The sequence below is a fragment of the Aptenodytes patagonicus genome, chromosome 18 (genome assembly GCF_965638725.1).
Source record: "Aptenodytes patagonicus chromosome 18, bAptPat1.pri.cur, whole genome shotgun sequence".
NCBI classification, from domain to species: domain Eukaryota; kingdom Metazoa; phylum Chordata; class Aves; order Sphenisciformes; family Spheniscidae; genus Aptenodytes; species Aptenodytes patagonicus.
This window is the reverse complement of record NC_134966.1, coordinates 11,143,267-11,269,457: the sequence shown is the minus strand read 5'-3', so window position 1 is coordinate 11,269,457 and position 126,191 is coordinate 11,143,267. Positions and strand designations below refer to the sequence as shown.

Genomic DNA, 126,191 nt, shown 5'->3' with positions numbered 1-126,191 from the left:
ATTGTTCATCGGTAGATTCGTGACAGCTGAATCTACTACCTCTTGGGTCAGAGGTGGTTGATCCAGTAATGATGAACTAACCATGTTTAAAAGTCAGAATTAACTGCTTGCCTAGATTCCCTCTTCAGTTTCAAGCAGGACTGGGCAGGTGAATGTACAAAAGAGAACAGCAGAGGAGGACAATGAAGTGACAAAGTCAAGTAGAATTCAGCTGTACTGTGAGCGCTTCTTTAATTAACCTCTTTGAGATAATTGCTTCTTGTCTTTATCTCTTGGCTGAATCTCTGTTGTGTTGCCAGAGGTCTGTTTCTTGGTGCTTCGAACAGTGCCTGTATGTAGCTGTTGCTGTTCAAAATCGTTGTGTGGCTTTACTCAAACATAGATGCCCCCTTTGGAGCTGTAATGTTTTCTTGGAAACTTCAGAACAAGTGAATGTCAAGATTAAGTAAAGACCACAAAAGTATTTTTGAGGAATGTATCTTGACATTTTTTTGGCAGATGGAGAGCAGACGCGTACAGATTCAACACATATTTTACTGGCGATGTGAGAAGTGTTATTTGTTATGTTGTAGGCTCTTAGCTCTGCCAGAGCTTCTAATCACATGTCAAATTAACAAAATGTTAAGCCAGTGTCATGGTAGCTTGCACACCATGGGTTAGATTAGGCAGAATCTGCTCCATTCTTTCAGATTGTGGATGGGAAGAGTAAAATCCTAGTGTAATTTCTAACCTCAGTAAGGTAGGAGCATGCATTTCTGGTGCAGCGGAATTGTGTGGCACTAGCATGACGGCATCCTTCTGAAGAGGAAGTCCTCCTCCAAGACACCTGGCAGTTTGACGTTCCCTGGTCTCAAATGGTTTTGCTTAACTCCCAAGGCAAAGGGGCTGGAGGAGGTGTACTGTTAGCCAAAAAGGCTAGGAGTCCAACAGCAGCTCCCACTCTGCTTACAGCCACCAAATCTGAGCAAGTGGTGGGAAGTAATTGCTTTTATTTAACTCTCGTGAGTTTCATAATTCTGTTGCATGTCAGATCATCCATATTGTCATCCCTGCTAAAAAACAGACTCCCAGGAGTCGGTTCAGGTGGAACTGGCCTTGCAAACAGTTGTAAACTGAGATTGGTTACGGCAAGAACCGTTCACGTACTCCTCTTCCTCTGCCTTCAATTGCAATATGGTTCAAGAATGGATAAATAAGGTAATTCCTCCCCCCCCATAAGAAAAGAAAACCCTACATCTTTATACCAAGGATTCATAATTTTAAAGAACCTTTACCTTCAGAACAAGGACACTCCTATTAAGCCAGAGAAGAAATTTGGAGCTCAGGATAACTTTGTAAAATTCTTTTGGAAGCTTGCTGTGTACTCCTGTACTAAAGCGTTTTGAAACTAGAATCCATCTGGATATTAATAGGAGATTTAAGACTCCCTCTTGTGGCTGCATTAAGCTGATCTTGGGCATCTGTGTGAAGATTTTGCCATCGTGAAAGTCCTAAGGCTACTTCAGTATTGCTAATAGAAACTTGGTTAGGTCTTTTGTCTCTGCTACAAAATTCACTTGAACATTGTCTCAACTTGATTTTTCCTACATAAGAAAATTCTTGAATTCAGTATGAAGTGAGAAGAGGAAGAAAAATGGTTTGAAAACGTTCTGATCACCTCAGTCACATTTGATGTGACTTAAGGAAGTTAAGGCAGAGCCAAAGTAGATGGAGGTGGTTGGGAGATCCCAGTGTTGATTATATTTGCTTCTCTGAATCCAGAAAGGGGGTGTCGCAGAGAATAGGATGGCTCTGAACCTGCGGGGCCAGTGCTAGCAGTGCGACAGGCAAACGCGGGAAGCAGGTTAATTGCAATATTTAACTTCATGTAAAAGCACATTATTTCTTTTTATTAGGAATAGATATGACCTCACTGAATGGTTTTAATAACGCAACCTTAACCTTCTGTTAATAGTTTTATGGCTTTTCATGTGAGCCCTTCTAGCTGGGGACTTGATCTGAGTCTGCTCTAAGACACCTTCTGCATGGTTGAGTGTGGTACAAATAGTACTTTGGCAAAGGGAGAAGATCTGAGAAAATGCAGAGCAGCAAACTAGAAGCAAAAAGCCTGTAGTGTTATTTTGGATATTAAGGCAGTAAATCAGCCCGGCAAGCAAAAGCAGATGCTGAAAGAGGGGTGGTTCCCGGACCCCAAAGGCAGGTCAGCAATGCAGCTGACTTGACGGTGCAGGGGTTATTCTGGTTTTGATTTCTTTCTGCTTCAATGACAAGTTTCTCCACTCCTTTACACGTGTTGCAAAAGCTTTGGCAAGCCTAATGCATGCATGGGTGCAGGTTCCTCTTGTGTGTGATGTCTGTGCTTGACGAGAGCAATGCAGCGAGAGCTGGCAATGAGGGGAGCTGGCAATGAGGGGAGCTGCGTTGCCTGTGTGCTCCGAGTCTGCCTGGCTGGTTGGGAGCTGCTCCAGGCTACCACGGGGCTGGGACAGAAGCGGAAGCTGTTGGGACATGGAGAGCTTTGCTGTACCTGACTGGATCCGGGAATAAGGGCTCAATGAGAGCATTTAATAAGGTAAAAGCTCTTCTATCTTGCCTGCATCCCAAGCATCTCCCCATTGCTGCTGCCCTCGCTGACAGCGAAATAGCTTAGATCACGTTTGCCTGTTGCAGATGCCTGAACAAAAGGATTCTAACCTGCGTGTTCCCGTGCTCTTGGCTGGGCTGGCAAATGCAGATGGTTCAAGTGAGTGTTACGTTCACGCTGTGTTCTGCAGCGCAAAATGGTGAACAGCTTTTGCTGTTTTGATAGGGTTTAAATTAATTTCTCCCTTCTCACCAGGGGAAATGAGGGCTGGGAAGAGCGGCCATGCCTGTTGCTTTGTTAAGCTCGGCTTTGGCTCCGATTCTGGCACCAAGAAAGGAAATAAAATACAGGGAAGGGGAGCTTTATAAAAGAGCTATGGGTCCGCTCCCAAGTGGATAGGTTAAACTGTACAAAACACTGACTCTGAGGCATTGCTCTAATATTTGTAAAATCAGCATGGCAGCTCTGTTAAGGGCTGTGAGTCACCCTGAGGGTGGTTCAGCTCTTTATAAGTAGTAGCACAGCCTTCTGCTTCCGTGCAAACGGGAGCGAGAATTTTAATGGAGTCAGAATTACCCCTTTGGTTAGAGCACCGTCTGACCTCTGCTTTGTTCTCGCTGCCTCCCGTTTACAGCTGTGTGGAGAGTGGAACCTGACCCATCTTTGTCTGGGAGAAAAGGGCTGGATGGAGCCCTTAAACGTGAATCACATCAATTGTAACCGTCGTCGTCCCCCCCCACCGCCCCTCCTGTCCCCAGCCCGCAGCTCTCTCCAGACTCCCGCGTCTGAGCTCTGCCCGGCTGCTCCTGCGGGACGCGGTCAGGTGTGGCCCGACTTGGCTTTCGTTTTCAGGAAGCCACTGACAGCGGGCCTGACCCTGGCCATGTGCACGCAGCGGGAGGCTCTGCCTGTCCCCAGGCGCAGCCTCAGGCGCTCGTGGCAAGCCTGCGCTCCAGGCTAAACAGAGGAAGGTGAGGGTCAGCAGCAGAGAGCTCTGCCCAAGACTCAGGAAGCACATTTTGGCAGAGGAAAGAAATACAATACAAGCAGGGAGGGAAACTCAGCTCCCATCCAACCCCCTCCAAGAAGCTTTTGGCTCCCTACAGCTGCTGGAGTCTTTACTATCAGTTATTGGGCTCTTTATTGTTACAGGCTTTCGTGTGTTTGTTTTCTGTCTTTTACACCAGCATGTTGCAGAGGGGAAAGAACGGAGCAATACAGGAGTAGTGCGGACCAGAGGGTAGAGCCCTGCACTGGGGGACGGGCAACCCGGCTTCCCTTTCCTGCCTGTCACTATCTCATTGTGTGGCCTTGGGGCATGTCACTTCCCTCTCTGCCCTGGCCCCTCTGTGCGATGGGGTGGTTCCACCCAACAGAGCACTCTCTGCTTGTTTACTTGTCTTTGTCCTTGTGAAGTGCCTTAGAGGAATCTTTGGGGAAGCTCTGCACGGCCACGGCAGGCACAGACCCATCGCTTGAGGGGAGCCGCAGCCGAGCACTGTTCTCCTTCCCCAGAGCAAGCAACGGGAGCCACACACAGCGAGGGTGGGGAGAGAAGTGGTGGGCCCATCGCCCTACCCTCGTCGCTCAGTCCAGCAGCTGCCTGCTGTTTGAAATGCTGTCCTCTACAGATTGCCCGTTCTGCCCTCTGTAAGCACGCCCGCAGGCAGACCGCTCTCTGATCGGGAAGGCAGTTGCAGATCTCACTGTCTGAGGGGTGGAAGGTGAGAAGTGTCACTCTGAGCAGTCTTGGAATGGTATTTCCCAATTCTGAATGCCACGGGTCTCTGCTGCCTTTCAGAGATCATAAAGGCAACACCCTGCTTTCAGCTCTGAGCCGTTCTTTGCAGCGGTGGCAGTGCGATGTGTGGAAATGGCTGCGTACAGGGAGCCAAGGGGCAAGGGAGGTGGTTACAGGAGCAAAAGTCCCCAAAACACATGTAGCACCAGTGCACAGTGCTTGTCCTTGCAAACCCCGCTCTGCTCCCCATCATCACTTGCTCAGAGCCTTTGTTTCTTCTAACCATGAGTGAAACCAGTTGTGGGATGTTGTGTTCAGGGCATGACATAATCTGAGTCTGGGACTCCACTGGAGGAATCCTTTTGAAGATTTACTAGTCTGGCTAATTACAATAAAACTATGAAGGTGCTGCACTCTAAATGATTAACAGTTAGTAAGTGGAGGTTTCTGCTTTCTTGTGCTTTTTGCTAGGAAACAAACCAGAGCAATTCTGGCTGCATCAGTGGTGTTTTCTTTTAGGAAGGAGGTCTGTCAGAGGCACGCTAACACATTTTCACAAAGCCACTGTCCATCTCTGTGTTGCTGGTAGCAGATCATTTGATGATTAAAAATGTAAGTTGCTTCCTTGCTCCTTTCTCTGTGTTGCCTTTCTGTGTTTCTTTAAGCTTGAGCGGTGACAATAGCCTGCAGGATTTATTTGCTGTTTGTTGACATTTTCACTTTATGATGCGCATCCTTACATTACCCTGTAGAGTTCAGCTTGTGTCAGCCACAGAGGGGTGGTTTAAGGAAAGGCAGCATTAGCTGGAAATGCCCCTTCCACCCTCAATCCCTCTCAAAACGTCCATATTAACAATACACTTAAAATCTGAATTTGAATATCTACTTCCATATATAGTCCCATTGAGCTGTTGTTGTCCTTAAAATATTTATTTGCTATCCATTCCAGCATCTTTATCATATTTTTGAGAGGATGTGTCATTACATGTCATCTGTAATAAGTCCGTAGTGTCTCATTGTCTGCAGCGTACGGGTCTGCTACATGTCAGTGTTCCTGCTAACCTGTACCTGCCTGCCTGCACGCTGCCGTCTCGTCTCCTGTCGATTTGCAAGGGCTGCCCTGGAATTGTAGCTGGGGTGACACAGGCTGGTGTCACACCCATAGCTTTAGCATCCACGGTTCGTAGGTGTGAAATTCTGTGCGCTTAAACAGAAGCTGCGAGGGGTGAATGTATAGACACGGGAAAGCGATGAGAGGGGGTTCTGGGCTAAGCTGAAAGCTGATGGATGGAGGTAGCAACGTGACACCCATGAGACTCCAAAGCCACCGAGAACCTCGATAACTTCAAGCCCCGTCTTGGCGTTTCTTTTAGCCATCTCAGGCCAGCTGCCCCATGGATCTATGGGGGAGAAAGACCTAAGCCCCACAAGCGCTGCTGGAGCCCCGTGTCCACCTGTCTCCAACGTTTCCAGAGTACAGGCAGCTCCTGAGAAGCAACCGGAGCTACTGGGTCCTGGCCCTGGGCCGAGCCCCTTGGCAGGGTGTGGGTGGCTGGGCCCTGGTGTGGCAGGCAAAGTGCTGTCGGAACAAAACTGAATTGAAGTGATTCTTTTCCTCTCCCCTTGGCCTGCGAGGAAATCTTTTTCCATTTACTATAAAACATGGTCCTTAATAGTGCTGAAGTGTTTTACGTATTTTAAATAAACATGAGTGGATTTGAGCCCAGGAGGACATGAAAGAATGCAGCATTTGCGGGGTACCGGCCCAGCACACATGTCAGCAATTTGGCTGCCTTGTGTACTTTGGCTTTTAAAAAAGCATTTAAAAGTAAACAAATGAAGGAAAATCTGGCAGCTGGATTTCAAAGTAAATTGCTTTCAGCTGATATACCCCATTTCCAGCTTGCTTGGGTAATATCAAGCCATACACATCCAGCAAGAAGAGCGAGCGGCCAAGGAGAAGAGCGGGGGCGGGAGGGAGAACAAAAGCAGGGAAGTTCTGTGGATTTAATTCTTCCATTTCCTTCCTTTGCACCAAACACTCCCTGCCTGTCACTGCCCTTGTGTCAGACAGGCAGGTTAATGCTTCAGACAGCAAACTATGCTCCATCTTCTCTCAGCCCCTGTTCTGCCGGGCTCTGCCTCCCTTCCATCAGGCCTGGAGCTGGGATCGGATGGGATGGGATGGGAGTAGCATCCATAGGACAGCGTTAGCTGGCAAAGAGCTGAGCTTTATGCTCAGCTGCAACCTGGAGCAGTGCTTGAGCTGCTCCATCAAACCCTCATCCCTACTGCTGCCCTGCCGAGCGCAGGGAGAGCCCTGTCCCACGGCCCCAGATCCCATAGACCAGCAGGATGAATCCATCCCTCGAGGGGTCTGCGCAGGCGTGGGCCGGGGCCCTGCTCCCCTGGGACTGCCAGCCCGGGGAGGGCATCACCCCTCCGCCAGCGGAGGGAAGCGGAGCTGGAAACGGCAGAGATAACACAGTCATTAGAGGAGCGCGGGCTGTGGCGAGGCCCCGCTCCTCCGGAAGGGCCTGGTGCGTCCCCTGAAGGAGGAGACTCAGCAAATGCTGACAGATAATAACGAGGTCCCAGGCTGGACAAAGAGGGGAGGTTGTTGAGGTCACGCTTTGGCTCAGCTTTGGGCTCCTTCTGCTTTGACTCGCGTTTCCTCAAGTTTATAAAACTTTCTGTGGGTTGGTTCAGTGGAAAGGGCAGAGGAAACTGGTGGATCTTAAATCCTGGCGGCGTGGGGCCAGGGCAGGGCTGCTCCGAGCCCTCCGGCAGACCCTGCACACACAGAAAATGTGCCCGGGGCTGAGAGACGTGCATGCTGCGAGCTCGGGGCGAGGGCAGCAGCCATAAAGTGTCCCTTAGGGAATTCCAGCGGTGACACGAGCTCCTGCTGCGGCACAGGAGCACCCAGGGGTACCATGCTGCAGGCAGGGCTGCCCTGGCCTCAGCACCCCTGCAGAGCCCGACGGACCTGAGCAGAGCACGGAAAGCCCTGAGGCGGCCTCGGTGCGAGCGCGGTGGCTCATGGCCCTGCGGGACAGTGCATATAGCCGGTGGGACCTGCCGTGCCTGCCTGCATGGGAAGCCGCGACATTTGTCCGTTTCTTTGGGAACAGAGGCTGTGCTGCAGGCGATGCCACACTCGCAGCGTGCCGCAGTGCCACCCCAGTGCTGCAGTGCCCCTCGAGCACCCACAAGCCGGGGAGGGAGGCAGGCGGCAGCAAAGGAGACAGTGTCCCTGCGCGGTGCTCGGCTCCCTGCACCTTGCTGCGGCTCTGCTCCCCAGCCATGCTTGTGGCTGCGGACGCGGCTCTGTGTGATGCTCCGGGCAAGGGAGCAATTACTTAGAATGACCCACTCCAATGGCTTTTCTCCTCCCTGTAACTCAGCAGATGAGCTCCCTTTCCTGGCTCAGGACTAAACCTCTTGGCTCCTGGCAGCGCAGAGGTGCTGCCAGCTGTAACCTGCAAGGCGAAACCTTCTGGGTGAGCAATGCAGAAGGCAGAAGGCAGCCGGGGCTCAGCCAGCATCCTCGGCACGCGCTGCCGCGATCGAAGCCAGTGGGGCTGGCTGCGTCTGCGCTCCGGCATGGCACTCATTATCGCTTGGCACAAGAGGCCCCTGGCACTGGTGTCGGGAGCTGGCAGCGCCCGCACACACCTGCCGGCACCAACGACCTCACCGGAAATTTCTTGGCTCTCATTAATGTGATGGAAATTAATTTTTGGGGCCCTTTCCCCTCTGCAACCCACATGGGTTGCAACCCTCATGCAACCCATTTCCCCTCCAGCACCCTGCCCTGGCCGGTGGGTGTGCTGGGGGAGACTTCTCCCCTCCGGGGAAGGCAGCCTGCCGCCCCTGCAAAACATGTACAGGGAAGAGGCCACAGGACATAATGCAGAAGAATCTTTCAGTTTCTTTAATTTTTTTTTAAAGAAAGGCAGTTGGCTCACAGCTGGTCCCCGTGGGTAGCAGACAGGGCTGCTGAGCTTTGCTCTGGCTTGGGAGGCATATCTGCACCCTCCAGGTCCCGCCAGCTTTTAACCACTCCCTGGATGTTATTTTTGAGAGCGAAGTAGCCGAGCGGGGCCCCCACGCCATCTCCCACAAGCCGTGGGGCACAGGATCTCCTCCACACTGGGAACGGCCACCCTGTGGCTGCACCGGCTCTGGGAAACTCGGTGCCTCCATGGCACATGCTCCCCCGGGACCGCTTTGCTTTGCCTCCTTCACACCGTGTTCGCGCTCTCCCTGCCCGGCTTTTGCTGCCTGCTCCAGCTGAAGCAAAACATGGAGGTAAACCACCTTCGTGTCCTCCATGCCAGAGGGTTGTTTGGTCCCAAAGTGCCGATGGGCAAAACCAGCTGTGGTGGGTGGATGGAGGAATGTGGGAACTGAAATCCCTGAGGTGGGGTTGATGTGAATAAGTGTGGACATCTCCAGCTGATCCGACTGCTTCTGGGTCCTTTGCTGATGACAGAGGTCGGACAAATAACACCCGGAGCAGCCGAGGGTTTGATCTCTCTCCTCCTAAAGGGGTTTCACCCAGGAGCTGGTATAAGGGCAGCGCTGGATGAGCTGCCCTGTCACTGCCTGAAGGTGCCAGCGTGCAGGGGGGAGCAGGACCCCGGGGCCAAACAGGAGCAGCTGCACCAGGGGGTTCCTGCTGGCTCCCACCACCAGCCGACCCCAGCGGTGCTCGGGGACAGCCCCGCGCCAGCCACGGGATTCGTGGGAAAGCGGCCGCAATGATGGAGGACTCTGGATGCAGGCAGCTGCCCACGGCACCGGGGCACACGCTGCCCGGGCCGGGCACCTCGTGCGGGCAGGGGGCTGGGGAGGCTGTCCCTGCGCCGGGGGCTCTGGGGAAGGGGCGATGCAGAGGGCTTGCTCTGCATGGGGGAGCGGCTGCGGGTACGAGGTGGGGAACGCTGCAGCCCTCCTTCGGCAGGATGGAAACAACCCCCAGCAAAGACAGTTCCTCTGGATGTCTCTGTGATTAACGGGAAGAATATGTAAATGTATATGGCCGTTGCCATAGCTACAGCAGGAATCCCGGCTGGTGCTGGGGAAGGCAGAGCCCCCGGCCCAGCCCGGGTCAGGATTTGCATTCCTCACACAGCGGCACCCCGCGAACCCCGTGGCGCTGACATGGGAGCAGCCGGGCTGTGCCGACCCCTGTGCCACCGCCACGTCCTCAGCGCAGGCAGGGGGACAGTCCCCCAGCACATCGTCCCACCACTCACCATCCTGCAGCCACTGGCTGCTGCACGGCAGCATCAACCTGGGACGCTGCAACCTCTCGCCAAGATAGGTCCAACCCCAGCCTGGTCACGGGGTCCCCAGGGAGAAAACACCCTCATGTCCCTCAGGTCCCATGGTCAGGTCTTGTCACGCAGCAGCAGAAAGCTGGGTGCAACCAGGAGACGGATGGGGATGGGGATGGGGATGGGGATGCGGATGCGGATGCGGATGCCCAATGTGCCCATGACCCTCCTGCTCCAGGTGCACCAAACCCCCAGGACCACCCAGCCCACCTCACACCAGGCCAAGGAGAAGCCCTTCCCAGCAGCTCGTTTCTGGCTGATCCTATAAAGCTGGGAGGGAAAAAGGGGCTTCCCCTGTGTGGAGCCTGCGGAGCCGCCCTGCCTGCAGCTCTGGTGAGTGCTGCGGGTTCAGGGTTGCAGGGGGGGGTGGGTTGTGCCACACCACAGATTGGGCTCTGTCACTCACTAGTGTGGCTGTCACGAGCCCTGGCAGGAGCCCTTGCCCATTGGTGGGCGTCATGTGTGCTGTTGGCAAGTGCTTGTGCCCGTGCACGAGCCCTGTCCCCCAGGACGTGCCAGGTGGCTGCAGCCAGAGCGTGAGGATGAAACCTGCTGGTGTTCAAGCACCCAAACCCAAAAACTTCCTGGTTACCTGTTATTTGCACATCTCCTTCCCCCTGCGGGATGAGCAAAGGGGTTTTAAAACTCCGTAGAACAGACCAGTTACTCCTATAAACTGAGAAACGTAGGAGGGATGAGAACTGAGCCTGCACCCGCTGTAACTCGTGCTGTGGACGGCATTGCCAGACCGCGGCCCTTCTGGTGATGAGGGTTGCTCAGGGATAGGTTTCATGCTGAAAGCGTTTGTTTTCATATTTATTCTCAACCTATGTTGTAAACCTGACTTGAAGCAAGACGATGGATTGCTGCTCCCAAACCAGAGCCCCTCCAGGCGTGGCGGGCGGGGCCAGGCAGGAGCCCCCGGTGGGCAGGGACCCTGCGCTGCCAGCGCAGCCCATGGCTGTCCCCGCACGGCCTGCGGCCCCTCCCGGCTCCCGAGGGCAGCAGGGGCGCGGGGACCCCCAGGGGCGCGGGGACCCCTGGTCCCGCAGCCCCCTCCCTGGCCGGCCCTGGGTTTCTCCGCTGTCCGAGGGCTTGGCCGTTACCAACGGCAGGCGTGCGCGGCCAGGCTCTCTGTCTGCTATTTCCTTATAATTTAAGAGCCTTCCTCGCATTAATCTTTTTATTTTTATTTTGACAAATGTATGTTTCCAGGAAGTTGCTGAGGTCAAAGCAGCATCTGTTGCTCGTTATTTTGGGGGATGCAGAGGGTCTTTGTGAGGGTTTCCAAAGCAACAAGGAATTAAGTGGTTTGTAAAGCAGAGCGCAGGAATGAGGAGCGGGCTGGGGCTTCCCGAAAGGCGGCTGAAGATGCTGATGAAAATCAGATCAGCTCGCCTCTATTTTCTTGGAAACTTGATCTATTTTTCTTGTACGACTGTCAGCCCGACTCCCGTATTTCAAGTGCTTGGCCGCCACAAGCTCTGCGTTTCGGCGCTGGAATTAGCGTGGCCCCGGTCAGACTTGCTTTCCCCGGCCCTGCGCCGGGTCGCGCTGTGCCGGCAGGGAGGACACAGGCTCTGCGAGACAGGAGCAGAGCGAAGCTTTTGGGAGCAGCAGTGCAGGTCCCCTGGCACAGCTCTGTCTGGGGACACGGGCTGGAGACCCTCGGGACGGGCACCAGCCCCCCCTCCCCTGCCCCGGGGAGGGCCCTCGTCCCCCAAAATCACACCACGAGTTGGCCAGCACACCCCATGGGGGGCCTGTGGCAAAAGCTGCTTTTTCTTTGAAAACAACCCAAGGAGGGTCCGGTGCCAAGGCGAGGGCTGCGAGGAGCCCAGGAGATTTATCGCTGAGGAAATACTTTCTCCAGTAAGGGCCGATGGCCACAGCAGGAACAATGGGAGATTCGCAACGTGAACAAAGCTGATTTCGTTCTTCTTTTTATCAATGCGTTTTCCTTGCGGAGCCTCCCTTCCTGGAAGTGGGAGATGCAGCTTCCCCCGCGCGCCAGCCGTGTAATCAGCAGGAATGGCCATATCCTGGCTGGGAAGCGAGCTGTGAAACGCTGTCGCCCACCGTGATTTATGAGCCCGTGGCAGCGGCCAGCGGCGGGGCTGGCCTGGGGACAAGGTGCCAGGGCGCGTGCAATATCCACGTATTCTTTCTCCTCCTCGCCGGGTCCCCGGGGAGCCGCCAGAGGAAGCTAATGGATTAGACACACACGTTCCACTTGATTTTTTTTATTTTTTTATTGCCATGTCTTTCCAAACGCCTTTAGCAGACGCGCGAGCACAATGGGGCCGGGTGGTGAGCATCCCGACCGGGCGGGCAGCGAGGCAGCAGCCTGCCTGGAAAGGTCAATACAGAGAGAGTTTGCTCTGGGACACGGGGACAGCCTGTCCTGAGTGGGTATCGTCCTTCCCCGCCTGGGAGGGCTTGCAGGGGCCATGCTCAGCATCGGCTCATCGCCGTGGAGGGGCAGAGTTAAGGTGACTCCAGCTCCTCCGCAGCCAGTGCTGACCAACAGCCTCGGGGCATCACAGCACCTTGCCCACGGGGTTATTGGCACCCATCAGAAGCAGCTGGCGCTGAGCAGGTCTCTCGCTGTGCCTGGAGCCGTAACGTCCTTCCCGGGGGGCTCACGGGTGTGAAAGCGGCCAGTTTCGCTCCTGGGCCCGCGCTCCTGCCACGCTGCATTATGCAATCCTCACCCGATACCGGGAATATGAAATAATTATTCCAAGTGATCAGATTTTAATTATGCAACACAGAGGATGATTATTGTATGCCAAATTGGTGCTGAGTGCTTAGTTATGTATATGCCAAATTTAGTCTATACTATTATACCCAGTGGGTGGCCGTAGACAATCAGGAAGTAATTAGTTTTGCTGGAGGTTGTTCGCCTGCCTGGTTCGCTGTGCTGTCTGGGGAGTGTCTTGCTGCGCTCTGTGAATACCACGGGCTTTGAGTTCAATACCATCTTTTTGTGACAAGCTAATAAGCTGTCTGCATGTCGGCCTGTAATTAGCGCTGTCGATATTCATTTGGAAACGGGGACCGCGCTGAGCGGCTCTGCCGACTGCGCTTCCCTTTGTCGAGGCTCTCGGCTGGTCCCTCCTCGCCTCCGAGGAGCGGCGATGGGCACGGAGGGATGGGGATGTGGCCGGGTGCCGGATACGCTCGCGTGTGTGCGGCACCCTCGGTTCCCCACCGAGGAAAGCACCCAGCCATGAGGGGGCTGAGCCCCTGAGACCAAAACCTACCCCGTGCCAGCCTGGCCCCGTCCCTCATGGGGGAGCTGCCATCGGCCCTGGGTGTGGGGTGTCCCCCGGTGCCCTGTCCTGCGGTGCCGGCCGGGAAGGCTGAGCCGGTGTGGGGCGTGCAGTGTGGGGGAGATGGGGATGCGCAGGGGGCTTTGGCTGGGGTGGCCGTCCCTCCCCAGAGCCGTGGGCTGCTCTCCCTGGGGAGCCCCGAGCATCGCCGGGGGGTGCTGAGGTGCTGCGTGGTCGCACCTTTCCAAGGTGGCCTGATCCTGCGAGGTCCGGGCTCGTCTGTTGGGGTCTCACATGCAGAATTGCTGGGGGCCCTGGGGCTATGTTCGCTGGGAGCTCACCAGGGCCACCAGGGCATGTCCCCCCGGGATGCCGTTTGCAGCCGGTCAGTGTCGTGGGGCACTGAGAACCGGCCGCCTCTGCGGGAACGGCCCAGATCTGCCAGGCAGGAATTGTCTGAAGTACGGAGCAACTTTTACCTCTGTTACACAAAGGAAACTTTCCTCCTCTTTTTGTTGGAGATGCTCACTCCATTGAGATGATTGGCATACTGGAGAGCTGAGAAACTAAATTGTTTATACACTAATGAATAGAAGCTTGATTGCAAGATCCTGTTTGGAAAATTATAGTGCTGAATTGAAGCCGTACAATTACATCCAAAATGCTGCATATTCATTTCATCTGCTTTGCATAGAGATTAACAAGCGAGCCCTAAAGCAGACTCTGAAATTAAAGCTAACACCAGATTTAGTCACAGGTTACAAACTAAATGGCATTGTTTGATGGGTATGAATCTTTACCACCTGCCTGCCTGATGATTGCTAGCAGCTTACCAGACAGCAAAGGAAAAAGTTTCTTCCCATGAAGGAAGCATAATAAGACACTGGGCTGGAAGTGCCCCCTCCCTGTGCGGGCGGCCCCCCCCAGGCAGATGTCTGCGGTGGGCCTGGGGAAAGGGCTCCCTGCTCCCGGCTCCGTCACACTGGAGGCTGCACTCGGTCTGTGGAGGGATGGAGAGTGGCCCCGAGACCCCCGCAGAGGTCCCGGGTGCTGGGTCCGTCCAACCCCCAGGGCTGGGCTGGGTCCCTCCGGCCAGGGCCACCCTCCAGGGGCTGTGTGGGGGGACGGTCTTGCAGGGTCCCCATCTGTCCTGGAGCCTCCGTGCGGAATCATCCATGGGTTCCTTCCCCTCCTTGGAGGGGATGGGGTGCTGTGGAGGGCAGGGGGTTCTTGCCCCTCTCAGCCACGGGCAGCCCCGGTGGGGCCCCGGCATGTGGCTGGTCCCGTCCCATCCCGCAGCATCAGGTTTTGCTGCCTGCCTGTGATCTACCTCTTCCATCTGCAGTGCTCTCACCCTGCATGCCGGGGCTGGGCTCGGTTTGGGGGCCAGGATTTATTTTGGGGGGAGAAATGGGGACAGGAAAGGGCAAAGGGTATGTGTGGGGAGCAGGGTCCTGCCCGGGGGCTGCACATCCAGGTGGGGGCTGTGGTGGGTGGCAGTATTTGGTGCCACGCAGCATGATGGGGGGGTTGCTTTGGAAATGGGCCCCGTCCCTGATCAAGGAACCTGTCCCCAGTGTGGCAGCATGTGTGGGGACGCAGGACCTCCTGCTGTCACCAGCACTCCAAGGGGGAGCAGCCGGGGCTGTGGCTCAGGGCAGCCTTGGTTCCCAGCAGGGATCTCGCTGCTTTGGGAACAGAATAGAATCATAGAATAGTTTGGGCTGGAAGGGACCTCTAAAGGTCATCTAGTCCAACCCCCTGCCGTGGGCAGGGACATCTTCAACTAGATCAGGTTGCTCAGAGCCCTGTCAATACCTGGGGGGTATTCCGATCTGCACCTGGGGACAGCGGCTTGGGGCTCCCTGCGTGCAGGCCCCGGCGGGGCTGAGACCACAACACTTGCTCTGCAAATCCGACACCTTTATTTTTTTTCTTTAAAAGTCAGTTACCAAACTGCAGCGTACTTTACTCCTATGGACGGGCTGGTCTGTCTCTACCGCGCTACGGGACAGCCCAGCTGCAGCTTTACAAGTCCCCAGGCCTGGACACTGGTGGTGATGCTGTCGGCTCCTCCCGGCCAGCTCCGGCGTTACCACGGCTGGCTCTGGGGTACATGTCCCGTCACTCCCATCTCCCCCCGTGGGAGCAGCGCTGTCCCAGGAACAGGCAGCGCATCTGCTCTGAGTTTCCATTTCTACTCAACACTTCCCCATCTCAACCCTCCAACACTTTCCCAACACCCTCTTGCAAACAACCGAGGTAGACGAGCATCTCCTCGGGTCCCTCCCCAAACCTGCCCGGGCTGAAGAGGGGCGCACAGCACCGCTGGGGCCTTGCCTCGGCCCTTCACCCAGGGCTGGGCTTCTTCCTTAAACCTTAACTCATCCCAGGACATTCACATTTCTGAGACCAAACCCAAACCACACTGTTACACCCTAAAATCAGCGCAATGGAGCAGCCTCCTGCCTGCAGCCACCAGCTGCTCAGAGGCACAGGAGGGCTCTCCCACCCTGACCCCAAGACACGGGGTGCACCGTCCCTCCGGGGGGGTCACCCGCCGCAGCAGCAGGCTCCCAGGGCCAGCCCTGCACCCAATTAGTGGCCTCCGGGGGGTGGCCCCAGCCTGTGTGGGTAGCGGGTGCCAGGGTGTGGGAAAAGGCACCTGTGGGGGGAGGCAGTGGTGGCTGTGCCACGTGGGGACGCGGTGGTGGGGCTGCTGTCCCCAGAAGCAGGGCTGGGCTGGGCGCAGCATGGCACTGGTGGACACGGGCTGCCTGGAGAGACCTGGCCCGTGGCAGTGCAATGGCAGCGTGGTGGCAGCCTGGCACCACCTCGGGGAGCCAGGCAGGGGAGCGGCACCGCGGCTGTGCCACATGGCCCCACTCACACTGCTACTATGGGTGGCAACTGATGGACTGGGTTGGTGACAGCAGCCTCGTGTATGGGTGTTCACAGCCCTGCGCCATGCTGTGCCCCCATCCGGGGTCTCCCGTCGCTCCGCTCCTGGGGATGTCTCTGCCGTAGAGCATCCCGTGGGGAATGCTGGCTGGGTGGGAACCTCCCTGGAGCAAGTCAAACTAGTGCCATCCCCATCCAGCGTGCCCTGGCCTTCAGCAGTGCCGTCTGCCGGCTCCTCACCCTCCTGAGCTGCCCGGCAGGCGACGGCACACGCCCTGCTAGGGGCTGGGAAAGGCACCCGTCTGCTGTGGGAAGGCTGGGGCTGGTGCGGGGCTGCCTGCAGCCGCCCGGCCAGCAGAAGGGATGTAGTGACGAACGTGAAGTGTACCTCTGCCAGGCAGCAGCGGAGGGAGCTGCCCAGAGGCAGGGACCCCGTGCAGCATCCCTGGCTGTGTGAGCAGAGAGGGGGACGGGGCAGCAGGAAGGCAGCGTGAGCTGGTGCAGATTGAGGGCAGGGACTGGCCAGGTTGCATCCTGCGTGGCAGCCCCGTGCGTGGCAGGGGGAGCTGCTCTGTGGGACGGGGACAGGAAAGGGACCTGCCTCCCAGCCTGGGCACAGGGGCTCCCAACCCCAGTGCAGGCTGGTGGAGTGGCATGGACAGAGCTGCTTGGACTGCCTGCCAGCCAGCTGCCACCTACTGCGGTCCCACTAAGAGGGGACCCTGCTGGGCCCCACGGCAGTGTCCAGCTCTGGTTCAAGTAGCTCATCTTCTGAGAAGCTGATGTGCAAGCAGGTGTCGTCCGCAGGGGAGAAGGGCAGCGTGCTGTCCGTGGGGCTGGCCAGGGTGGCCAAGTCCTTGGCCAGGGCCTCGCTGGCTGCAGGGTCGCGGATGCTGGCCAGGGGGGACATCTGCCCGCTCTCTCCAGTCCTGTCCTTGCCCAGAGCACGCTGGCAGGTCCCGGCAGGGACAGGCTCCGTGCCGGAGGCAATGCTCCGCATGGGAGTCCTTGCCTCGGGGTCCAAGAGGGTGAGCGAGTTGGCAGTGATGCTGGTGAGGCTGGAGATGCTGGGGCTGGGCAAGCTCATGTGGGCAGTGCTCTCAGGCTTCACCTCTACTTCCAGGCTCGGGGAGGTCTTGCTCGACCTTTTGCGTAGGATGGGCGGTGGCGGGTTGAGCTTGGGAATGGGCTGCTGCCGCCTGGGAAGCAAAAGCAGAGAGAGGAGGTGACGGGCAAGTACTTACCTGCGTGGGGGGCTTGGGCTGGCTGCCCCAGGCTCTCGAAAAGACTTTTGCTGGGTCCCATCAGTGCAACCCATCGCCTACAAACGTTGGAGCTGGAGTGAAGGGATGTGGCAACGACCATTTCGCGGCAGGGCAGGCAGCGACCCCACAGGGGGACATGGTGGGTTCCCTGCCCTGGCTTACTGTACCTGAGCCAGTGCACAGCCCTTGGGCTGCCTGTCCCTGCTTCTGAGTGCCCAGAACACAGCCCTTCCTCCCCAGCCCCTGCTGTAGGCTCTGCTGCCACGAGCCCTCCGAAACGTGGCCTGTGCGGTGGGAGCCCTGCTGGGGCAGCAGAGGGGAGTGGGAGAGTCTGCTCGGGGTGTTGCCACTCCAGCTGGCGGGAGACAGAGGTGGCATATCCTACCTGTCCTCGTCCCCTCTGTCTGTGTCATCCACCTTCTGCCGGCTGCTCCCGTTGAGCAGAGCGAACTCGCTGACCTCGGAGCCCTCCACACGCCGGCTGAGCCCATCCTGCCCCTCCAGCACAGCCAGGCACTCATCCCCCTCCTTGCTGCCGTAGCGGTGGCCACCCCTCTCCAGGCTGATGAGGTTGAGGTAGGAGTCCCCGGGGCCCAGGGCTGGCAGCGAGCCGGGAGCCACAGGGCTGCCCAGGATGCTGGCAGGGGTGGAGGTGGACGGCAGGTGGACGTCCAGGCTGTAGTGGTTCTTCAGGTTCAGGGAGAGGGACTGAGCCAGGGACAGGTTTTGCAAGGAGCGGTCAACTGGCGAGAGAGGGACAAGAGGCACGTGAAGAGCTGGGGACCTCCAACCCAGCTGCTCCCCTGGACCGTGAGGGGTGCAGAGGTGCTCCAAAGCCCCCCCAGAGCATGCTGGGATGGTACTGGGAGCGCCCCAGCTGCTCCCCGTGACCGTGAGGCATGCAGAGAAGCTCTGAAGCCTCCCAGAGCCTGCTGGGCTCTTACTGGGAGCACCCCAACTACTCCCTGGGACCACGAGGGGTGCAGAGAAGCTCTGAAGGGATGGCGCTGGCAGCACCCCAACTGCTTCCCAGGACCCCAGCGGGTGCAGAGATGCTCCAAAGCCCCCCCCAGAGCCTGGCAGGCTGGTGCTGGGAGCATCCCAGCTGCTCCGCATGACCGCAAGGGGTGCAGAGATGCTCCGAAGGCATGGCGCTGGGAGCACCCCAGCACCCAAACAACCCCCACCCCGGTGCGGGGGCCACTGCGCTCACCCGGCTGCCGGTGTTGCTCCCGGGCTTCCAGCACCGTCAGCTGCCGCACCAGCAAGGAGACGTGCTGCAGCAGGTCGCGGTTGGTCAAGAGCAGCTGCCGCACCCGGGCCTGCGCTTCGATCCGCGCCGCCGTTTCGGCCGCCAGTTGGTCCTTCAGCAGCTGCACCTGCGGGATGGGGCGATGCGGGGATGGGACGCGCATCCCCGGGACCCCCCGGGACCCCCCGGGACCAGCGGCGCGGCGGCCCTCGAGCGCCCCCTGCCGGCCCCGCCGCGGCACCCACCCCCCGCCCCGAGCGGGTCCAGGCCGGTGGAGCCGCGGGCGGGGGGATGCGGCTGCATCCCGGGCCGGGAGGTTTTGGGGGGGGGGGGTGAGGGGTCCGCTGCGCCCCCCCCCGGTAACATGAAACGAGTTGGGGAGGTGTCCAGCCGGGGGGCACCGGGCTCCGCGCTCTGATGCTGCTTTGGGGGAAGAGGCACGGTGGGGCGGCTTCCAAAAATGGGATGAAACGGGAGCGGGTGGCTCTGTGGGGGCCCCCCGTGACCCTGCTAAGAGCGGCCTGGGCTTATGCGTGCAGCCAGCTCCATGCCTGGGGGAGCTGTGCTGTAAACAATGCTGCGAGCTGCGCTGCAAGCCATGCTGCGAGCTAAGCTGTAAGCAACGCTGCGAGCTAAGCTGTAAGCAATGCTGCGAGCTCCCCATACTGCTCCCACCCCAGCACAGGGTGCTTACCCCTGCTGCCAGCCCAGCCTGGCCGGAGGCTAGAGCAGGGAGAGGAGAAAGGCTGGTGCCGCCCGAGGGGAGAGCAGGACGCGTACCTGGGCCACGGCCACCTGCGTCTGCTGCTGCTGCTGGAGGAGCTGCTGCTGGAGCAGCTGGAGGCAGTGCTGGGAGGCCAGCGGGGTGATGGAGGCCGAGGAGCAGGGGCTGCTTGGGCTGAGCAGCTGCTGGGAGCCAGCCGGGTGGAGGGAGCAGTTCTCGGCATCCTGGGCACAGAGAAACGGGCAGGGTGAGCGGACCGACCAGCTCAGGCTGGGATTTGGATCGTGCTTCCCCACAGCACTGACCCCAGCGTGGCAGAGTGGTCCCCGCACCCCTGGCACCAAGGGACTTTTGATGGGGGCAGCCCTGGGCTCGGTGTCAGGCACTGCACTACCTGATCCTCAGGACAGCATGTTTTGGAGTGACTCCCGCTCCCAGAGAGCTGGCGGGGCTGCACCATCTGCATCTGGCTGTATCTCCAAACAGCAAGCGCAGATCCCCAGGCAGGAGACATTGGGGAGTGACCCGATGACACCCCACCACCTTCCCCATGATGTGGCTGCCCAGGCTGGGCGATTTCTTGCTGCTTGAAGCATTTGCTAGTGGCAGCAGCAGTTTATTGTCAGGGCCATCAGCATATTAAAATACTGCAGGTGGGCAGCGTGGATATGGAAGCACAGCGGTCCCAGCCATTGGAGATACCCAGTGTGAGAAGGGCAGTGCAAACTGACCAATTTCAGAGCAGCCCGACCCAGCCACAAGCCCCCCCGCACTCCGGCACGGCGCTCAGAGCTCAGGGTCTGCCGGGTCAGCCCAGGGTGGGGGAGCTTGCGGCCACCTCACGTGCCCTGGGGACCGTGCGGTGGCCCCGTGCGTGGCTCACATGGCCCTCTGTAGCATTGGGGGTCTTGGCACGCAGCCCAGAGCCAGGCAGCGCGTCCCCCCGGCAGGCAGCCTCCCACCCTAGCAGTGGGGGTGTTTTAGGACGGTTCCCGTCGCAGCGTGCCCCACTGGGAGCTGGCCCGTGGCTGCTGCCTTTCCTGCCCGCTGCCCTCCCCTGTTTGGGCAGCTCGAGCACCCAGAAGGAAAGCGCAGGAAAGCCCTGCCTTTCCAGCCACGGAAATGAATCCCATTGAGTGCATTTCACCGCAGCTGTTTTCAGCCAGGCCTTGCAAGCGATACAATTGTGTGAGATGAAGCGATGCCATTCAGGCCGCCGGGAAGCGCTCACGGAGAAGCTCTGCAGAGCAGCTATTCATTATGGCAAAAACTGCTCATGCCGAACGTGCCCTGGGTGCCTGTGCTGCCGGGGCTGGGCCCCCTTGGGAACGCTGCTCCCTGGGCCTGGGGGCCGAAGGGAGCCGGGGGTCGCTGCTGGGGCAGTCGGATGAGTGACTGCCTCAGAGTGGCACTGGGGGCACAGAAATCCACCCCGCATGGCAGGGAAACGGTTGCCTCGCCAGAGATGCCTCCTCTTAGTTTCCACCTGTTATGTGGATGCTGCTGCAGGAGGGGGGTCCTGCCTCGATTCTCCTTTCTAGCACCGGGCAATTGCTCCAGCAGAGCCCCTCTGTGCTCTGCCCTGCCTGCACCGGTGGGGTCTCCTGGGTTGTGTTTGAAGCCCGCCCAGCCATACGCCGTGGTCCCACTCCCAGCTTTCGCCTCTCCCCCTGCCCCAGCGCTGGGACACAGCTTAGCTGCGAGTAAACCGTGTGCTGAACACCCTGTCCTGCCACAGGGGCTGTGAGAGCAGGGAGCCAGGAGGGGGTTCTGCAACAGGGTCTCCACGAAAGCCCCTCCTCATCAAGCCGTGATACAGTGACCCCGAGCAGAGGAACCCCAGCAGTGGCAGAGCACGTGGACCGTCCCCCAGCCCACCCCGCATTACCTGGCAGTTCTTATCCTTTGAGGCTTGCCCAGGTTTCAGCATGCCAAGGTCCTCCCTGGCAGCGGGCAGCTCTCCGGGTCCCCTCTCGGACACACAGATGCCATCAGAGTCGATGCCAACCTCGTCCGCATCCATGATCTTGGAACCCTTTATCCGGTGAACTTCAAACAAGACAGATAAATAAACCCAAGCCCCCCGCCCCCATGCAGGATCGCAGCAAGAAGCCGGGGCCCTGAGCAGGGCTGGCAGCCAAGGTGACAGCTCAGGGACAACGTCCCAGACTTGCTCCAAGTCTCAGCATGCTGTGAAGGTGCAGGAGGAAGGGAGCGGGCCAGCCGAGGGGCTGGTGCCTGCAGACCCCTCAGCCTGCTGGACAAGGGGGCTTAGCCTCCGCCTTCCTGGTGCCCAGGATGAGTGAGCAGACAGGGCAGATTCCCCGTGCCCCCCATCCGAAGGGGCCTGAAGCTCTCACTGTCACTAGAGCTGGCCCACGAAGGACATGCCACCTTGCAGTTCCCCACCCCAAAGCATCCCTGCTGCCGCTGCTGAGGGAGGGGTCTGCCCGTGCCCCATGGGGAGCCGCGCGTCACCTTCCAGCGGCTGCTCCTCTGCCGACTTGTCGCTGGCGCCGTCCGCCTGCCCGTCGGCGTTCTGCAGGGCATGCTGCAGGCTCAGCTTGTGGCACACCTCGAAGGCCTGCCCCACCGTGCGCACCACCCGCATCGCCTGGCTCTGCGGAGCAAACCCATGCTGCTCAGCCCTGCGGAGGCCACGCTGCTGCCGCCGCTGCCGCCCCGCTGCCAATGGGAAAAGTGGGAGCCTTCCCCCCTCTTCCCGTCCCAGGGCTGCCCCACACTGCTGTGTCTCTTCCTGTGCCGGGGGGCTCCAGCACTGCCCACCGCTGGACCCAACACACGGCATCTGCCCGGTCCCCTGCTCCTGGAGATGAACGCTCTTATCTCTGTGTGGGCTGGGGCAGACGGGCTGCGCTGCTGCCCGGGCAGCTGGGCCAGGAGGGGACAGGCACCAGGCACGTTTTTTTGGGGACATCCAGCACCGGTGCTGCCTCGGTCTCTCCCCAGGGATCTGCACCCTCTGACCCAGCAGTCACTTTGGCTCCTGCACGGGAAGGTGCAAGGTCCCTCAGAGACCTCTCGCCTGGGGAGGACCCGGCCGAAGCCCCGGCAGCATCCTACCTTCTTCTTTGATTTGAAGACGTTGCACCTGAAGGAGTTGTTAGCGCCATCCCTTGCAATGTAACTAAATATTTTCAGGTCTTGCGAGTCGTGAGACACATAGAAGATTCTAGGTGGTAGAGAGACAAAGGGAATTAAACACCCAGGGGAGTCTGCCCCCAGACAACCTTGGAGGCTCCCATGTGTCCCCAGGGTGGCTGGCTCACAGCTCCAAGGGCCGGAGGAATGCGGCAGTGCCGGTGCACGGCCCCTCCTGCAATTTTCAAGGCAGGAGGCGACAGATTTAGAGAATGTTTCTGGCTTGATGGAAAACCTTCTGGTTTCTGAAGTAGGCAAAAGCTTTTTAAAGATGCTGTGGGAAAGCTAGAAAATCTATAGTATTGGAAAGCGTGTGGCTATTTCTAGCCCCAGCAATTAATCCCTGCCCAGGCTGCAGCGTGGCACAACTGCCTGTACAGCGAACGTCCTTCCCGCCTCGGTGCAGCCAGCCCGGGGACCCAGCCTGGGTCCATTCGCAGCAGCAGGCAGGTGGCACCGCACAAAAGCCAGCGTCCCCTGGATGCCTCTCCCAGGGATTCTGAGTGTACTCAGAGAACTTCTCTCTCTCTCCTGTTCAGGCTGACTTTTTCTCCTCCCCATGCTGCAAAACCATTTTTAAAGACCTTTTTATATATTTGATTTAATCAGGTAAAAATGTGACAAGTGAGTTCAGCTCTAAATAGAGAAGAAACCAAAGGGATTCTTGAGATGTTTTTTCTTTTGCCCTTTTCTGTCATTGGATTTTTTTGTGTTGAGCTTGCAATTGGAGCAACTATCGCCCATGTACCACATCTTGTAATAATCTGTAAAAAATGCCAGAAGGGAGAGGTAGGCTCGGATAATGCATCAGCACGTCCTCCGCTCCTTAGCTCCTCACCAAGGGCTCTGACCCAGAAAGGCAACGTTGGTGATCCCAGCCCTTGGGGCTGTGGGCTTTGCGCTCGTGGTACAGTTATTCACTTGGTAGATCTAACAGCTTGGTGCAACCTGTGCTCTTAACTGTGTCCGCAGGCTACGCACCATTGGTGGGGTTGCCTTCAAGGAAGCCATCCCTGATGGCTCCTGAGGCATCAGGCTTACATGCAGCAAACCTCTGTAGTTTACAGTTTTCATGTGAAGTTTACACGTGAAGTTTACACATGCAGTGTAAACCTCTGGGTGGGGCTTGTGGTCTCCGAAATACTTTGAGATCCTATGACAGGTGCTACGGAAAGTCAATGCTATCTTACCACGTCCTGTATGGGTTAATTCCCTGTAAGCACTTACACCTTAGAGTAAGGACCTTCTTCAGAAGCACACGGCAAGCCATGCTGTGAAGGAAAACTGTGGGAAGCCTGTCTTCAGAGTCAGAATCAGAGTAATTCGGGTTGATGGCATCTCTGGGGGTCATCTAGTCTAACCCCTGTTCAAAGCAGAGCCAGCTTCAAAGCTAGATCAGTCCGTCTCACTCTCAAAAATGTATGAAAAGGATTCTCCATCAGAGGTAATTCTGTGACCTCGTTAATTTTTCATGGTCCTTTGGAAAGCCAGCCTTGGTGGAGGTAACTCAGCAAGCGGCAGGATGGATACGCATCGCTCAGGGCTGATTGGACCTAGCTGGTAAATCCCCTGCCACGTACCTGTACACAGGATCGTGCATCACCACCATCTTACTCTCGTCCCAGGTCCACTCCTTTCTCTGTAAGCAGAAGGCAGAACCAAAATTACAGTGAGTCAAGTCAAAATGAAACTCCACCAGGCTGATGGGCAGGAACCCTGGAAAACGGTGCATTTGTCCCAAGCCAAATCCAGGCTACAGTTTGACTATATGAACAATGGCTGTTTCATCAGTATCTTGGATAAAAATAGATTTCTTTTTGATCATTTATCATATCCGATCATCTGTTCACAGCCTTCAGGCTGAAAATGGTCCCTAAGATTAATTTATAGCATCAAATATGCAGAAGAGTAACACGTTTTGGGGAAGAAGGCTCTGAGCTAGGGCTTAGGAGATCTGGGTCCAGCCGCTGGCTCAGCTTGGTGGGAAGCCCAGCCTGGGCAACGAGCTGAGGGGTGCTTAGCCCAGGCAGCGCGGAAAAAGCTTACCAGCATTAACAAGAAAAAGAAACTGTATTTCCTGAAAGCTTGACATTTTTTGATAGGAAAAAAAAAAAATCTTCTTCCCACAGTGTAATTTTCCCACTCTTTTTTCAGCAAGGTTTTGTTATTAGTTTGATGAAAAATGCAGTGTTTTCTTGTGAAAATTCTGGGTGGTTTTTAAGAAAAGGCCAGTTTTGTTTAGAAGTGTGACTATCCAGAGCAGCAATAACACCCAGACATGGTCAAAACCAACATCCCGGGTGCTCTGGCCTCAAGTGCCCCGGCGGGGCTGGAGAAGTCTCACCTTCTGCTTCTTGCGCAGAATCACCTTCACCCCGTCCACAGACACAACGATGCTCACTTTCTTCTTCTTAATGTTCTTGGCTTTGAATTCATACTGATGGGAAGAAAAACCCAGGTTAGAAAAGAGGTAGGATTGGGGGGTACCTGGGACAGCGTGCGGTATTAGTCAGTGTTTTACATGAAAATGTCGGTTTTGTGTTTAATCCCAGCTGCCGAGGGAAGTGCGAATTTGTTTTATCCTACTAAGAAAACGCATATTGGGAAGGACCCGCTGCCGTAGCTGGGATGCCGGGCAGGATCCTGGCTTTGTCAGGAGCATCCCTTGGGAGAGGACAAGCAGAGCTCGATCCTCTGGACTACATCCAGAGACCGTTAATTCGGATCCGGGAAGAACTTTCCTGATGCGTTGGCTGTGCCTAGCCCAGCTCTGCACCAGAGGCTGAACGGGGAGATGGCACCTGCAGCAAACACCAAGCAGTGATTTATGGCATCTCCAGTGCCCTTGTATGTCAGCGCTGCAGTGCATGGGGAATATAAAATCACTTATGAATTGCAGGGAGGGCCAGATGGGTGGCAATAACACAATTATACCTCAGTCATTTACATAATCACATTAACCTCAGTGGGCTCGGTATCTCTGGAGGAAAACCCAGCTCCTCACCTGCAGGTGTCTGCAGTCTGAACTCACCTCCATTTGTGTTAAAAATTAAACTGCTAGCTTTTAAATGTTGCTTTTGCTGACAGCTGGAAGCGTAGCAGAGCCCTTCCACTCTGGAGACCTGTATTTACAGCACTGATCCTTACTGGCCCTCTTTTAGGCACTATTTTCAGCTTCCAAAAACCGAAACATTTTGATACCCCGTATTTTTCACAGTCCCTATCTGAAATCCAGATCCTCAATTTATCTAAACCAGCACATCCATTACTGTCAGTGCAGCTACAGTAACAGCCACCATGTATCTGTTAAAAAATAAATCCTTTGGATTAACTCGATGTACAGTTACCATAGCTGGAAAGCAGAGGTTACAAATCCCCTGTTTTAATAGTCTAATAATGTCAGCGGTGCTGTAACGGAGCTGGGACTGGGCAAAGGGGACATCACGGGGACACCACTGCCTGCTGGCTCTGCCCGTGTGAGTGGCTGCAGCAAGGCTACAGACGCGGCTGCTACATGGGCTGCCGAACCGCTCAGGACCCTGCGAGGACCACAGAGATGCAGGCACACCACGGCAGCTGCCCTGGAGCTCGCGTGGCTGAGCTAAGTGACAGCCTCTGGGCTCTCTCCACATGCTGTTAGTTATGGTCCACCAGAAAACAGGCTGTGGACAGGCGCTGGCCGTATCTTCCAGCAGTCTGTCAAATTGGAGGCAGCTTGCAAGCTTTCCCTGCTAAGGTGCCAGGGTGACTCAGACCCTGCAGCCCCCTCTGCGGCGTCCTGTCCCCCCGAGGACAGCCAGCCACCTTGCTGGTGAGCACCATGCCACCGAGCCTTCCCGGGGAACGCTGCACCGCTCCGACGGGCTCATGGGGACAGGAGGTGCCTCCGCTCCATTGCCAGGCTCCACTCTCTCCTGGGATGTCTCTGCCACATCGCTTTGGAGAATCAACGCAGACCGTGATTCGTAAACGTGGAGGACAAGGCGGTGCCAAGCGGTGGAGTGCAGCCTGAAGCCTACCTACACTGTCTAATTAGATATCTAATTAGAAATCTTATCTCTTTATACAGTCGGCGGAGCTGCAGGTAGCAACTGAGACGTTAAGGGAGTCCAGGCACCTTTTCCAGGAGCCTGAAGTTGAAGAACTCTGTGTGGCTCTGTGTCAGCATGGCACCCAAGCACTGCAGAGAAGATACACATCTTGCCAGCTCCCCAGCACCCATTGTAAGCCACGCCAGCCTTACAGGCAGAAAATTGGGTGGCTTTCATGTTTATCAGACTTTTGATGCTGCTCATTGAATTCTTAGCACTCTGCAAGGTTTACGGTATCAGACAGTCCCCGGATTAATCCATAGTCTTTTGATCTCCCCATGAATTATTACTCTGAGACAAGCTCTTTAAAAATCTATCTATAGCACCACTGCGTGTGAAGCCAGAGCTAAATTTGCTATACACGTTTTTTATTTATAGGGAGGAGCGAAATGATGGGCGAGGTGGCAAGTCCATCCTTCAGACTGCTGCGGGCCAGGGGGGACCCGCGGGAGATGCACACATCTGTGGGGCTGAGGCCAGGCAGCCGGGCTCGCTGGCCTCAGCACCCGGGAGGGCTTCTCTCACCCTCCACCCAAGCAGCCCCTCGGTGCCCTGGCACCCCCAGCCCAGCCTCGCTGGGTGCTCCCAGCTCCGCCAGGCTGGAGCTTCCCCCTCCCCTACACTCAGCACCGCCAAACTGTTTCTCCTTGTCTGCTTGCATGAATGTCAATAAAACCGGGATAGATTGTTCTGCCTGCTAAAGAGCTATTTATCTTTCTCTATACACAAATGGCTGGGAAAATACTAGCCGAGCTTTCCAAGAAAGAGAGAGCAATACAGTGTATTTTCCTCTTGTAGCAACAGGGGTGCAATTACATTCAAACAAGGCTCTTTACTCAAAGGCTTTAAGCAAAGTCCAAGTCTGGATTTTGCAGAGATGCTTTTTCTTTCTCTCTTGGACAGAAAGGAACAATCGGGAGCAGTGGCAGTGCATCTCCGGGTGCTGCCAGGAGTGATCACAAGTCTCTGTAAACCCAGGGAACTTCAGCCAGCTACCACACCGCACCACCCCACCCCAGCCTGACTCTGGAACAGGTACGGGGCTTGAGCTCCAAGCAGAGCCGCACAGCCGGCGTGAGCTGCCCGGCACACTCTGCCCTTGCCCCTGCTGCGGGCCAGTGCTGAGCCGCCGAGCCGTGCTGCTGCAGCTGGGGCTGGAGAGGCACACGGGGCGGGAGCAGAGCTCAGAGCTTCTGCCCTGCCCCAGCGACACGCACACCCCACACACAGTGTCTGAAGCAGTTTTGACCCTTGCAATCTGCCTGCAGCACCCTCAAGCTCTGCTCAGGATGCAGCCCTTTGCCACAGCATCGTCAGCGAGGAAGGAGGCCGATGAGTTTGCTGGTCCTGCTTGCTCCGTGCAGCTCGTGGCCGCTGCTGCTCCGTGCTTTGCTGCTGCATCCTCGCCGGAGCACCTACCAACAGCCTACGCACACTCCCCACAGCAGAGGTGCCAGGGTCCCAGCCATGGGCAGAATTAGCTTGGCCTGAAAACAGTTAAAACTCATTGGGCCCCAAAATCCTTTCTAAAGGGTGAAAACCCTCAAGCAGCAGGAGCTGTAGGATGGCCTGGCCCCAACCGGCTGCTCAGCATGCGGAGCAGTAACGCCAGCTGGGCAAGAGCACCGTGATCCCGAGAGCAGGGCTGGGCGAAAGCCCTGCGAGCCCACACCGCACCAGCTTGGATTGGACTCTCTCTCCATCTCTACACATAAGAGGCAGATGGGATAAAGCTTCAGTCATTTAATTGCTTCCTATCAAGCAGGAATCAGTATTTTAATTAACTGTGATTTATATAAGGACAAAAAAGCACATGAAAAAATACACTCCAGGAGAGCAGACTATCTCCTATAAAAATGTTCATGCATAAACCAACATACATCTGCGCACAAGGCTCCCCAGCTAACCTAGCACTGTCGTCAGAGCAAAGTCTAGTAACTGATATTTTTTTTTTCTTACTATTGAATTGATGTGATTTTTTTTTTTCCAAATTTGTCAAGGTTACCAACAAATCCAAACCCACACAGCAGCGTTCATCTTCTCTGCTGCCTTCCAAGATTCAATCATTTTTCTCTTGCTGCTTGTGCCAGCCTATAGGGGAAAGCTTTCCGGATGTTAAAGGATCTGGAGTTGCCCTTACAAGTGGCGATTCAGCAGGCAAGCCTGGCAGCTTTCTTAGCTATGGAGACAAGATGGGACATTTTAAAAAAAATGTAGGTCAAAAAAGGGCACTGCATCTCATTTAATTTAGCAGCTTCATTAATTCTATTTCTGATATGTCTGACCTGGAATACTTTCCATTTCTGCTTTTAAATCCCCGTGTTCGAATCCTTGCCTTTCATATGGTCCCACACACTGTTGGCATGTAATATTAACTTACCCGAGAGCTAAAGACTGTATGACTAGAAATGTTAATGGCGCCGTGTAATGCATATTTCATCTGATAATTCCACCCAAGCAGATATAAATTACACATGCAGTTACCAGCTTCCATCTGCTGATGAAAGAGATGGGCTAATGCACATTGGAAATCATATGCAGTTTCCAGCACTAAGAACAACTTGCATGAATAGCATTATTCAAGGAAGCAATTCTTAATGTGATTAATTACTGAAGGTATCAGGGCCTTCATTATGCAAATGAAAACTGTCATAAAATAGAGAGTTTGCAAGTCTTAGAGGCACCCTCTGTTTCCAAAAAATGCATCTTCCTCATTAACAAAGAGCAGAAGGGCCAGAGTCGAGAGAGCCGGCAGAGCCAGGACATGCTCCCTGCCATGGTTCGTTTGCTGCTGCGCAGCCCAAGTTGTACTAAGGGAAATCAAGGCAGAGGCTCTCGAGGTTTTTGAAACAGGAGTACGTCAGTGCTCCCAACCGCTGCTGGGTCAAGTACTTTGTTTGCGTCCCCAAAGGAAGATGCCACAGGCTTGGAAATGGACGACTTTTCCTGCAGCTGGAAATCCTCCAGCCAGCCGTTAGCCTGCTGTCCTGCCCCCAGCCTCCCCTCGCCCCGGCCCCGGCCTGGCAGGCTGCAGGATGTATGTGCCCATAAACAACCCCACAACAATAAGCAGTCCCAGCCCCTTCCCAAACCTTGCCCACCAGACGGACACAGGGAGCATGGCAATGAGGAGGTGGAAATCTGCTCGGCTCTGCCCCCCGACAGACCAGCTCCGGGCAGCATCACCCCAGGAGGACCCACCGGTCCCTGATCCTGCTCCCAGGCTGGGACACGGCCGCATCCCAGCCGCGTGGGAGGCATCCTTCCCTCCCACTGCAGTTTGCAACCTCCGATGCCATATGAGCGCCATTTTAGGAATTAAAGCCATGATGAATCCAAGTATTTCAAGTTCAGGAATGTTATTAATTTCAAACCAAACTGACCCGCACAGCACAAGGGCACAGCATTATCTCGACTTCTATTTGAATTACTGATGCTTGGAGTGCTGCCGCTTGGAACTGATGCTACAGAAAACTCCTGAGTTCTTCTCCCAGCAAGTGTAGCTTAGCCAAGCGCTGCGTGCCGCCTCCGAGCTGACAAACGAGCAGTGTCAGTTCCCATACCCTTTGGACCGCAGGCTGCGGTCCAGCCTCCAATCCCCCCTGAGTCACCGCGGCCCCTTCTGCATCACATCACACCTTCCCGCGCCAGCCCTGCCAGGCAGCGGCGTTTTCACCGGTCAGCCGCAGCCCGCTCCCTCGCAGCCTCCAGCTGGAAACCACTGGGTTATGGCCTTTCCTTTGTTCGTCTTGGGAAGCATGTGCCTGTCTGAATCCTATGAACTCCCAGTGCCCGGCGGCGGGGTGCACGCTCCCAGGGACATGGCCGGTGTGAATGCGGCTGGGCATAGTCTGGGTCTGTGCTGCAGTAACTGGGCAACACGGACACAAAAGCGACGCAGGAAGCAGTGGAGTCCAGGAGTGCACCTCCTGCCCAGTGGAAAAATGAGAATTTATGATCCTTGGAAACATAAAACTGTTCAGTGGAAAGCAGAAACCGAAGGGGGAGTACAATAGGCAAGGAGAATGCTGGCAACATACCCAAAGTCTTTTTTTCTCATTTAAATTAGCTCCTTCCACCATCCAACAACTTCTCTGTAGATACCGTAGACTGCTCCCCACGCAGTGAGCTGAAGGGGGCTGAGGAGCTATCATGGCCCCGCTGGGTTTCTGGGAGTCCCTGGAAGGGCAGCAAGGAAATATGACCACAGTTCATCACACAGGATTTATTTATTTATTCCTAGTTCTGTGCTTTGGCAGTGGTGCTCGCTGCCTGCGGAGCCAGGCAGGACTCCGACTTCTCCGATGATGCAGGACAGCGTTTGCAGGTTTGTGCTCCAGCCCTGGAGTTGGGGCTGGGGTGCCGGGACGTGGCTTCAGCTCATTTGTAGGGAGCAGCTATCTGTGCACGCTTCTGTGCCGGACCTCGGGTCAGGGCCTGTGGCCGCAGGCTTTGGCTGGCCCAGCGATCCCCTTCTCTCCCTTTCCAATTCTCGGGAGCTGGCTGGTCAAGGGCTGAGTTTGCACATTTGAGTGTAACCCTCCCTGTCCCCTTCCTAATCTGAGTGCAACCTCTGGTGACTGGCATCATGCCCTTTCCCCTCTTAGCACCATCCATGGGGTTCAGGACCTCGGTGATCACCCACCAGAAGGTCCCACCACACTCTCCTCCCCAGAACTCGTGCATTGGTCCTTTCCTGCCTGGCAGTTCATGCAGATAACCCCCCAGGAGACATGGGCAGCAGGAACAGGGTCCTCGGTGCAGCGCACTTTCCCTGGGGAGCTCCATATGCTCCTTCCTGAGGACTCCACCTAAACCACAGGCACAGTCTCCACACAACCCACCCAGCAATGCCGACGTCCCTGGCCACAGCCTGAGCTGCAGAGACCTGCTTAGAGACTAAGCTTTGATTAGTCTTGGCAAGAAAAGTACCATGCGATAGACTAGCCACAGATGATTTATTGATAGGGTTGCTGCGGCCGGCCTGGAGCCAGTGCCCCATGCACGGCAGCTCTGCGGATGCTGCTCAGGTGCAGGAGCTGGAGACATCTTGTCGTATAGCTGTGATGAAAGGGTTAATGGGAAAATCCAGTCCATGAGCTCAAAATCTCCCCAGCAGACCACATGAAACCATCTGCTTCCCAACACTGGCTTGGTCACGCATGTAACTGCTCTTTCAGAGCTGGAAGGTGGAAGCAGAGGTACTCGTAAGTTGGCCAAGGGGCAGGGGTTGGACTCCAAGTTATGAAGTCCCAGCACTTGGCTCTAGCTGGAGGACAGCCCTCCTGCTCCAAAGCCTCCCACCAAGCCCAGCTGCCTTGCTGGGACCATCTCTCCGTGAGATGTGCTGACACCTCCTGCTCTTCTCACTTTGGCCACTTCACAGTGACCAGCTGTGAAGAGGCATTAATGGTCCTGACCAGCCTCATCTGGGGCCTCCACCCACACCCCACCTGTGGGCACAGGAGCTCCATTTAAGCTCAGCTCTGGGTCTTCTACCCCTTTTTGAGCTCTACCATAGGAGTGCTGGTCTCCAGCTCAGCCACAGCCATGCCTGGCCATGGACCTGGTGATCCTGACCTGCAGACCGACCTCCCATCTTGGCCTTGGATCTGTCTCATCAGCATAGACCTGTCCAATGATCTGGACTCTTGATTGAGCCTGGCTGCTACCCAGGGTCTGCTCTGCTCACCTCGCTCAGGTATGATGGGATGGGGCCCTGGCTGGCAAGGCCCCTGCCCTGCCAGCCATGTTATTGTGGTTGGCTTCCAGCTCCTCACTGAGGGAACAAAGTCACCCCTGCTGCTCCCTGACCCCAGGGCAGTGTGTGGCCCCTTGCACAGCTGCCTTAGCGCAAGGAGATGCACAAGCACCTCGCTAATGAGGGGTCTGTTGGTCGAACCCCTCACTAGTGCCCAAACTTGGGGGTCAGCCCCTCACTGCAGCTAGAGTCGAGCCATGCTGCAGATTGAGGGGCGAGGAGGGATGAAAGACAGTGGAGGAAACTGTAAAAACCTGAGTTAAGCTAAGAAAATATTTGCATTTCTGGAGTCTCCCATTTGGCATTGTCAGCGCTATTTTAATTGGTCTAATCTGCAGGCCTTCTTGGACCTGTGCCCCACAACCCCTCAGCCAGCATGAGGGCACTCCAGCCGTGTTCAGCCAGTTCCTGGCTTAGTTCACAATTGCATCTCCAAAAGTAGCTTCTTGAAAGTTGCCTGTAAATGGGAAAGGGCGTGCAAGCTTGGCCCAGCCCTCAGTCCTGGCTCTGGCTGTGTTTCAGCTCGCTGCAGAGATGCAGGTGTTTTCTGTCTCTCTTTAGGATGCTCTTTAGGGGACAGAGGTTTCTGGAAGAGGCAGCACCAGGAATGCTGGGCATGCCTGGCCTGACTGCCCTCTGCTAACTCCAGTTTTGGCTTTGGAGATGCTCTGGGGTGATGCGTGTGAGTGAAGCCACAGCAATGCTTAGGGTCTAAGGGGAAAAAGATAATCCCTTAGGAAGCAGTACCAAGTGTCACCCTCCTGCCAGGGTTTTGGAAGCCTCAGAGAAGCAGTTTGTGGCTAACAGGAGAGCAACCTGTGGATCCAGGCTCTCTGGACACTCCTTCCCAACAACAGCTTTAGGGCTCCAATTGTATTGAAATAAAGCACTGACAGGTTGCTTCAGCCCAAACAGCTTGTGTGCCTTCTACGTCCCCTTGCAGACACCCTGCCTGTTATTATCCCAGACTCCTGCCTGTCACCTTGGTGGAGTGAGGGTTCATGGAGAGACTGAGGTAAACAAGCCTCCAAGCACTGTTTTGGGAAAAATGTTCCTTTCAGGAAAGGAGCTGTACAGCTCAGCAAAACATGCCTGACAATTTTCTGCTTTCATAAATATTCAAACCCAGCCACGCTGGGAGCTGACTAATCTGAAGACCTTCCCTGAACAGAGCTTTCCACGCTTCAAATTCTTTCACAGACGTGAATCCTGAGCTGTAGCTTTCCCCTGAGGTGGGCAGACATTAGCCAGACTTCCAACAGGGAAACTGAGGCTGGCTTATTCATTAAGAGTTCATCTGGCAAGTCAAGGCAGAGCAGCAAGCTGAAATCAGGAGTTTCCAGCACCCACTCACGATGAGGATTACACATCCCTGCTGCACGGCATGTACAAACTTGTGATCCCCAGCGGGGCTGCAGCCCCCATGGCCACCCAGCAATCACCTATGGAGCAGCTCAGGACCCTGTTGCACCCTTTAGTCTCTTACTTTGAAAGCCTATTTAGAGTGTAGATGAATTTGGAGAGAAACACTAAACTGCTCCTTAGTGTGAGGATGGAGAAATGCAAGCAGGCACCCACTTACATCAGTAGGAAGAGAGGTGTGCTCCTCTGCAGCAAGGGGCACAGACCAGGTAAAGATCTGCCTGATGCCCCCCTGCTTGGGAGGGCTGGGATCTGTCAGTTGTACCGCATGGCCTGAGAAACACAGGTTTCCAGGAGGGCTGCCCTAACTGAGGTCACCACACAGAAGGGGTTGCCACGGGTTGTGCTTCAGTTTGGTCATTAAACCTTTAAAAGCCTCCTCCCACCCCTCTGTTTGGGAGAGAAGCTGCTAGGGCTTGGATGGGGTGGCCGGTGGTGCTGCCTGACCTGCAGGCACAGAGCAGGCAGGGGGCTGTGAGGATGCTGCCTCTGGCTGCAGCAGCTGGAAATTGGTCAGATAAGGGGGAGGCAGGGGAAAGAGCTGCCTTTCATCCAGGTCTCCTTTGCCTTCTGAGAGAATCCTGCTTTCTGAGGCTCTGCAGAGCATTCATATGGACATGTTAATACAGGCCTTCCTCTTCATCCCCCTTCTCCCCATTTTCAACAGCTCTTATCCTTGGGAAGTCTCTGACTGTTGGAATCTCAGGCAGCCTTTAAAGATAGCTTGATCTTTCCACCTAAAGGTGAGGTGGCGAAGGCAAAGGACACGGCTGGAGTTTAGATATTCCTCTGAGCCAGTCAAAAGGATGTGGAGCAGAGTGGTCCTAGTTACACCTATGGAGGAGGCCAGAGCTCCTGCAGGTGATGGGAGCTGGGGGGGAGACCAGCACTGGCTCTTTAATTAGTCTCTTCCACCTCTGAAAACAGGCAGACTGTTCTGGAACAAAGCTTCTTTGCCTGCTTTTAAAAAAGGGTGGGATAAAAGCAGCCTTTTCATTGCCTCCTCCCTGTTAAAGAGATACTGTGATACTGCTGAGCTCCATCCCGAGAGGCGCAAGCAGCCTCGCAGCCCAGCGCAAGGTGACATCATCTGGCCTTTGGTGCCTCTCTGACAAAAGCACCATTGTGTGACTGTCACTTCCAGGAACCCCCTACTGTCCCCAGGTTTAATAGGGAGCTTTCCCACACACAGCCCTTCAGTCCTTGTCTCGCCAGGGCAGGCCAACCCCAGCTCACAGGAAAGCTGGGTTTTATTTTCCTCCCTACCTCTATTCACTTTGCAGGAGAAAACAAATTACCTTTTCTGTCTGCAGTGCTTTGGATGATTAATTAGTTTCAGTAATGAAGTAGTGTCTTGGGACCCCACCCCAACGGAGTCTCATGTACCAGGCACTGAGTGCACATGAACATGAAAATGGTCCCTACCTCAACGAGCTGCTAGGTTACTGCAGATAAAAAGTGCTAATTTCATTGGAAGCAGGTCATACTCACCTGAAATAACCCTTAGTAGTGAAACTGCAATTATACACTGCGATACCTTCAAGTAATTCTGTATTTCCCTATAAACATCAGTGTCAAGAGGCCCTGCAGAGAAGGTCCTGTTTTTGTACACGTTTCATATCCTAGTTGCCCTCCAGTCTGGTATGTAGGACAAGAGGCAAGTTACGAGATTGAATTTTTTTTTTAAACCTTGTTCATCAATGTTCAAACAACAAAGCTCAGAAGAGCAGGAGCCAGGACCCTGCGGCAGGCTCAGAGCTCCATGAAAAAGCCTCAGACCCCCTGCATGGCTGTGGGAAGGTAACCGAGTATTTTGTGTGTCGGTTTCTCATCCACAAAGCAAGGATGTTCATTTTCTACTTCATTCATTTAGTTGTTCTGGTTACAGCCAGTCCCCTGCCAAGTGACAGCTACCCAAGCACCTAGCCAGCAGGGCCAGGCCACCAGATACTGCTCGTAGAAAGACATGAGCAGGGAGCAACTGAGGATTGCTGCTGCTCACTCCAAAATCCCTATTGTACATTTGGTCCCTTCCCACCCCTCCCCATGAGCCTGACAGGCTGCTAATGCAACGGCACATCAGCGAGCTGTATGAGCCCGACAGCAGGGGAGATGCTCCTTGCTTGCTTCTTGGTATTATGGCTAAGCTGTGCAGAGAGGGAAAAGAGGAGCTGATGCCCTCACAGAAGCAGGAGGGGGAGATGGGACAGAGGTGATTAACAGGACAGCTTTGCTCTCTCTCTGGGAGCTGGTGTTTATTGCTTGTTTGGAGAGAATAAAAATTGAAAGCCAATTTTTAGTTCTTCTCTGGCTCTTCACAGGAGTGTTCGTGACAGTTGTTCTTCAGGGAGCAGAGCACCCGTTCAGACTGCCAGCAGTCCCATGGCCATGGGAGCTGGCAGGACCCACCATGGTGTGGCTGTGTGGGTGGAGGGAGCTGCAGTGCGTGGGGTGGGGGATCCAGGGTGAGGGCCCTGGCAGGGGCTCACACTGGCACAGCACAGAGATGGGGAGAAATCCTAATCCCGCTGCCATGCTGAGGCTCTGACAAAGGCAGGTGCCAGGATTTCAGGCCTCTAAATAATGCAACGCTTCCCTCTGCATTTATGTAATGATGCTATTTTAGTGTAGATAGTCCAAGCGAAGGAGGACAGTGAACCAGAGGCAAAGGCAGCTAGAGAGGCAGGCTGGGTGAGCCATGCTCTGCATGTGGGGATGGAGAAGAAGCATCAGTGCTCCTGAGGCTCAGTAAAAGCAGGTGAGGTTAAGATGTAGAAGGCAGAGGAGAGAAGGCCCATGTGTTCAAACCAGAAACTAAGTCGACCCAGCCCCTGCTCCCAAGAGGGCCAGATGTGACCTACTGTGGTTCTCCACTTCCAGCACCTGTGCTGCTCTGCAGCCAGGAGAAACCACGTGGCTGCAGCCTCCTCCTTAAAGCCTCTGACTTCAGGATGCGTGGGAGAGTGATGCTGAGCATGTCCACCCGGGGCGGATACTTATCCAAAGGAGGAGGAGGAATCTAGTTTGCTTTTGAGAGTCTGGAGAAGCTACATCTGCATGACTAACACCTGCTTTTGGTAAATGCTGCAGGGAGGGACCACCTCCTGGCTTCTAACTTGCTATCACACACCATATGCATCTTGGGTGCTGTCCTACAGCTGTGTCTTGTGGTTTCTCCTAGCCACCTACTAGGGATATTAGCATTTTCTTTGCGTATCTACAGCAGAGGTAGGAAACTGGACTTGGCACCTCTATCTCTGAGCAAGCAGAATTCAAGCTAGAATGAAGACTTGGTCTCCATTTGCATTCAGAAACAGCACTTGATTACAAACTAGACTAGAATGAAAATGGGAGGGATGCTGAGCTGCCTACCGTGCTGCTCTGTGCAGCCCAGGTTTCATGCCTCGTTTGCTAGGTGCAATCAGGCTTTGTTCTCTTTCATGGCACAAAGCTCTTTGCTAGCTCAAGCCCTGGGTGCAGCTGAACTCTTCTACTTCTCAATGCCAGCAACTTTCATGAGCAGCCTTGCTATGTACTGGTCTGAGACAGTCAGGGACTGAAATAATCTGCTTTATTCCCAGGGAAGGAGACTTTTCTGTGTAGCTGTTAATACTATCGATCTCCAACAGTTCCACTTGAGAAAACATTTCTTACAGAAAGCCCAGTGACTTATAGTTGGTCTCCAAGTGCTGCACAGAAAGGATGTGTCTGCATCTGTGAACAACAAGAGTACAGCAATTCCGGCCAGGAACAGGTCATTGAGCTTGGAGGGGGTCAGTCACTGTAGGGCCACAGGAACTGTGTGTGTAAGGTCTATTAGTAAAGACTTGGCATGCAGTAATGAAAGATCCTGCCTCCTTAGTAAAATCAGCAGAGTCAGGTCCAATGTTTAGATGCATCTATTAAGAGGGATTTTCTAAAGCATGCAATTCCTAATTCCTATTGACTTTAGAAGGAATCTTGGTTGTTCTGAAAAACACATGGGGCACAAATGCCTCCTGAAATCTGCCCAAGAGCTCTTGTATCATGCGCGTTTCTGGAATACAGCAAAAGCGAAGACAGAAGAGAGCTCACCCCTCTCCTGCCAGGCTGTCCCTGGGCAGGTGTCAGTCGCACACAGGTATTACCCAGATGTGAAGACCTGAGCAGAGCCAGGCACAGCAAGGCTGGCACGCTGCTTCTCGCCAAGTGGTCCTTGGTTAGAAATTATTGAATGCTAATAAAATTGCCAATAGACTGTGGTAACCCTTCTCTGTGGCAATCCCTAAATCTAAAGGAAGGTCTCTGGGTTATCCTCAAATTGTTCATAAAATCTTACTCAAATTTGGAAGCAAGACTGTTACTATAGGAGGAAGAAAATTCAACACTAACTGTGTCATTTCCAAAACTCCAGAATATTCAGCAGTTCAAGGACTCTGTTAGCCTCAGGTGAGCTACTGAGGTTAGTGAATCATGATGAGAGAAACGGCCTGGGTTTAGACAGTGGGAATTATGGATAAAGAGGGTTTTACGATATCAGTATTTATTGCCACAGAAGTCTTGTCATCAAAACTGTACCAGAGCATCACAGCCGAGTGCCAAGGCAGAGGCAAGCAGCCTGGGCTGGGCTTTCAGTCTCTTGGACAAGACGTTACTGGATGATTTTTGTCAGCCATTTGCAGGCTCATGGTGTTGGGCAGTGTATGTGCCCAGGTCTCTTGGAGGCATGTCAGGGTCCTCAGCTGGGTATGCAGCTTCTTCACAGACGGGCAAGTAAAGATGAAGGACTTGTTACAGACAGCCACAGAAGCAGCTACAAAAAGTGGGAACCCACCTGGGTGTGCCCTGTTTGCACTGCAAATACAGCTATGACATGCTGGGGTGTCCCCCTGCTCAGCAGTGACCGGCAGCCATGCTCAGGGCTGATGCTCGGTTCTACTTTCCTGCCGCCTGCTCCGCTCCCCAGTGCTGTTCCCGGTGTCCGTGGGCTAGCAGTGGTGTCAGCAGCTAGGTGTGAAGCTGTGGACATTAATGCATCCTGTGCTGCTTGCATACAGGTCAATGATTAACCACAAACAGTGTTCCCTGCCCCCAGCTCACAGCTTCTCTTGCCCTCGGCTTGGATGCAAGGAACCAAGACGAGCAGGAGACCAGCATTGCCCCGGGGGGCAACAACATAAGAAGAAAATGTGCCTGGGCTGAAGTTTTAGGCCCCGTAATCATTAATGGCAGGAGCACAGGATGCAGCAGGCCTGAACCGGTCCATGATGGCTTGGGATCACTGAACCTTAGTGCTTCATGAACCGCATATGGCTCTGCAGTAGGTACAGGGCACTCGGGAGAGGCAGCAGGTATTGATGGCAGACACCAGCATTAGGGCCAGTTCTACCAAGGGACCCGTGTGCCTGAAGAGTAACCGTGTGCCTTACACCCTCCTGGAGGCTGCCGTAAATGTCTAGTCCTCCACCACACTGCGTCTAGTCCTCCACCACACTGCATCTAGTCTAACATGTGCCACTGCTCTTCTTCCCAGGACAAAAAGAATTTGTTTTTTAGAAAGAAAACCCTGGAGCTCAGAGGGTTTGGTGGGATTCCAGGGGGTATGCTGGACTTGGCTGTGCAGGCAGCAGGGTGATTCGAGGCCCTGGCCTGCGATGCTCTCTGCAATGCAAGGGGCCACATCCTCCCCTCCAGCAGACCCACTGTGTGGCAGTATCTCTGCAGCAGCAGAGTGACAGAAGGATGGAGGAAGGGGGAAGTGACTCAGGTGTCCTGAAAACAGTCAGGCGGTTGCCAATTAGTCCAAATAACCCATCTGGCCCAGGGAAAGGCCATTTAGAGAATGTCTAATCGCTGCTGCAGGAAAGAAAGAAAACCATTCCGTAATGCCTTTGAAAAATCCCTGCTCCCTCATCAAAGTATCCTTCCCTCCAGGGACCCATTCAAGATTTTTATTCTGTAGATTTATCACAGAGTTATTTGGTCAAAACATGAAGTAGCTTGTCAAAGTATTATGTTAAGTAGCACCGATTCTGTTTGCCTTCAGGCCTCATTTAGCACAGAGCAAAAGCAGAATGAAGAAAGCAACCGTAGAACCAAGCTATTGTTAGCAAATACTATTTTACTAGGCACAATTTTGCTCTGCGGTCATGGTCCCTCGGGGTCCCCTCTCCTCAGAACACTGATTCATAAAGTACAAAGGGCCCTTGCATTGGACAAAATCAAGACAGCATCTACAAAGTCACCCACTGTTGTGGCACTAGGTCTAGCCTTCCTTCTGTGTCCAGTGCAGACACTCTTAACCTAAGAACCAGAAAGGCTGAGGTCAAAGCATGAGGTTACACCATAGCTACAAGCTGATTCCCCCCCCCCCCCCTCCCCCCCGGCATGTAGATAGCTTCACCCATGGGGCAGGTTTAAGTGTTTGCATTTTCATGGACCATTCTGTTTTGTTCCTGTTCCTGAAACATGTCAACCTGCTCTAGTGGAAATCAACGCGTGCACTCATATTAGCCGCACAAGGAGGGTCTCTGCTCCACCAGCGTAGTAGCAGAGGCACTCCACAGCATGGGCAACCCCAGCTTCTGTGCCCTTGCCCATGCAGTTGTCACTCATACTAAGGCACCTCCTTGTTAACAAGCTAATCCAGCGTGCTCGCTACCGCTCTGGTTGCCATCTCAATTACATTTTTTCAGACACCAATAAAGAAGCAGCTTTGAGTCGTGGCTGATTGTTCGACACCAGAATGTAATTTGAAAGCCATTATATTTCATCTCTGTAATAATCTACAACCAGTAACATAATTGTTGAAAAAGCTACTTTATTTCAAACTAGATAAAAGCTGTGCAGAGATCTCATATGCTGATATTTTAGCTAGTGAAATAAAATGCTTCAGTAATATAATAATACTGTTAAAGTCATTTTATTTTACAATTAAAAGGTACCTGCCTCATTGCCAAGATTTAGCAGCAGACAAAAAGCTCTGTCTTGTTCTATTTAGTACTAACATTTTAATTTAGCTTTTATCTGTTTAACTGCTGCTTTTATTAGCCTTCAACTAAACTCCAATCCATCATGACTCTTATGCAAAACAATATTAATTTGCCTCGCTAGTTCCACCCCCTCGTTGGAGAAGCCATCCAGTTTTCAGCACTCTGAGGAAGGCATTAAAAGGTCACTGTTGCTTAGAGATGACACATTTCACTGACTGATCCCTCCATCCATCTGTTATCAATCATACATAGCGCACTCTCTGAACAGGGTATAAGAACTGAAACATCTATAACCACCAGTCACTTCTCAAAAACTAGGTCATAGCATGTGGCTACTGAAAAAAGCTCTAAGCTGTCTTCTGTTACAGTGGCCTGTATTCACAGCTAGACCAGTCACCGCTCATTTCAGCTCAGAAGTTAAGTGGCAGAAGACAACTAATCATTATTCTGTGGCAAGAGTCCAGAGGTGATTTAGGGTTGGAGATGAGCAGGGTGGAAACCTGCAAGAGATTATAAGTCAGTGGGGCGGCTCTATGGCATGGTGGGACATCCCCAAGCAGTGATCAGAAGGCTGGATTCTCGTGTAATCTCAAAGGTATTTATTCCTCTCCTCCCACGCAAGATGTACAAGCAGAGCATAGTCAGTTCTCCACCACAGCCACACAATGCTGCCTAGAAACACCGTGCATGACACCACTGCAAAAATGTCTCATTAAGAGTCTCTTCCCTTTGTGTTATGGTAATACAAAGGGCAGAAACTGGATAAAACAAGCTTGGGTTAGTCTAAGACATGGCAGACTCAATTCTTCCAGAAAAGCAGCTTCCACGTTTTTAAAGCCATTTCTTCAGTTTATGAAAATTAAATTTTCTGTAAGGCTAGTAAAGCAGCCCACGCGTGAAATGCACTTGAGCCTGCCAAGGTGACCATGGACTGGAGACCACATGTAGTGAGGCCTAAAGAGCTGCACCTGCATCACCCATCCTTCCAACCCCAGCCTTCGCCCTTCCTTGGGCCTTCATGGCAAGGGACCTCTGGGAGATACAGTCCCACCTGGCGTTTTGGCTAATGAGGGCTGCAGGGCATACTGGGAAAGGGGAGAGGCTGTAAAACTCTGGGAGGGGTGGGAGCAGGGTAAGGAGCAGTGGTTGGGAGGCTGCAGCTCTGCCTGTTGTGAGAGGTGGCCCTGCAGTCTCAAGTTGAGGCCACTTGTTTTGCCTGGAGAAATGGATTCTTGCCAGGCTTTCTGCCAGAGGGCTCGCCTCCTTCCTCAGCACCCTGGCAGTGCCTGCGCTGCAGAAAGGTAAAACCCATCATGTATCTGTCATCTCCTAATGTAAGGGGTCTTCCCCTCTCAAGGGCATCTCTGTCAGATCTGTTATCTTCTTAAAGACCAGTAAACAGACTGTGGAAACCAAACTCAGCTGCTGTTTGCAGTGTGGAATGGTAAAATGTTTTTCAGTAGAGCAGGGCACTGAATAGTAGTAGCTTCAGTACTGCCTGCCCTTGTTAAACCCACTAACTACTCCTCTGGCATGGGAGAGGGCAAAGAACCTGCTAAGGGGGCTGGGGCAGTGAAGGCTCCAGCAAAGGAGTAGCAGGAAGGGATGCAAAATGCACAGTGTCATGAAAATGGGCTAATATGTGTGTCTGGGCACACCAGAAACCCCTGTGGAGCTGCTACCTAGATGGTAATTAGAGCATTCAGGTCTAAGGGCCTCTGTCTCCACACCCAGATCCCCTCCTCTTGGGTAGGAGGAGGTAAGAGGTTTCTTGGCACGGCTCAGGTAGGACCCTCAGAGCATGCTGCATGACTCTTCTGCCTCCTGGGAAGCCCAGCCTGATCCCCATCCCCATGCAGGAGACTTTGCTTATAGCTGCAACAAATAGAGGAAAACAAACTAATGAGGCATTAGGGCTAAACTTAGCTGCAATTAACACTTAATTACCATCCTGAAAACACTTGCTGTATTTTGCCAGGGACTGGAAAGGTAAAACCAATTAGCTTAATCTTGTGTGGTAGAAGCCTTAAACTGCCTCAGATTCCTGTCATGGATGGGACCCTGGGAGTAACTAGTGTTTCTGAGACCATAGTGCCTGGAGCTGAGCAGTCCTGCAGGTGGGTCGGGTAATGGGACACAGCCCTGCTCGGGGCACCAGGTGCCTGGGGAAGAGAAGGGCTGTATGGCAAGGATGCCTTGAGCCAAGTCATTCCCTCTGCTCTTGATGCCCTCATGCCCATCTCAGCTTTCTTAGCCTGCTTGTCTGAGAGACTGTTCTTCTCTGTGCCTGAGCTTTGTTGTGTTGACTGGTATCCTCCCTAAATAAAGCAGATAGCAGGTAAGGTTGCAAGCAAAGGTGTGTGGGCTGCTGGACAGGGAGACAGAAGTACAGAAAGATCCAGAGAATAGGCAGAGGACACAAAGCCATCTATGATCACCTGTAAATCTCCTTCCAAGTCACTAATGCAAGTTCCTTGGGTTTTTTTTGTGGTAGACTTGTTGGCTGTGCTGAGGAGGGCTGACTATAGTCTGATGATGTACTGCCTGTGTGAAGCTGCATGAGCCTTTCTTAGGCCTCTGCTTTGGAGAAGAGCCAAAACTGACACCAGACTTTCTGCAAAAGGTATCAGAGCAAGTTTGTACATGCTCATGTATACTTGGTTTGGATACCTAAAACCACTGCTCTCTCCTGGAGGCTACAGGCTCTGTTTAATATGTATCAGTGTAAGCAACTTGCATGGTTCTCCAGAGAAGCAGGGAAGGTATCCTAGAAAAAGATGGTCTCTTGGGAGGATACTTTGGGGTAAATACATTGTCCTTTTGGTATGGGGGAGAAGGAGGAAGAGAAATGTACCGGCTTGGGGAAGTTTGTCTCTCTGAAGTCCTCCTCTTATCTTCCCATAAGGTCTGCTGTCTGCCTGTATGCTTGTCAGTATAAATGTTGATTGGACCCATGACCGCAGCACGGGACTATCATCTACAGTACCGTTCCTCATGTGATCTAGTGAATGTCACTATGTGATGACAATATTTATTTGAAGGCCTTGGGTGAACTGACATGGCCCAGCTCTCCTGTCTGTAAAGCATCTAGTAAATGGGACTTGGTTACCAACGTGGAGCATTTCCCCACCACCACCATGTACTATCAGCTGTGTCTTTAACTGGCTCAGGGAGTGCTAGCAGTTTGGAGCAGACACACGAGATGCTTGTGTTTTACACTCTAACCATGTAAGAATTGTCATCTGTTTTTCCTGCACCTTCCTGTAAATGAAAGGAAGGCACATGGCATTCTGAGAACTAAAGAAAGGTCCACACCAGCAGTCTGAAGACTGCTGAAATATTTTAAGATGCTAGGATTGTTTTCTTTCACAGCCCAGGGCTGTCATTAGCTGAGCATTTGGATGCTCTTCCAAAGAAGCTGAAAGGAAAACCCCTCCAGGAACTGCAGCAGAACAAACTCCCATCCAACAACAATAGATCCTGGCATGCAGCTACAGAGGTCTGTACCAGGGCAAGTGCTCCAACAGTTTGCACTCCCACATTTGAATCTGTGCTTCAGCTGCAGCAGACCAAATAACTTCATTATAGTGGGAGAGGCTGCGAAGACTAACCAAGAAACCCAGCAGCTGGGAGTTCAGCTTCTATCTTTTTTTAGTACCGATCACAACTCCAGCTCAGATTAACATGAAGCTGGCAGGAAAACTTAGCTCCAAGCATAATAACTCAGGAAGGGCTTATAGGCAGAATATATCAGAGGAATCTCTGCAGCGGTTATCTTGGTGAACTTCTCTTCTGTATTGAGAAGGCTGTCTGCCTGTGAAAACTGGAGGAACTGTGTTCTAGAAGAATCTTGTGAACAAGTCTATTAAACATTTCTGTCTCTGAAGTCTGGCACACAGTGATAAATTAAGCCGAGATGGCTGAAGGCAGTCACCCTGCCCTCTGCCAGCTGTTCACCTGGTTCCTCTCCTTCTCAGCAAGAGCAGATAAATGACATCCATATTTGCTCCTGAACCATTGCAATTTACAGCCCGGTATGGCTTTAAGTGTGAGCTGCCATATGAAGCCAGCCCAGCTATCAGACTGGGAGGTGCTGGGGTGCAGGAGAGGCAGGTTCTGTGTGGCTGTCCCTGCCACCTCTGCTTCACAAGGTGGTACTGTAGGATTGCAACTTTTACTCATTCTGATTTAAACTGATGTCATGTCACACTTCAACACTACCCGTTGATATTTGGCAGTCAATATGACTTATAGTGTGGCTAGATAGCACTTCCTCACTAGAACACCATGTAGAGAAATTGCAAAACGTTGAGACTCTGCTTAAGAGCATGGATGCAGCGAGAACAGTCAGGATAAGAGGGAAGCTGAAGTGAGAACCCAGTTCTCATGCCAAGGAGAACTCAGGCATTTCTGATGTATACTGCATCAAGATTTATAAATGTTTCTGCTTCTCTGGCACACTGGCCTCTGGGGAAAAAGACTTCTCAATTAAATTAAGCCTAAGAAATATGGAGGTAACAGAAGAAACACATTAGTCTGGATGACTGCCTCCTGTTTGTTCATCCTGGTGCTTGGATGGGCACAGCACCAGTTGGCTGTTCCCTTATGAGATGATTAAATAATCCAACATCTGGCTCATTTCTGAGTGTTAATACCTGCTCAGTTCCAAGCCAGACCTTCCAAACAGGACTGAAATTTCTAGGTTTCGTAGAAACTGAAGTGCAAATTCCAGGGAAACTGATTCTCTGTCTTAAAGGTAATTAAATGGAGTGACTTGGGGAATTGCTGGCACCAGGCTGTTTGTGGGGATGACAGGCTTTGACACTTACTCCTACCATGTCCTTGTACAACTTGCCGCTCAAAATAGCAGCATTTCACTAGGGCTGCTTGACTGGCTGTGAAGTGCTGGACTGAGGGTAGTGTTGCTCTAGGAAGGTAACAAATGACTGTTTCTCCTCTGGTCAGCGTTAGCTCTGTGGAAGCTGGGGAACAAATGCAGTTCATGTTGTGATATTAACCCTTCACATAAAGCCATCCATTCCCTGGTCTCCCAGGGCAAAATTTCCCAAGCAACCTCAGGAGCTTCAAGGAAATGTTTTGCGTTTTACAAAACTCACCTTTACCTAGGCCTGTACCCATAAGCATCTTTAGCAAGGCTTTCCTGTTACTGTTTCAGTGTTGCGTGGGCTCCACAACATCTTTCCTCTTAACTTCAGTGAGAGCCTTCACCTGGCTAAGGGGAGAACTTGGCTATTTAGTTGTTCACTAACAGGCAGCCAGGTGTAGTGTGTCTAGGGAAAGGGTGACCCTGCTGAATCAGGGAGCTATTTGGGCCCTCAAGGACTGTCACATTCTTCACATTAGCTGCCACTTGACTTCTGCATAAAGAAAAATCTTGTATTGTACATAAGCTCCACAGAGTGCTGAGAAGGCTCAAATATCTGCAGATTAATCCACTTCAGCAGAAAGCCAGCTCCACCAGAATGCTGATTCTGAATGCAAAAGCTTGAGCAGGTGCTGCCAGACACCCAGACCTGGATGGCCTCGGGCAGCAGGAGACAGCAGATGCGGCACACTGCTTCTCCCTGGGAGGTGGAGGAACGCCTGCCTGCACTGGGTGCTTGGAGCTTTACAATGTTTTGGACTCTCATAAACAGCAACTTGACATGCCTGTCAGAGCACAGTGTACTTATTCAAGTAGCAAACTAATTTTGTCACCTCCCCTGCCAAGGCAAGAGGAGGTACAGGGATTAGTTTGAACTCTGACGATCATATAATAACATGGCAGCTGTATGCAGCTAATAATCCGCTGGGAGGATTAGCAAACTTAAAGTTGTCTAGCTCTGCATAATGGCAAGCTAAGAACAGCGGCTTCCCTGTTGTACCTATTGCATTTGCATTCCCTCCAGTGGAAGCATAGAACATGATGAGACAAGGTTTTCCAGTCTGTTATGAAATGGGAAGCTAATGTGTGACTAATGGAGTATTGCTAGCAATTCTACAAGCATCCATTCAGTCAGGAATATGGATTTAAGCTTTACTATGAGAGTGCATCTTAAATACCTACTGCAAAAGAGCAGATAGTGATTTCAGCGGACTAATGGTAAAATATGTCATTTGAGGCTCTCCGAGAGTAATGTCCTATAGCCTGTGCGCTCTGCATGTCCTGAAGTCTGCAAGCAGACTGCTCTGCTAATGCGTGGAGAATACCACTGAACTCCTCCCAGGTTCCCTGGCATAATTCATATGCAACTGGCAAAAGAGCCCAGTACAAAACACAGGACAGGAAGATGCCAAAGAGTAGACTTAGCAACTGGAGTTGCTACTTTTCTTACCACCCTCTCTCTTTCCCCACACTCTAAGGACAACTTTGAGTGCTAGGTAGCTCAAGGTTTTTTCCCTGGGGCAAGCGCTTTTAATCACAAACTGGAGACCAGAATCAGACACAGTAGTAGGAAGGTGGTTTCAGAGCTTCTATCAATCTACTAATGAATAACTAGAGTAACCAGCTCTGTCAGAGCCTGGAAAAACACAGGGCTGTGACTCCTCATCCTCCTCCCCAGTCCCCTTCTGGAGTGGCAGAAGCAATGAGTAACAGCCTGCCTGTGCTTTGGGCTGCCCCCGTGCTCAGCTGGCTCCGCCACCGACTGCTCCATGATGGCTCATGCTGCCTCCTCCCATGTCACAGGGAATAGAGAGCAGCACAGGAAATGTTGTGCTAGGGCTTGTACTATGTGACTTTTTTTCTTCCGCTCCAGTAGAGAATTCCAGTGGAACACTGGAGTGCACAAACGATGAAAGCTTCAGCACAACATGCCCCTGCCAGCACTTGGCAGGGCTGCAGGACCTTTCTCGCTCTTGCAGTGCAAACAGGCACTACCACTCACAATAAGATGGTAGCAAAATACTAGTTTCCACCAATAGCTTCTTCCAGTGTTTCCTCCCAGTTGCAACTGGTGCTGCTGAGAGTCCATGGGAAAAAACTCTAGTATAGACAAGGCCTCTGCATGCAAATGAACGCTACATAAATAACCCCCATCTTCCCTCAGTTCCTAGGTTGTGTACTCTATGCACTAGAACTCTCTTCAAAGACCTCCCAGTTCACTCTTTATGCTCTAATTAAGGATCAGTGCCAATTAACTATCTTCAATAGAGGAGCATCTTCCGCTCAGCAGCCAGGAAGTGTCTGAATAAGATCCTGCTGTACAATACGCACATGAAAAGGGAAGCCCTCCCTTTTTGGAAAGGGCTTCCAAGATTAAAAACCCAGTATAGAATACAGGATGCCTACTTTAAAAATATTGTGTGATAAGATTAACCGATGGCATCCATGAATGCAGGGTGGTTTCTTATATGCTTCATGTAGCACTCAAGCATGCTATCGCACTGCCAAGACTCTGAGCTAGATACCATCGTGGCAACAGCAGGTATGAAAACAGAATGCAACACTTTCTAGAAACTGATATTAAAATACTGTCTGCTTTTTCTTGCAAGGGTGTTATCCAGTCAAAGATCAGCAGAAGTGTGATGTCAAATCTGATGCTAAATATTGATTCAGATCAAAAATTACCAATAGTTACGCCAGCATCTAAACTGCCCTAGTAGTCCTCACCTATTGCCTTTGCTTCCTATAGATGTTCACCTGTTCCATAAATAACCAGGCAATTTAGATTGCTGCTGCACTGTGTTTTGAGCAAGAGCTGTGCTAATAGTCTGAGCAGGCAAAGGCAGGGGAATGTCATTTCTGAGCTTGGCTGGAGATGAATACATCAGCTCCCCAGCCAGTTGCAGGCTAAGTTTAAAAAGCGCTATTCTAAATGAAAATTAGATGGTTAAACACTGGGCGGGGGGGGAAATGGGATAATCCCTTCAAAGCTTTAAATGGAAGCTTCTCAAACCTGTTTCAGCTGATGTGAGACATATGAACAACCTCAGAATTAAGACCCCTGCAAAACTTCAGCCAGGCACAACAGCTGCACTGCCTTTTGGGGTAGATACACTTGAACTGGTTATACATGAAGCAATGTAAGCTAGCCACCCTGCTAATCGTAGCTAAATCTGGTGACCATTCACAGGCTGTTCTGAAGAATAAAGGGCTAGAGGAGGAAGAGTGCAGACTTGATGATGAGAAACAGGAACTGTAAAACTGTACTGGAGGATGGGGGAAAGCAGCAAATTATTCCATGAGCAGCAAAATCCATGAAGTCTAGTCTCACGGGATTTACATCCGTAACATCTGCCAGGCCACCGATATTTCAATATATAGTAACGTAATATATTTGGAACTGTCAATGAATTTGAGTGCTTTTGTGGAGCAGATTGTGTACATTTCATTTTTCACACACGCAAAAATCCAAACAGGCTAAATAAATCTCTTAGGTTCAAGGAGAATCCCCATACCTGCTTAGCAGAGACCAGGGTTTTATGTTTCAGTTTTGCTAACTGATCCCTTTGCAAAGAGCAGGGGATGGGTCTATCCTAATATGCCTTGGAAATTTCTGAAGAAGCTTGTTACAATCCTGATTGTGCTGAGATTTGAGCTCCAGATAGGAAGGGTGGCAGGGAATGCAGAACAGCGCACTGCAACCAAGTCATTCCAGTGAATGTAACCTTTTATTCCATGTGGGGTTCAGCTCTCTTGAACTTACCCGAATCCTTCTCATGGCTGCCACAATCTCCACACGGCTGTTGGGCCTGGGTACATCCAAGCTACCGATGTACTGAAAGACAGAAGAGCGAGATGTCTGTAAAGTAATGCACAAGTTAACGATGTAGGCTTCTTCAAAACAAACAGCCTCTCTCATTAATTTAGTCCCTGCTTAGTTAGACTCTTTTGACCCAGGACACGATAGGAATATCTGTTATGAGTAATATTATCAAAGTCAGGGAGAAGTTCGTGGATTTCTAATGCTGGGTGTGAGCCTCTGACCTCATTCAGATTCTGGATGCGCCTTTACCAGTGCTTTGTAGAGCAGTGTCTGTTGCTAATCAAGTCGCGATCCCGTGGGTCTGAAAATGGGACTGTCCATCCTCTGTCATTCCTCACTACACCTGCTTTTAAGAGACTCATAGCTAAAGGCAGGTAAGAGTTGGAAAGTTGCCAGGATGTGCAGCAACTAGCTTTCCTGGGAAAGGCTCATGATTCTGGCCTAACTTTTCAGTCTGGACTATCCTCCCTCTGGACACCATTGCCCCTGCTTGGTTGGACCAGCTCAGCTGTCTGCAGAATCGTGGTAAACTTGCTCAAACCTGTGTCCTACACCAGCTGTTTTTAACTATGCTTACAGGAGCTGCACTCCTAAACTGGCTGAGCTGTGATAGCGGCTGCCCTTGGCGTTGGGTGTCTGCATTTAAGCATAAGCATCATCCTAGCAGGGCCGCAGCGCCCCTTACTCGGGGGCTGAGAGGTGGGCAGACGGGGGGTTCCCAGCACCTCTGCCTCTACCACGTCAACACACATAGAGCTTTCTGCAAGTGGGTTGCCTGTTCTCTTGCAAGCAGTGTCAGTATGTGGCTGATGCTATGCAGGTTGTTAGGGAAGACCTGCAGGCAGTTTCCTGCTGCTGGTGTTTTTCTCTCCTGTGTGCTTCTCCCTGTGCTGCCTGTACTCTCCCCTTACGCTGGGTTGTAACACTTGTGTGCCAAAGCAGACTCAGGTTGTGCACCTGCTGCTGCAGCGCGGTGGTACCTGTGACAGCACAGATGCACAGAAAGAATGCTGCCCACGCTGCTGCCAAGCGGGGGAGGCACAAAGCTGCCAGCTCAGCCTGGGAAATGAGGAAAACATGCAGTGTCCTGGACAGTCACCTCGCGTGTGTAGCAGAAGGCCATTAATGTTGTAAAGCGGTGTGGCTCACAGCTCTGAGGAAAGACTTGCAAGTCAAGGGCGTGTTGGTGAGGGCAAGAAAAATGCCATCTGAGTGAGAGGTTGAGCGGCCTGATGAGAAATGCCAGTGTCCTGCCAGCACAGGCTGGTGCTGGGTGCGGTCCTGCGGCTGTGCAGCCGAGGGCAGGGTGCCGGACTCAGTGCTGGTGGGTTCCCAGCGGGGTCTGTCGGCTCCCTTGCTGTAACACAGCCGTCTCCACACTGCTCTCACAAGCAGGTTAGCTGGGGACAGTGGGCAGTTTACAAAGCTTAGTCCCCCTTTCAAGAGCATTTGGTTGTGAATCATGACTGTTTGAGTGTGTGGTTTCAAGTTATGGGGTTTGTTGGTTTTTTCTTTTTTAGAAGTTGTTTCCCTGTGGAGAAGGGGGGAGGTAGTCAGGAGACCCCTGCAAACATTCAGGGTGATAATATATGTATCAACAGAGACAAAATACTTCCCCAAGAGCAGACCCATAGCTATCACTGTTACTGACATAGTTCTGGTTTTATTTCTCTGTTAAGCTTGTGGCTTGCAATGGGTTTTATCTTGAAAAACTTTTACTTAATAGGGCTTTCAGAGATGAGTTCTCCTGGCTCAGTATTTACAGCTCTTTTGCCTGCCTTGAAATAAACACCACAAGCAATCTGAAAGGTCATCTGGCTTTTCTGATGCTTCTGTAAATGCCTTTGCAAAATGGCATTTTTAAGAGCAGCTATAGCCTTTGGTAAGCCACAGGAGAGTCAAACCACTCAGACCACGAGAGCTTGAGGGCAGCAGGGAAGGGAGCGACAGAGCCAGGATTTCCCTCTGCCCTGGTGGCGAGGGCATATCTGTATCACTCCAGATCTGTGGTCTCTGGTGTGCAGGCATCTCCCTCCCCGCTCCACGGTGGCTGTCAGTACAGTCACAGGTAATCCAGATCAATTCAGCGCAGCCGGCTGGCCTTTTGTCTGCAAGCAACAGAGCTGCAGTGGGGAACAGGCCACGCTACCACAGATAAATTAATAGGTGGGGGCAGGAGGAGAGCTGGTGACTGCTGAGCTAGAATAGATTCTCCCAAACTCCCTGCTTTGGCCTTGCAGCAGAGTTTGGTTACTCGTGCAGAGCCCTGCCAGCTCACGAAGCTCTGCACAACCAACCACCTTTCCACAAGCAGCTCCCAGTATTGACCTCCTGAAGTTTGTCCCTGAAGATTACAGGGCAAATAAGACAGTTTGGTATGTGGAGATTAGAGACTAAATGTGGTCAGTAAGATTGCCTGGTGCGAGACACCTGGCAGCCAGTTACAGCCCTGTCATTGTCACAGTTGCGGCTGACTGATGTGCCCACAATGAGCGTCCTAATTGGAAGAGACAGACTTTAGAGCAGAACTGAGCAAAGCACGTTACTAAGGTAATGCAAACTCCATCTCAGACCCACACATCTTACAGTGCCTTATTCATTCTCTGAATAGCTCTGGATGCCTGAAGCTGTCAATCTGAAGAAGCCCATTTCACTCAGTTAAAGGTACAGTTGCTTCACATCTTTTAAAAATCAAAATAAGGATTTTTCTTCTCCTCAGCACAGTCTGCAGCATAGCAAATGTCAATTTAAAAAAAGAAATCAAAGATTAATTGTTTTTTTCCCCCTAAGGAAGAGATTTTTAAAATACATGATTAATTGTCTACTCAGATTCATCCTATATCCTGCTAAAATCTTACAGCTCTTTCGGCAGGAAAACCAAAATGCACAAAATCCACATTTCAAAGCTTTATTTGAATATATATGCCCCTTCTTTCCAGCTCAGGAGACAGCAGGTGTGAATTCCATTTCTAATCTGTGTTAGGCCACCTGCAAAGAGGGGAAGACAACCCTAGAGTTGCTCCAGCAAAATGCAATTTTTCTTGTCAGCTGAATTATAAACCCATTCCCCGTGCTGTCTACAGAATGTCAGTCCCAATGGAGTCACTTTCTGAGAGTGATGCTGCGCTGCCAGACTGTTCATGATCAATACGAAATTTCTGACAATATCAGTATTTCTTTCTGATACCTGAAGACTGCATGCATTTAAATGAAGACCTCGCCTGCCCAGCTTTTCATGCAGGGAACAGGTCAGATGGAATAAGGCACTAATATGGTTTTAAGCAACACGTAAGTCTCCTGGTTTCCAGGGGAATAGAGAGCTGTTACCTCACCACGGCAGGAACAGGGTCCTGCCCGATGAGGGACAGGACAGGCACCAGACTGAGCAAGGACGTGCACGTGCATCTGGCACAGGCAGTATCCATTGCGCTGTCAAGAGGGGTCTTTCCAGATCAGTTCTCAAATGGAGCGCACAAGGCAGCTTCTAAGGATTAAACAGCTGAAAAAAATACTAGGAAAAGAGCAAGAACCTGTTTGATTGTGATAATTAAATGCAAGGCTTTCGTAATTTATTCGTGTTTTCTTCAGACTTTCTTAGGTCCGGCACACAGTTGCATGGGTTAGGGGTATTTTCAGAGCTGAAGAAATGCACCAGGGGCAGGACTGGAGGGGGGGGCGCAGCGAGCCCCAGCCTCGAGCCTGCGGTGCCATCGGCCCTGTGGCCAGCACATGCCCCACCGGCGGCAGCTGGCCGGCCCAGGACCCCCGGCCCGCAGGGACCCTGCGCCCGGGGTCGGTCTGCAACAGGCGAGGGGAAAGAGGGCCCAGAGCTGCGGGGGGAATCCGCCCAGGGAAGCCTCGGCCTCTGCCAAAGCCCCCCGGAGCCTGGAAGGGGCGAGGGGCTCTGACAGGCGGGGGGACACCCTGCTGCGCCCCCCGACCGAGGGGCCCGCCGCCGCGCGGGGCCGGGGGAGCGCGGCCGGGGCTCACCTTGGCCTGGAAGTGGATGCCGTGCTGGAAGGCCTCCTCGTTGTGCAGCGGGACGCGGGAGTCGCAGCCATCGTCCACCAGGTTGTACCGGTTCTTCACCGGCATGGCGGCGGGCGGGCGGCCGCCTCAGGCCGCGGCCCCGCCGGGCATCCCCGCCGGCAGCGCCCGGCCCCGCGGAGCCTCGGGGCGGGCGGCGCGGAGCGGGGGCAGGGGTAGGGGTACGGGGCTGCCGGCGCCCAAGCCCGGCCGCGTTTTGAATGAGCGTCCGCGGGTGCGAGCGGGGCCCCGGCCCTCGCCGCGGCGCCATTGGCCCGAAGTTCCCTCATGTGATGCGGGGGGCGGCGGGAGCCCGCCCTGCCCGCGGCCGCCCCGCCTCGGCCGGCCCCGCCGCTGTCCCCGGCGCCGCTGGGAGCCGCGGCCCGGTCGCTCCAGGGAAAGGCACCGCCTTAACGGGGCCGTGCCCGGCTGTAGCAGCGCGGAGGCTTCCCGAACCGACCGACGTTAGCTCAGCCACACGCCGCTGTGCCGGCTGCCGAAGAGCAGCCACCCCGAGCCGCCGCCGGCGCTGCGGGCCTTGCGGCGCCTTCGTTTTGGTAATCCCGGTTTCAGTATCGGCTTGGGCACCCGGTGAGAGCCGGCCTTGGCCGCCGGCCCCTGCCAGTGCCGTGTTCGGCCCCTCTGGAAGGAGCAGAGCTCCGTGATTCTGGAAGGGAGGTTTTGCCTTGCAAAGTCTTCTCTGTAGGCTTGGCAATAAACACCTGAAGCATCTTGTTGAAGTTTGGCTTATGGAGGTTTTGTCTTTCTGCGTGTCTGGGGCTATCCTGGCCTGATGGTGCCTTTTTAAGACAGAGGAACACCACCATGTCATAACCTCTGAGGGCACAGAAGTACCAAACCCCGGTTCTCAGCTGTAAGTGTGTAGCGAGGAAGTGTCCTGAGCACGCCTTGGAGTAGGTGGTGTTCCCTTGGCTGTGAGCTGCAGCACCGTGCTCCTGACGGCAGGGGTTACGGATGGAGTCTCCTCTTAATCGACTTGTTTGCTTTTTTGGATAGTGTAAGTCACACTGTATCATGTCAGCAGCACCTGCCCCATCTCCTGTGTTAGAAATTCTAAAAAGACAGCGTACACAATGATCTAGGATCTCACTGCAGCTCCTGCACAAGAACGGGAGGCTAACACCACTATGTATGTCCAATGTTAACGTGACTTACAGCTGTTAGTACGTGCCCTCTGTCAGAAGCCTGTCACACAGTTGGCGTCCACTGACTGACTCAATATACTGTCAGGCTTTTTGCTGTGGGCACGGGATGTTACCGCTGTACCTGTGCACTCAGGGCGTTCTTTCCTTCTAGCTTCGTCTCGGTGGTGAGGCACCGCAGGCACGCAGGTGAGCCCTTGCAGATGCCGCTCTGGGATGCCCGACGTGCCTGAGCTCTCAACAGGCACCAGCATGGGTAAGGGATGGGTGCAGAGGCACGTGCACAGCTGTGATGGCAAGACCCAAGACTTGTCTTCTGACTGTTAGTACAGCCGCGCTCTTTGCCACTTACAGGAATGATCAGAAATGGGAATTATGTAGAATCCAAGGGGTGGAAGCTTATATGTACTCCAACTGATCTCATCTGGGTTCCCCAGAATTAATTTTGGAGTGATCAGTTATAACTTCTTGTCATACTAATAACTCCCCAGCCAGATGCTTGAACGTTGTTGGACACCACCTTTTATGTGGCTTTCACATTAGCAAGAGAGAAAATTTTGGCCGCAGGCGGACAGTGCACAACTCCCTGCCTCCATCTCAGGAGCATAATCATCCTGAGCTTCTTGGCATCTCTGTGTACTTGTAAGTCAGTGGGAGATGGGCAAGAGCCAAAAATCCAGAAACTTACAATTAAGAGAGGGAGAAAAAGCCCAAAGAATTAATATTGGTTCACTGACTGTGACCCTACATGTTCAAGTATTTTGCAGTATTAGCAGCTCATTCTGGCACTTGTGCTGGGATGGGTTCTGTGGTCAGCCTCCTGTCTTTGCCAAGTTTTTCTGTTTCCAGACAGGCTGCTTGTTTTTTTCTTCAAAGTTACAACGTTGCATTACCTTTCCATTTAAATATTCACGTTTATGCTAATCCCTCTTTTATACAGCACAACTCAAAATGGGTTTTGTTTCGGGTATGTAAATACATTAATTGGTTTCTGTCCAATATGCTACTCTAGATACACATCTCACCTGCAGATTCATCCGTTTAGCTCTTTGTTGGTGATTTTTTGTGTGGTCTTTATGCTGTTGTTCAGTGTGTACTTAGAACATTTCATGGCACTTTTCTTATCTTGTACGAATCTTGATCTGTTGACCTGAATGAATAAGCTAGATTTTGTGTGCAAGTGTCCTTGGACTGATTGAGCAAGATTCAGTCCTTTGGTTCTCCTAAGCCCAAAGAGGAGGAGATGCCACCCAGTCAGCCTATGCTTGTGCTTCCTTTGATGCTAATGCCAGCGAAGCTCAACTAGTAAGGGAAAAAAACCTAACACAGCCACTACTGGTGAGTCTCTACATTGATTCTGCAATACTGCGTTTTACCCGAGGCATGCATGAACCTGTCGTGGTGCTGAGCTGCTCAAAGTTCCTCCTCGTTACCCTCCCATTGCCACAAGAGCATTCCTATGAAAGTGGGAGCATATGGACTTTGCTTGGGATAGTTACATTTTTTAATCTACTAGAAAGAACAGGATGAAGTAACAAGAATGGTCTTTTTATTTCCGTGCTGGTGCTCTCCAGTATCCCGCAGATTATAAAATCCTTTGGGTAGGGGGAAAGAAACAGTTCATGGGAATCCTGAGAAAAATAAGGCAACTGTGATTTAATAAAGCTTGCAGTGCCAGACTCTGTTAGATCACAATTCAATGGAGGTGTTTAATATTTCATGTTCATTAACTTCTGTGAACTTTTCATAGGGCTTAGCTCTTCTGAGGTTAATGGTTTGGATCTGTGCTTGAGAATTGAGTTTAAGCTGCTAAACTTAAAAAGCTGTCAACTTTCTAGTTTGTTTGTTGGGCAAAGAAAATTCTTTGACTCCATTGCAGGTAAAAAAGCTGTATGCCTTTTCTTCTGGATAATAAAACTGGGCAAATATGTGGAATTAAACAGTTACGCTGTACATCGTCACGGACTTAGTATAAACAAACCCCTACTAGCATTACCCCTTCTTGACGCGAACAGTTAGCCAAACTTCATAGTGGGCGTTTGCATCAGATGGAGGTACTGAGCTAGTTATTCCTTTGATGTGCAAAGCACACATAGAAAGTCCCATTTCACTGAACACAGTAGGAGTGAAGCACCAAAGACAGCTTCTTGGCTCATAGCTTCAAGTGTTTTTGCAGAGAACAGGTTTATATCAGCTTTCTTTTTCAGGCACAGGCTACCAAGATTTCTTTCCTTCTCCTTCTCCTTCTCTCGCATGGATGCACATTTCTGCCATGCAGAGTAAATTGGCATTTACTCTGCATGGCAACCCCTGTTCCTATATAGCTTAATTGTTTGAAGAGACCTCGAATGTGGTGTAAATCGGCTAGTGGGTATTATATGCAGGGTGTTTTTAATCATTTCGTCAGTCGGTTTGCAGGGAAGGTAGCTGTTGCTTGCGTCTGATCCTGTCAGGTTTCCTCCAAACCCACCGTCACAACTCGGATAAAGGAGTTGCAGAGGCACTGCATGCTTTCCAAAGGAGACCAGGTCTTGATGCCAAGGAATTTTCCTCCCTTCTGCTAGCCATTTTAAGCACTTATTTCTGCACAGCAGAACTGCAAAGATTTTAAATGATAAATAAGGTGTGACATAGCAAGAACAACCAGACAGACGTCCAGTAATGGCAGACAAAACCTCCGTTACAGGAAATCACTTCTGTATCAGACTTGCAAGATCTGAGAGACCTGTGCATGCTTACTATCTTAGCAGATCTGGTTTTGTCATGTGACTTCATCAACATTATTAATACTTCTTTGTGCTGGTGCAATTTTTAGAGCAAAGTCTCCCATGTACTATCCTGCTAGCAGACTTGCAGTGTGCCCGTGGACATCCCTTTGAGATTTAGCAGCTGAATTCACTTGCCATTCTTCAGAAGATGTCTATTTGCTTGAAAGCAGCATTTTTCTGTATACATTTAACAAAGTGGCAGAACGAAGCAAAGTATGCCCAATTCATAGTTACTGAGAAACAGCAGTTACTGCCATTAAGTTTCATCAATTAAGACCAAGGGGACTTAACTGACTTAGTGATGGCTTTATACAACAGAAAGATGAATACAGGTGAATCATCTGGGGTGTGCATCAAACCAATAACACCTTTCACTAATTTCAATTACTTTGGCTTTTATGTCAGTTATATATAATAGTAATTTAAGAATTTGGGAGTTGTTTTTATGCATAATACTAACAACCAGCTTCTGTCCCATCCTCCTACAGAGCGGGATGAGCTGATGTGGGGGAAGGGGAGGACAGCATTTTATGGGAATAGCGTGCTCTGCTAGCACAAAAAATTGTGTATTGCAGTTGGATTTCCAAAGTTTCAGACACATTCTACTTCCCTTACAGTTGTTTTCTTCACTTAAGGAAGCAAAATTAAGCAGTATTACTACACAGCAAAATCTGTTGGCTTTTCTCGATATCTGAAGACAGTCAGCAATCAAACGTTAAGATGCAGACTTAAGGGGAACAGCATGTCAGGAGTTCTCCACAACCATGAAACGTTGTCATACAAAACTACTGCAAGGTCAGAGGGTTATGTATGTGTTTTTCGTTCTGTTGTTCTAGGAAGCTGTGCTCTCCTCTAGTGAAAAAAAGATCTGGAAGCAAAGGGAGGTAAAGATTTCTATTCCCCACTATGTAACTGCCCAACCTTCATTTAAATGAATTGATCTTGAGCTTTAGTTTAACAGAAGAAATGGGAACAAATCAGAAGCCTCAACCATTGCCAAATCTGAGCTTTTCTGTATAGGTAAATTATCAAAATAAAGATGGATGAAGTAGTTCAGAAATGTGTTTTGACCCGCAGTTCCTCTTGTTTGCTTTACATCAGATAACTCTCTATCACTCATGATCACTAGGTGATAAACTAAAATCTTTGTTTAGCCAGGTAAGCCTGGCAGCACCAACCATGTTCTATAAATGCTGCTGTGTGATGGATTACGGAGGCAAGAATAGATAAATTAGGTACCGTTGACTGAAATTGTGTGATGTTACCCTCTGTTGTATTGGAGATTTGAAGAAAACAGAGAAAACTCGCAAGCAAAATCTTTGAGTGAGTCTCTGAAGCTGCCACATGACATGAACTCAGACATGACATGCAGAACTGTCATTGTTTCAGCCCCCTCGGTCAGTGTCATATGTGTCCTTTGCAAGTACAGGATCTGCTTGGTTAGATGATTATACCAGATTTGTGCTGCTCAAGAAACAGAAGCTTAATGTCTTGAAGGTTCAGCTTCACAGCATGGCCAGGCAATCTGCCCGCTAGAATTGCAAGCCTCTTTCATGCATGGCCAGTTCCAAAGTTCTGTGCAGCAGGACTTGGGAATCAAAAATGTCATCCACAATTATGCATATTTTCATCATCACCTATCATGCAAATCCCCCCACCCCAAGTATGCAGCAAATGTTTTGTTTGCATATGTAGGTCAACCACAAATCTTCAGTGGTCTAACATAAACACTGGAAGCATAGGTTGATGTATACAGATTTAAACCCAGTCTGAAGCATAACACCACCACTGACATTTTCCAAGTGGAGTCTGTTTACTAGATATTTTTTCTTCTGACTTTTCGTTTTATAAAGCATTGCTTTCTTATTGATTTGTGAAAGTTCAACTGACAAAAGATACCCACCATCATTGCAAAAGGAACTATTAACTTCAGACACAGATGGATAGTTCTTAATGAGTAACTTTTTTTTTTATAATAGCTTGAAGAATGTGTTCTTTTTCAAAATGGTACATTAACATATTTCTGCAAATAATTCTTATTTTGCCACTGGCAGGAGGCCAGTTTTATATGATATCTAAAAAAGATTGTATGTTCTTTTTGCAAATTACATGCTACTTAACATTTTCCTTGTCTTGGCTATCTTTAAAAAAGAAAAATATAGAAAAGAATAAATTTATTGTCCTTATGATAAAAGCTAGAAATTTTGATCCAGACTCAGTAACCAAAAAGCTTACTAGAAGTCAAATTTATTATTTAAGAGAAATGTTACTTATTAAACTCATAAGCTTGATGCATTTGCATGTCTAACTCATCAATCCTATATACCACGAGTTGGCAGTACAGTTCACCTTCAGTATGAGTTGCTTGGATCAGCACATTATCATGATGTGAAACTCATACTGTTCAGTTTACTGTCTGGGAAAATGTAATTCTTAGAATTTGGTTTTCAGTGAGAATATGCCTGCAAATACATGCAGAGTACCTGCTAGCACAGTTCAGGGAAACAGGCCGATCTCTGGAGTGATACTCCAGTACGTTACCCATCAGTGGTCTGCATCTGTAAAACTGCTTTATTACCGGCCTGACCCTTGGATATGACGGTTTCCTATGCACATCATGGGAAGGTGTGTATTTGCACACACAAACATCAGGTTAACCATGTCATGGTGTAATGACCCAGTAAGTTATGATTTAGGGTAAGTGAGAGTGAAGTTGTTGGTCTAAGAGATGAGTAAAGTACTGTACCATCAAACAGTGTCCTTCCCCATTCCCATAAAATTAGACTAGCACCTCTGTTATATTTGATATCCTGAATTTAACTAATAAAAGTACAGGGACATTACATTAGGAGTCAGATCAGGGCTCTACAAGGCCAAAATACTGTGAGGTTGGAATTGAAGTCTCTCTTGAAGGTATACGATACTGTGCCGATAAATGTACATGTATACCAATACTCTGCCAAATTCCCTCCTGTGTAGGAGAGCACACTTTGTTCTGTCCTGCCTACAAATGCCATCACCACTACGACACTGGAAGATGATTCAGAAAAAAAATTCATTGATATTTTTCCCAGCACAGTCTAACAAATGTACAGTGCTCCTAGACAGAATACACATTCTTGTTCACTTGTTATCACAAGATAGTAACAATTTGTTCTTATCAACAACTACCTCTGAGCAAGGGTCTCAGGAAATAAGCTTGTGTTTAAGAGCACACAGTAACTTTAAATTTCCCCTCTCCTCACAGGGGGCAGATGATCTAAAGTTTCATATATTTTCTCTCCTGCTGCTAGATCCAGCTTGCAGTATTCAGCGGGATACGCTCTCCTTCTGCATTACCTTGCCATCTTATTACTACTCAACCTATACTTTACTCCTCTACCTTGCAGTACCTGAATACCATGTACAGTCTGACTTCATGCTGCACACTACAGCATTTATCTCAACGTGAAATGAAGGTTTTATCCATACAATACAGTGCAAACCAGGTATCTGATGTATTACAGCTTCTTTGGTAGAGAAACAACTGGTACATTATTAGCCGGTAAGAAATATGGATATATAATAATTAGATATAAAATATTTCTCCTTTGCAATCATTTTGTTTGTTATTTCCCATGCTCCAAAGCCTCTTAATGCCTTGGGCCATCGTAACTATTTCCCTGGCTTTCCTCGAGCACTGCTGACATTGGTCAGGATAAATCTCTAATATATGTTAAAAAATGTTCATCCGGGGGCCTGGCAGTAAAATAAGAGACAGTCAGAGTCACACTCCAGTTCGCAGACACCAGCATCTGGTGGTGGTTGGTGAGACAAGCAGGATGTGCCCTTCAATGATGGACACAGAAAAGATACCACCTGGACAGATCAGCCTTGCCAAAGTTACAGGCCCCTCTGAGCTCTTGCTGGCACAGGGAAATGCTCCCAAGTTTTTAATTAAGAATTGTTACAGCTACAAAAAAATAATGCACATCATTTAATAGGAACCTGAGAGCAACCAAGAGCGAGCTACATGACCTCAGCCTTCCTGGTCACTTCACACTGTAAGACACACTATAATTAATTAATTAATTAGTTTCTTTGTTGCCTGCAAGGGTAAATGGTGGAAGATAGGTGATGCACTGAAAAAATATGGGTAGTGTTAGGATTGCAGGTGAAGCTCTAGTTTGCTGTTGAAATAAGACAATATCTTGGCAATTAAACTTTCTTCTTTATAAACTACTGCTGACTTGTGGAAAAGGGTCCACACATATGGAGTCACAGTTACTGGCACATTGTGTCTCATGTCTTGGTTTCTATAAAATACCAGGGAGCATGTGAGGTGAGAATGAGAGACTAATCCAGATGTTCCTAAAACCTGATCTAGCAGGGTAAGATACATTCATATCTCCTTCTGGTCTGAGGAGTTCCACAGTCAGGAGCTTAGTCTTGACACGACCTTTTTATTTTAACTCACAGCTAACTGGAAGTCCCAACTTTTTGCTGCAATTTATTTAAATTTTGCTTTCATTTAAATGATTTCTTCTGATGTCCTGTTTCAGTCCTGCTTCATATCAGGAGCACGACTCTAGTGACAGCTCCTTCACACAGAATCCTGATTATTCCTGCCTTCCCCCCCGCCCCCCCCCCTTCCCAAGTCTTGCATCTAAACCCGAAGTCCCTTGCAGCCAGGCTGGATTTCCCAGGATGCAGCGCCACCGCCTGCCCACACTGCCGCTGCTACCCTGCGCTTTGTAAATTCCCTAAATCTCTATTTTTGCTGCTCTTTAGACAATGGCTGGTTCACTCACATGTTCTCAATTTCATCACCTCTTAACTAATATTGTGAGGGATTCATGTAACTGCTGGTAAACCTATTCATTCCATTACAGACACTTTAAAAATGGCTTTCCTATTTTCTTGCTGTGTGTTTGACTCACTTGAGTAACGTAGGAGTCTGTTTAAAATCCAGAAATTAAACTGACTGTAGCAGCATGGTATTCAGCTGAAACTGTGCAACACTAAATAGACCATGGAAACACCCATCCTGGGAGACATTTCCAGCACACCCAGAGGGTTCAGGGCAGAACGGCCCTTCAGTCAACGTGCCCCATGTCCGCCCCCCCCCCCCCCCCCCCGGACTGAGAGGCCCAGTGCCGCTCTGCCAGCTGTACACCCCAGCACGGGCTTTCCAGGCAGGTTTTGATTAAAAATAATTCAAGAAAATACAGAAACTAATCAAACCATACACTCGGCATTAGTCCAGGACGTTAAGTTGGTCATTACCGAACAGGGGTGAAGAAACTCAAGAGCTGAGCCGCGGTGTTGGCCTGAGGCAGAGAAGCAGGGCTTTGTCTTGGAGCAACGGCACCAGGCCCCCCTGCCTCACATGAAAATCACTCCACCACGCAATAAGGAATGGATTTAATTTCTAAGGCAACAGCTGTCAGACGCAGCCAGATCCACACGACCGGCCTGAGGTGGTGACCACCACGGCTGGGCGGCCGCCACCTACGAAGGTGATTTCCCGCCCGGCGCCGCCCGCTTCCAAGATGGCCGCCCCGCCCCGCGCCTTCCCGAAATGGCCTCCCCGGAAGAGGCCGGCGGCCCTGCCCGCTCCCAAAATGGCCGAGGCGGCCACAGTACGTCATTGCCGGCGGGGCGGAGCGAGCGGGGTCACCGCCTCACGGCGATTGGCCCCTCGCGCGCCCCGTCCGCCGCTCCGCTCTCATGGCAACGGGAGGGGAGCGGGGGCGGCGGCGGCCGGGCCGAGGCAGCGCGCCGCGGGATGGAGCCGGCCGGGGCCCCGCCGCAGGGCTGCGCCCCGGCCCGGGAGGCGGAGGAGCCCCCGGGGTCCCCGGCCCTCCCCGCCGAGGAGCCGCAGGACGGCCAGCCCGCCGGGGCGCCCCCGGGGGAAGGGGCGCCGTCCGCCGCGGCCGGCCGGGAGCGGGGCCGCCGCGGCGCCGGCCCGCAGGGCCCGCCCGGGCGGGCGACGCGGGGCAGGGGGCGGCGGGCCCCGGGCCGGCGCGGAGGGGAGGAGGGGGGCCGCGCCGCCCGGCGGCCCCGCGTCACGGTGGACAGCTCCAAGGCCAAGACCTCGCTGGAGGCGCTGAAGATCAGCCTGCGGCAGCTCCGCTGGAGGGAGGTGAGCGCCCGCCCGGCCCGCGGGGCGGCCGGCAGCCCCCGTCCCCTCGAGCCCGGCCCTCAGGAGGCTCCTGGGGCTCTGCCCGGCGCCTTTTTCCCCTTCCCCCGGCTCCGGCAGGGCCCCGGCCCGGCCTAGCGGTGGCCCCAGCTCCGGCCTTCCCCTCCGCTCCTCCCGCTGCTCTGCCGGCGGTGCTGGGGAAACCTCCCCTCCGTTGCCTTGGGGTCTGCCGCTGGCAAAGCGTTTCTCCCTCCTCCTTCTCCTGCCCCTGCCTCCCTGAACCAGCGCCAAAGCAGGCGCCTGTAGCCGGGGGCTCATCCCGGCTGGTGTCATCTCGACGTTGGGGTTATTTCTAATTAGATGTCAAATCTGGAGGCTGATCTGATTCACGATCAAGACTGCCATTGCCAGTTATGCAAGCCAAAGTAGGGGTAATCGGATATTATGCTTCAAAGCTTAAACTGATCACTGGAAAGGGCAAGAAAGAAACGTGCCCCTATGTAGAAATGTTTGGCACGCTGTGTCAATTTGCATTTCTTTTCTTTCACCCTTCCCTCATAGTATGGGTATGTGAAATAAGGCTCATGACAGTGGACAAAAAAGTATGACCTGATGGATCAGCTGTCTGATCCGATGGCAAAGCCTCTGCATCACAGATTATCTTGAAGGCGTGTCAAAGAGCATTGTGTATGAATGAAATAATATTAAACCACCTAATAAAACATATGTTACAGGCTTTAGCCTTCTAAATTATTGTATGTAGAGAAGGTATGGTTTGGTTTTTTTCCTACAGCTTGAGTCATATGTTTTCTCTGTGCTTTGTGAGGAGTTCAGTGTCTACCTGTCTATGCTGAACTGGAGTCATGACAATATGGGAGCTGGCATAAAACTGATGCTTTGGAACTCCTTATTTAAATCCTGAAGAAATTTCTAATATATATCTTGTTATAGATGCTAAATTGTTCTCAAGTTGTAAAGATTTTTCTTTCCATAATGACTTTATAAATGGCTTTACAGAAGTTGAGATGGCTTCTAGGAGCTTTTTGAGGAACTTCTGTAAGAGAAAGGGTACTTGTAATCCATTTGGAAGAGGGAAGCTGGAGGGGACATAAAGTGGAAGGATAAAACCTGAGGATGAATTGTTTATTCGTGTGCAGAGCGAGGGTGCAGCAGCTCCATGTTACAAAGCTGCCTTTAGGATGCCCACTCACAAGATACTATTTCTGCGTGCCTGATGCTTTTTAACAAAATTTGTATAGGCTTGGGGTAGACAGTATATTCTGTGTTGTTCCTAACCTCAGAGTTAAATGCTACAGATTTATTTTCTGGAGGATTGAGTGGCAGTAAATACGGTAGTATTTACCTGTGTTTATTCATAATGTCCTAAATGCCTAATATCACGAAGACATATATGCTCCTTGCCAGGAAGAGTAATGCCTTCTCATTCTCTGTCTTCATAAAATTTTATTTCAAGATTTTTGTTATTTAAATCCAACGGGAGAATTTCAAAATGTCACTGCACAAAAGCTCCAGTTCTCAACTCCTGCTCTTACGGCAAAATAGTAGCGAAATGCCAGAGGTGTGAAATTAAAACCTCTTACACTTACTTGTTTTACCCTTCAGTGCACCTGTGGAGTGTCTGTCAGCAGCCTTGCTCCGTGTTTTACTCAGTGACATACAGAGCAAGGGGGACTTCATGCTTAATTTCTTTGTTCTTATGGCTAAGTTTTATGTTCAGAGTGCCTGGTGCCATTCCAGTGAGTGTTTCTGAATTACTGATTTAAGTTAGCCTCACAGATTATGTTGGTAATGAGCCATACTTACTGGTTAATTTTGTCTTTTCTGTTTCCTGAGCTTTTACTGTTTTGCATATCTTATCCCCTGGATTCTCCACGCTTGGTATTCTGTCCTACAAATTACTTGTTTCATGTGCTCTTGTTCCTCTCTTGAATATCTGCGCCGCATTATCAGCGTTCTCCTTCCTGCTCTGCATCCCACAACCGCAATCGCTTTTGGCTTTGCTTCATTTTTCCTTCTTTACTGTCTCCCTCAATATCCTTTCTCCTCTATCCGTTAGTTCGGCCAGTATTTTTCATTTAGTCTGTTGCTTCCCCTTCTGGCCACTTCATACTCTTAATAAAGAAGAGGCCAAATACAGAGTTTTGTGCCATTTGACCGTACCATCTAGGTGGCTAGTAATTCATTCCTTGTAAGCAAGTCACTGTAATGTATTTCTGTAAATTTTTCAGCTTATTATAATAGAGGTTAATATGTATGAATGTAACATTATCTTTTGTTAAGAAGGTATTTTCTCTTATCAATGTATATGTGTCAAATTGGTTTTCTTCTTTTTTTTTTTTTTTTTTTCCTCCTCCCCCCCCCCCCCAAAGGTGGAAAGAGTAATGAAGGGGGAACCAATATTAGCTATGACTCTTAACTAGTACTGTTTACATTGGGGAAAATAAGAAGAGGAAAGTCTTCTAGGATGGGAGCAAGACAAACTGTTGACTTCAAGCTAGCAGACTTCAGTAGACACAGGGAATCAGTAGGCGAGATCTTGTCTAGATTTGAAGAGAAAAATAAACAACGTTAAGAAGAGAAATCCAGGGAAAACTCTTTTATTCAAGTTGCATATGATTTTGAAAGCCCTCCCTTTCAAATGTTTAGGAAAATAGCACTGAAGTATTTGTTCAAACAACTATCATTGATGGCCAAAGAGCCTTGGAAGTAGTTTCACTGTTACAGCAGGACCAGCAGAGGGAACACATATGTTGTTTCTTGTAGGATCCATAAAAATAATGCGGAAAAAATCTTAGTAGTAGTAATGAAATGCATATATTTTAAATACTGATGTTTCAGGGGCTGTTATTCTACTTCGTCCCTTGTGTAATACTTTTCAAGGTGATTTCATTTTGGGCTTTGATTTAGTATATTTGATCCTTCTTCTCCTTCACCACTTCTTTTACGTTTTTTCCCATTGCTGCTTTTGTTTTGTTTCTGTTCTTCTCTGTTTGCTGCTGGATGTGTTGGCTTGAATATTTTGTTGGGCAGGAGACATCGTAATAGGCTTTTTAAAGTGGGCTCCTTTTTATCGATGACTTTTTCTATCTAATGGATAGCATTGTTGCAGTGTCACATAGGCTTTTGTTTTGGTTTGTTTTTTGTTTTAAGTTGTATGTTCTGAAATCTCCTTGCTGTAGTTACCCTGACTTGCTGGAAGAGCTTTGTTTCAGTAACAATCTATTATTGCAATATGCTCCCTGATAACTTGTCGAAGTAAGACATAACGCACTGTGTGATTAGAGTTGTCCACATGGTAGTGGTTCATTTTAGTAAATTAACATGTGGTGAATGCCACTATAAGACAAAAAAAAAAGGAATAATACTCTAAACAGGGCTAATATTGGTGAGCAGTTTATTCTATGGCACTGATACATGAGGAAGAGGTGAAAGAGTTCGAGAGAGAGCAATTTGACTACTGAGATTCTGTTATTGGAAGCAAAAGACAGGGAAAAAAACCTCCTTTTTTTTTTCAGCTGTGGAATTTTGAGTAAATTAAATTATCAACCATGATAGCCCTGTCTGGGGCAACGCACAGGGGTGGACCTTTTAAAAAGCATTGCAGAATTTTAATGTGCATGCCAGTGAAGCAATTACTCCCATCACTAGATTGGACTATCTGATTTAGTGTGTCAGATTCTTTAAATGGACATGATATGCCAAATGAAATAATGGGCACAAATTGAGCTTGCATCCTGAGTTTATTCATCACTTAATAAATTATTTCTTCGGCTAGCTTTCAATTACCAGGAAAATGGAAGAAGCAGATGTCTCGGGCATCAAATATCCCAGCATTAAGTGTTTCATTTGTCTCGCTGTTCAGTAGCTGCATGGAGGCGTAGAACTAGTTTGAAATTTTACGCTGGGAAAAGCTGACTAGAAGACAAGAGTCATTTAACTTGTCATTAAACATGATGGAACAGACTGATGTGACCCGTGAGACAATTTAAATTATTGGCTTCCAGTCAAAAGGTAGAAATGACCTGTCAGACCAATTTGACTGTGATTGATTCTTAATTGTGTCAAAGTTGTGAAAACAACTCTGTTCTCTTTGTGGCTCCTGTTTTTTTTTTTATTTTTTTGTTCTGACAAATGCCTCCCAACTCTGAATAAAAAAGATTTTAAATAAATTCTTCAAAGAGTTAGTGAATTAATTGCCACCTGAAAGTTGTTTGCAGTGACCAATCCTAGGTGATCCTGCAGTGACCCAGACTCTCGGGTTTTCTGCACAGGATGGGCACAGCAGCAAGGACGGCTCCAGTCATGCTTACAACCTCCGTCCCTTGCAGCTGTGAGCACCCCAGGTCCCCAGGCTGTGAGTACCTTGGCTTTGGCATCAGTTAGTGCAGATCCGAGGCTATTCCAGCTGAGACCAGGTAGCTGTAGACAGAAGTTGTTATGAGAACAGAGGACTGCTTCGAGCATCCACCCTTCTTTTGGCTAGTCTCCTGCACCAGGAGCTGGGGAGGTGACGGAAAGGCCTCTTCTACCACAATAAGATTAATTTATATCTGCCTGGTACTGCCAGAGGGAGCCAAATAATCAAACTTGTTTGTTCCTTTCCAAACAATATTCTTATGTAGAAGTATAGTGCGGACGATAAAGAATCCTTCCCAGCTCGTTCAGGAGGTGAGTTTGATCCCGTTGTTGGATAAATCCAAATAATCTTGATTTGTCAGGAGCAGGAAAGTTGTGGTGCTATCTGAATCACTGATGCGGGGGTGCGATGCTTCCATTTTCCAGTCCAGAGCTGCTCACTTTTCATCTGTTGTGAAATGATTTCTGTGCAGCATTTATAAAGTGCTTAGATATCCTCTGTAGATGAAAGGTGTTATATAAATGCAAATTTCATTCCTTTCATTTAAATTTCATTTAATAAATAAATAAATGGTTCAGGTTTTAGTGGGAAAGACGCTCTGAGACCTAATACTGCATCTGTATTCTGGATATACCTGTGGAGAGAGGTTAAGGCCACTGATTGTCTTTCAGAGCCTAACAGAATTAATTTTCACTTGTACCAAAACAGATTTTTGCAGGCTGAATAATAATGAAATAAGTGAAGAATCCACTGGCTCTGTTAAATTGGGTATCTCATCCCTATGAGTAAGGAAACAGAGAAAGGATGCATTGCTCAATTAGCATTTTAAATTAATTTTTCAAGGCTATTTACTGAGAAAACTGAAATTTTAATTAAAGTAGCAAATAAAGTAATTCACTCAAAAGCTTTATGAGATTCTTTTTTCTGTCACATTGGGGAAAAAAAAAATCCAGTGCTTAAAGAAATGTTTTAAAGCAAGAAAAATTACATTTGGAGTAAAGAACAAGTAGTTTCTACAAAATACTGTGGTTCTTTCAGTAAGTAAATGGTACTGAAGTCATCAGGTGATGAGGGTGGTAGATATTTAATACAAATATGTCCTAAAAATGCTGTGGTCAGAAATATTGCGTATTTATTTGAAAAAGATGTAGCCTAATAATAGAAGAGATTCCTGTGAATGTATTCCATATGGTATTTAAAAGGCATCTACATGGAGTTGCAGATAAAATGGTTTTTTGGATTGATAAATGGGACTGTGTCTAAGAGAACAAGCGTGGAAAAGACTACCTTTTTTACACAAAACTAATTATTTTTATTATTATTATTAGAACATGGGTTACAAATGTTTAATTTTTAACTTAGTAATTTTTTTGCTTTGGATTGTTGATGCTGCTAATTTATGGGGCTTTTGTTCTTACTGCTGGTAGCTTTTTTCTTTTTTTTTTTTAAACCACTTTACTACTATTAGAAACTGTTCCTATCAGTAATTGGCAGCACTGTTTCAGAGCTCTTCAGACTGCTTAAAAACAGGTTGATCTTTTTGATAATAGAAAACAAACTATACAGTTTTCCAGTTTATAGTGAAATCTTGTGTGAATGGGAAGAGAAGCTCTTAAGTTGTTGGAATACTTAATATTGTTGAAATAATTGCCTTAGTCCTTAATAGTTGAAATAGATATGCTCAACAAACGATTAATTAAATTGTAAGCTTTTCTTTTAATTACAGTCTATTAGTACCAGGAAGGAATTAATACTGTATAAATTAATACATATAACTGAATATATATAAATGAATAATATAGTTATTTCACTTAAATATCTTGCTTTGAATATCCATTTTAAATTCTGAGCAAGCTGATTTACATTGGTGTCCAAGCTGCAATGAAAGTGCTTACTTACTATTAATTTACAACAATATTACTAACTACATGTATTCCCTGAAATAAAGTTCTAGGGAGTAGAAACGTTTCCTGCTAATGCTAGACTGGGAGCACATGGAGATGCCGCATGGTTGGGGGGTAAAGGGCCACCGCAGGTACGGGAGCAATCTGGGAAAGGGATTTGGGTTACCAAGCTGCAGAGGAGCAGCACAAATATAAGCCATGAGGCTCTCGGCATGAAATGGTGATCTTTTTAAGAATAGAAGTTGATTTAGTAACTGCCAGTAATGACAATTCCTCCATGACCTCTAGTGCTTTTTTCCTTTGATGGTTGCTTATCACCGCTTAAACTGGGGAGGGGAAAAAAAAAAACCCAACCCAAAACATTGTCAGAGTTTGTTTACTTCCCAGCTGTAGCACTTGCTATTGCTGTGCCTTCATGTGCCGGAATTAAGTGCTTCTTAATGAAATTTTATTCCCTGTGATAGTATTTTAAATTACAAATGAGCCATGCCTTAATTGTGGTTGATAACAAGCTCGGAGTTTCTCAGTACAGATCATGCCTCTCAGTCATTTGTTTTTAGTTTCTAGAAACCTTTCACAGTTTGTTAACATCTTGAACTTTATAGAGTCTTGAACTGATCAAAATACTCTTAGTTTGCAACCAAAATATAGAACATGTTTTCTTTTGACAGTCAGAAGATCGTTCTTGACTAGTTTATGCTTAATATGAGCGTTTAGTAAAGTAAGGGATGAATGGGCATTGCCAGTTTGCTTCAAAACTTGTCTCCTGTCTCTTTTCCAGTTTCCTTTTGGCAGACGCTTGCCATGCGATATCTATTGGCATGGGGTATCATTTCATGATAATGATATATTCTCAGGTCAAGTCAACAAGTTTCCAGGTACCTTACTTATGTTTCTAAACAAATGCTTTAAAAACATGATTATTTTAACTGTTTATGTGGTTTACTGTTTTTTAACGTGAATTATCTGCCTAATCAGCTGATAGTATTTTTAGCATGTTACCATTTTTGGTAGGTGATTTCTGCTTAGGGGGTAAGAATATCAGAATGGGTGTCTTGAACAATTTCTGAACTGAGATTTGTTTTGGAGAGAAAGTGGTTTTGATAAAAAGAATACTTCATATGTATGAATTTAGGAAAAATAAGAGTGTTAGGCTATAATTTAAGTGAAGTATGCAATTATTGTCTGTTATCTAGCATTGATAACAGTGCTGTGTCTGGATTTGGTTTTGATTCAAAGTGGAAAGAACCTGTTTTGTTTCGTACTCTGGCTTATCTCAGGGAGAAGCTCAAAGCAGAGTTCCTCAAATGGATTTTTTTAATATTGAAGAGTTCATGTCAGCCCTCATCTTATGATGACTCTTCTACTTTTTTAAGCTCCCTTTTTTCTCATTTAATCCCTGTTGAGATCTCTCTAAATAAGAGCTAAGAGCTTAGGTATTGACTTATCTAAACCCTTTACTTCAGATTTATTGCTGCTGTTAGTATGCTGTGAGAGTAAGAACCCTCCGATATCAAGCTTTATGCTTTATTTACTCTGACTTTCTCCTGTCTGTGGGAAGTTCACATTCAAGTATCAGATGATGTAGTTTTCTGGTGATTTAAATCTGTTAGATGAATGTTACCCTCTCTGTATTCTGGCTTCTACGTGGTAAGCAAGTGGCCTGCACAGTAGTCAAAACCAGAGCCCTTCAGAACTAGACTTGATTTCCAGGAATGTTGTGCTAACCTAATGCTGGGTTTTACTAAAGTCTTTCTCTTGAAGAAGAGATTTTGATGCTTTTCTTAGTTACTTGTGAGAGATTCAAAGAATCTGAAAGGGTTGGTCATCAGGAAGACTTAGAAACTTTTCCATAAAAATAGCTTTTTAGTCATGTTCCTGATGGAAATAAGACTTCAGCAAATGTGTGTGTGTATGTTCCCTGTCACTTTCTGTCCTCCTTGTACCTCTGGAACCTCCTGGCCAAAACTAACCACACTCAACAGAGGTTTGCAGTCACAGACTACTGAGTTGCTGCAGGTTTTGTGGAAATTTGCTGACCATGTAGGGAAGAAGCCCGCAGATGATGTTCTCACTGAAAAAGAAGCTGCAGCATGAACCTTATAAACTGTAATATCTGAAAGCATATAAACAACACAAGAGTAACCCTGAATGCCCTGATCTTGGGAAAAGCTTCTACCGGAGCGCTCTCAGGTCTGGACATGGCATGATCTAAGCATGAGATTCAAAGCTGCAGGAAAGCAGCTAAGTTTGGCTGCTCACAAAATAACCTATTCTTTCTGACGTAGTTACTTAAATGTATGCAAAGTAAACACAAAGTGGTTGATTATATTTAGATGACATTTTTACCTATTCCTGGAACGATAGCAGGCTATGGAATAATTTTGGATTATGGCAAAGACAGTAGTTACTATTTGACTAAAGCTTTCCCTCTATTATTCTGAGCTGTATTTTTGATAATTATTTTTTTCTAGTATGATATAGTAATACATACAATATGAAATATGGCAGGGGAATGCTACAAATATTTTGTCCGATTTTAAATTTTAAAAGGTTTTCAGCTTTATTGAAAGCAATGACTAGAGTGCCTTACCAATAGGGTAAGTAACGATACAACAATCTACTTTTAGGATGAGACTTCAGTGCGGATTTTTCATCACATTTAGACACTGTCTATTCTTTTCCTAGGCATGACAGAGATGGTACGTAAAATTACACTGAGTCGGGCAGTACGAACAATGCAAGATCTATTTCCTCTTGAATATAACTTCTATCCTCGATCCTGGATTCTGCCAGAAGAATTTCCCCTCTTTGTGGCTGAGGTAGATTACTTTTACTCTCAGAATAGTATAACTTGTTGGATATTGTTGCCATGCCATTCTTTAGTTTTTCATACCTACCAGATTATTTAAAATCACACTTGGGTGCTGTGGATGACATCTTTTTCAGTTTGCCTGAGATCAGACATAGCCTGGATGAACTGCTTTTGTTTGTTAGGTTCTAGAATAAACTTAAAAACAATTATGCTTCTCTGCAATGCCAGAAGAGATGTCTGAAAATTAAACATGGTAGAACCATTAGCCCTTTCCCTGCATATTCTACGGAGTTTAAAAGGGCTGAGGAGGTTCCAGTGCAGCGTGTGGAGTGTGGTACTTCACCAGGTTCATTGTCACTGAAGTCTTTTTAGTCTATCCGGCCTGTTCTATCCAAATCCTTCAAAAGAGCATTTTGTACTGTGCGTTGTTAAATATACTCACATCTTCCTGAGTAATTATTTGTTTGAATCTCCTGTCAGACTGTTGCTTTGTTTACATATTCAGAATGTAATAAAATGCCATTCTTTTTCAGCTTTTTTGAAAAAAAGTGATGCTGTGTGTTGGTGTTTGGTTCTGTTATTACAAATATTTTTAAAAATACTGTATGTGTTTGTTTTAACCCTGTCTGACTGGCCCAGTGCATTCTTGTATTCTACAGTAACCTCTGCTTGGAAAAGTGAGAGAAAAAGGTATGGACTTTAATAGACTTCTATACTATGTGTTACTTTTTAGATAATTACCATATCCACAATCCAATTAAATCCATGAACATCTTTTAATATATACTTTTCAAGTGTGCTGGGTCACTGCCATGGCACTGCTAGTTAACAGTAAAAATGAATAAAATCCCAACAGTACTTCAGCCTTATTGCTTTAGGTGTAAGACCAGTTTGTAAAAAGAGTGTAAATTATCCAATCAATTTAGCAATGACAGGTAGGTAAGTGCAAATAACTTGGAAGTAAACTTTCAAAATGGTGCACTGGGGTTCTAGTGATGACTCTTTTGGGAATCGTGCCTGTCTCAGTTGCAAGGCACTGATGAACTGAGCAGCGCGTAGCAATGTGGTCTGTACATCGGGTTAAATGCACAGACCCTCACGCTGTCAGCAGGTGGCACTGTAAATAAATACTTTTCCCTGGTTGAACGGTTACTGGAGTGAAAACGGTTTGGTTTTTGTTCCAAGAATAACAGATGTCCAGTAACACACTCCTAGGAGTTTCCTTTGCATATGTTCTTCCATCTGTGTTTGAGAAAAGCGTAGTTCTTGTTATCAAACATTATATTTTATATTGTAAGAGTTTATGTTCTACTTAACACAAGTTTGTAATGTAACCCCTCCAAAACAAGAAAAAATACATCACAAAAAATTCCAAATCCACTGTGAACCATAAATGGTTCAGAACACTTTTCACTTGCAGTTTCATGAGGTCTCAGTAGGAGCTTTCCAGCCTTTTCTGTTGTTTATTTGTTCATATGTGGTTTTGTTTGCTTTACAGCCAAGGGACCCTAATGCTGCTGAAAATGTCAGCTCTCTGAGACTGAATTTTCAGCTTATTCACAAACAAGTACAACACAGCATTGGCGGTGCCTGCATGTTAGACATACCCCTATAGGAACTGGTATACACTTGAATATGCAAATGCCATGTGTACGTTTATCTGAGCAAAAGATGATTTAGCCATCTCTGGTACTTCTGGAAGTAAAGCTGTATTGTCATGGCCTGCAGCTACTAAGTAGATAGCTCTAGATGTGTCATGCTGAAACTCATGTTGCTGTACCTTCACTGTTACTAGTATTCAAGTCCTTTAGAGCATAGTTAATTACCAAAAGTCACAAATTCAGTGTCAGTGTAGGTATAGGTTAGACATGAGAAGATGGTTCGGTGCTGTTTGTAGTATAGGATTTTGTTGCAAAGGGCTGGACTGAGAAATGAACACCTATGATATTTTGCCTGTAATAGAAATGACTACTGAAAGAAGAAACTCCTTGAGAATTTCAATCTTGCTGCCTCCTCCTGAAGCACTACAACATTTCAAAACAATTTCTCTCTCAAATATTCTTACCGTGCCTCACTTCTGTAGATGTGATTGTGAACTTTTATCATACATTTGTATCAATAACTAAATCAAATGCTGTCAGCTTTTCCCACTTTCCCCTATCCCTAAATCTAGGTAGAAAACACTGCAGCTAATCTAATATTAATTAGCTAGTAATCGATGGGAGAGCTGCACTCCTAAGTTTGTTGCGGATGAGCTTCATATTGGGAAATACCAACAAAATGGTAGTTCCCTTAGTGTCATTCATATTAAACTGAAGTGGTGATAGGTGTTTTTAACAAGGGCTTAAAAGTTAATTTTACTAAGTAGATATATATTTACCTATTTTCAATATTCACCTATTTTTTACCTTCTTAAACATTCTGTACTAATGTGTCACCGTAACAGAAGATGAGTTACAGATAAGGAAATCTCTCAGGTGCTACAGTAATCACCCCTTCACTAACAGAGAAGAATCTGTTGGAATCTGTGTGCTAAGAACTTATTCCTAATAGGAAATTCCAATTTCTGAAAAGTAACTAGCTTGGGATTCAAACCAGGGCCTTGATTGCTCTCATACTGCCTTCTTTTTGTGTTGTCTGTGAGAGTGATGAATAGGCCTAGTATGATTAATTTTTAATAAGAATCTGATTTCCAGCACAGCATATTTTTGGTGGTTTAATCAGGTTTTCAGTTTTTGGATACCTCTTAGGCATAGACATGAATATTCTAGTCTTTGTGCTGTCAAATCTTATAGCCCATTATATGCATATTTTTCAGAACACTATATTCATTCAGCCTGTGTTTCCTCATGAAAGGCAAACCTGCAACTGGATCAGATGTCATACCATTAGACGTCATATTCTCCTCTTGCTGTTGCCTGTAAATGGTTAACATATTTTTAAAGATAATTTCCTTTTGTCAAGCTAAGTACACAGAAATATCTCACTTCATATGAAGTAATTTTCCTACATGACTGACTTTTCTAAGTCTGGAGAAACCTGCTCATAATGAGAATTTGAAAGAACATAGTTGAGGGGATTGTGGAGAATTTGAAGACGACTGTCGGGAATCTCCTTGAAGATCCAGAAACCATCTGCTTTCTTCAAGACAGTCAAGCTGCTGAAAAACAGACCGGCTCTGGATTACTATTCCCCCTTTTCCCACCATCCTGTCTTCATCTGCCATGTGTAAGTTTTGATGGACTAGAAAATGATGGAGAAAACTCTTTCCATTTGGCTGGAAATGAAATCTTTAAGTATGAGATCTACGAGGCCAATGATTGTTAAAATGCAGGACTTCAGAAGCAGGTTGCTGTTGCATCTTTAACAATAGTCCCCAGAAAGCAGCATCTTTTTTGAAAAGGTGCTGCTGTAGCAGAGCAGAAGGAGCCTGAGGCGTGAACAACAGACGTGGGAACGGGAGGCAGATTGCCCCGGCTGGTTTCACAGAGGTTCTTTATTACTTTCTGCCCTAGTAGACCGTGATTGGCGCTTCATATGCACAACTAGAGCCATAGTAGGGTATGTTTAGTTGTGGAGGTTTAAGATTAACCAAATATCTTTCTGGGATGCTGACTTTAACAACATGTGAACCAGAGAGAATCCCCTAGTATGCAGAGTAATGTCACGTCAGGGGAAGATTATTCTTTAATTGTAGGAAGACTAGGGCATAAATCCTGCTTTCCTTCTTTGCACATCTAGGCCTGCTGATCTACTTGGACCTATTTATCCACACATCGTTTATGTAAACCTGATCTCCAGTGTGGCGTTTTATCCCTCAAAGTGACTTATTTTGAAGAAGGATCTCTCAGTGAGTTAGCATGACACTTGTCCACGAGAAAAATCCTAGTTTAATCTTGAATTTGTGCTGTAGTTAGTAGGAAGGCTTTTAGCAGTGTGAGTCTCAATGAAATAAATAACTGGATAGGATGGAGCCAAAAGTACTTCAGGCCTTAGGAACGTCGCCGCTAGCAAAGTTGTCCCTCTTACGTGGGTCAGCAGCCTAATGTAGTTGCAGCAGAGGGTGCTGTCCAAAAATCATGATGACCTGACCAGTGCTCAGCCTTTTCCTGTATGCTAATTTTTTCTCTTTCATTCTGCAGTGCCAGGGCTCGTGGTGGCAATTGACTGTTTTTTCTTTGTTAGCTTGTATCCTCAGGCTTCTTAAAGTCCATCTCTAGTTGTTGCTGGCGAGCCACAGGCCTGTGTAAAACCGTATCACCAACTTGTTCAGCACATGTCTGGCTGAATGGAGAGAATAGCAGCTGCAGGTCTGGTGCCGTAAAATCTGTGAATGCAAGAAAAGAGTGGTCTGTACTGCGGCATCCCTCCGTTTTGAAAAGAAGAGATTAAGTGCTTTATTCTTCTGAATCCCACGAGTAGCTGATAAACGTGTTAGCCTGCATGCTGCATTTTCTTTAGCTGCATTCTTTGTTAGGGCTCCCTGTGCCAGTGCTGTTAGGGGTTTCGTGAGCTACAGTCCTTCAGCATCTATTCATTGAAACCTGGATTTTATAGTTGCATTTTGATACATTACAGTTTGTGCTCTAACAATATCTTTCCTCCTAAATATTTGTGAATGCAGTGCCACTGTATTTACACCTGTAGGGACTTTATCTACATGCAGAGAACAGCGATAGAGCTGGGGGAGCTACAGAGGCTTCCTCACTAGGGTCCTGTTGCTTTACCATGAACTTAAAGGGCTGTCCGAGAGGGTAACGTGGCAGTTCATTTTCTACTGCTTGCTCAGTCCTTGACCTCCAAACCAGTTGCCAATTAATACCACTTCCCTTGGGTTTTCTTTTTGTTCTTGGTATGTGCCAGTTGGATCACTACATTCACACTCCACTTGCCAAACAGCTTCCGATAGCAGTGAGCACCACTGGTGCTGACGGGATTTGGAGAGACGGCAGATGGGTCTTCAGTCAGCCCGTACCTCAGGTAGCTGCTTTTTTCCTCCTATGCTTCTGAAGGCCAAGACATGTTAACTCACTGGCTTAAACATGCTCATATTCTTTCCTTGCTACATGTTGTAAAACATGCCATATTTTATTAATAGTTTCTAAAATTCATCTAAGATAACTCTAAATCCTTCCTGACTTTCTTTCTTTCTTTCTCAATTTCACTTCTACTAACTGAGGCATCCAAATCTCTGCAGTTTTCTTTTGCTATACAAGTAATAAATAAACTAAAATTTATTTAGGCAGTGGGAGATATGCATGTAACATGAAATATCTGATATTCAGGAGATGTGTCAGGCCCTTACAGCGACCTACTTACTGTCTTCCTGATTTTTTTTTTATCCTCAAATAAAATGCATTGAAGCTTGCAAAGTTTAGGTTTGCTTCTTGGGAATGTGAGCTTTGTAGGCAATTTAGATGGTGTAATTGCTCTTTTATCTGATGTAAAAAGATTCCCTAATTAATATCAGTTGTTGTTTTTTTTTTTTTTTTGAGAGAGAGGATTTTTGAGTGAATATATGCTATTTACAAAAGTGCAGATTTGAATCCAGCCATTAGTTATTGGTGCCATGTTTAATTTTGACTCACTGTATCCAGTTGGGAATGACATTAACCTCCAAACATTCCCTGCTAAATGAATGTATCAGTTTAACGTGGTCAAAAGCCAAAACAACCTTATTACAATAATCATGTTTTGGACTGCCAACTATTAATAGTCTGTTCCAGGTGGGATTATTTAATTTTCTCACAGATAAAATAACTGATTCTTTAGGAAGGAAAAATGGGTGTTTCCTTTTTTTTTTATTTTTACTTCTTTATGTAACTCCCGTTAGTTTGTTAAAGCCAAAAACTCCAAACATATTTACTGTTGCTTCCAAGAAGCTAGTTTCTATAAAAGGCTGTTGTCTGTTATGGTGCCAAGCCCTGTTTATGCCCCAGAAATTAAGCTGCTGATGTCAGTATGTAGAAATGACAGTGGGACTGAGCAAAAAGTTCAGATTCAACTGCCTTTTGAATTTGAGACATTTGGGTTTAGATCTGAGTTTTAGGACTTTTTTCCTTTTTATTCTTCTCCCTTTCTGTGTGAGGATGCAGACACCTCTCTAATCCTATAATTCTCTGTAATTTACTTTTGTGTTTCATCTTACTAAGGCCACATCTGGGATTCTGTAGGACAGTTAGGTTCTGACAAACCACAGATACTTCCCCATCACTGTTACCATAATTTCTATTTGTGGTAAACCATTTCCCTTATACGCCCCAAGAATCTAGGACACAGTGTGGAAAAACCCTCAAGATACGGGTATGATGGCTTATACGATACTCATGGATATCTGCAGGGCAGTGAGAGAACTGGATACACGAGTATCGAGGTCCACGCTGCTGTAAACAATACAGAAATAGGTTGTATAGTCCTCCAGCAACTTTCTTACGAAGTATTACAGTTGACTTTAACAAACAGAGATCTTTCATGGCAAGGCACTACAAAGAGTGGAAAGAAACTGATACTGAAAGGTACTGGTTTGCTAACCTTTCCTTTTTTTTTTTTTTTTCCTCCCCTCCTTTCTCCTTTTTCTTGCTGTTTCTGTGTCTTGATGATCTTTATACACATGCTCACAGAGTGTTATTAGTAGGTGTCAAAAATTCTTACCTGCTATTCCCTTTCTGGTGGGGGCATCTCCCATCACCCCATACATAGCAAGTTCAATTGTCAATGTTTGTCTTTTGGAAAAAAATGTTTTCCAGAATGATTCTATTAATGTAACTGGTTAGCAGTAAGGAGTATTTGACATAACTTTTTAAGAAATCTGCAAACTGGAAGCATTTCTCTGTGAAAGAAGTGAAATGTATCTTGTGTAGTGACTTTTGTAAGCATTTTTGCATATTAAAATGCATTATGCTGCATAGATATTGGTGTTGGCTGTTTGCGAGCTCGTACGCTAGAGCGCACTGTGTTTCACACTGAACCAGCACAGAAGCGGTGAACGTCTGAACAGAGATTGAACATGTGCACTAGCTTGAGGAAACGACAGGCCAGGCATGGAGTGCTTTGTAGATTCATTCAAAGGTTTTGATTTGGTACTAGACACCATCAAATTCTCCACCAACTTTCCTCGCTTTCCTGATTTCACACTAGGTACATCTAAAGAAAGTATCTGAATTGTCATGTGTTATGAACAGATCTTCCTAATACAAATCAAAGCCACGGAGAAGAGTTGTTGAATCGTGATAGAATTTTCTTTATCTTGCATTGGATAGAAAGGTAGTAATTGCATGCCAGGCCTGAAGGGAATTGTGGTATAATTTAGAAAACCTTCCATTTTGGGGAATGGTGGTAGGTAGCAACTGAGGCATAAACTCTATGCTTTGTTTAGTAAATTTGTGGTATTTACTTAATATCTGTACATGGCTCAATATTCCCTAGTTCTACTAACACTGGCTATCTGATTGTGAAAATATTCAGTGGTGAAAAAAGGTATTATCAGTGCCAAATTTTTACTTTATCCTTCCTTCTTCCAGTATTGTCTGTCTGCATTCATACCTCAATAAATAAGGTGCCTTCCCTTAGGTTAATGATTATCTTTGTCAGTAGTTGTTCAAAATGCAGCACAAAAGTTTAACTTTGCAGTTTCATACACATTAGTGACTAATAAAATAGATCTCATGAGATACAGAGCATTTCATTCTGTAAATTGGTACATAACATTAAAAAGAAGTTCCTGAAATCATTTATACAACGGCTTGTTAAATAAAATGACCTTTTATCTGTGCTAATCATTCCCTATTCATGCTTTTTCGTTTGTCTTTGTGCTTGTCAGCACTGTTTATCTTCTACCTCTTTTGCACGGTGTTTACTACTATAGTGATGTGATCATGTTATTTTTATTTATTTTTGTTTATGAATGCAGTTTGTTGGCTTTCATAGTATCAGCCCTTCTCCCTCAATTAGTGTCTTTCAGTGTAATTCTTTTCATTCTAGGTTCGTATGATGAAAGACAGCGATCCATCCTGGAAGCCCACTTTTATTGTAAAACCTGATGGAGGCTGCCAGGGGGATGGAATCTACCTCATTAAAGACCCAAGTGACATCAGACTGACGGGAAGCATCCAGAGCCGGCCAGCTGTTGTCCAGGAATATATTTGCAAACCACTGCTTGTTGACAAACTGAAATTTGATATTCGTCTTTATGTCTTACTGAAATCTTTAGAACCCTTAGAGATTTATATAGCCAAAGATGGACTTTCTAGATTTTGTACAGAGCCCTATCAAGAACCCACTCTAAAAAATTTGCACCAGGTTTTTATGCACTTAACCAACTATTCACTAAATATCCATAGCGGGAATTTCATCCATTCTGACAATGTAAACACTGGCAGCAAGAGGACTTTTTCAAGCATTCTGTGCAGACTGTCTTCCAGAGGAGCTGATGTCAAAAAGCTGTGGTCAGATATAATTTCACTGGTGATTAAAACAATTATTGCACTGACACCAGAACTGAAAGTTTATTATCAGTCTGACATACCAGCAGGAAAGCCTGGGCCAACTTGCTTCCAGGTAGGTTAGGATTTCTGCCAGGAATGCAGTTATTTCTATGCATGGATTAATTTTCTAGATGTTTAATTTCTTTTCTAAAAGCTTTCTCTAGTTATGTTGCTGATCACTGGTTGGATGTAGTGCTTCCACTGGATAGCATTGCGTGAGCTCAGACCTTAGGTTCTCCTCACCCAAGTTTTACCTTAAAAATCTCAGCCTCCTGACCTATGTTACTACTAGCCATAAACATATATGGAGAATTTCAAATGGGTATCAATCATTAGTAGCAGTATTCATTCCAGTTTCCATCTTCTAGATGTTATCACTATGAAGCTTTGCAGCTTCCTAACGCAGCTATTATGATAGCAGTCTTAAGACCCGCTTGTCATAGGTGCCCATGTTGACAGATGCCGTATTTAGAGATGGGGGTAGTGTGAAAGTAGCCATTAGTATCAAAGACAAATGGTTTCAGTAATTATTCAGCAATATAGTATATTTCTCAGTTATTTCTCTTTTGTCCTTCAAATGTTTCTTTCTCCTGAATGTTGACATTTGGATGGCCGTTGCATTCTCTAAGAACACCGTGAGTAGAATGGAAGTAACACATTGCTTGTTATGCACAGATTTTAGGGTTTGACATTCTCCTGATGAAAAACTTGAAGCCCATGTTACTAGAAGTAAATGCAAACCCCAGCATGAGAATAGAACATGAGCAAGAGGTAAGACCTTTCAACATGATAGTGATACTGGAATTAAATTGTTTAGGTTTGGTTTTCTGGTCTTTTTCCTTGTTTGAAAGACGAAAACTGTCTGCTCATATGAAATCTCCAAGGTTCTCTGTAATTTTCTGCTTTGAAATCATTGCTAATCTTATACACTGGAAATATGACTTATTGGAATTGTGAAAGCTCTCCATCATCTTTGTCATAAATACATTTATTCATCATCCCCTGCAGTTGACTTAATAGTGTTTAGGGGATTGCTAATAATTTTTTCATGTTTGTATACATAATATAAATGGTAACATTGGCAGCTATCTCTTTTTTTAATATTTCAATTTACTAGAGAAACTTGCCAAAAATTGTTGTAATACCATACTGAAAATGTTAAGGTATTTGTGTATTCTGTAAGGGGTATTTTGTAATCTATCATTGTGTATTTAAAACATATGACATGCATGAAGTTTGAGCAAATGTGGAATAAATAATCCTTAGTTCTGAATAACTGTATCCCTTTGTAATTTAAAGCTTTCTCCTGGAGTATTTGAAAATGTCCCAAGCCCTGTTGATGAAGAAGTGAAAGTAGCTGTTATCAGAGATACTCTTCGTCTAGTGGACCCTCAGAAAAAAAAGAGAAAAGATGTCCAGTAAGTGTGTTGACTTCTTTTTTTTTTTTTATCAATGCCTTGCAATAATTATAAAAGTGAAATATTTTTTCCCAGTTATGTTAGTTTATCCGGGACAATGAGTTCCCAACTGTCTGTGTGACTCCTTTTACATCCACAGTGTTAACTCTTTCAGAAAAGCTTGTAGGATATTACTTGGTGGCGTGGTACAAAAAGAGTACTCGGATTTGTGGATCTGCCAGGGGAAGGTCAGGGAAAAAAACATTTCATTATATTTCTGTTTAGTGGCAGCAAGTCCACCAAATGGCATTCTCGCAGCTCAGCACTGACCACTTCACATGCTCCTTTCTTACAGGAATGGCAGAAGTGTGTAAGGAGCCATGCAAGGGCTCTAGCTCAAGGAATTGAAAAGGTCCACAAACTGACAGTAGATCAGGCTTTATCAGTTCCCCTGGAATATCTTACCTTTGATTCAGAACTGGTGCAAACAATTTAGTAACTCGGGTTTATTTATTTGTACTTTTACTTGAGGCCTCTTTTTTTTATTCAAAACAGTCATGAGATGTAAATTTGTGTATTAATTTGCTTGTAAGTCACAAATTACTCTGAAAGAATTGCCCTGCTGGAGCTGAAAAGTATGAATATTGTATTTAGAAATTGCTTCCTTGATCTGTGATAATAAACATAGTTAAATCTATGATCTAGAAATGAGAGGAACTGCCTGAAGCAGCTTACACAGAAATGCTTGTGGTGGGATCAGGCTGAGAGAAAGAACATCTTTTCTGATGAAATATCTTGTTTTAAGCAGTTCCTTGGAGACATGAAAGGGAGATTTTTTTTTTTTTTTTTGTCCCTAGAAATTCTTGCTTATAGGCCTGCCTCCATACTAGAATACAGATTTTGTTCTTCTCTTGGCACTTAGTGGCAAGCTTAAATATGTTATTCATGTTCTACAATGATTTCAAGGGCAAACTGCTGTCCTTTTGTAGACAGAGAGTCCTGTGAACAAGACATGACTGATAATACTTAAAAGTTCTGTATTATTGTAATATTATTACAAGATCAAACTATTCTTTCAGAGGCAGTGCCCCACACATAGAGGTTGCTGTGGTCAGTATACAGAATATCTTGCAAAGCAAGATATGTGTGTTGCCTGTACTTAACCTTCACCCTTAAGATTACTTCAGTGCATGGAGCTGAAGGAAGATAATTTTTTAACCTGTAATTACGTAGTCATGTCTTTTTTTTTAATGCTGAAGTTATGTCAGGCATTCATTAATTACATATCAGATACGGAAAAAAGGCAAATGATAATTACAAATAAATTCCTGGAGAACTCTGGTGTGTGTGGAACACTCATTCAACTGAGAATTCTTCTCTGATACATTTTGAGTATTAAATAATTTATAACAGGATTAGTCGGTGATGAGATAAACCATTGGCTCTTCACAGCAAGAATTCATCAGTGATGCAGCTGTTTTTTTCAGGATAATCTGGTTAACAGAGCATCTTGCTGATGAATATCTACATGTCTTCACCGTAAGTCAATCCTATTCCTTGCTGCAAAGGGCAATATTCTGGTAACTTTTTGTGTGGATATACAGGAACTCGTGTGACAACTGCCCACCTGTTCAGCTGAGATTTACCCCTTCTACTTCAAAGTACTTTTTATTGAACTGGGGATGGTGCGTGGAACTTCTTGAGAGAGACGTGATCTTACTGTGAGCTTCAAGTAAAGGACTTCATTCTGATCACCTATGGAGATTTACATCAAAATAAAAGCATTTGAGAGAGAAACTGAGCACCAGTTGCTTTTGCCGTGTCTTTGCTAGCAAAGGTTTTGCAATGCTTTCGCTTTGTGTCCTGCCTCTCACTTGTTTCAGTGCATTTCAACTAGTTCTAATGTGTGCTCCCACGTTCCCTCTCCAAACACTCCTACCAGTAACTGCAGAGAAATGGCATCATTCCTCTGTTTGCAGGGCAAAGATAATAGCTAAATAATTGACTGGAAATAGAAAGCTGGACAGTGGTTTACCTATCCATTGTAATACTTTTTCTAGTCTAATTGCGCCTGGCAGCAGGAAAAGCAAAATTTGGCCTATTAATAGAAAAAAAAAAAAGTGAAAGAATTCCTGTTCTGACAGCTAACCAGCAGCAAACACTGTAGACTCTAGTTTTGATGCTAATTAAGTAATGGACATTAATCTAAGTAAAGTTTTAATGATACATGTAACACTGAGTTTGAACACTCAGGGGAAATACCGAGAAGTCTGAGCTGTATCTCAGGTAAATATTCTGCTGTGGAGATGGATTTGATTTCCCTCTAATTATCTCCCAGATTAAAATAAACGAAGCATCTAAATGAAAGTGAGTTTTAGAAGTCGTCCTGAAGTACTTCATCAGGAAAGATTAATAGCTCAGAATTTTTTTTTCGTTTAATTTTGCCTCATCTTTATGGAGTTTTGATTATTTTTTTTTCCTCCTTTTCATGTGACGTATAATACTGAAATAACAGCTAAGTTGAATAAGGTCAGTTTATCATGCCATACATATCTGTTAATTTTTCCAGCACAATTCCAGTCTTTACATGCACCAATCACTAGTAATTATCTTGGCACTGCCAATAATTAGTCATTGAAAATCTGCAGTGATATGAGTTCAAATGAACGTACTTAAACATACTTAGTGGCTATTGTTCCACAGTATGACTGATCTTTTCTTAGTTTTAAGAATTTGTCCTGGCCATTTAAGTACTGAGGTATGTGGTTAATATTTTGTGTGTGTAACTGTTTAAACAGAAACTTTAAATTCGCGCAAAGATTTTTTTTTTTTAAATAGAGGAAATATCTTCTGTTGTAGAGGTGAGGGAAGGCTTTGTGTTATTCCGTGATGCAAAGAACATAAGGAATTAGAATAGAATAAAAAGTGACACAGGTACATGTGAGGCTTTGGGAGGGATGAACAGGGTGGGTACTGCACAGCGCCTGCTTTTCCCTGACGTTATGCAAGCGCTGCCGGACAAATCCCATATACCTCGTACGCAGAAGACCTATTCTGCATGTCAAGATTCTGAAGGCAGTAGGTATCCCTATAAAGGTTAATGTCCTGCTTTGCTGCATTCATTTCCTTGCTGCTTCCGAATCCTCTATGTTGGCGCAATTGTAGCCAAAGTCGGATGACAGCAGAGTTTCCAAGCAACTATTAATAGAAGCTTTGGAGCCATGTACTGCTCTGCAGGGTGGTGATGTATGTCAAGGGCTCGGAGACTCTCAAGAGGAGAATCTGAAAGTGGCTCCGTGGGTTACTTTGTTAGACTGTTTTCAAGCCAGTCTGTAACCCAGAGGGTGAGTGGTGTCTGGCTCTGCCTGACCAAGTAGAGCCTGGGTAGTCCTTTCTGAAATTAAAGAAGGCAGCTAATCAGCTACATGTTGTGTGTTTTGTTTTACTTTTTTGATCTTCTTTAAAAAAAAAAAAATCCAGCTAAAAATGCATGGTTATAAAAAGAGGGTTTCTGACACACACACACCCCACCCCCCCCCCCCCCAGTGGAATTTTGCAGGAGCCAAAATGTAGGGCCTTTGTTGCCCTAGCTTTGGTTCCTAGGCTAGCCCTATTTTCCTTAGGCATCCTTAATTTGGAACTCGTTTCACTCATAATTAAGAAATTAAAACATTTAATAAAATAATATGGAAGATAGTAATTCTTTGCTTTTATTTGTGTGGCAGTACTGTTCTCATGGATTTTAAGGCTTGAGTAGATCATTGTAATCATCCTGGCTGATGACACACTGGAACAAATGCAATCGTTTGTGGCTGAGCTGTTTTCTTGGAAAGATGGAATTTTAAACTCCTCTGTAAATCTGTTTAATATTATCAAACAAAGCTTAGTTTCTTCTAGCATTACTACAGAGTGAATTCAGGGGGTAGTGATGGCCAGTAATCTTGATTTCTGTTCTGAACATCTGTCACTGCTAATTTCAGAATTATCGTGGTGGTTTTTCCAGCTTGCTTTTTTTTTTTTTTTCCCCCCCCAGCAATGGTAGCTCTTTTGACTTGAATTTATGATCTAGTGAAGACCTTCAGTACCAGATTAGCCAGCTGGTCACTGTATCATCAGGAGGGAGCTTTCCTCCTCAAGTGAGAAATCTAATGTAAAAAAAGAAAAAGAGGGGGAGGGAATGTAGTTTCTTTTTACTTAACATATTCAAAGCATCGTGTATAGCATGGGTGGCACATGTCCCTTCACAGGATCACAGTATGCATTTTTATTCAAGTCTGTAATAGGCAACATGATCAGAAAGCTTGGCTACACCGACTTGAAGAGTGAAATCCTTGTCACATACTAGTACAGGGGTAAGGGGCTGAACCGTGCTCTGTAATGTTTCTACAAAGAAACTTGTATAAAGCTTGTATAGTATTAAATTTGCTCTGGATTTACTTCTTGCAGCAGAGGTGCTGTTCACAGACTGCTGAAGGTGGGAGAAGACTTGAGCTAAAGGAAATTTGCACAATTAAATGAATGGTCTAATGACACCGAACAACATTTAAAGTAAATCAACGTTACTTATGTAAACAGCAGTTTAATTAAGATAATCACTGATGCAAATCATTGTTTATGTTGTGCCTCCAACAGAAAATCCATTTTAAAAGGCTTTGCAAACTTCTATTTTTTTTGTGCCTAATTTTGAATTTTTATAGTAGTAAAAGGTTTTAGTTTCATGTTTGTTTAATTATTAGCAATTTATTTTTCTTAAAATTGCATTAGATTTGAGGAGCAAAAAGGAGTCTCAGTCCTGTATGCAAATACTGTATATTCTCCACTGGATGTTAGATGTAAACTATTTGAGTGGTGGTATAATTGCAAGCCGCGAGTATCATTTGGAGCGGGTCTGCTCTAAATGTCTTAGGAAGATCATTTATATCATCTCATCAATGCTAATGACCTGCTTTCCTGTCCTGTCAAAAATATTTGTGCCCTAGTTTATTAATGCTAATTAATCCAGCGATAATAAGAGACTTCTTTATATTTTTGTTGCTGTTGCTTATTGTGTCCCAGTATGATCTCTTGCATTTGCATGCCTAGTTTCTTACATATTTCAAGACAGAAAATAAGCATTTTATTCTTTTGACAAAGAAAGCAAAGTATTATGACATGCTTGTCATTAGAAATATGAGTTGCTCATGGAATAAAATCTGCTTTTTACTTGCTAGAGATGATGAAGGTACAGCCCCCGAAGTAATATATGACTTTTATTCAGCACTGAAATAGCCATTGACAGAAGAAAGAATTGAAACGCTTTGGAAATGAAATGTAATTTAATCTATGGCTGTTACAAAAACAATCAATTCATTGTGCCCACAAAAATGAGTGCTTTTGTTTTATTACCTATTGTGGTATTGCTGTTTCATTGCTAGTTTGTCTGTTCTTGGGTGCTATTCTCTGTACATACCACTTGAGTGTTTTTCTATTTGAATTCAGCCTTGAAATTTATTTGTGGTGATCTGATTATTTTTTTTCTTCTTTTTAAAATATGTCAGGTATGAGTCTCTCCTTTGGATTCTGTGGCTCTAGCAAATGTCAAATATGATTAATTTTCTGAACAGGAGGAACCCCAATGTAGTTTCTCTCAAATTTTTGCAAGATCAGCATGCAAACACTGCCTCATGTCACCCTGTTCAGAGAGCACCCTGTAAATATTAATGTATGTCAGTTTGACTTTTTATCTCTAAGTGTTATGTAGTTAGGAAGAAATTCCAGTCAAGGTTTTGTAGAACTTACTACACAAAAGATCTTGCTCTTTTCTTGCACAAAACAAGATGGTCCATTTTTTCTACTGTGTGGATCACACATCTTTCTCACTTGAAATGATTTATTTCTCTGATATAGGACAAAATTAATAGTTTCTAGGAGGAGAAAATATGATCTATATTAAATAAAAACATGAATTAATTTCTGGACAGTCTACTTACGTACTTTCCCCCTTAAATGTAACTTGTGTTAAAGTGGCAGCTTCTTCAGGAGGTGTCTCCTGCTGTGCTAGTGACCGATGGGTCTAACCTTGTCTACTAAACTGCAAGAGGAATGTGGGTCTTTACTTACAGGCCTTTCAGTAATGCTTCTCTTTTGTATGTTTCAAAGACATTTTCCAAATCCTACTGCTATTCTTAATTTCTTGATATTGAGGAGCAATTTTGCACTTCCTTAAAGAAGGAAAAAAAAGTTGGGAAATCACCTGTGCAGCTGTATTCCGTTTATTTTCCAGATTTTTTTTATTCAGTTTCATAACGTCCCCTGACGTTTGTGTCATGTTTAATGGAAATATGAAAATACACAGTGCAAAGATGTCTCGAGTATGATTATCCTAGACTTCGATGATGATAAAGTCATTCTTGCCATTGATTACTGTGTTTATCTCACTATACGTATTCTAAGGTTATGATGGTGTGACGGGGTGGTTTAAGAGGGTCAGAAACTCAGTGCACAAACACATGGAGAGACTGAATGGGAGAATACTGGTGTTGCAGCTATCACTGATCAGAAAATAATGCCTGTTCTTCAGTCTTGTTGTAACATATCTTAGTTTCCACTTCTGTGAGTAACTGTATTCTATTCCACAGGGATTCATTACTCAGGGTTGTCAGTGCCTTTTGCATTATATGGGGTGAATTTAGTGCTTCTAAAAATAAGCATGTAATAAACCTAGCTATGCTAGCATCAGTATTTTGGTTTCCATTTGCTAATTGACTTTGAGCTGACGGCTAGAGCTTTAGGTTGACCTGTATGCCTTTGCTATCACTTGGAAGTCTGGTCAGGTTTTCAGCTATTCAAAGGCTTCTCAAGCACCACCTCTTCATTCCAAGCCTTATTTCTGTGCGGGAGTGTATAAACTCGTATGTGCGGCTTTCCTGAGATTGATCTTTCTACTCTGGCTCATTTTGGAGCCTGAGACAATTTTTTTTCTGCATCAGTCAAAATGACCCAGCATTCATATTCAGGATCATTCTGCCAAAGCCCTTTGAAAGTACATTGAATTAGACCCTTTCTCTTTCCTAGAGGGCTTTTTGGTTTATTCCTTCATCAGGCAATCTGCCAACTTCAGTATCAATTCTTGTCTGTTACATTAGCCCATGCGGCTTTTGATGAGTTAGACATGTGAGGGAGACTTTTAAATGTGATGTTTGTCAATGTTACCTCAGTTCAGATTAGCGAAATGTTAACTTTGTTTTTCTGTAGTTGGGGAGTATTTATTTCTACTGCTATTTCTCATCTTGCTCAAGAAGAACTAGCCTCAACTACTGTGTTCAGTTTTGTGAAGCAAATGTTATAGGTGCCTTGATCTCTGCCCTCTGCTTTTCGAGTTATTTATCTGCTTCATCCTTAAGAGCTTTTAACCTTTCTCCTGTTGATTAGGATAGGTCCTGTTGTCATTTGTGGAACTTCCAATGTGAAACGTCCCTCCATGAAGGGAAGGGAAGGATCTGGTAGTGCTTGACTCACAGAATAGTTCTACATTGGTTTTAAGAGCCACTTAGAGGAAAGCACCGCAAGAGTGTTTAGTACATCAGAAAATACAATACTGAGTGCAGAACAGTGGCAAATAATTTGAATGTGCTGTGACAGCAGTCCTAACATAGAAAAGAAAATAAAATCTGCTGACAAAGAAGGTCGGATCTTTTAGTTTGTAAGTGGCTCTATTTCACACGTACTCTGAAATGTCTTAATTGACTAAAAATGCGTAAATACACAAGCAATAATAATGTTTCTTCAAAAATAGCTAAAACCATATCCCTAGCATAGATACAGTAGGAATTCACTAACTCACTTCAATGTCTTTCTCTATCAAACCGTTACAGGAAAAGTTGGTTTTGTGAAAATAACTCTGGACTAGGACATAAAAGATGCAATTTCTGTTCCTGATTCAGCCAGTTTACTCAGTGACCTTTAGACAAAACGTTTTCCTTCTGCTACCATTTTCATTCTGTGAAAAGAGGATGATGCCTTGCTTCTCCCATGCGTTGCCAGTCTTTCTAAATTATAGTGTTCAGGATATGACCTGTTATTGTGCTTAGTAGTATATGAGGTCAGTTTATTGTTGTTATATAAAAATATTACAGAAAAGCTTCAGTTTTCTTCTGTGGAAGACTCTAGGTCCAATTCTACACTTCAGTAAATATTCCTAGTGGTTACTAAGGTTTGCAAAGCATTCTTTACGTTTTGCCAACCTGATTGTCATTAGTCATCTCGTTATTTTACTTTCTCCCATACAGAGTGCTTAGTCATTGCATTTTCTATACAGTATCACAACTTGGTGCATGGTGTGCTATTTGAATACTCAGGATATTGGGACTTAAAAAAGGGTTTTTCTCAATGTCATTCTTTGATGGTGTTATTTTCATCTTTCTTCTTATTTTTACAGTCCTTTGCTAATAAAACAGAGAACTTATGGAATATCATTGAAATGCACACAAACACAGCACTAAATAACCCCATGCTTGACAACAGATTAATCTATGATTATTCCCATTAACCTTCACCGCTGCAAAAAGTGCTGTTATTCATAGCCCAGTTTTGCAAGTTGGTTTGTGTTTGCTCATATAGTGTATTCTAAGCACTAATGTCTTGAATGTAAAGACTGCATTTTAACTGCCACATAAAGAGTGAATTCAGTCTTATTTTAAATCTCTTGAAATGACCCCATATTGAGGGACAGCTGAAAGTGCTTAGAATGTACTAAGCAAGCAAGCTGATCACAGGCCCAGTTAATTTAAAAATTTTAATGGACAAGAATTGATATAGGTTGCAGAATTTTAAAAGGTTTTCTCTTCAGCACTGTGAAATTAATTGGTCCAAAACCATAGTATGCTTTTGCAGTAATTGGCGTGCTGCGGTGCCCCTAGCTCCGGTGTGAGCCAAAGTCTGGGTTTATGTTATCAAATTGCAAATGGAGACAAGTTTGTCCAATTAGACTTGAATCACAATGTTTTGAGATGCAGCTAATCTAATTACATTTTTATCGACGTCTCCTTTCTTTTTGCTCTGTAAAATTCCTAGTGAGCAATAGAGGAAAGATTGAAAATAAGCCGAGCAATGTGACCTGTCAAGAGCGTTTCCATAAAATCTGAACTTTCCAAACATTCTAATATATCAAAATGTGCTATAGCAATTACATCTCTTAGATATTCACACTGTATTACATTTGAAGTTGATCATTAAGAAGTCTTGCTTTCTTTTCTCTTACGATGATTTTTAAATGAAAAGAAAACCTTTGTGATAAAATACAGAGACAAGGAAGGTTCTATCAGAAGAAGTCACTTTCCTCTAGTCTTTGTAGCGCAGCCACAAAAGTTGCTGTAATCTTCAAGGTTTGCCCAAGAAGAAGGGAGGTCAGGAATAAAGTGGGGTGGCTGATTAGTCTCATTTTTATGCTTTTTGGAAGGAAAGTGGAGACAGTGGGTCTAAATACATCTTTGAATTCTGTTGTTTGAATAGAGATTATAAGTAAGTCTTAATGGTAATAGAATCTGGCTTAAGGTACGCTGTATTTTGCATCCCTCGTAAGGAGCAGTAATGACTGGGGCAAGAGGAGTCCCATTGACTTCACTGAGCCGTGATAAAAAGCCTGATAGCAAGGCTTCGCGGCGCTCGGTGGCTGTTCAAGCCTCGTTCTGTAACTGACAGCATAAATGTTGGAGCTCCTTTGGCGTGTGCTCCTGCTTTGACTGAATTCTAACAAAGTAAGCTTCTTTTGTGTTGTTTTTTTTTTTTTTAACATAAACTCAGCAATACTTCAAAGCATCCCTGGGAGTTTTGTTGCATACAGATTTTTGCTGGATCCAGCCGTTGCTGATGGCAAGCTTCAGCTGAAACCAGTGAAAATTCAGATTAAGCATGGTCAGAAATTTGCTCAGGTTACATTGGATAGGATATAAAACAAATAGCAACTTTGACCTTACTCATCAAGTACTTGAGCGCATACTTCAGTGTTTTGCGGAGTTAGCCCTCTGTACTTTTGAGAGAGTGAAATTACTGTAGTTGTTAAGGCCATTCACCTTTTGCTTTTACCTCAGAGGTGAATTGCCTTGCAAAAATAATACGGTAGAGAAGTCCTTGATGTTCTTAGATGTTATTTCCACCATTCAGGGCTTCTCGTATGTAGTCTTCAAGGCTGACATCTCTTCAGCCTGAAAAGGGTTAGTGTTTTTGTGTTGAACAAGGGCTTAACTTCCAACTGACTTTCAGTACTTGGCTCAGGTGGTTTTGGGCTTCTCTGCCTCAGTGATCTGGGCATCCATCAGGCTCTGAAAGTGTAATACATTTTGTCAAAGAGCATTAATCTGAACTAACTCTTACCTTGAAAAACTGTTGTGTAGTAAAAGCTGAACAAATGTATTTGTGCCTAGTGAATCCACTGAAGAGAGTACCAGGGCAGAGGAGAACATGGCTTAGCGTGCTGTCTAACCAGAAAACAGGCTGTTCAGCAACGCTCCGCATAAGGAAGTAACTTGCTGCTTATAAAACTGATTTAATTGAAATCTATTTTGTTCCTCGTATAGGGAAAGAAAGTAATTTTATTCTGTCTTCTGTACTCATTCTACAAATGTCATCTCCTCTCTTCCTCTGCTAGACCGTGTTAATCGCAGCCTATCTAGTGCAAAGAAGAGGAGGAAAATGAGCAGTTGTTTCCTTTAAGAAAACGGCTTAATTTTTTAAAGTACATTTCTAAGAGATAGTACTACATCTTCTTTCTTTGGATTTGCTATAATTTCCTCTTTAGTTTTCAATACAAGAAAGCGGTTGTGTTTTGAAGTTAAAAACACTTTTTTTCTCTCTGTCTTAAAGTAGGGGCAGAGGCAACATCTGCGTGCCTTGTCTGTCCGAGTGGGTTCACTGACTTCCCACGCTCATACAGGGAGGGTGATTAGTAGTTAGGCTTGAGTGCAAATTGTTGTTTTCCTGACACTTCAATATGCTAATCATTTGAGCTGAGTTTCTACTATCAGCAAAATAATCTCCACCTCTACTTACCCTGTAGCTTGCTAACATAATCTAGTTTTTGGGTGGTATCTTGACTTACTGCAGGAGTAGTGATTCAGCTGCACTCTTCAGTATATAGCTTTTTCATGGCTTTTGTATGTGGCACAATTTCCGTTATTAACCTGCAGTTCAATACTTCTTGAATGAAATTTGATTTTCAGAATGTTAGCTTAATTGCCTTGTCTAAAATTAAGGATATATGTTTGTTTAATTTGACATTTTTTCCCTTTTACCTTCTGGAATGTATGTTTGTGCTGCACAGAAGCAACTCTGCTTTTAAATTAATTTTTCCAGTTGGTCTATAATGTGTAATTCCAGTAACTTCTAATTTTCTGTAATCTTTCTGATACTAAATTACTTCCCACCAGATAGTTTTCATAAAGTAAGTGTACAGGTATTTACTATAAATTGTAATGTATATAGTGTGTATTTGTGTATATATGTCTGTATATACAGCATGCCTATGTGTATCTTTGTATAAGGTATAAAAATGTCTTATTTCGTACCTGTCTCCTTGCCATCTTCACAATCTGTTACAATGGCATGCCTACCTAAAACTACGACCAACTGTGATAGTTTTGATTGCATGAAATCTGTGGGGTGAGCCTTGAATACTTTGTCTTGGTTTCCAGTTACATCTTTGTAAGTTCTTCATGCGACTGCTGAGTTGCAGTGTGTACTTTATGTTCTCTCAGGAATGGCACAGCCCACGAACAAATTGATTTAAAAAAAATAAGATTTCATGCAACCCAGAAGATGTTATAACAAATCGATCAGCCAAGGGCATACTAAGGTACATCACCTTCCTAATAAAAGAAAGAAATCATTTCTGTGGAGTAGGGCTCCTGGGCCACATAACAGTGTTTTATTAAGGTAACGGTAAAATGGAATAAATGAATGCATAGGCGTGGATTATATCCCTGAATACCAGTGGAAAGTTCTTACATGCACATGCCTTCTAAGAATTATTTATTTGCAATGTATTTAGATGTCAGGGTTAGGAATGGGAGATCTCATAGCAAAGAGTTGTCAATCTTGGTGCAGCTGTGAATTATAGAGCAAATTTAATGATCTAATTACCCCTTGTTACAAGAAATAACACAAATCATTTATGTATTTTCATTTGATGCAAACCATTAATTCACTGCACTGTGTAAGACGAAAGCCCAAGTTTGGTACTGTTAGTTTGAACAAAATATACTCCATTCTTTTTTTATGATGGATTGAAGTAACTGATAGTACTTTCCATTGGCTACAAAGTGTGTCTCAGCTGGCAGGTTTCACCGACTTGGATGCATGATTTGGGGAGAGCACTGAAAAAAGTCAGCTCGATTCTAACATTAATTGGAATTTTAATGGAAGCCATTTTTTTCTGCATGATTTCTAGATATTTCTAAATACTAAGGATGAGACAATACTGTTTGAATGAGGTTATCATATTCTTTTCAGTCTGAAGAGTTTGTTTGTGTTGAAAAAGCCCTCTTGCTTTTAAAGGGTTTTGAGGAAACCTGTTAAGATACTTGGAGGGACATAGAAAGGATCCTGTTTTTCACTGCAGATTTAATTTTGCTGATTTTCGCATGCAGTCATTAATTTTTTGCAACTGAAGTTGCTGAGACCTTAATTCTTTTTCACCCTTTAAAATAAAGAATCACTAGGCTTTTCTTTACCCCAATAACCTCTGAAGTGGGATATCAAAATGTGATGTAGGGTCTTTTTCCTTCCAAGAAAATAGCGAAACCAGAGGGATTAGAGACTTAGTAGTTTCTGAACAAGTATGTCCTGTAAAACGTAAGTTGTGTTACAATCCTTAGAGGAGAACGAGGAGGAGAGAGAAACAAAACCAACTTAAGGGACCACAGAAGTAGAAGACAGGGAGACGTGAATAAGGTAGAGAGTCCCTGAGATAAAACCTGATAGAATAGGGAAATGTAAGAATTTCCTGTTAATTAGACTTTTACACATGGGCACTTAACTGGAAATTGTTCCCTAGATTAATTCAGTGGCTACAAAGTGCCAGAGTTTGAATGCAGGTTCCGAATTTGCGAAAGCAAACTTCGCTGGGCTTTCTTGGGACACAGTTAAGTGCATTCAGTGTTCCGTGCTTTGTACGGTATGGTGCTACATTACATGTGTGTTCACTGTTCTAGATCTGGAGCCTTGCTTTAAGTGAGCAACTGTGTCTGTGCCGCCTTTTCCCCGGTCGTCAGGGCAGTCATCTGTGCCAGGATGGACCCAGTCAACGGCTGTGGAACAAGTATGTCAGAGAACAGAGCCATGAAATGGGTCCAGCTTGTAGCGCTAATATTTTAAAAGTGGTCCCCTACTTTACTGGAGAGAAAAATCCATAATTTATACTAACAGTTTAATATAAAGATATATAAATAATAAGATTTTTGAGGTATTTTTAATATAACAAGGGGGTTTTAGGCCTGAGGAAATTATAATAATGCATGTCAGACATTCTTACAAGACACTTGATACAGTATTGGAGTTTAAATATTGCTGCACTCCTTTAACATGTTCCCAGTGTTACTGGTTAACGTGTAAATACCAGTTATTCCAGGGAGACTTACTTGGGCAACTGTTGGCACTATCTTACCCCTTTTCAGAAACAGTTTTAGATGAAGCACTCAAACCTGCAGTTTTGTGTTTTTATTTTTCTTTTGCTGCTTGACTTCCATTCACCTTCCAGGTCTTCCTCCCTCCATTCGGTGTTGCTTTGAACTTCTGTAGATTTTTCCAGTGTGTGATAGTATTGATGGACTGCTTTGTAATAATCTCTGGTAGCCACTTTCCTCTCTGGAAGAGCATCACTTTAAAATAACATGGATATATGTGACAGCTGGAAATACCAATTTTTTTTTTGTTTGTTTTCTTTCCTTCTACAGGAATACTGTGATTTGTTGGGACAAGGTTGAAACTGATATCTTTTCCTGGCAAGATGTGTACTTTTCAAGACTTTTTTTTTCTGTTGTAACTGTAGGGTAAATGCAAGCATTTATTTTGCTAGCATTTGGTCTTAAATAGACATGGGATGAGAAGTGAAGGAAAAATGGAGATTATTTCTCTGATTTTTGCAGGAGCTTTATTATTCTCATCAGATTCAGGCCATCAGAAAGTTACATGTTCTCAGATACTGCACATAATGAATATGAATATTAGATCATAACCATATCTGAGAACTGTTTGCTTATTCCCCTGTTTATACTCGCATAATAATGGCGAGGGAGTGCAAAGCAAGTTTTTTAAGGGACAGCAAAATTAAGTGCTTGGGATTTTGGCTTGACTTAAGCATAGACATTGAGCAGAAAAATAACATTTTCCCTCCTACAGATATCCTTCAGGTGTCAGTTCTGCGGGATCCTGGTTTTATTACATCAATCACAAGCAGCTTAAGGCTTCCAAAAACATAGTCACAGACAGATGTTGAGCCTGTCTGGGGATTAGAAATATCCTCTTCCATTAAGTATAAATTAACTTAATCACCAGGTATGAAAGATAAGCAGCATAAACATCATTCCCTGAAGCTTTCATTAAAATTAAAATTCTATTTAAAACTAGGCTCATATTTTCTATGACTTGATCCCCCTTCAAAGAGATTATATCTGCTGTAAATTTTTACAGTGACAGTGTGACAGAAATTAATGTATCGGGGGCAGTGATGTTCTCTATAATTTAACTTCTGCTGCTAGTCATCTTTTAGCAGGAGAGATGATTGGCTTATTTTTAAGTAATAATTGGTCTCTAGTCTCTGAAAAAATTAGAAAGCAATAAAACTGCCTAGCACCCAGTTGCCACAAAATGAAAGCACAAAGCCAAATGACTTATCAGCAGTGTAAGCATCAGTAGTGTTATTTTGTGTATGTAGAATTCACCTGCTTTAATAGGAGGATTACTGCTGATAAAATGCACTTGCACTGCTGCTTTCTGCTCCATTGGATGACAAGGTAAAGCTCTTTTTCTACCCTAGCATAATCATGACTGCTTTCTAAGAATAATTTCCACATGAGAAGAAATACCATGGGGGTTAGAGTTTTTTTTCTGTTCTACTGTAAGACACTTGGTGGCCTAATTGAATGTTGGTTTCAATGTATTATCAGGCTCTACAACTGGTTTGCCTTTGCAGTATCCTGTATTACTATTTTTAAGGCACGCTTTTCTAAAGAAACAAAGGAAACTCTAGAGAAATAATGAGGCACATAAGTACCTTAAAAGCAAATAGTGAACACAAATAAATGCACTAGGAATAATAAAAGCTACCTCCACAAAAAATAAAGTATTGGGGACCATATTTAATGATCTTTGTTCTATAATAATTTTTTGCTACAGTGGAAGAAAGTCCTTCGATGCAGGTTTTGCATTGCTTATGCATTATTTCATTATAGTAATGCCATATTTTCTGCGGCACTCCAAATAGATGACAGGCGCATAATGCATAAGCATTCACTGCTTCTGTTACATTAAAAGTAATAAATCATTAGCTAATGCAGACTGATATTACCATTATTCTTAAAAAGAGAAAGTTGGAAATAAAGATTCTCAATTAATAATTAGGAAATACCGTTTTTCAGCACATTGCACGTGAGACTCCTCAAATGCATTTCTTCACTTCAATAATTTAAACTGTGTATTAGGGAGTGCTATAGAAATAAAAACAGAGGTTAAGTGCAACTATTACATCCAGTTGGATGTTTATCCCAGGTGTGCAGCATCTGCTTTGTATCTCTAAAGGATGTCTCTCCTCTCTCTGGTGTGCTGCTGTACTGATTCCTGTCATCACCTACTAAGGTAGGAGTTTAACGAAACTAGATTTAATCACAATATCGCACAGTGTTGGATAGCAGGTTTGAAATGGTTTATTGGATTGAGCTTTAGTTTAAAATACAAGGGAATTAACACAGCCTTTCTGACTTGTTGAAAACCTAAACACTTATTTTCAGACACGTTTCTTTTTAAAACACCCTAAAATTAAGCCCTTTCTGATCTGGAAGATACTAAGATCACCAGCACCTAAATTGTCTAGGAGAACAGATTTTTCAAAGGATAGTGGAGCAAATCCTTACTTATTAATCAGGGCAGATACGATCCATTCCAAACTATGGAGAATTCTTCAGATAACTGAATGACTCGACTTTTGGGCTTCTCAAGTTTCTCTGAACCAGTGGTTTCTCTGTCTGGGTCATCTTCTGAACTCTTTCCATGGCTGTGTCGTCAAGGGAAGGATGTAAATCTCTTGTTCCCTATGCTCTGATATTTTACAGATTACTGCAACAGTGTTAGCTGTTGTCCATATTGTGATTTTTTTTTTTTTTTTAAATGGAATCTGAAAGTTTATTTATATTATGGAATATTGGAAACTATTATTTCTGTAGCATTCTCCATACAAAAGTAGACAAGAGCGTCTTGAATGATATCATCTAGGCGTGAACAGAAGTGACTGTATTTCTGTAGGCTAAAAGTGGAAAGTTGAGCACAGCGTGCCTCTGCGCCGTCTCCTGTTTCAGAAACTCCTCTGAGCAATGCACGATTCGGAGAGGAAAGGCTCTGTACATCTCCTTTGAAAGGGAAGTGTTAATCCTTGAATAGTACTTGTTGATAATTGCAGTAAGTATCATTGCCCGTGTGGCTCTTGGACGTGTTTCTTGATACAAACTGCATTTCTTCCTAAACAAAATGTGTAGGGCAGCACGTTAGCTTGTCTTAGGTTTTGAGTTTGAAGTGGAGGCTCTAGTCTTCTCTGCACATGATATGAAAATGTCAGTAATATTCTCATCCATTGCTTTGTGTCCTTGGTGTGGCGCAAGTCAGGTTCCTGCATCTTGGAAACACTCGCTAACAATGTATTAAGGCGGCAAACTTTCAGAGTCCTCTGTTTTCTTTCAAAAGCTATTTAATCTTTAATGAGAAGTGTTTATTTTTATAATAAATCCACCCAAGCTGAAGAGGCAGTGAAAAATCTTTCTCGGAAAGGGGACTGATGTCTGCGGAGCTTACAGAGTATGATACGTGGTAAACAAATAACACTCATGGGACAGAAAATGGAAAGCCTGCAACTAGCAGATGCTGTGCGTGAGAGCTGCTGTGATTGTTGATGACAGACTGCAGGGGCTTCGATTTAACTTTTTCAAGAATCTGATAAATTATTTTGGTTTTGTTAAGCAAACGGCAAGGCTATGGAGTGCATTTTTAATTTATCCTTGGATTCACCTAAAATGTGTTTTGCCAACTCTCAGAAACAAAATTAAGAGTGCTCCATTTCTTTCACCCTTCCAGAGTGAATGCAATATTAGGCCTTGAAGGTGCAGGCCAAGTTAGACCTGCTCATGCTCATGATGAGGTTAAAATCTAAGTGAGGTGATTTAACTGCTTTATTTCTCTAATTGAGCTATGGATTCTTTTTTCTTAGAGATGGAAATTGTAACTGCTTTCAGCACTTTCTGCTTCCAGGAGACAGGGTAGCTGCTGTGTTTTCCAGATGTATTTTGTATGGTGTGAAGTTAGTTGACTGCCAACAACATGCTGATTATCAGTCCTTATTTTTAATGTGATTGATTGATTCTGCTCTTTGAAATATGGACTCTTTACTGTGGTTGCTTTGACTGCCTCAAAGCATTCTCAAAGTGTTGAGTAAACTGTATGTAAGAGCAATAATGTTTCTAACATAACTTCAAAAATCTCTTATTCTGTGGGGTTTAATATTATTTTAATACTTTTATCTTTGTGCAGCTTTTGAAAGGAGGAAATGCTAGTGCTATTGACGTGTTTTACTTTGCCAGAGGGTGAGGAGGAGATGAATATTCAGTTTCTTCAAATGAAACTCGCAAGTGGCTGGTACAAAACAAAAGATGCTGGTTATTCACACAACGTGCAGTCAAACTATGAAACTTCTTGCTATCGTGTACTGTGAGTGCTAGAAGTCTCTGTGTGTTAATAAAAGTAATGGGATTAGTTCATAAAAGAAAATTCAAGAATGGTTGATAATGCAAAGACACTGTTCTGGCTTTGACTTACTGTTTCCTAAATTATTTACTTCTGTGAATGAGCACACAAACATAGTCATACCTACACACTCCAGTAACAAACACGCATCTGTTTCTTGGGAGGTCCATATAATGTGGTGATAAACGGGTAGATAGATTTGTCATGCAAAATATTTTCTGCTTTTAACTGTGTTAACATAGTCCTTGCTTTGAGCATAGTGGCTCAGCTGAGGGAATAATTATAGCTTCAGAATCCAGAACATAATATTTTCTTTTAATAGGTAAGCAGTTGTCAGCTGATACAAAAATTGCTTAACTTTTACTTCTAGTGATGCCTTAAATGTTAAATATATCAAGCGAGCATTCTTAGAAACACTAATATTCCAATTCTTACCTAATTTTACTCTGAACTTGACAGCTAAATTTTATGTACAAGTATACGAACTGTTGGGAATTTTGAAGCCTTTAATTAGTAGTTGCAAATTTGTTTGTCCCCTAGCAACTTGTATTTGCATAAAGATTAAGACCGGTCAGAATGAAAGGGATAAAACATTGATGGAGGAAACATTAATAAATTAGTAATCATGTATAAAAGATAAGTAGTCTTAGATGTTGTTTCCATAAGCTTTATTAAAATTGAAATTCTTTTTTAAAGATGCAGTTAATATTGTCTCCACAGTTGATCATTTCTAAAGAGAGATCTGTCATGAGCTGCAGAATTAGAGAAATTAATGTATTGAGGTCAGACATTAGTATGTAAATTAAGCTTTGCTTTTATTCTGTATGGCAACAGCAGCATTACCTTATATTTGACCTTTCATTCATTTAGCCTGACTCAGCTGTGTCAGTCAAAACAATTAATTCTAAGGAGCAGCTTTAAAGTGCAGGGCTCAGCTTGCTTCTCCTCCCCTTGCCTGATGGAAATCCCGTGAGAAAGGAGCTAATGGAGCAAAGCTGTTGCAAGTTTCTCTTTGTGGAGATTTGTTTCAGCATTTTGGAATTTCTGATCCCTTCCCCACAACTTCAGTGCAGCGCTTGTCCACAGACGTTTTGCAAGGTTTTCAGGGAGACTAGGGCCAAGCGTGAGAACCCTGTGTGTTGTACCCGGACTCCCAAGGTGAAGTCCTGAACGACACAGTATATAAGATGTGTCTTGGAAGTCACTTTCTGGAGTAAGAAAGAACTGGATGGCAAACATGCATAGGAGTTTTTAGTGACACTTTGACTCTGACAGGTAACATTACAAAAATGTGTTCTTCTATATTTTCCAGTTGACTGATAAATTAATGGTAGAAATGGAGGTGAAAATCCCCCTTACGTTTTCATTGTTGCTGGACTTTGAGCTGTATTTCTGCTTTTTGTAGCTGCACTGCCAATGCTCGTACCAGTCTTTTGATTGCAGGACCCTTGGGGAGTTATGTCATCCACCTCGCCCTTATGGTGTGACGATGGCAGATGGCAGTGAAACACAGAAGAAAATGTAATGGTGCATTGCAAGCGAGTGTAATTTATCTAGCGCTAGGGCAAAAAATATGTTGTGCGCTGTTTCCTTGCATAAATGTGCAGATCACAGTAAAATTCTGTTTTTATAGACACCGAGTCTGGCTGTAATATACCTCGCTAGGCAGTTTTTCTTAATTAGTTGTGTTGAGACCACATTGAGATTGGGTACATACAAGCGTGTTGAATAGATCTACAGCAAATAAACTTTTATTGAAGTACTGTCTGTGGTAGCAGTGGAGAATTATACGCTGAATATAGTCTGTAAATGCTTGCAGTTAAGGTGAGCGTGCAGAATAGGCAAGTCTATGTATCAATTGAGTTTTACAGATACGGACAAGCTCTTGTGCAGGTTTGTTTTGGAAAGTCTTAGTTTTATTAAAAGTGCAAAATATAACTTTCACTTAAATTCAAATTATGTGATCAAATCAATTAAGGTCTTTTGCATTAGAAAAGGAAACAAGGAAATCTCAGGGGAGGAGGGGAAGCTAAAGAACGAAAACAAATCATTAAAATTTATAAAAGCAATAACCTGTAAAAGCAAATTAAAAAGTATATTCTCTTTTTTTACTTAATGGATGTACAAGATTTGGCAATAAAGATTAGAATTAAGTTTTCTTGTTCTTATATTTTAGACTTCCTGATGTGTAAGTGGAAAGGAATGAGACATGCAGTAGCACACAAAAAAGCTGGTTTTATTTAAAAAATACTTTTCTAGCATGAAATATGGTTTCAAGAGCTATTTCAGTAAAAGTTTGAAATGAGAAGCTGGTTTTGAGTTTTTATCCATGACCTCAAAGGCAGCTGTAGACTTTTCTCCATAGAAAGGAGGGGAAGAAGGAAATTCTAGGTGGTAATTTAGAGCCTCTGCCTTATTATACTCAACGATATTTTTTCTTTGACCATAATACAGTTGTTTGTTTTTTTTTTCCCTACGAACACAATTTTCTATGACCCTAATACGAACCAAACATAGTCCCGTTTAATAATTTGACTGTGTCCATTCTGCCTCGATCAGGGAGACAGAGTCTTCTGTGGCTCCCAGCAGTAATGTGTCTATAGAGTATTTGTTTACCATTGTGGTTTGGGTGTTCTCTTCATGACCATTTCACATTTCTTTTGAGGATGGGGATTGAAAAATGAAAGGCTGAAAAAGACCTCTTTTAAACTACTGTACTTCCTCAGAAGTTCCAGGGACTGTTACTTCAGCAGGAAGGAGGTACGGATTTGGAGATGAAGACTATGCTGAGAGCCGTTGTTCCCCAAGTCAAACCTCTGTCTCAGTAACGTGGAGTGGACGGACAAGACTCCAGCCTCCCTCCCGCGGCTGGGCAGCACAGGCACCAAAGGGCACTGGGGCTATAATTAATTTCTCTGAAGCTGATCCCTTTAACAGTCTCTTCAGGATTTTCTGTAAAAAATGAAATGTAGTGAAATTTCCTCAACTCTGCTTGCATCTTTAAAGTAAAGCTTTTTTTTTAACTGAAAACATTAATGATGAATGAATAATGTACAGTCCAAAACACTCTTGAATTTAGAATGAGAACAGGTTCGGGGCTTCCAGGTGTCATTAAAATGAGAGTTATGTTACAATAACACAACCTTCTCTCCTGCTGAGTGCAAGGTTTCACATTTGGTCAAGGTCTAGTTCAACTGGCTGAAGATTTGAATTTTTAAATTCATGAACAGACCTTTTAAGATTAAAAATAGAAGCCTGCATGCTTATTGTTTCTTGGCTGTACCTACTCTTGCTCTTTTGGCAGCCCAAGGGTACTCGATGGCGGTGAAACCACCATCCAATCTTACATGAGAAAGAACAAAACTAGTAATTTATTACTTTAAGCTTTACTTAACTAAAGACAAAAATAACATTATTTTTCTACTTTGCTATCTGCAGCAAAGAGGAACATTACGAAAGCACTACCTAAGATTTTTTTTTATTTATTTTTTTAAAGACTTTTTAGAGTCTTTTATCTCAAAAAATGATCACATTTACGGATGCTCAATATCGATGAATCTAAGTGTGGATACAAAAGAAGCACCATTATTTTAGCAGTTTGTAACAACAGTCCTAGAAGAACAGATGCTTTGTGAATCACGTCATGACAGCCCTGTCTGAGCAGCAATGGCTTGGCAGCTACGAGTGCTTAAACACCAGAAGAGGCTGAACACGGATGCTTTTTACAAAGAACTGTTGCAACCTCTGCTAACGTTCAGAGTTCATCTAAATAAACGTGGAGCTGGCATTTCGTGCAGGGAGATGTTTCCAGCCTCGGTTCTGCATTGAGTAGTCGCATCTGTGGTTACGGTTTGGGCAGGTGCTGCAGTGGATGGTGAGCTGCTGCCATTTGAAGGTAACGTCTGGAAGTGTGAATGAGTTCAGAGCCCAGATTCAAGCAGGGTTGAAAACTTGGCCCCAAAAATGTCTTTTAGAAATTAGAGATCGCAATTTAATTCATACTTATTAAAACTTTTTTTGGCAATGGTTACTTTTTTTCCCTGTAAGGGCCCTTTGTCTTACAGTTGCCATACATTTATTTTCAACATACCTCTCACTAGAAGTTAAAAGTGTAACTTTGAAGTATTCTATACTGAAAGGGGACACAGTGTGGCAATGGATTAATGTCTTTCAGGGGAATTTAGTAGAAAAGAGAGGCTACGAACCCGTGGGGATATTTGTTACGGATGACTGACTACAGGATGGTTGTACGAGGGCTAAGGAAATCTGCTGCCTTCTGCAATCGAAGTCGGAAGGTACAGATTTACTGTAGATTTGACTTAACTTTTACAGTGCTGTGGGTGGATAATAACTGTGTTGATTGTTATCCTCTGCTGGAACAGAACTTTCTGAAGAACACTAAATCTGCTCAGGAACACAAAAGATCAATGTAGCAAAAGCACTAATTTTTTTAGTACCTAGTGTGGATTATACCTATTCTTGATGGTGGGTACTTAGAAAAATGACTGAAAAGAAAATGAAAACCTGCATATGCTTAGTGTGTGCCAAATAACTACCATCAGCTATCAGACTTTCTGAACTTACGAGAATAGCAATCTTGAATTTTACCTAGTTATGTCAAATGTGGAAAAAAAGTAAAAATATGTCATGCTGAAAAAACATGTAACATTTATTTCAGAACATCATTATCTCGATCAGCTTTATTTAGGGAATTTGGCAACGACAATGAAGATGAAATAATGTATTTTGACAGTATGCGCAGAGGATTTGAAGAAAAAATAATGGGATTGCACAGAAATTCTCTTCTGAGTAGTGCCAGTATGCGTTTATGTAAACTGTGTTGCTTCTGAATGTATTATTAGAATTTCTTCTTTGCAAATATATCTTACTGTACTTTTTGTACCTTATTTATCAGGGAAGGTAAAAGCTTCTAATCATTATTAGAAAATAAGTTTAAATATCAGTAGATTATTACAGTCTCTAACTATTTCCCATGAAATATTCTGTGAAACTCGTCTTTTTTCTACATACCTTATTCATTCGATGCTGATAACACCAACGTGCAGTGACTATCTGGTGTTTCCTTGTCTGTGTGGAAGAAGTTGGCCCGTTACTTGTGTGAGGTTGTAAGGACCTTTTGAAAGGAATATGTTTGGCTTTTAATGTTTAACTATGGATTAAAAAAAAAAAATCTTCTGCCATCTTAGAAAAAATTAACTCAGTGGGGCCCAATTTGTTGAGAACCTGTTGTTACCTCAGCTTTATTAAGTAATCTAAGGAGCATTACTGGTTAGGACAAGGAAAAGTAAGAAGGGGAGGAAAAAAAACCTTTTTTAAAAAAAAAAAAAAAAAAAAAGATTGTTCCAGGTCAGGGATGCAGAAAGGAGCAACGCAATCTGATGTCCATCCAGGCTTTATCAATGAATGCACTATAAATATTTTTGAAGCATTGTAAGGGAATCATGCAGGCATACCTTGTTCAAGATTTTCAGAAGTAACTACTTATTGTGAGTGTTTCAATTTTGGAATGTTTTAGATGAAAAAAAAATTAAGGGAATATGATTTTCAGAAAATGCTGAAGAGTCATATGGAAAATGTAATGTCTTAAATTGTCGTAATTTTGAGGTCCTAAAATCACCCATTTTTTCCAAAAATACTCATTTTTGTAATTTTGTAGCTGGATTGATAGCCTTCCCCTGGATTTCTGAACACTGGTAATGTTTTCCATCTGTTTCTGCAGCTTGGGCAGTGCCCAGAAGGTACGCAGCTGGAATCTGTTGCAGTTTAATACCTGCATAGCAAATTGCTGACCTCTTCCTAGGGTACAATAGCCAAAGGTCCATATAAAAAGAACCGCGCAGGCTCAGGGCGACTGCGCGGTGTTGCAGTGTCCAGGCATCCACTCTCACCTTCTTGGGGTGGTAAACCCAAGATTTTGATAAAGGAGAGGTTTAGTATAAAACAAAAATTTTAAAACTTACAGGAAAATGTTATCATTGTGCCCAGCTCCCAGCCATTTCAAGGGGAGTTATGAGTTAACGGTAGCTCTCACAATTAACCTGGTAATGGTGCAGCATCTCTTTGTCAATCGTATGTATAGGCATTATGTTTGGCATCAGAGAATGGTCTGCTTGTTATCCTTTTAAATACTCCTGTAACATGATTTCTGCTTTAGGGAACCTTAGTATTTGTTCTTGATTTTTCACTATTGTAAAGATCTCATAATGTTTCATAACTTAAAAAAAAAAAATCCAGAAAGACAGCATATTGAATCTTGTAAGAATAAGGTTAACATAAGATAAAATTATTTTATGTGCTACAGGTGTCAGACTTTGGAGCATGTGTCAGAAGCAAACGAAGAGCTGTTGGACGCAGGGCCGGCAGACAGGCGGGAATACGGTACCACCAAAAGTCCGGAGGCTGGCCTCCCCTCCCTTTGTCTCAAGCAAGTGTTTCCCAAGTACGCGAAGCAGTTTAACTATCTGCGACTTGTGGACAGAGTGGCTGCACTGTTTATCCGATTTCTTGGCGTAAAAGGGACAACAAAGTTGGGGCCAACAGGTTTCCGAACATTTGTAAGGTTAGTAAGGTGAATTTCTTTAGGAATTGCTTAAAGCGTAGTCAAGAAGTTAGAAACTCCCAATCCTATGGGGTAGCGCGGCTGTCCCTGTGCTTATCTTAAGTTTTGTTGAATAAAAGCAGGCCCTAACAGTGGTGCACTTTCAGCTGGTAGGTTTAGTAATGCCTTTTAAAGAAACTTTTCCCCGTAAGTTCCATTGAACCATTGCATATTTTTTTATAAAATAGATATATTTTTATCATTCCAAGCTCCCAAAATACCTGACCTATGAAACTGTGTCTAGTAGGAACCTGGGTCTTCATCGTACAGCAGATCAGTGATACTTCGGGAGATGCTATTTGCAGTCTTAGTCAACATGTCGTGTTCCTAGTAAATTGTGAGAAAGTGACAACCAAAATTGGGTCACTTGAGATCGGATTCTGCTGGCAGTGGGGGCACAGCCGTCTGCCCCAGGCCACAGGAAAGGATTTCCAAATGCCAGTTGCTGATGCATTGTGCGCTAAGGATTTGCATTGTGAAATTGCAACTTGCAATGGCAAGGAACTCAATTTATTTTTTCACATGCTTCTTATTTGTGAGGTTTTTTCGTTGTTTTTTATGGATATATCTGTTCTAGTCATGGTACGAATATCTCATTTTCTGTCTTTCATTGACAATGACAAAAGAAATAAGCAGCAGCAGCAGATGTACTCTTAAAATATAGACCCTGTTTCTATGCAGCTGCATTTAGCATTCAGGAATGAATATAAATAATTTGATTTATACAAATTACAATATGTAGAAAACGACTGAAAGCATCTGCTCAATCCACAGACCAGTACAGGATTGTTTCCAGTTCTGTATTTTCTATTGTTTAGTCCAGCCTTGATTTGGCACTTGTCAGAGGAACACAGAATAAATGCCAACATTTTCTTTTAAGAATATTAAAATAAATTGTCATATCTCAATGAAGTAGTGTTTGCAGTTTCCTAATGCATGTTAAATTAAATGTTTTAATATTGGCAAATATTTTGTTTATTTTTCCCCAGAGGATCTATACCAACTGTATGGTCCTTTTCTGAAATGCTGTTATTACTACTCATTTCAGAAATAAGGTCATGTTTCAAAGATGTGTGCTGTATCACTTTTCAAGAATAAAATGGTACACAAGTGTGATTGTGTGTGTGTGTGCGCGCACATGCATGTGGGCAAGTGGTTGCAGAGACTATGCACTCAAATTTTAGCTAATCAGAATCTGTTCCCCTTCAATAATTTCTTCATTCTAAAAAATAACTAAAAGGGAAATGCCGAACGTGGCTTTAGTCCTTGCTTGGATGCTGCCTAAGACTTTTTTTTTGGCACTATCTAGGCCAGACCTTAACTCTCCGTTTTAAGGGAGCTGTGCTTAGGCTACTAAAGAGTAAGATTCTTTTAAATTATCCGGTTTTTTTGGTTGGGTTTTTTTTTGGTTGGGGTTTTTTGGGGGGTTTTGGTGGTTTTTTTTTCTTTTCTGGCTAGAAATTTTGGCCAGCTCTTTGGTATGTGCCCTAGTTCTAGCCAGGCTGCCAGACATCTGGAAATCCTGGACAGATGGCTAATTCTTATATACTGATCAACACTACACTGCAGGCTCAGACCACACAAGTGTCAGATCTCCTACATGTGCTTATCACCAAATGCCCGAGATGCATCCAGAGATGCTGCTGTTTTCCATGCAGTGTTCAGTAATGCACAGGGTAAATCTGTTTAGTGTTCAGGCACGAAGAAGTAATTCCGTGCCTGAAAGCTTTCCTCCAACCCTTTTCAAACAGGATCAGTCAGTCAAATAGAAGAGTATTCTCTGTGCAGACTCTGCCTCATGTAGATAGATAGCCTGTGCAGATGTGTGTTGGGTTTCACAATGTTTCACAGTTGATTCCATTCTGTTACGGCCTCAGAAAGAGTACTAGCAATAGCCTGGGAGAAAGCTGTGTGTAACGGTCTACTCGTATTTTTAATTGAAATATTCAGGGTTTTCTTTTTTTTTACTGCTTTGTTGCAAAACCAAAATAAACCAGTTAATCTGTAACCTGACCTGCTGCCTTTTGTGGCTAGACATTGACATGAGATTGCACGTGCAAATCGGATTTAGATGCATGCATCGAAGTGGGCCATTCCTCCTGCCCAGAGCCCCTTCTGGCAGAGGTGGTGCCTGCATGGTCTGAACAGGCAGCAGGACTAGGTACATACGTGGGATGTTCTGCACGTGAAAAATTCGGGGCCTTTACCATTTCGGATACATACACTTAATGAACAGTGGTTTGTTTGCTGTCTGCTGTATGTGTTGTATTAGACTAAGCATGTTACAGTGGATGTGTACGTATGACATGGGTAAACTTTTCTCCCAATGTTCTCTCAGTTGCCCTTGCAGAATTTTTCCTAACTTGGAAGTTTGGATGTAATCAGAATTTTTTCTTTATTTTGTCTATTTTTAACAGAAACTGCAAACTGAGTAACAGCAATTTTTCAATGGCTTCTGTAGATATCTTATATATTGATATCACAAGAAGGTGGAACAGCATGGGAATCGACCACAAAGAATCAGGTAACACTATTTTGTATTTGAAGACTATGGAAGCTGTTTTTTTGTAGTTTTGGTAGCTCAAGCACACCTCAAACATTCAGTAAAAATACTGTGAGCAAGGCATGTACATCTGAGGCGTGTACATGTACAACAAATTCTTCTGTTTAGTTCCATGGCAGTTTCCCTTTATCTATAGAATAGATCACTCTTAGTTTTCAGTTTATGTATCGGAACAAGTCTTCTGCAAGCCCCTTTTTATGGTTGCAATTTTGCATTCATAATTCTTGTTGCTGTTTGCAGAGAAGCATTTAAAAACACTCCCTGTGGAACCTCCAACTTAATTACACTGCAAGAAGGTACGTCCATATTAGTGTAGCTTACATGGTCTAGCAAAAACCGACCAAACAAAAAGCTATGCGGGAGGTAGAAATATACACATAACTTCTCTTTTTAATTTAATTCTGTTCCCCAAAAAGGTTACTTTGGGGACGAACAAAACTACCTGTATTCCTTTTCCTTTCCCACACGTGCCCCCCACCCAACAGTATACTCCCTTTTTTCATCTTCATTGTCTTTGTGACAGGTAAGGGAAGGGCAATAGGTTTCTGCACAAACTCGCACAGTGCTCAGCTATTAAATAGGCTCTTACTAAGGATGAGTAGCAGTGCTTTTTGCTACAAGCACCCCTTACTGGAAATTGTGCTCCTGTTCGTTCATATAGGAGCATGAGTCAGTTAAGTCACTTTTAAACATTTCTACATGCAACTTGGATTGCAATGCTCAGTGTAAGAGTGTACTTGGAACGGCTGAAAGACTTTTATAAGAAATTCATCTACCCCAACAAGGATTCACTTGTCCTGTGACGTCTTTCCTTTAGCTGGTCAGAGGCACCGTCTGCAGGAGGGGCCAGGTCCGTACCACAGCGTGCCACTCAATGTCCTTTCCGTTGGACAGCCTCTGGGAGAAACGTTACAAGTCATTCATCTAAATTATTTATTTCTAACTTAGGAATATGCATTTAAATTAAAATACAGCACTTAAAGATGTTAGCCAAGAACAGAGGCTATGGGAAGTTGTTTGCTAAACAGCAGTAAGGATTTTCTACAGTTTTAAAGCCAAAAGGAAAATGTTTATTAATCTGTGTGATCTTATTCCCAGCTTCTTTGGTGATTTACTGTGTTACCATCACATATCTTCTTGATAGTGCAGTTGAGTGGTTGCAAAAATGAATATAAATACTCTCCTATTACAGAACTGCATTTAGAATATTAAGCTATTACAAGAAATCCCTCACAATTTAATAAGCAGGCCAGAGGGAGCATTCCATCCATGTCTTTGGTTTTCTGTTTAAAATTTTATTACATTGTTTGGTTATTTTTTCTAGATTTACACATAAAGATGAAAATCAGTTTCATCTGAAAAAACAGAGCTCTCCGACTGCCCGAATCCCGACTGTATAAATCACACTGTTCAGGCTGAAGTTACAAACTGTCTTCAGTTTACCTGTACCCATGGTAGAGTTCACCTACATTTACTTCTTGGGCTTATAAGACAGATTTTTCATAAATGACTTTCAAAGGAAAACAAACTAATTGAAATGTCAGTGTTTTCTTTCGTGAGTTTGGCTGTTATCTTCTGCTCACACTAAAGGGTAGGCGTTCTTAGATGTAATTACTTGCCCCACAGTGAGAAATGGTTATAATAGCTTTGGATCCGCGCGGATAACCCTTGGACCCCAGAGCTGACTTTGTATGTGCAGATCAGTGAGATAACTTTCTGATGTAAATATTTTCTGTGTTGAAATTTAGAAAAGATTTCTCTCAACAAAAAAACTCTTCAAACCTAGTTTTTCTAAATGTTTGAATATACAATTTTTTCCTAAGCGGTAGCACACTATTGCTGCAGCATTAAAGACCTTGGCAGTACCAGATGCTGGAGATAACACCAGGATGCTCCATTTTCTGCTACTTAATACAAATTGCATTTGCATGTTTACCTGAGGTTGCTAAAGAAGATTACTTGCTTGTGAGAATAGGTGATTACTAAACATCAGTAATGGGTTTCTTCTGTTGACTATCTTAGGGACTTAGTTTTTTAAAGCAAATATATTTGCTTCATAAATATTTCTGAAATATTATTGAGATGTTCATATGGTAGATGTCACTAGGGCAGCAGAGCATTGCATGAGGAGCCCAGATCTACTAAAAATCCCTACTGTGCAGCCCAGCTATGATGTTCAGTCTTTGCTTTAAAAATGTGGTGTTTTCAGTTTTAAGTCTTGTTACTTGTCCAAGATCCCTATGTGCGAGGCAAATATTTGTAAAAATATGTTTGTAAAAGTTGGTCTTCAAGCATTTTTGCTTCAAACAATCAGTCTGCATCTGTTGTCTTTTCCTGTGTTCTTAGGTTTGCTTGGGGGTGTGCACTAGCAGGTTTCTAGGCTGTATAGCCTGAGAATCTGTCCTCTGCAAAAAGTGGTAGGTTAATAACAGAAATAGGGTGTTCAGTTCTTCGGTCAGAAGGTGAGACACTTTGGAAAGTTCGAGAATATCTACATTCCTATTATGTGCTCAGCCTTATTAGTGAGAAGGAAGGTTTGCAGTTCTCGGTGAAATAATTAAGAACAAAGAGTGTTTCTCTGGTTAAAGAAATCATATTTGCATAAGGCATTTTTAAAAGCTTCATGAGCACCTGATCCATATATGTTAGATATAATTTTGTAAGGTGTTCACAATGAGTTGGTGAGTTTGTTATTGACGTTTATGAAGAAAACCTGTTGAAAATGAATAAACAGAAGAAAACCTTGTATAATTTGCTAGAGGAACAAACAGCCAACCTAGCCTTCAGTAGAGAATTACCTCCCCATCTGCTTTGGTCATGTTTTTAGATCTGAGACAGTAATCTATCAAATAGCAGAGTTCAGGGATTATTTTCTTGTTATATTAATCACCTAAATACACCATTTAATATATAACTTAATTTCTAAAATTGCTATGACATTTCTATGTGAACTTAAGCCCATAAATTTGGCAACTTTTCCATCGCTTTTGTAAAATGTGAATAATTTCAATTGCGCTAATATTCCCATCTCAACAACAAGAAGTTGTTCTTGACATAACTTTTTTTTGAGCCATTTATAGCAGGGAAACAGCAGCTGGAGTATTCTGGAAGGTTTTATACCACTGCTCCTCGTGGCTGTCAAGGAGGATTGTCAGGGCTCCATTTCAGTCAGTGTGGGAGAAGGAAATCCACCTTGATGCCGCTGGTATAAACTAGCATGCTGGTCACAGCTGCAGCTGGCATCTTCCCAGAAATTGGTTCAAAATATATTTTTATATAAGAAACTGAACATGGACATCAATGTATATACTCCTGCATCTTTTTTTAAAAATGCTAAAATAGCAGAAGAATCAAAAGTCTCCAAGTTGAGACTGACTTTATTTGTTATCCCACACCTTTAAAATACATCTGTAGTTCTTTCCTGCGTAAACATCAAGAATCAGTGATACACACAATAATTTGTGAGTGTGGTCAGGTATGACCACACTAATAATTTCGAGTGTGGTCATAGAAATTGACCAAATAATTTTACAATTATTAATTGAAATTTGTAAAATTATTTGTATGTAACCTTTTTTTGAATATTTGAACTTGCTTCAGAAATGTTAATGAAGTTTTTGTTTGTATGAAATAGGTAAGTATTATTTTGTTTTGCTTGAACATAAGTATCCTATAATATCCTTCAGAGTCTGTGTAGATGAAGTCAGATAAGGCAAAAGGAGAATAAGTAAAATAGACTGTTCACATGGCTGGTAGAAGGAATAAATCCAAACCTAAGATTAGAAGGGAGAAAATGACGGTCTAGTGCAGAGGAGATAGAATGGTTCTTTATATGTGAACTCCCGTACTACTTTAGGTTAGGGTCACCTTAGTTTCATAGGCATGTAAAATTTGAGTGTCTGCATTTAGCATTTCAGTGTGGGTATAAGTCATTTATGTGGTTAGCTGATAGACTTTCACTAGCAAAAATAATAGAAATGCAAGTGAATCTCCAGGCTCTCAGAAATTAAGAGATTTGTTGAGAGTTGCAACGAACCAGATGTTTTCTAGGTGTTAAAACACAAAAACCCAACCATTTCTGTTGGCTTTGTGTTTGGCCCACTCTCAGCTGTAACCAATACAGCAACTATTGCTGCTGTTGTAAAACAGCAGCTTCTAACTTTTTTCATTAAATGCTTCACGTGAGTGTCACTTACGGGGGAGAAAGTGTGTATGCTACCAAAGGTGCTTTCCCTGCCTGCAGCTCACCGTGGCTGATGAAATAATTTACTGAGCTGGCAGCTGCTGCTTTCAGATAACCCAACAATTCCTTTGCAAGCCACTTTACAGCCAAGATCGTAAGGGACCCCAGCCGCAGTCTTAGTTGAGAGAAATTATACTTCAGAATGTAATTGTAATACTTTGAAAAGGTGCCTTTCCTGCAGCATCAATAAGCTAACATTGTTAAAAAAACCAAACCTTTCAATATCTCATCCTAAAATAATCTTCTTAAGTGTATGTTCAAACTGGGAGAGCCAGCTAAAGCACAAAGCAGCTATAACTGTTCCTTGTTGCTGGCATTCTGCAAAACCGATTGTGGTCTGGCTTCTTAATTAAGAATTAAAGTAGGTATTACTTCAAGGTTTTAAATACAATAATTAGCGTTAGTATGCAGCCCCTCTTTCCATTGGCTGTGGTAATGTGTTATTAGTAAGATGTGATCAAACAACACCTGAAGAGTCCGTTCCGCAGCATGTGGTTTCTGCGGGGTACTTCTGTTTGTGAAGGGGCAGAGCAGAGTTTTATTATAGCAAAGAAATTTTTTGGCACTGCACCACTTTCCCTTCGTACACACTTCAACTCTTTGTTTTTCACTCAGCTGAAACAAAACTACTATTGTAGAGCTACTGGGTATGGCTGAAAAAATGGCCTCTTTGCCTTCAAAAGGAAGGCTAAGGATTCATACCTAGTACAGTCTTCGCAGAGAGAAAGCAACACTTCACATAAACTCACTTCTGCGATAAGGTGATACTTGGTAATGGGGTTATCTTTATAGTGCTAGAGACTGAAATGCCATACGGTTTCGGTAGTTCTACATTTGAACTTTTGTTTTAGGTCCATTTCTAAAAATACAAGGTTTAAATGACCCAGTTCAGTTGCCAATATAAACTTGTTTTTCTCTCCAGGTGGATTGTTTTCCTTGAAGCTCAGTATGTTACTGTGTGTCTGATTTGGTGTCAACTTAATATTTGAGGCAGCAGAAATCAAGCCTGATATTACATGAATTTAATTGTACAGTATCTTAAAATCGGTTGTTGCTGTACCAGTTTGCCTCTGGATGCCCGGCTGCTGGTCAGGCTGCTGTCTGTAAAACCAGAAGTAGCCGCAGTGATAGGGAGTATCACCCGTCTGTAACCCAGCCTGGGCTTACCCTGTACTGAAACGCTAAATGAGCTCATGTGCGTGTTACATACAAATAAAATCTTGTATTTTGGTTTTTGAAGGACAGGCAATTTCTTTTCCTGTTGAGCATTCTAGATGGCTGCTGTTTAAATTAAAAGATGTTCACTAACATGATTGTATGTGTCCACACCCAGCATGTACACATTTGACCTTGGTGCTAAAGAAGCAAGAGATATTATTATGTTGAAAGAACGCGGTTTACTAGAGAACACTGGGCTCTGAATCTCCTATAAACACCTTTTTCTTGCAGGAATGTGTTTGCAAGCCTTTGTCGAAGCTTTCTTTTGCCTGGCTCAGAAAAAATACAAGTCCCTCCCACTTCACGAGCAAGTGAAGTCGCTAATTGATTTTTGTGAGTATCATCTGGCTGCCCTGGATGAAAAGCGCCTGGTTTGTGGCCGCGGGATCGTGGAGCGCCGAAGTGCAGTAGTTCCTTGTCAGACGGATGGACTTCACCTTACACCAGCTGCACATACACCCCTCCTGAATCGCACGGCCACAGCTACTAAATTTGCAGATTATAGAAATCATCGCTATTAATGGTGCTAATTCACCAGGACAGAACTGAGAATTAATCCCTAGACACATATGTGTACTGCAGGGGGAGAGACACTCTTGAATTCCTTTATCTGATGGTCACAATTATTTATTTCGTCTTTTTTTTATTTATGCTCTTCAAAAAGTCTACCGCAAGCTCCCATTCTCAAATAATGATCCTGGCAATGGCTATTTATTTACCTCTCTGTTGGACCTACAGCACACCTCACGTGACAAACTGTGCTTTCATCCCAAGTGTATAGAAAACCACGTGTGAAGACAAGGACCAAAATACAGTGGGATGATAACCAGCATCATGGGATTGGTTGCACTGATCGAGAGGCACACTCATAGCAAAGGAATTACACTGCTTTGTATGCACAGGATGTATCATGGAAACCAAGTAAGGAGAGCTGCAGTCCCAAATACCAGCTGTGGACTTTGGAAAATGGAAACCTGGAATTATGTTTGTGGTCAGACTTCAGGCTTTGACCCTCTTCTTTCTGTGGCTTGGACTGTACATGTTGGAATCAATACAGATTTGGTCATTGTCTATGTACTTATTTTTTAAAGTCAATCTTCAAACACTGAAATCATATTTTGGCTTCTACTTCTTTGTACATGTCTTTGCCATGACAAGTACTGTTAATTTTTTAAAGAAAAACTAAAGATGTTTATCCTTTTACTTCCACAGAACCAATAAGCTCGCATTTATTCACAGAAAAAATTTACTTCATTAAGTCAAATTTGGTGAATCAACTGGTGGTTTTGTCTTCAGGTACTAAGCACTGCTTCTGCAAAAACCTTTACAGTGTAAAGGCCTAAGAGTTCATTTAACTTCCAGTGAAACCAATCCTGTCACTGACTTTAGGCTAAACTAATTGTATTCTAGGTTTGCTTATTTTTTACCTTCTGCGTGTTTGTTACCCTATTTGGACCTGCAGTAACATCTAGAGCAGTGGTTTTTCTTGTCTTTGCACATATTCTTCTTTTTTTCCCTTAAATAACATATAAGTCTGTACAAATTAGATCTATATTATTTAACAGGATATTTTGTCAAGAATGCTGGATTATACCGCTGGAGTTGTACAGAGTAGTCTTTATTTTTCAAGAAATGAACCATGACTTCCATAATCACACTCTTCTTGCAGGGGCCTAAGCAGAACATGAGACTGGCTAAAAGGACATGAAAAACTTGGAACTTCAGGGCTGTTCAGTCAAATTCTTTTCGGTCTCATATTTTATTACAATAATGTATGTCTACATCTGAATTTGATTTTCCTCCTTTGTTCTATTCTTTAATGTTAATGAATCTACTTATGTTCTAGTGTTCTTCATACTGTCAAAAATCGCAAAGCTGTAAGATGGCACAGCGCCTGGGCATTTCGGTTTCGACTGGAGAAAACTACCCGAGCTTGATATCGACGTGTTCCCACGGCTGGTGTATCAGGAACGTGACCTCACAGGGAGCACACTGTCAGTGCAGAGGGAGTCCACCCATTTAATGTCATGGACTAAATGCACACACAGTATTGAGTGAGTTTTTACTTCAGGAAAAGTTTTGGAGTTTATTTTCCTGATGTTAGTTTTAAGCAGCGTCCGTTTTTCCTAAGTGGCAATCAGCAGCATGGCAATACAATGCAGAAGTCAAGCTGAGCCCACAAGAAACTGATCCCTAGCATGTGTTAATATGAGATGTGGGCATCCCTTCTTCTCTGTCTTTTTCTGTAACACCAGTAAGAGTAGTAGTAGATGATCTTCTTTAGTTCAACGGCTAGACTGTTCGAAATTTTATGTATTGTACATAAGAGGACAATTGTCGACTAATGCCACTGCCCTCAGCCTTGTTTAAGTTTCGTAGAGATGATTGCAGTATGAAGATAAAGTGCCAAACTCCAAGGTCTGGCATCTGTCAAAACAAATGAAGCTGAAAGGGTCGTTTTTTTCACACTTTCATTGTAATATATTTGAAGACATTCACACGTTGAAAAATGGCTACTTCTCATTTTGTGACATCTGACATTTGTCTTGCGATTGGCAGTGTGTTACTAGAAAATAGCTTACAGTTTCTCTCATCTTGTGATTGATGTCCTGTGAAGACAGAGTTATAGAAGAGTCGGATTTGAAATGTTACAACTGCGAATGCCTTTCCTTGCAGCTTTCAAGTAGTACGATCTATGGCCTAAAATATGCAGGTTTTACTATTGTATAAGCTACCCTGATATCAGTGGAATAAATTAACTATTGTATATAATGAACACTGGTAGGATCTCTGTTTTGGAGATCTTTACAGTCTCTGGATCTAATACAGATTTTTATAGCCTGTGCATGCACAGGCTGATGCAGTATGCCCTGTTTATCTCCCACTTCAAATATGAAGGGTCCCTTGTAGAATAGTCAAAATATTCATTATCTGCCTTAGTAATCCAGTGTTCATGTATTTATATAATTGGAAAATTGAATGCCATATTATTCTCAGGGGGAGGAGGGGGATAAAACCGGAGTGTACTTTAGAGACTTAATGACAAAGTCACATTTCTCTTCCCTGCCATCTAATGCAATTTCCTCTGAATATTTTTTAGCATCCAAAGCAATTTCACATAGCCTTTAAGTTACCCATCTGCGCACATGCAAAAAAATGACCAGAGACACTTTATTCAGAATATGAATGCTAATGCACTGATAATCCCCGAGATACCTTTCTAGCAGAAGAAACAATATATGAAAGGTAGTAGGTGGTTTTTTAATAGTACTTTTCTATATATTCTTTTCAGAGAATAATACAGCACTCCCTATTCCATTTATGACATATGATATGAACATTGCATATCAGTGAAATCTTTCTCGTTAGCAGACACACTGGGTCTGGTATTCCTCGTTGGTATAAATCAGAATAAAACACTTTAACATCTAAGGAAGATTTGAGGCAAGTGAGTCCAGAATTTCAATCCAGACATTCCCCTTCCCTGCAGGCTTGTGTCTAGCCCAAATGTGCCTAAACTTGGTGACTCCTTGTTCGATTTTGAGTTCTTTCTCTGCACAGAGCTGTTTGTAGGCTAAGTCACTTGAAATTTGTCTTCTGCCTAATCTTGGTTGGGCTCTTGAAACTTAACTGCCCTCTGCCCAAATGCCCAACTCGCCCCATTACAGCTGTATGTTTTGGGAACATGTAATGTACACCAAGCAGGTCACTTCACTTGCCACACACTTCTAGCTACTTTTCAAGCACAGCTGGAAGGGGAGGGACTCAGCTAACGACACAGTTAATGCTCAGGTGAGAGACCCCAGTCCACCTGCTTCAGTGTTCGTCTTCTCAGCTGGAGTCACCTGTGCCGTGCAGGTGACTCCTTTCTACTGGCTTTACCCCTCTGGTTGCATTAGTCTTGTGTTCAGCCTGTCATCAGGAGGTCGAAGCGTCCTTCCCAGAGATGGGTGATGGCAGTTTGGAAACCCTGGTGATGAGGAGGGATTTAGTCCTCCTCCCGCCTGAGCCCCGCGCAGTTCACCGAGCAGGGTAGGTGCATATGCTCATACTCTGGGTGCTCGAGTCGGAATGGGCTGGAGCCTCTGTGGTGATTTTGGGGGTTGACAAGGGCATTGCTCCTGCACTGCTGGATGTGGGAGCCCTCAAGGGCTACACTAAGGTTGTAGGAGGAGCAGCTGCCAGCTGGGTCCTACCTTGATGGTGCCTCAACTCTGTTGCATTTGCTTACTACAGTATGAGCTATGAATGACTCTCATAGTCACCGTCACAGCTCCTCGTTTCTAGCCGGCACTGTGTCTGACCTTATTCTGATCTCCATCTGATGGACAGTGACAATCTGCTTCTAAATATTACCCCGTTCCCTCTAATTTGTTTTCCATCATGCTTTGCTGTGTTTCCTCCTAATTCCACAGTTTTGCTTCTCGGCTTGCCTAATAAACTGATGTGGCCAATTTGGCTGAATCCATTAGTTCAGCTTCCTGTGTTGCTGTACAACCGTTTCTGGAAGATGCATATCTTCATTTTGAAGGTGAGTCTATCCTGTGTCGTCTCTTTGAGGTGTTACCATGCGTCAAGCTTTGCTGAGTCGATGCATCAATTTGAGCTTTCCTGTGTGCATGGTTAGAGGATTGATCTCTGCAGCCTTGTTGGGTGGGTGCCGGCTCTCCAGCCCCTCTCCTCTCAGTCCCGCTGCTGTGGACACACTGGTTTCCAGCGCGTGGGCTGACTTTCAGTTTCACAGAGCAGAAATGCACGATAAATCACTACTTGGTCAGGTCCAGCCCTAGCAGCAGGAGCCCCTGTGGGCTTCCCGGAGCACCCCCACGCAGGGAAATCTCCACGGCCACGGGGGGAGCGGGGCCTGGCTCCCTCTGCCTGCCGGCACCCGCAGGGGCTCTGGCCCAGCACTTCCAGAACCTTCCCAGTGGTGGCCGCCGTCGTGCGGAGTGGCTGTTTCCCACCCGGGGCAGCTGCTGGGGAATAATGTCCACGGGGGGCGGCGGGGGAAAGGTCGGCCCGGCCGGAGGAGGGGACCAGTGGGGATCGTCCCTCCACGGGAGGCTTGTCATTGTAGAGTCGTGAGTGAAGTGGGTCATTTTCATAACAATTGCTGCTGTTTATCAATGAGAAGGAAACAGATTGCGGAGCCTTGTGCGGGCTTTACACCGTCAGCAGCTCGGGGAGCGTGCCGAGGTGCTGCTGCACAGTTCGTTAGTTTGAAACTAGGGAGATGAGGTTGAAGTAATTGGCACATCTGTTCTGGATTGTGCTTTTTTCCACCTCTGATCTGCATCACCTGCAGAGGTTGATCAAAGCCTCTTACAGCAGGGAGCTGTGTGCGGCATCACCCTGTGAGGTGGGGACGCTGTGGGGACGGTGCGGTGGCATGAGCGGGTTCTCCATTGTGAGTTCCTCATGATCACTTGAAGTCAGGGCTGTGCTTACCATTGGCTTTGCTAGTACTGTTCAATTGCTATTAAATGGACCCAAATTCAGTAGTGATTTATAAATATTGTTAGGAAATACATCAGTAACAAATCCTCGACAGATTATGCTAAGAGACTTGGTGTAGATGTGGAGATGAAGAACCTGGGTCTCAGTTGTTCCCCCCAGCAGTTGGGTGGGTGTCATGGTTTAACCCCAGCCGGCAACTAAGCCCCACCCAGCCGCTCGCCCACTCCTCCCCGGTGGGATGGGGGAGAGAATCAGAAGGGTAAAAGTGAGAAAACTCGTGGGTTGAGATAAAGACAGTTTAACAGGGAAAGCAAAAGCCGCGCACGCAAGCAAAGCAAAACAAGGAATTCATTCACTCCGTCCCATCGGCAGGCGGGTGTTCAGCCATCTCCAGGAAGGCAGGGCTCCATCACGCGTCACGGTGACAAACACCATCACTCCAAACATCCCCCCCTTCCTTCTTCCCCCAGCTTTATATGCTGAGCATGATGCCACATGGTGTGGGATATCCCTTTGGTCAGTCGGGGTCAGCTGTCCCGGCCGTGTCCCCTCCCAAATTCTTGTGCACCCCTGGCCTCCTCGCTGGTGGGGTGGGGTGAGAGGCAGAAAAGGCCTTGACTCTGTGTCAGCACTGCTCAGCAGTAACAAAAACATCCCTGTGTTATCAACACTGTTTCCAGCACAAATCCAAAACAGCCCCATCCTAGCTACTGTGAAGAAAATTCACTCTATCCCAGCCAAAACCAGCACAGTGGGAGTGCAGGCAGGAGGGCTGCGGAGGCCCTCAGGATCGCAGGGAGCTGAAAGAGCGAGTGATCTTTAGTGGAACATAAACGGATCTTTAGAAAAGTGATTTTTTTTGTTCCCCCCTCCCCTCTGCTCACCCATTGCCCTCTGTGTTTTAATCAAAGAACTTCATTTATTTTTGTTGAAACTCTTGTTCTCACAGCTTTTAACTTCTGCGTTTTTTACCGCTGCTTTTCCCTTTTATCTTCCTACTCTTCCCTCCCTTATTGTCGTGATGAAGGAGGGGAGAACTGAACTCTCTCACCTTCCCTCTCCCAATCCTGCTTTTTTTGGTATTGTCAAGAAGTTAGATTATTGAACTCTACAGTTCTTACTGATGTTACCAGTTTTGGAGAGGGTTGCTTTGCAGGGAGGCTTTGTCTGAAGACCTGGGAGCTCCTGGCAGCAGCCCAGCTCCCTGGCCAGCCCCGGCCAGGGAATCTGGCAGTTCAGCTCATTCTGCACCCATCTCCCCTGGCGATGCCTTGTTCTCTGCTCTGCAGCCGCCTGCGTACCCGGGCATCTTGCGTTGTGTGTGGCGGCAGAGCAGGGGTGGAGGTCAGCACAGACTTTGCACTACCTGACGCCGATATCTGCAGCCTTTTGGGTACGTGGGTGAATCTGCCAGCGTCTGCCACTGTCCAAACAGTTTTTGTGGCTGTCCCAATTTCTGTGACAAACAGGTCTGTGCATGGTTACCTTAGTCTGTATTATCCACGCTTACAAAATGACTGTAAAAAATCTCTCAGTAGTGAAGCTGGCAATTAAAGCAATGGTATCGAGTGCTGCCTTTTAAAAGGGTTTAGGAATAGCTGCTTTCTCTGCTCTTGTGGCCGTGCTTATTTGCAGTCGCACACTGCCATCCCTGCAGCAGCTTCCTTGTAGCCTTTCTTGCCAGCTCGCTGTCAGAAACAAGCCTTGTGCCCATCCTTCTGCCTTGCTAACCTGCAGCTCATACCAGCCAGTTCTCCCAGTGCCTGGGCAGCTGCCTTGTGCAAAGCCTTCGTGTGCCAGTTTGCTGCCAGGAACAAGCTGCGGGCGAGCTGGCCAGGCCGGGAGACTCCAGAGGTGCTCTGTCCTCTGCAGCTCAGCTCATGGGCATCAGCTTTATCCTGATTAGTGGTCCTGTCTTGGATGTGATGGGACCGACCTGTCCCTGTATATGGGCTGGGATTGTTAACTGTGAAGTGCTCCAGATGATGTCTCCCAGCTGCGTTGGAGGGCAAGGGCTCAACTCATCCCCATCCCTGTGGAAAAGAGTCTAGCTATTGACCGGCACTGGCCCAAGCTGCTTAGCCTGATGCTCCATCGTGCTTTGCTGTCATGCTATGTGGGTTATTCACCTACTGATTTAAGTACTGTAAAATCCTAGATAGTTTTCTGTGCAGTGGTAAACTCATCCCTGCTTTGTGCAGCAGCTCTAGCAGAGGTGCCGCTCCCTCCACAGCCTGTTCCTCCCAAAGATGCTCCAGTGTGCTCCTTGCTGCCCACTTGAGCAAAAACAAAGTACTCCAAGCACAAGCTGAGCACTCGCTTTTCTCGGGTAATGACTCTGTTTATACAGCTGTCACCTCCTTTTGGAGATGCTGACTGGCGTGACTGCTAATGTGCCTCTGCCTGCAAGCGCACACAGGTTCTGTAGCAAGCACTCAAGTGTGTTCAGTAATTAGAAACCTGTCCCAAAAAATGAGTGCTGTCACCACCTGTCTTTGTGTCTGTGTCTAGCAGTTCTGCTGCTCAATTACTGATTTTGTTACCTGTCTCTGCTTTCAAACTTGTTTTTGTGTGGGAGAGAGATTTATTCCCCTTTTCTTTTGGTACATAGTTTTGGGAGGAGGAATGAGAGCACGGTTCCCTTCTGAGTCAGTTTGCTTGCCAGCAGAGGCTTCCAGCAGCAGCAGCAGACCATGAGCGTGCAGAGAAGTAGGATACCCCAGCATTAGCCAGCCAGATAGAAGAGCACAGCCGAGACACTTAGCAATGGTTCACTGTGGGTTTGGCTGGAGCTCTTTTCTGTACCCATCTCTTCTCCCTGAGGTTGTTGTAGTAATCTAGAAGCTCAGGAACATCCACAGTGCTTCAAGAGGGACCTGTAAGTCTCAGAGGCTTCTTTTGTCAATACCCTTTCCTGTCGGTGGGCTGTTCAGGTCCGTCTGGATGACAGTAAGAGTTGCCTGTAAGGAGATGATGATCACAAGAAAAGACCTGATTTCCAGGTCTGGGCTGCATGCTGTGTCTGTGTCCTATGCTGTGTTTTAGATAGTGCTGGTCAAACACCAAAGGAGCTGCTTAACCATTTCTGGTGACAGCAAGGGTTGTGAACTTGAGCTCCCGGCTCCTTTTCTGGACTCTGGGAGGGGGTCTGATGTGTGCTCTGTGGTGCAGCGTTGTTGGCCTTCGGTCACAAGGTACGAGTATGCTGGAGGCCAGACCAGTGTGCGGAAGGAGCCAGCTCTTTCACACCCCTGCTCTGCTACCCCGTGAAGCATGGCGCTGGGGAAACCTGACTTCTGCTGGCCAGGGGCAAGAGCTGGTTGTGCACGCCTGGCACCGAGATGGACGTGCCTGGACAGCAGCAGCAGTTTGGTCTTTGTATACCATCAGCCGCCGCAGCTCACTCCGTGCACGCTCCCCGCTTGTGTCTTCTTCAAAGCGACAGTACGTGCCAGCATGTGAGAGGCAAGGGGGATGGCAGCAGCCATCTCACTGCATCAGGATTCCCCGGGGGAAAAAGCATCCTGGGGCTAGTACGCGTACGAGAGGCTGTGAATCCTAGCTGTTTGCAAAGGAGAAATGAGCTTGTTCAGAGCCTCAGACAGTTTCTGGCTTCCATGTTGCTGGGGGATGTGTGTACTGATCCCACCCACAGAACCGTGCAGCGTTAGGTTTGCCCAGCTCTGAGCAGAGGAGCGAGATGTTTACTGTTCACTTGTCTGATCTGGCTGTATCTCCATCTTCAGCCCACCACTGAGATTTCGTTACAAGTTTTTCTCCCATCGGGAGCCTCATTTTTCTGTCAGTCCCTGCTGGGTGGGGTTAATTCCGTGCTACGGGCACACGGAGTAATTGTCCTCCCCTCTGCACGACAGCAGCGGGCACGTTGCACTCCCAAGAATGCAGGTGCTGCACAGGAGCCATTAAAGCCTCTCGGCCAGATGTGGCCCCATAAATCCCATGCTGGTGTTTGCCCAGCACCACTACATTTCAAGGAGTTTAATTTAAACTTTATTTATTGCCATCTACTTTTTTCCATAACAGTCCTTGTCCAATCTTGCATCTGCTCTTGAATTATAAGGGAGAAAGAACTATGACCAGCTCTGACAATTAAAATTCTTTGATGAACACGCTGTCATTTGGTGAGCTACAATAAGTGTCAGCCACGTGCCACCTCTCTCTTCACAGAGAATTGCTTTTGTTTTCAAGAATGAGCTTGTTTACTTGAACTCTCAGCTCTGAACTGAGGAGTTTCATTCTGGCTTTGGAAGCCTGTAAGAGGAAATGCTGGAAAGCAGGTTTGCCCTGAGTGCCAGAGCATCGTTCCCTCCTGCGCAGCCCCGGGACAGGGGAGGCTCCCGGCCCAGCGCTCGTCTTCGCATCGTCCTCGCTCTGCTGGGGCCCTGCAGCCTCCCAGGGCCAGGAAACGTACTGTCTTGTTAGATGCAGTCAGCTGTTGTATTTAACTCATACTATCATCTCCCTTGTTTACAAAAGTGTGAAAATTGGCATCAGTGTGCAGTGTTACAAGGGGCATTATGGAGCACTGCCACGCTGCTTAAAAACAGCTCATCTGTCCCCATCAGCGGCCTGCCCGCGTTCAGTTCAGCTGCCATGCGATGGAGATAGTCACGTTCTTCACTGCTGGAGCTGTGCACTCTTTGGGGGACATGGTTAATCCCTGGATCGTAGGGGGTTACAACCCTGGTCTTGGTCCAAATAAATAACACAGACTGCAATTGAGACCTTATTAAATAACCTTTAGAGCTGGTTCCCTTTCTACACTGAGCTTCTGACTAATGTCTGAGAGCTTTAAGACAAGCTTGGTTTTTGGTTTTAACAACAAAGAACTGTGAATAGCTGCATTGTAAGGAAAAAACCTCCTGTGGGAAATTTCTGTTTTATGATGACAATGTTTGGGGTTTTCAACCAAAGACTTACAAATCCAAGCACTGGTAATCTGTTTTTAGAATCTCTAAGACAAAATTTTAGCAAACTGAGCAAAAAGCATGTTTTGACTCAATATTCACATGATCAGCTGAAATACTGGGAAGCTGAAATCTGGGGGGAAAGCGATTGGGGTTTTGTTAGATGTTCTAAACCCCTTTTCCTGAAGACATTTTGTTTTAACCTCCTAACAGACACCCTCTGAGAGAGCTCGAGGGAAGCTCTGTAGTCCTTATGCAGCAGTGCCTGCATGGACAGGGCACTCTGGGCAGCAAAGACTCTTCAGGCGGTACGGGCTGTCCAGGTGCTGTGGCTGTAGACCAGGCTTCCCATCTCACCGGCTGCTAGAGGACCGCTTCCTCAGTACGGGCTGTGCACTGGGGATGCTTTTCCCCAGGCCATATGGATTGTGTAGGCTGTGCTGCCCCAGGACTTGCCCCACAGCTCCTGGAGGACCTGGCCGGCTGTGGAGGACGTGTAGTTTCAGGGGGTCACGTTTCAGCAACTCTCGTGCAATTTAGAAGGTAGTGGGGAAAAACATCTCTGCCTTGGTGAGGGTTACGAAGCTTTCCCCACAGAGAGGGAGAGCATTGCTGTGCCGGGACATGGGACCAATTCAGCTCCTTCGTGTGCTGCAGAGGTCCTGGGTGGATTAGAGATGGCATCTGGCCTCCTAAGTCCTGCTGAAATCTCAGAAGTTAGGTGTCTACATCTGCCCAGCTAGGCTCGACTTGTCTCGCTCCGACCTCTGGTTGTTCTTCTGTAAGGTGAAATTGATAAAGTATTTCTTCTTGTCTGACTGTTTCTGTCAGTGCTGCCTTGTGAGCATCCTCCTCCTTGCTTGGTTTGTTCCAGCAGGATGAGGTCCCGAGCCTCCTGCTAACAGCCGAGCTCCACCTTTTCTCTCAGGT

General features: G+C 45.9%; 2 protein-coding genes across 8 annotated transcripts; one reads left to right on the top strand and one right to left on the bottom strand.

Moving 5' to 3' along the window:
• Window positions 1–14,851: 14,851 nt before the first annotated feature.
• On the bottom strand, window positions 14,852–53,336 carry LOC143168725 (carboxyl-terminal PDZ ligand of neuronal nitric oxide synthase protein-like). 2 transcript variants are annotated; one of them, XM_076355469.1, is made up of 11 exons: window positions 53,193–53,336; window positions 49,143–49,214; window positions 24,594–24,686; window positions 23,830–23,888; window positions 22,172–22,280; window positions 21,566–21,707; window positions 20,976–21,136; window positions 19,144–19,311; window positions 18,325–18,490; window positions 17,497–17,854; window positions 14,852–17,045 (listed from the first exon to the last, which is right to left on the bottom strand). In XM_076355469.1, the coding sequence occupies exons 1-11, from the start codon at window positions 53,295–53,297 to the stop codon at window positions 16,556–16,558; spliced, it is 1,923 nt and encodes a 640-aa protein (XP_076211584.1). In that variant the 5' UTR covers window positions 53,298–53,336; the 3' UTR covers window positions 14,852–16,555. The 2 variants fall into 2 exon arrangements, with proteins under 2 accessions (XP_076211584.1, XP_076211585.1); XM_076355470.1 differs by lacking the exon at window positions 19,144–19,311.
• A 9,590-nt stretch (window positions 53,337–62,926) lies between these two features.
• Window positions 62,927–119,347, top strand: TTLL11 (tubulin tyrosine ligase like 11). 6 transcript variants are annotated; one of them, XR_012996743.1, is made up of 10 exons: window positions 62,927–63,283; window positions 70,344–70,440; window positions 72,251–72,384; window positions 80,358–80,933; window positions 81,536–81,631; window positions 82,160–82,278; window positions 106,556–106,813; window positions 109,270–109,376; window positions 115,108–116,172; window positions 116,723–119,347. XR_012996743.1 is itself a non-coding variant. In XM_076355047.1 (9 exons), exons 1-9 carry the CDS (start codon window positions 62,927–62,929, stop codon window positions 115,395–115,397), a joined length of 2,034 nt encoding a protein of 677 aa, XP_076211162.1. In that variant the 3' UTR covers window positions 115,398–119,347. The 6 variants fall into 6 exon arrangements, 5 of the variants coding, with proteins under 5 accessions (XP_076211162.1, XP_076211164.1, XP_076211165.1 ...); XM_076355047.1 differs by having other exon boundaries at window positions 115,108–119,347; XM_076355049.1 differs by lacking the exon at window positions 70,344–70,440 and adding an exon at window positions 77,241–77,357 and having other exon boundaries at window positions 63,228–63,283; window positions 115,108–119,347.
• The last annotated feature ends 6,844 nt before the right edge of the window (window positions 119,348–126,191 follow it).

What these genes read in the sequence shown, in the direction of transcription:
- LOC143168725 (XM_076355469.1), bottom strand. Translation starts at nt 53,297, where the DNA reads ATGCCGGTGAAGAACCGGTACAACCTGGTGGACGATGGCTGCGACTCC. An exon ending in CAAAGGATAAGAACTGCCAG is followed by an intron (nt 19,312 to 20,975) that starts GTAATGCGGGGT and finishes CTCTGTGCCCAG; the next exon opens with GATGCCGAGAACTGCTCCCT. An exon ending in CGCAGGTGGCCGTGGCCCAG is followed by an intron (nt 18,491 to 19,143) that starts GTACGCGTCCTG and finishes CCCATCCCGCAG; the next exon opens with GTGCAGCTGCTGAAGGACCA.
- TTLL11 (XM_076355047.1), top strand. Translation starts at nt 62,927, where the DNA reads ATGGAGCCGGCCGGGGCCCCGCCGCAGGGCTGCGCCCCGGCCCGGGAG. An exon ending in TTCCCCTCTTTGTGGCTGAG is followed by an intron (nt 72,385 to 80,357) that starts GTAGATTACTTT and finishes TTTTCATTCTAG; the next exon opens with GTTCGTATGATGAAAGACAG. An exon ending in AATCGACCACAAAGAATCAG is followed by an intron (nt 109,377 to 115,107) that starts GTAACACTATTT and finishes TTTTTCTTGCAG; the next exon opens with GAATGTGTTTGCAAGCCTTT.